The following is a 144,179-nucleotide window of genomic DNA, read 5'->3' as shown; positions in this document are numbered from 1 at the left end:
CAGGGACTATAACTTTCCTCAATCACACCTAGTTCCAGCATTCGTCTGATCTCCAGCTCCACTTCAGCCTTTTTTGCCTTCTGAATTCTGTTTGGGCATTCTCGGACTATAACCCCAGGTTTCGTCACAATGTCATGCGCAACCAGGGAGGTCCGACCTGGATTTTCACTGACTAACTCAGGGACATACAGGATAACTGCTTCGAGCTCCTGACGTTCCTGGTGAGTCAAATTGTCTCCGAAATTAAGGTGTAATTTATGAGCAAATAGAGAGTGGAGCTGTCCGGAGGAGGGCTCGGAATCCCTGTACTTCTACGGTTTCAGCAGATTGATATGATAAATCCGCTCACTGGGTTGATGGTGGCAGTGATGTATAACAACAATTGCTAAAGCTACAAAGAGCTCCTTTTGCACTAATTTATAGCCTACATTATAATTTTATATTCATATTGCAGCATGGACTTATTGTTATTACTGTTATTACTTTGTCCAAAACGGAGTATTAGTGTGTTTTTTTATATCTTTAGTCTACCCTCTGTCTCTCTGCTCATTTGTTCATTTTTGAAAAGATCACATACCTCAGGAAACATTTGCTAATTAACTAATGATCTTAGCTACAAGATGATGAAGTACTTAGTGTTATAAAGGTTTTATGAAATTGACCCTTGATCAAGAAGTTTATTGAAGTGTAATATGAATAATTCAAACTTCAAGATATTGACTGGTGTGACACCTCAATAAAGTGTTTTCCTATTTAGATATATGGGCAAAAATGTGGATGGGTTTATGTAGTGAAGTGCCTCTTTGGGATCCATGACAGTTGCCAGTATTAGATGAAGACAGTGTGCTTAGACTCTGAAAGGAGTAGTGTGGATGATTAGTCCTGGGGTGTTGATGTGCAGACACGCACAGTTCAGCCGGTTTCCTCATTAGTGGTCTGGGTTTTTAATTAAGAGTCCTACATTCACTTTTTCAACATTTTCAGAATAAAAGCAGTTAACACTTTGCACCATATCTTTCTGTGTATGTGTCACCTCATTACCTAGTCCATCTTGGTTTCATAACTAGTGATTTTCCGGGTTCAAGGATGAGTAGGCCAGCTGCAGGCAACCTGGGCCTCACAGTTTGACTGTTTCATTTATGTTAGGTAGATTGCCCAGAGGGGACTGGGCGGTCTCTTGGTCTGGAATCCCTGCAGATTTTATTTTTTTTTCTCCAGCCGTCTGGAGTTTTTTTTTTCCTCTCCACCCTGGCCATCAGACCTTACTTATTTTATGTTAATTAATGTTGACTTATTTTTATTTTTATTGTGTCTTCTATTTTTCTATTCTTCATTTTGTAAAGCACTTTGAGCTACATTTTTTGTATGAAAATGTGCTATATAAATAAATGTTGTTGTTGTTGTTGTTTTTTTCCACCTGAGAGCCTGTAAAATCCTTCTGAATCGCCAACATAGCCAGGGCTAGGCAACATTTACAATAATGACATTAAGCAGTTATCCTAATACATTTTTGCAACATCTTCTATGAAGCAACTCCATGTAATAATATACAGTAGTATAGCATTTCCAGCACATCTGATTTTGATACACTCCATCTGCAAGGTGTAGCAGCAGAACACTAGACCTTAAACCATGAGGCTGTCAGTTCAGCTCCTACCTCTGCGTGATACTATAGCCTCCCTGAGTACCAAAAAAATCTACAGCTATTGTGTGTTGCAAGTGGCCTTGTATTAAAGCATTAGCCAAAAATATAAAAATAATATGCACTGTACAGAGTGCGTTATTTCTGAGACCATCTGTATTTCCTTTTGGCATTACTGTCTTGCATGGGTACTGCCCTAAAGTAAACAAGTATTTCTGCTGGATGTGCCTTGTCACCTGGGCAACGTCCCTGGATACCACACAATACATTTCATGGTCTCGGAACAAAGGGTCTGTTAAAAGAACATAAATCAATGAGATTTTCCAAAAATAATTAAATATATAAATAACCTTTCTAATGAACATCATTGCCAATAAAAATATGCTGGCATGACCATTAAGCCATTTTGCAAATCCTTTTGTTTTATGCTTTTTTTTCAAAAAGAAATGTTCTTTTTTATACTCTCTCACTGTCTCTCAAATGTGATGCTGTATACCTTCAATTCCAAAAATAAAATAAAATCCGATCTCATTTTATTGTTTATGCACCTGGTGGTCCAGCAGCCTCTCTGTGGTACCCATCCCCATCTGCCTAGAGAAACATTTTGATTTCATAAACTTCTGCAAAGATCATTTTATGTGTTTGAAAAAAAAAATGCTCAAATTCTCCAAGACTAAGAGGAAATTAGGTAATTAAATCAGTTTCCATTCTGGAAACAGGAAAGAAGAAAACCCATAAAGTCTTACACCGTGATAAAAAGTAACTCTATACGGACGAGAAATCTTTTCAATTTGTTAAAGACTGCCATTACCAATGCAGACAAGCATTAAATCACTAACCGACAGGACATGAACAAATGGTTCTTACTTAAAGGTTTCAGTGTGCCTGTGAAAAGCCGCAAGGGTGAGTAAGTGAAAAGCCATACCTTTAGTTTTTAAACTTGAATGAGGCAGACTTCAGGGTATGTAACTATGGATTTGGTTTTAGTAAGTCATTAAAGCACATTCACAAAGGAACGCAAAGTAGTCTGCTTCTCCAAACCCCCCACGATTGGAACAAACATTGGACAGGGCAGAAGTCCACTGCAACTTTAACTCATCCACACTTACAATAGGCTAATTCATAGCAAGGAATCAAAGTAGCCTGCACGTGTTATGAAAACATGAGTAGCTGGAGAAAAACGCAATAAGACATCAGGAGGGTATGAAACGTTCATAGATAATGAACAGGTTTGAAATGTGATCATCTCTAAATTTAAATTACATTAGCTTTTATTTTTGACACTCAAAAAAATTGTAAACTTGCTTATCCCAATCCAGATTTATGGGAAGGATGGCTAGACACCCTGTAATTCCCCTCTATTAGTCTCTACATAAGTGTCCCAATTTATTTTTAAAACATCTTTATTTGTCTTTATTTTAGATGTGACTAGATCTTCATGGCACTTGGTGATCCTGACACTGCACTGGTCACATTTTTACACATAGCACATTGTTACTAAAGGTACATCTATTGTAGAAGAAAATTTTTTTATATTAGCATAGAGAATTGCAAATTAACATAAAGAGCCATGAAAAGTAATTAAAAGCTTCTAAAACATTAGATTAAGCATATATTAGAATGTTAAGCAAATAAGATAGGTCAAGCAAATAGTTAACTAAAAATCAGTTGTATTGCATTATTTTTAAGTTTATAGCAAAATTTTCAGAGTGAGAAAAGAACAGAAATTGACGCACCAAAACCAGCTTAGAACAGGAGAAGAGGTTGAGAACACCTGTGTTTAAGGCCAGGAAGCTAAGGAAGCGATAACACAGAGAAGATGGCTCTGGAAGGCATGTAAAGAAACCAGCTGGGTTGATGAATCAGCAGAAAGGCAACAAAAGGCTTTTGCTGTAAGCAAGGTCACACTGACGTAATGCATGAAGATAAAATCTTAGTAAATTCAGGCATTTGCAAAACTATTAGAGAAATTAACTTTAATGTAGAAATTAAGACAAATCAAGCATGCCAAGCAATGATTAAATGAAAGCATATACTGTACTTTATTTCTTTTTAATTGAAGCTTAGCTTTAGGCCACCAATATAGCATAGCATGAAAGGCTAGAAAAGGAAGTGATACCATGAAAGACCAAATATGGAATAAAGAACATCTGTCTAGTTGATGAACCAATCAAGAATAAGAAAAACAGAAACTGGAGTAAACAATAGACAGAATGGCAAGGTGCAGAATGAGCTAATCGAATAAGGTTAAAATGATAAGAAATTGTTATAAAAACTTCGATTATGGCAATGTTCAGGGCTCAGCTCAATTTGGACATATTGGGTTGAATCCTTGTTGTTTTTTGTGTTGTTTAATTGCAATAAAGCTTTAAAACTCTGTCTATCTATTCCGTGTCCTAATAGCCTTTATTTTAGGTTAAAAAGCCTTCTGATGATGAATTTTTTGCCACAACTCTATACGCTGTAGTTAATAACCAATCACATCACTTCTATTCAAAGAAGCCATTATCTGACCAATCAGATGTAAAGTGGCTGCAAAGCTCATTTCACCATGCATGGTAGCCCAATAGCTTATTTTAGTCAGGTAATCACCCTGTGAAGATCACTAGAAGTGAAACATACCACCCTCAGATAGCAAACAAGCAACTAAGTGTTGTCAACAAGCAAAATTTGCTCAGTTAGAGTATGAATTAAGGAAAGGAAAGGTTCAGAAGGAGGAAGAAAAATAACTGAAGCGTCAAAGCACAAAATGCTTACCAAAAATCAGAGGTCAGTATAACAAAGCCAAAGGATACCTAATGGCCTTTTAAACCTTAACTACCATAAACCTCTCCTTTTAACTTAGTATACTTAGATACTTAGATACTGATGAGTTTGCACTTACCCCTTAAATAGTCACGGTAATAATGGCATCACATTCAGCACCACAAATCGCTGAATAATAATAATATTGAATTGAATAAATAATAAGAATAATGTGAAAAACAGTAGTGTGATGATGTCATAAAAATGACATACAAAATAATAAACAAAATAAATGTGCAAAACAAACAGCCAAAAAAAGGTTTCATTTTGTTTGACTTCTCATTGCATCCATAATGGCTAACACTCTACAACACCCTACTACTGCAAAATGATGATTATTCATCATTATTTATTAATGTATTCAGGAGATATAGAAACTACAGGAACTCTAGCTAGGAAAAAACATTTTAGAATTGTTTTTTTTAGAGCATTGTTCTCAGTGGCACAGTCAGTAACACTAATGTGTGGTTCATGGGCGCAATTTTATTGGGTGGTCTGCCTCATTTTTGTCGTTCTCTTTATTGTTTTAACGTGCAAAACATGTTGTTTAAAGTAGAAATAACATAGGGGTTTCACCTAGTTATGAGGGGTATTTCATGTGTCCTTTTGTGATATGGAGTTCCAAACATGGCAGATGAGGTGTGAGACACCCATAAAGCTCTACAAAAGGCAGGCCAGGGCCTTAGCTAGACAGCCCGGATGAGGAACACCCAGTTCAGCTAACCTGAGATAGATACCTGCACTCTTTGGCCTGACTTGGCCCAAAGTGGGGTAAATTAAATGAATGTACAGAATTTAAAAAATGTCTCGAAATATATCAAAATGCCCTACAACAGCAGCATAATCCTGTCCTGACAGCAAATTGACTGGTAAACTTTTTGAGTAGAACCAGGGGATGGACATAATGAAAAACAGAAAAGAAAAGCCAGGAAATTACTATTAGAAGACAAAGCCAAGAGCTGACACGAAAATTAAGGTCAAAAGAACAAGTAAGCGGCCAAAACTGAATGAAATACTTGAGAATATTTAGAGGATGGCTTTTTTGTAGAGTTTTGATGTCTGCAAATCGGATGAGGAAACCAACCCCTAGATGTCCTTTTATCCCATTGTGTTAGTTACGAAAAGGTCTTATCCTCTGAGGTCACGCCCCTAAAAACATGGGAAGCAGACCTAACAATGGGAACTCCAAATGGCAGTGATAAGGGCCTAAAATTGCATCTACAACATTTAAAAAACAAAACACAGCCCTTATACCCTAAAGACCTCTGAGTATAAGATTACAGAAACAGAATCCTTAACCCTAAATAAACCTAATTCCACTGGTAGATAATACTATAAAACACCAACTCATGACAAATCCCCTGGAAGATAATGTTAGATGACCATGGCCTATGAAGGAAAATGAAACAAGAAGGTTTCTGCCCAGCAGGGATGACAGGACAGCATGAAGACTACCTTCCAATGAGGATGACTGGAAAGCAAGAAGATCACCTCCTGGCTGATTTGACTTGAAATCAAGAAGACCACTTCTCAGCTGGGATGACTTGACAGCAAAAAGACCACCGCCCATCTGGGATGACCAAACAGCAAGAAGACCACCTCCTGCACAATGTGTAGACCACTTCCTGGCAGAGATAGATGGACCACAGACAGACCACATCCCAGGTTGGAATGGATGATTTAAAAAAGATAAAATGAATACATAAAAAATACCTTTGGGACCACAGCTTATAGTGATTATGAGGGCATCCTGGCAGTGGCAACAATTTGGCATTCTGGAATTTACACATCAGCAGTCTTTGAAGCATCTTGACATTAGCAGGGCAGTGACAGCCTCCTGACAGTGAATCAGGCAGCAGCTTGAGGCTTTCTGGCGATGAGGCAGGTGGCAGCTTGGTGTGGTATAGCAGGTCCACGGCTTAGCAATAGGTGGCTGATTTTAAATAAATAATCGTGTCCTGAAAAGTGCAGGCTTCAATTGGTTGCAGGTGGGTGCAAGAACGTGATTTGCTCCAGGGACAGTTGGGGGTGCTTGGCTGATTGTGAAGGCATGTAACAGTGCATGTGTCAGTCAGGTGCCTTATTAATTCCTCCGAGGGCGTGGCGCATTCACACCTGTTCCCCGTTAGGAGTGTCAGTATCTGTGAAATTTGCAAGGGATAGAATGAGGAGGAAAAAGGAAAGATGCAAAGAGAAGAAAGACAAAGGTTAGGTAATGGGAGAGAAGGCAAGAGGTGGACAGAGCCAGTGCGACAGAGAGAGAAGCAGGCAGCCATGAAGGAGAGCCCTTGGGAGAGTATGAGGCCGATACTTTGGGCTGCTGTAATGGATCACTCCAGCTGAGTGATTCAGGGAGTTGGTGCGACCAGGAGTCATGTGATTCACCATGTAAGTCCGCAAAGGTGGTGGAAGTCGGAGAGAGGAGGCTCGGATGTGGAGCCCTGCTGGTGAGCCATGGAACGACAGTGACCTGGACCAGTTGAGAACGATAGCTGTGACTGTCCGATGGGCATTTCTTCTGTTGACAGATATTGTTTGGGGTTAGCAGAGCAGACGTTGATTGAAAGTATTGCACCAGTCACTGAACTAGGGAAGAGTCTTGCCTCTGTTTTTAATCACAGTTTTAAAGAATAATTTATTGGACTTGCTTTTAACCTCCAGATGGACACTGCTTATTTTAATAAATTTTTTATTTATTTATGGAAGGAGCACTGCACTATTTATTTAGATAATCATTGTTTCGATTGTTTTAATAAAAGCACTTTTTGCACCTACCCCTTGCTATGTGAATGTGTCATCATTTGCCTGGCTCATCTCAGTAATGTGAATGTGGCGGGTTCAAGATGCTCCTGGATGCAACAGGAGCATAGAGCTAACCCACGCCATCCCACTTAGGAGCACTTCCTCAGTGGGATGCAGCAGACTCAGGCAGAACACAGAAAGCAGGACCAGTAGACACAGGTATGGTACCAGAGTTAATCCTCAGATACAGGCTGAAATATAAGCTTGGGAGGATGTGTTACTAAACCACCTAACAAAACCAAGGGTCAGAGATCAACAGGAAGAATCAGCAGGATGGGGTGGATGGGTCAAAAAAATTAACTCAGAAATTGAAGATGGCAGTTTTATGATACTGGCAAATGCAGGCACAGGAGAGAGAAGTGCACAGGAAAAAGTCACAGATACAGGAATAAGCGCAGGGCCGCTGCTGGCCAAATGGGTGCCCTACGCAGACTGCGTACTCTGCGTATTGGGAGCGGCGGTACTGAATAAGCGGCACATTAAACACAGCAGTCCAGTCAGGAGAGGGTTGTACAAATGAGACTTGCAAAAAGTGGGGTTGGCTGATCAAAACTTGTCACAGAAAACACAGAAGTAGATGGCCAATCAGAAACAGTAGCAAATGCAGATTTGGGTGTGATAGCTGGCAGCTTGAATGCATCAGAGGACTTCTAAACTTACTTTTAGTAGACAGGATGGAAGTACAGTACTTTAAAGCAGACTTTACAGAGATAGTAATGGAAAAAGGATAACTTTCTAGGTGAGTCTCCAAATTTCTGTATTTTGTGATCAACCATTGTGGTGTGTTAGGAAATTCATAAACAACTTAAGGAGTTAGAAGTTTCTTAATTCTGAGTTTTAGTTTGCAGATTGGGCTTTGGTATTTTAACTATTCTCTTTTTTTCTCCTGATCCTTGTGCAAAAAATAATTGTGTTTACCATATTTATTTGGTGGTGGAACAAAATGTTTACCTCATGAATCTTTTCCTAGTGCTATTTTTGGTTTTGATTGATTTTCAACAATTTCACAATGAAAATATTTTGTGAGGATGTATCAACATTCTTGACATCCCATTAACACTAGAATTACCAGAGCCTACGAAAAAACTCGTAATTCCGTCCCACCTTAAATCGCTTCTAAATCCCTTCACACCTCTCCGCCAGCGTCCTTTGTCCTCTTAATGTGCTGATAAAGAGAAGCTAGGAGCAGCCGGCTATTCCATCCCCCCACCAATTTAGAACGTGCACGAACTTCTCTCAGCTCAGGCCTTGATTGAGTATCTGGGAGTGACGTGGAGTTTTAGAGTGGAAATAATAGATCGTTATTTGGAACACACGCATTTCATGTCTGTTCCGTTTCTACAGTAATCTGCGTCAACACATTGTTAAAACAGAAACGTTTTTTATATTCTAGTAGTAGATGACAAAATGTAGGCATAAACTATATAATGTATGAAGCCTGAAGTCCAAATAGCAAAGAAACATTTTCACAAAAGATACAAATATAACTCAACAATTGCGCTTTTATTCAAAAATATAACTGCAGAAACAAAAAGCCGCCTTAATATGCGACATTGACACCAGTTTATTGTAACTGCCTCTGTGGTGCATTAGAATCAGTTCCTGCCTGGGAATCAAAAGGTTGTGAGTTTGATCCTGTGTCTCCCCATTTTGAGAAGTAAACTGCTCTTAGTCTTACTATTTTTGAGTAAAAGAATACATTTGATTTTAGTCTGTAACAGCCGGTGCAATTTATGATCCTTTTTTTTTAATTCACTTTTCATTCTCTCAGTCGCGTTCAGAATCAATCCATACAACCCCATCTGACACGGCTGTTTTCACATAAAGACTCGCTATAGCTCTGCAGTGTACCACGATGCATACTAACGCCCTAACCCCCAAAGGGTTCTGACACACAGACGCTGGCGAAGCTGCCTTCTTCGTATCTCACTGTCATTTGATTTTCTTTTTATTCAGTTTTATTGAGCGTTCCTGCCAGTCCCCGCATGTTGCTGTATGCTGTTTCTTTTGTACTCCAGGACATGCAGAGGAGAGAATAGTAAAGAGCAGTAACTTCGGCGCTATATGCAATCATCAGACACTCCCCATCTGCCCGTGTCGTTCAAACACAAGAACATATATTGGTGTAAAAGTATAACAGAAGTGCACTTTTATTCAAGTGCACTTTTTCCATTGTCTTTTCCTGTAAGAAGCAATGTACACACTTCTCTCTATGCTGTGGTTTCTATTACATACCTGAAAGAAAGAGACAATACATGTGAAAATATCATCGCACTAATGCAATATTATTTGAAAACGAACAGCGTCAGATCGGGTGTGAATTTATGCAGGAACTGGAAATTCTCTGATGTGGGACCTTCAGCCAGGGAAGAAAGTACAGTGTCAGGTGCTCATTCAGTGTAATAGAAACCATAACACAGAGAGGTGTGTACACAGCAACAAGTACACGTGTCGTGAATGTAAGAAGGACGGTCCTTGGGTGTGTGGGAACTGTTAATATTTGAATGTGATGATTTTATATAGCACGGAATGAAAATCTGCACTTCTTAGCATTGCACCATGCAAGCTGTCGTATCAATCGCCTACTGTAACTTGCTTTCTTTTTTCTTCGGTTATACAGGTAGTCTTGAATAAAAGTGCACTAGTTTTATTTGTGAAATGAAGTGTCTGCGTGCACTTTTCGTGGCATTACACGTGTATTTTTTGAGCATGCCTGTTTGAGCAGTATAAAAAGTATTGAAAAGTATAACAAAACAACGGGCAGATGGGGAGTGTCTGATGATTGCATATAGCGCCGAACTTACTGCTCTTTACCATTCTCTCCTCTGCATGCCCTGGAGTACAAAAAAAAACAGAATACAGACGCGCTATAGCTCTGCGTTGTACCAGAGGACCAGCACTGACCTTGCAGAGATTAGAACAAGAACAAGGATGTCATCATGGTTAGCATTGCTGCTTTATGATTTCAGGGGTTTTGGTTTCAAATCCTATCACAGTTGTATTTAATGTGACATTTGCACATTCTCCCTGTGTCTGCATGTCTTTTAGGATGCAGCATAAAAATAATAATGCACTGTGACCACTACAAGTTTATTTTAGAGCATAAGACAGATTTAGATGAGAACAGGCTGTGTAGCCATGCAATTCCTCCAAAATTACATTAAGTCAAGTTTTGAAGGTCCCTTAAGTCCTGCTGTCAACCTCACTACTTGGTAACTTATTCCAAGTGTCTATGGTTGTCTGTGTGAAAAGCTTGCTAATGTTTGTGCAAGATTTACCCTTAAAATAAGGTTTCCTACTGCACCCCTGTGTTCTGGTAAAAAACAAAACAAAAAAATAATACAAAGACTAAAAAACAGCAATGAAAAATCTAAACATATGTTAATAAATAACACAATCTCTTTTATCAACACCTGTTTTGAAGACGTGCATTAGGTCCCCATGCAGACTCCTCTGCTCGAGACTAAACAGGTTTAATTCTCTGAATCTATCTGAGTAGGACATATCCTTAAATCCTGGGATGCGCTTGTTTGCTCTCTTCTGCAAAGCCTCAAGTGCTGCTATGTCTTGTTTTTGTGGTGTAGTGACTAGACCTGCCTACAATATTCTTGGTTTCCCAGTTGGGAGCCTTGGAAACATCAGATGGGAAGTTTCTGTCATCAGATTGGAGAGCCCATCACAGACTCTATTAAAGAATGCCCAGGAGTAGATGGGTGGCCACTTGGTTAAGGTCGCTAGGACTGAATGTGTCTGACTTTTGCAATTGACCATGGATCCCCCCAAAGGTATATTTTCTCCAGGGATGCTGCTGAATGGAGCATCCTCACCTCTGTTGTCAACTGCCATAGTTTACCAATTAATTTATGGATAGATATTGTTGCTTTTCATTTATGGTAACCTGTTTCAATCTACTTTGTTTAAACAAATGTGTGTCTTTACTGTACAGGGTGGTCCAGATCTAATTATGCAGATCCAGATCGTCTGGATGATTTTGATTTATGTGGGGACGATTCCAGTTCAGCGCGAAGACGATTCTTCATGTTGTCAGTTCGCACACTTCTCGATGGTCTGGGATTTGTCGGGTGATTTTCTATGTAATAAACTTAATAAGTTATAGTGAAATGAAGATTGCATAATTAGATCTGGACCACCCTATACTAATTCTGCATCAAGTGATCTGTAAACTTTATACTTGCATTTTACCTGAGCTCTTTGCTCAGAGCTCTACGCCTGCACTCAGTGAAGAATGCTATACAAAAGTAAACTACATTAAATTGTACTGAAGTAGTGCATGACACAGTCTAACGTCCCTCCATTTATATTCATCAGTTTTTATGACATAACTTAACATTTATTGTGCCTTTTTTAATTGCTTCTGCACATTACTTGGATGATGAGAATGTTGTGTCATCATAAACTCCAAAGTCTATTTCAGAGGTTGCTTCCTGTATGACTGAGTCTCCCATCATGTATTTATAATTGACATTACTTTTGCCCACGTGTTGCACTTTGCACTGTTCTACATTAAACTGCATTTTCCAGGTGTTTGCCCGGTTCTGAAGATTTTCCAGTCTTATTGCTGCCTCCTCGGTGTCTGCCATCCCTCTAGTTTTAGTGTCATCTATAAATTTGACAATTTTACTAACTACACCAGAATCAATGTCATTAATGTAAAGTAAATGGTCCAAGGACAGACCCCTAAGGGACTCCAGTGATGTACCATTTAACAGAGGAGAGGTTTAGTGATCTGCCTGTTCTAAATAACGCCCGGCTGGTTGAGGGTTCAAACCTGCCTGTCCTGCGTGGTGTCTTTGTGTGCGCGCACTCCAGTGTCTTCAGGTATAGCTGGCCATGTGCTTTTTGTGTTGACTAAAAGAATGTGATCGGGTTCTCATTCTCTGTAATAAAATGAGGAGATATGAGTAGAAATGCTGCTTCTATAAACTGTGAGGAACAAGTTGATGCGGTTTGAACACTTCCTACAAGGTGTGTACCATCCATCCATCCATCCATTTTCCAACCCGTTGAATCCGAACACAGGGTCACGGGGTCTGCTGGAGCCAATCCCAGCCAATGTACTAGGCATGAAAATCCAGGATATGCTGGAGGAATTATATTTCTTGACTTGCCTGTGAGCTCAGGAGGAGCTGGAAAATATTGGTGAGGTTAGGGCAGCCTGGTCTGTTCAGCTCGGCATGTTGTCACCATCACCCTCATTTGGATAAGCCAAATAAAAATGAATCTAAGGGAATGGGATGTGCTTCCAGTGTGTATAACACACAGTACATCACAAATAATTGAACTGATAAAATGGCAGCAATTGAAAGGAAGTTGAGATTCCAATGATCTACTTTAATTGGTGAGCATTTTTCTGTACAGCCTTCAACTTAAATTTGTTGTACTGCTGATTCTTCTTTGTGTCATTATGTACATACACAATACTTTTTGGTGAAGGTAAAACTTAAGTGCTACATTAAAACAGAGTGAAACAGAAAATAAATAATTTAAGGTGGAACTATCAAAAAATCAGGTATAGTTTATTTTAAAGAACAGCTTTTGTAACTGTCTGCAAACTATTCCATCCACAGCAGTAAAATATCAAGATGGCTCCACTAAGACACTATAAAGATAGTGACAGCTCATGTTCGTATGATAGGCTGAGTGTTCAGGATTTCAAATCAAAAGGTGGCCTGTGCTTCTTTTTTATCAGAGCGGAAAAAGTCAAATCTTTTATTAGGAGGCAAAAAAAAAAAAAAAAAAAGCCGCCTCCTAAAAAATCAATTAAGGGTGGAATTTACTGCACTCCAGTAAATCTTAGTCTTCCTCCACCATTCAAGGCACATTAAGGCTTATAACAGCCCAACCTTCTGACATTTACTGCGATGTCTTGGATTTTTTTTTTCTTTTACGCGTGTCTGTAAGTGCTCTCCCCTTTACAGATTACTGTGCACCTTAAGCTAGCTTTGCTTGGCAATGTCTTCCGAGTCTCCTCCAGTGTGAACAGAGATATAGAAAAATAAAATGAATCCTTTGTTACTAAGTTTAATGAGCTTCCAATTGTTTGATAAGTTTGGTTGTGTGAATCTAAAATTAAAATGACAGGCATGGTAGTGCAATGGTTAGTACTAGTAGAATCACGAGTTCAAATCTCACGATAATGATAATAATACATTTTATTTATATAGCGCCTTTCTCATGCTTAAGCACATGCTTGCTTGCTGTCAGGGTGGAATTCTTTTTGTGGGGGGTACATTCTTTTCCCAGCCGCATCCCACAAATATGAATTTTAAGATACACATTTTAATTTGGCCACATTGCCAGTGGGTCGTGCCCTGCAATGAATTGGTTGGTATTTTGCAAATGATACTGTTAAGTAGCTGTACACCTTGTGTTAGGATTTAAGGATTTTGGGTTACTAAACTAAATTTAGGCATGTATTCTGCATTTTAAATTTGAGATTTAATTTAGATCACGCCATTATTTTTTATAATCATTTTGGTAACATTACCATTTTTGTTTGGCCACATCCAGTAGCAATGGCGCCTTGCTGCTTTCACATGATGACTTGAAGTGCAACATGATAAAATGGGCGCATCCAATCCCTGGTGTCCCAGTTTTCAGATTTGTGAGCAAAAATTCTCAGGGCATTTAGTTAGTGAAAAAACAATTGAGGATTTCATGAATTACTCTGACTTTGATATATGTGGATTTGTTATCTTCCTGGCTTTTGACCTCAGATTGTTCCTCACCTTGTGTTCTCTCTCTCTCATCTGGTCCTAGTAACTTGTCTCACATCTTCATAGCACACCTAGCCTCTGGTCTGGACACAGTGGGTTTGATGATGGGTGGATTTTTTACTCAAACTTGCACTTTAGTCAGTAGCCGCCAACATTTCATTTATTGGTTTGATTAACATTATTGTTTTGAAACAGGATCAATGAATCATCAGTTCAGTTCAATTAATTTATTCTAATTACAGTACCATAAAATCCCACATATAATGTGTTCTCTTTTATAATAAGCACTCATATATAATGCGCACTCTTAACTTTTCACAATTTTATTAACTCTATTAGGGAAGATATCTACTTTTCTCAACAGGAGGGATGAGGGTGATATTCAGCAGTAAGCGTCAAAAAAACAGTAAAGGTAGACTCTCCTTGCTTGGACGAATGTTAGACTCATTGACTTGTGGCATCTAATCCCTGCATGTGCCTGAGTAGCAAAGAGTAAGCAACAACAAAAATGGCATCGACATCTGGCAAGAGAGCACAGCAAATGTGAAAAGCAAAGTACTCAGTGGATGACGTTTTGTGTATATTTTATTATTTTGACTTGGACTCTGACATATTGCACTCCGATTTTGGTGCAAGTTATCTGGAGATCAAGATCGAAAACGAAAGTTGAGTTTTTGGCAACAGCTAATCGGTCCCCATCTGATTGTGGTGCTGAACACATTCATGTAACTGGTGTGCCTATGGCGATGTTCTCCTGAGAGGACCACCACTTTCAATAACAAGAGGTACAAATCAGACCGCGTCTCACTGCGATCTCCGCCACCGCCCATCCGCCGACACCTGCCCCACTGTAGCCAGCGAGAATGGCCACAGAACCAGCATCAGATATTTTATGTTAAAATAGGTGTAAAACCATTGCTTTGTGTGCTTTTCAGAGACAGCTAATATGTGGCGACAGTGCACTGCATGCAGCAACAGATGTTTTATGTTGATTTAATTGAGAAACTATTGCTTTAAAATCATGTCTCGTGTATAATGCACACCCCAATTTGTAGTGAAATAAAATGAGTGAAAATTGCCCACATTATACATGAGATTTTACTGCAAGTGTGCTTCTACTTAAAGGCTCAGTATGAACAAGAAATTCGACATAAACACAAAATATAAATTTGAAGCATAGAGAAACATTACACAATATACACTCACCTAAAGGATTATTAGGAACACCATACTAGTACGGTGTTTGACCCCCTTTCGCCTTCAGAACTGCCTTAATTCTACGTGGCATTGATTCAACAAGGTGCTGAAAGCATTCTTTAGAAATGTTGGCCCATATTGATAGGATAGCATCTTGCAGTTGATGGAGATTTGTGGGATGCACATCCAGGGCACAAAGCTCCCGTTCCACCACATCCCAAAGATGCTCTATTGGGTTGAGATCTGGTGACTGTGGGGGCCATTTTAGTACAGTGAACTCATCGTCCTGTTCAAGAAACCAGTTTGAAATGATTCGAGCTTTGTGACATGGTGCATTATCCTGCTGGAAGTAGCCATCAGAGGATGGGTACATGGTGGTCATGAAGGGATGGACATGGTTAGAAACAATGCTCAGGTAGCCCGTGGCATTTAAACAATGCCTAATTGGCACTAAGGGGCCTAAATTGTGCCAAGAAAACATCCCCCACACCATTACACCACCACCACCAGCCTGCACAGTGGTAACAAGGCATGATGGATCCATGTTCTCATTCTGTTTACGCCAAATTCTGACTCTACCATTTGAATGTCTCAACAGAAATCGAGACTCATCAGACCAGGCAACATTTTTCCAGTCTTCAGCTGTCCAATTTTGGTGAGCTCGTGCAAATTGTAGCCTCTTTTTTCTATTTGTAGTGGAGATGAGTGGTACCCGGTGGGGTCTTCTGCTGTTGTAGCCCATCCACCTCAAGGTTGTGCGTGTTGTGGCTTCACAAATGCTTTGCTGCATACCTCTGTTGTAACGAGTGGTTATTTCAGTCAAAGTTGCTCTTCTATCAGCTTGAATCAGTCGGCCCATTCTCCTCTGACCTTTAGCATCAACAAGGCATTTTCGCCCACAGGACTGCCGCATACTGGATGTTTTTCCCTTTTCACACCATTCTTTGTAAACCCTAGAAATGGTTGTGCGTGAAAATCCCAGTAACTGAGCAGATTGTGAAATACTCAGACCGGCCTGTCTGGCACCAACAACCATACCACGCTCAAAATTGCTTAAATCACCTTTCTTTCCCATTCTGACATTCAGTTTGGAGTTCAGGAGATTGTCTTGACCAGGACCACACCCCTAAATGCATTGAAGCAACTGCCATGTGATTGGTTGATTAGATAATTGCATTAATGAGAAACTGAACAGGTGTTCCTAATAATCCTTTAGGTGAGTGTATATAAAAATATGAATACATGACTACATAAATATATTGTCAGACACATGTGACTAGTGGGTATGTTCAAGGCTCTTCTGAATATGTTGAGCATACTCCTGACTGAGAGTGAGTGCAATTGCTGACTCCTTCACTCTTTTGGCCTGTAGAATGACAAAGAAATGCTTTGTCCACCTCAGTCAATATATAGCAATGAGACAACACGGAAGTAGGCATTCATTGGAGTACATGAGACTAGCACCTCAATATAAGCAACCAACTGATTGACAGACCTTGATGGTCCAAACTTTATTTTTTTCAGCCTAATGTTTTGATTTTCCATTAAGTTGTGGAGACTCCCCAAATTTTTACCATGCCTCTCATCTTTTGTTTCTATACTGTACAGTATATGTATATGTATATATCTACTATGCAATAAAACACTACACCCTGTGTGTGTGTGTCTGGTCCCTTAGTGCAATCTGATTGGTCAATTTGGGTTTATGTGATTGGTCAGTTTAGCTTTGGTTTCATGATTGAAAGCAAAGTATTAGTATGAGACACAAAAAAAGGAGTACAAGTGTAGGAGGCAGGCTGAAAGTTGCCTTCAAAGACGGGCAGTATAAAAGCGGACAGAAGGCATACAGGGTGCCTTGAAATGAGAGACTGAGAAGCAGGCTGTATAGGAGTGTTCTCGATAGAGGCAGCTCTGGTCAAGAGAGGTTTAAACACACAAGTATATTGAAGAAAGGAGATGATGGCACAATTAGGGTAAGAGATATCAAATATTTTACATTTATTCTAGTCAGGCAGTCAGTCAGTCATTGTTCAACCCGCCATATCCTAACACAGGGTCATGGGGGCTTGGTGGAGCCAATCCCGGCCAACACAGGGTGCAAGACAAGAACAAAACTTGGGCAGGGCACACACACACACACACACACCAAGCACACACTAGGGACAATTTAGGATTGGCAATGCATCTAACCTGTATGTCTTTGGACTGTTGGAGGAAACCCACACAGACATGGGGAGAACATGCAAACTCCACACAGGGAGGATCTGAGAAGCGAACCCAGGTCTCCTTACTGCGACCGTGCTCTCCATTTATTCTAGTCTTTCACAGGTAATGTGGCTAATATATAATATAGTGATATGTGCCCTACACCTGTAAAGACATTACAATAATACAGTAAAGGTTTATCAGATTAATTTTTAAACAGAAATTAGAATCCAAGGGATGGTAAAAAGAAAGGACAAAGGGAAACCAAAATAACAAATGCTATTCTCTCTGGACCTTCCTATAGACTTGTATTAAAACCACCAGAGTACAGAATGCAAGCGTTCCTTCATACCTCCCAGACGTCCTCTTCCTTAATACATTGGCTTTGTCTTCCTCCTCCCCAGATTAGCCCGTACCACTACTCCTCTCCTGACCACAAGCTCATTTGACTGAGGAGGAGATCAATATACAACTTCTACCAGAAACACTTCCAGGTCTCTTCTGTTCCCAGAAAATACTGCAAGCATTTTAGATTCCAGGAGCTACTGTGGGAACCTTAATCTCTACTGCTTCCCTCTCATGGCCCCTTCAAAGATCCCACAGAGGTCAAACCTTGACATGATGTTAGCTCGGCCACATAAAAGCATGTGTGTAATATGAATCTGTCTGTGGATAGTTTAACCATTCTTCACTTGTTTTTTTCTCCTCTTCTTGCCCTCTGTTAAAAGTTATAAGAATACATTTAAGGTATAAACAGGAGATGCACATACTGTACATGAAGGGCTCCACATTTCATCAGGCAAGAATGTGCTCAAGTCTGGTTGCTAGTTCACTGAAGGAACCATTCACTCATATGTTTATAATTAAAATAAAAGCCATCAATCAATCTTTCCTGAATATATTTGGGATGAGGGACAAAATTTATAGTATTTGGAGGAATCGACATGGATACAGTAAGAATGTATAAACTTTATACAGAGGGGCCTGGGATCCAAACCCAGATGTCTTCTGGATCTTTGGGGCAGTGGTGCTACCTACTATGTTACCCTGACAATGCTTATGAGGTTGCTTAAAAGATCTGGGGAGGTAGTGTTGTGACCTGGAACTGAATTAAGTTAGATGGATATTTGGATTAGCCTGGTCCTAAATATTGAAAGAAAGGTCACTGCAGAGGAAAAGTCTGTGGCACTGGGCACTAAAATAATCAAAACAATGAAGGACAAGCAGGTCATTGCAGATAGAGAGAAAAAGATCTACAGTGAACAAGTGAACTAATTCAAGATAAAAAAAATAAATAAAACCGAGCAATGTGACATTTGTACAGCAGTTGGCTGATCTCATGCAGCTGCACGTATCCCAGTGCTTTAAATGTTACAAGACTCCTCCATAGGACTGCAGGGCTCCAAGACTGGAGGAGGAGAAGGATATTTCTCCTTTTTCTTATAATTTTTCTTGAGCGTGGCTCCTTTTGTTTAGTGACCTCTAAATATAACTTTAGGCAGCTTTTCTTGCCGCAGTAAGTATTCACGAGTGCTGAAAGGAAGAGGCAAACGAGACGAGTTTTAATAAGCCCAGTGTGCGCTAGCCTGCAGTGGGATATTAATATGAAGTTATGGGAGCTCTCCAATGGGCTCATAAATCTCACAATGTCCTTGAAGAATCCTAAAAAATACTGTAAATATCAGCCCCTGAGTAACCACCTTGCTCTTGAAATAATTTTATTTTGCCTGGTAAGGATTAATTATAAAAAGAGCACGAGCCTAGCTGTGTATAGAGCAGGGCTGATTAAATGGAGACGCTGTGCGATTAAACATGTTTAGCTCACTTGACAGGTAAGATGGCAATATTTGTACTCATCTTGTACACCTATGTCGTTAATCACGTAATGGAAATAGCAGTTCAGAAAGTAAAGGGGACTTTGTGGCAAGAGGCTAAACCTTTAGGTTTATTACAACAAACTTTGCATATCTGGAAGCCACAGGGGAATCAGCCTAATGTGAAGGACTTAAGGCAGGGGTGATGCTTCAAAGCTGGGGCTCAAAGCAGGCGAAATGTGGTGCACACCAGAAGGGTCAATATAGAGCCTCTACTTCTAAACCTTAAATGCATTCTGTGTTGTGCTTCATGATTGTGAGATTAACTCAGTCACATATATAAAAATGAACACATTTTTTGTCATTTGCCTATTACTAGGTGATAGTATCTAGTGTGAAAAGTGCTATGTTTATAATTGAGAATGATGGGTTAATTGAAAGATTGAACTAAGAAAGGCAAAATAAAAAATAAAATCTTCATTTATTTGTTTTCTGTAGCCACTTATTCCAGTACAAGATCTTGGTGGTTCAGAGCCCATCCTGGCAACAACTGGTGCTAAGTTGGAGCCCACCGTAGAGCAGTCCATTACAATTCACATTCATTCTGTTTATTGATGACAGTCCATTCAGACAGCACATATATGGAGAGATATCCAACATGCACGTTGGGAGAACATGAACAATCCTATCCAGTTCACCATATATAGAGAATCTTGAACATTCATTATTTTTCTGAGTAGGCTTACTCCAGTTTCTTCCAACGTTCCAAAGATATACAACCTAGACATCCTACATCGTCCCAGTTTCTATGAATGCGTCCATGTTAAGATCTGGCATCCCAATCAGGGCTGGTTCCTCCTGCATCTTCATAAAGTCATTCAAATAACTAGGTTCTGAAAATGAATGATTTAAACCTTAAATAATAAATCCGTCAGGAAGGAGGGCTGAACACTGTGCCACTGGCTGTGAGAGCTTTATGGAAAGCTGAATATTTTAGAAGTATAACTGTAAATCATCTGAGCATATTGCTTTCCTATGCCTTATACTTGTCTTTTTTTATGAGAGCTCCAGAGTACTCTGAATAAACAAACTCATTCTATAGGAAGAACTTGTAAACACTGAATAGACAGAACTCAGGCCAGAAACTGAATGCAGGACTCCAGAGCTATGAGGGAGTGACAATAGCTATTGCACCACCATGACACCCTACTGTATACACACCTGCAGTAGGTGTTTGCGTGTTCCCTCCATGATTACTGGGTTTTCTCCAAACAGGAGTGTGTGTGTGTGTTTTAGGATAGGATCCAGACACACTTGTCATCCTGTGGGGGTTTGAGGATCTATCTATCTATCTATCTATCTATCTATCTATCTATCTATCTATCTATCTATCTATCTATCTATCTATCTATCATTAGACAATCATTATGAATTAATTTAAAATTAGTCATGTCGTGGCGAAAAATTGTCACCAGAAGGCTATTTACCTGAAAATGAAGGCTATTAGGACTCAGGATAGGCAAACAGAGTTTTAAAGCTTTATTGCAATAAAACAACACAAATAATAACATCACTCAACCCAATACGGCCAAATTGAGCTGAGCCCCGAACAGTTCAACAATCAAAGTTTATATAACAATTTCTTATCACTCCGACCTCGCTCAATGACCTCATTTGCTGTTTTTCTCTGACTCCCTTTTACACCTGTCCGGCCAGTTTCTCGGGTTCTCATGAGAAACATTATTATCTCTTGACTTCTCCCTGCAGCTGGGCCTCTGTTATTTCACTGTCTATTGACCATTTTTAGTTTCTGTTTTTGCTTATTTCTTTCACTGGCCAAGGCCAGTACAGACGTTCTTCTTCCATTTATGGGCTTTCCTCTTGTCACTTCCTCTTTCTCGGACTTTTAAGCTGGTTAGTCTGATGCCTAAAGCTAAGTTTTAATTAAAAAAAGAAATATGGCATGTTCCTTTATTTATTCATTTGTTTGGCATGCTTGATTTGGCTTAATCTCTGCGCTAATTTCAATATATTTTTCTATATTTATTTATGCTAGTGCTTGAATATACTAATTTCTCTTTTCATGGATTACATCATTTTTGAACTTGTTTATAGTAAGGCCTTCTGCTGTTTTTTTGCTGATTCACCAATCCAGCTGGTTTCCCACATGTCTACCAAGGCCACCTTTTATTAGCTTCCTATCTTGTCCACACAGGGGCACGGGACAGTTTCTATGCATCACTCCTGTCCTGTCCTGTCCTTCTTTCCCACACTAGTAATTCTGCCTCAAGCTTTACAAAATACAGTAATCCCTCCTCGATCGTGGGTGGTTCTGGAATAGATGAAAATCCGCGAAGTAGAAACCATATGTTTGTATAGTTATTTTTATATATTTTAAGCCCTTATAAACTCTCCCACACTGTTAACATTATTAGAGCCCTCTAGACATGAAATAACACCCTTTAGTCAAAAGTTTAAACTGTGCTCCATGACAAGACAGAGATGACAGTTCTTTCTCACAATTAAAAGAATGCAAATATATCTTCTCTTTAAAGGAGTGTCTGCATCAGGAGCAGAGAATTTCAGAGAGAGAGAGAGAGAGTTCACAAAGAAAAGCAAACAATCAAAAAATAAATACGTGTGCTTTTAAGTTTGCCGAAGCAAAGCAATAAAGCAGCATTTTTTAGAGGAGCGTCAGTATCTTCTAAGCAAACAGCCTCTGTGCAATCAGCCCCTCTGCTCACATCTCCTCCGTCAGGCACAGAGAATGTCAGAGAGAGAGAGAGAGAGAGAGAGAGAGAGAGAGATTAAAACAAACCATCAAAAAATCAATAAGTGTGCTTTTGGAAGCACCGCGATAAAGCGGCCGGCATTTCTTAGAGGTGCGTCCATATCCACTAGGCAAACAGCTTCTGTGCAAACAGCACCTCTGCTCACAGCCCCTCCGTCAGGCGCAGAGAATGTCAGAGAGGGTGAGAGAGAGGCAGAGACAAGCAAACAATCGAGCTCCGCGCGGGAGGCATATCTTATAGCATTGAGGAGTTTTAGTTAATATGTAATACGTGCTCTGATTGGGTAGCTTCTAAGCCATCCGCCAATAGCGTCCCTTGTATGAAATCAACTGGGCAAACAAACTGAGGAAGCATGTACCATAAATTAAAAGACCCATTGTCCGCAGAAATCCACGAACCAGCGAAAAATCCGTGATATATATTTAGATATGCGTACATTTAAAATCCGCGATAAAGTGAAGCCGCGAAAGTCGAAGCGCGATATAGCGAGGGATTACTGTAATGCAATATTTTTTATTAACCATTTGCTTGACTTATCTTATTTGCTTGACATTCTAATTTGTGCTTAATCTAATGTTTCAGAAACTTTTAATTACTTTTACAGGTATGGCTATTTATGCTAATATGCTATTTATGCTAATATATACATTTTTTCTCTTCCATATTCACTCTATACCTATCTACGGTAGACAGATGAATATATAGTGACTAACAATAGATAGATAGATAGATAGATAGATAGATAGATAGATAGATAGATAGATAGACCTACATGCACATGACGCTTCTCTTGTGATGCTGTATTGGTTTAAGCATTATTGAAAGTGTTCAATTTCCTGCCAGGTGACTGTCTGAGAAGCTTGCATGTTCTCCACATGTTCACATGGATTATTGTGACAATCCAAGCATGTGTGTGTTAACTAGAATGTTGATCCTAATTTGATGCAGTGTGAACACACATAAACATGCTCTGAGAGGGACTCACCCCATCCTGAAGTGAAGTCTGCCTTGATATTCTATTACTAAACTTATTGTGGAAGTGGGTTCAGAGGATGAATGAATGAATAAAGATTTTCATTGTCTCTTTCCCTTTCCAACTGTTTAAAGAGCCTTGAATATTCTAGGCAAAAACAACCATGATTTGCTTTATTAACAAGTTAGTCAGTGTCCATTTTATATATGGAACCTTTCATATAAAGTACTGTATTTTCAAGTAGCATTGTACAAATGACTCAGAACATACAGTAGACGGATGTTACACATATTGTATCATACTGTCACTGTTTAGTCTAATTTGCATATCTTTATATGCCTTTAAATAAAATTCTAAATAAATTATAAGTAAATGTTGTGAATGAGTGCCCTGTGAGATCCTGGCACTACATCCAGAGTTAGCTGATTGGCACTTTGCGCCATGTACCCTGAGGACATGGTTTGGCTGCCTTTCATCTTGATATTAATAAGCGAGTTAGAAAATTGATGAATTTGTTTATATTTGTAGATCTGTCCAATAATAATAATAATAATAAGGATTTCATTTTGACTGGAAGTCATTTCTGCACTGGTTGAATAAAGGCATCCATCCACCCATCTGTATACTTCAAGTATCAGCCCATTATGCATAGGATTCTATACTCATGTTATTTTTATTATGACTACAGGGAGTGACATTCTATATTCAAAGCAAGATTTAACCATCAATGGGACACCACTTGATTATATGTTAAGGCTAAATTGCATGATTGGGACTTTAAATATTTCACTTATTTGCCATTCTGAAAGATCACATAATGACTAACCAGGAAACAAAGCAGTAAAGGGTCTTTGGTCCTGATTTAGCTGTTAATGCCACTGAACACAGAGAGGAATATGCATCTTTAGAGAAACATTGTGCGTCAGTTCCTGAAACAGCAGGCATCAATGAAAGTGTTTTATTTGACAAAGAGCAATCCATTCATCTGATCTCATTACAAGCAAGAAAGCTTCTAACTGCATTTGAATGGAGCTCTTTCATTCTTCCTTTTCTAATGTAAAAGCCGACTTCTGCTTCTGTTTTCATCTCATGTAGGTCTCAGCTCTGTGACATCATAAGTGTAAGTGTAACCCCAACTGACCCATCCTCAATATTTTTGTATTACCAAAAAAAATTGTAGAAATGGCAGTCACATTCACATTTGTAGCTGTTGTCCCTGATTCTTTGTACATGTCCATACATTTTTCTGGACAGGAGGTCACAGACAGAAAGAATGCTCATGTGATGAGTATGGATTCACCCTTCCATGCTTTGCCACTGTTAGCTCATGTTGGCTACAGAAAAACATATCACAGTGTTCACAATGTGTTACTTGCAAAGGAAGATGTTAAAGAAAAAAGTAATTTCCTCTCCAAAGTAAACATTCACTTCAGGAATGAAAAAAAGGCAAATAAATGATTTTAGAGCCTTCCGACTTGTGGAATACTGTACCTCTCAGGTGGTAGGCATTTGGAGAAAGTCAGCAAATTATTTCCAGATGGCCTCCCTTTTTGAACTATGAGAGCAGCCCAGCAGGCCTGATACCGGCTGTTTGACCTAACGTCTATCTATCAATTGATATTCTATCCTACTTTACTTGTCAAAAACACAGGGGTGCTGTTGCCCAACCCAACATTACTAGACTCAGCGTGAGAACTAGCCCTGAACAGGCCACTTATCCACCCACAGGTCACACTCATACTTACTCCCAGACTCAGACAAGGTCAGCTCAGAGTCCCCTAAGACAAAGTCTTTGGCATGTCAGAGTAAAACCAGTGTACCCAGAGGGAAAACTATTTAGGTATAAAAAGGGCATGCAAATACCACACAGGGAGTGCCCACGTTGACATTTTAAAGTAGAACATCTGCAAAAAAAATGTCTTGCATAAAAGGTCTTCTTGATGACATTCTTCTAATTTACCTAAGAGATATTGTAGGGTAAAGTAAAATATTTTGTGCAAGCTTCTGCTTTAGACACCTTGTAACATTTTCCTTAATAATGCTGTTTGATTATATAGTCTGAAGTGGTGTGGTTATGCTTCAGTGGGAAAAGTAACAAAAAACAGAGAAAAGGGATCAGAAACATGCAGGTGTCTGGACCAAAAGTGACCATGAGCCTGATCATCAAGATCCAATACACAAATCAGTAACAGAGTCAAGAGGAAGACTGTAGTTACAAAGACTATTTAGCAAAAAAGTTCACCAAAGCACCGTTAAAGTGTTTTTGGAATATCCGCAAACTTGGATGCAGACTACACATGATGATGGCTAATAAAGCACTGCGCCTGTGATGCAACAAGAGCAACCGACGCAGGATATGCCGCTTAGTAACCAGCTGTCAAGTAACAGGAGGCTGAACCACATCCACAGCATCCACAGGGAAAACAAAGCATGCTATGTAAAATGAATCTTCTCTAACACATCACTAAATCTACTAGAAATGAATTCCATAACTTTCTTAGTGTTTCAAAACTTCCCAAAAACTATAAAAGAACAACGTGAAAAATTTTATAAAATCAAGAAAAAAAACAGTCATATCACAGCATGAACAGTCACATCTGTCATAAATGAATGTTTTGGCTTTTCTGCATTCATCCATATTTAATTTTTGGAATTGGAATGCATTTCTGGTGGCACGGTGGCATAGTGGTAGCGCTGCTGCTTTGCAGTTAGGAGTCCTGGGTTCACTTCCCGGGTCCTTCCTGTGTGGAGTTTGCATGTTCTCACTGTGTCTGTGTGGGTTTCCTCCCACAGTCCAAAGACATGCCGGTTAGGTGCATTGGTGATCCTGAATTGTCCCGTGTGTGTGTGCACCCTGAAGTAGGCTGGTCCCCTGCCTGGGGATTGTTTCCTGTGTTGGCTCTGGCAGACCCCTGTGACCCTGTAGTTCGGATATAGTGGGTTGGATAATTGATGGATGGACAGAGTGCATTTCCAGCTGTTAATTTGTTTGATAGTTATCATGATGACTGTACTATGCCACCATTCAGAGAAAATATTTGTATGGCAACAACCATGTTATTTATAATGGCTATGCCCATTGCCGGTCAATTGACACATAGATTATATTACATATTCTGCATCTATATAAGATATAAGATATGCATGAAGTGCATAATTCTTATTTTTTGGCAAAATTTAGCAAAATATGCTGATTGTCTAAGCCTTCTGTGCCCGTTGCAGGTGAAATGACACAGAGGTGTCCTAGCATATTCGCCACTGATTTAAGATGGTGATGTGAATCTATTGTTATCCTAGTGCTTTATTTGGATTTTGGATAAGATAAACTACAAGTACTGGTTTTGTTGGAACATTTAGGGGAAAGAAACCCAGGCTAGTATAATTTGCAGTGTTGGTGGGTCCTCTATTTAACTGAAAAATCTCTTTTTTTTATCTGACTTTGACTTTGTCTTACATTTTGATTTTGTTGCTTTGATTTCTCTGACCTTCTAATGTATGGATGCTTGCTTGTCTCTGATAGTGATTTTGCCCTTCCCTTTAGTTCTGGCCATTCTCTTTTACCACCTAGTTAGTCCAAATTAAACATCTATTATTTTAAAAGCTCCCTTGTGTGTGTGTGTGTGAATGTCTCACATGATGGACAGGCATCTCATCAAGTGTTGCTTCTCTCCTTGCACTCAATAGAAATGCAGTATGCTAAGTTATGATTTGGGCACAAAAAGTCAAGAGGGCAGACTATTAAAAAAATAATAAATAAAAAATAAAACTAAAGCCTGCACACTCAATAGAAATTAAACAGAAATGAAAACTGATAAAATCCTAGGCCTAAATAAACCAAACTTGTATATTTTACTTCAATATATTAAATTAACAGAAATTTTAAAAATAATCAAAATATTCAAAGAATTTCAAAAACTGAGAAATTCAAAATAATTGTAAAATAATTAAACTACCCATCCATTAACCAACCCGCTATATCCTAACTACAGGGTCACAGGGGTCTGCTGGAGCCAATCCCAGCCAACACAGGGCGCAAGGCAGGAAACAAACCCTGGGCAGGGTGCCAGCCTACTGCAGATAATGAAGCCATATTACAGTAAAACCTTGATTATTTGTCAGGTGTTGGGACCGAGGCTGTGACGGATACGAGAAAAGACGTCAAGAAACAGCTACTTTTAAAAATGATATACAGTAGATTAGTTTAGAGAATAGTCGGAATTATTTACAAAACAAAACTATATTAACAAAATATAATATAGTTTTAACAAAATCATTTAATTCATATAGCATTGTTTCGACCAGTGTAATAAGCAAACACAATTCAGAGGTACTGGAGTTTTCCATGTTTTACTTGGAGTCTTTGTTCCATAACAAACAGTCCCCTGTCTTATATGCTGTTATCTGGGTTACGGAGCACACCTCCAAAACAATCAAAGAAAGCTTTCCCTACTAATCAGTTTATCTCTGCCACTTACATTCTTTTTTTCTCTCTATCATAAACACTCCTGCTTATTGTCTTCTGACTGCCTACTCAAAAATTCCTTATGTTGCACCTTCATTTTTCTCCTAACTTCTGTCACTCATCTCCTGAGAGGTTTGTCCGCCCCTTACAGGACAGAAGCCCTTCTTCACCCAATAGCCATCACTTATCACTTAGCCATCACAGCATTCATTCTACTGCTCTTCACATGCATAGTGTATCACAAACTGCCTGCAAGTCACAATATGTTAACAAAACATAATATAACAGAATTTAAAAAGAAAATTACAATACAGAAGAACATTAACATTAATACACAATAACATTACCGTCAGTGTTTTCCATTTTTGACACAATTTTCAATTTTGTTGGCATCACACTTTATATCATTCACTGTTTTTCCTACTCCGTAAAATGGAACAATACTTGAAACATTTTTGCCATTTCGGAAATGTTAAATAACTTCAATTTTTGTGACAATTCCAACACCACACACGTACATTTATCGGCCATAATAATGTATTCGAGAACACTACACGCTAGCACAAGGGAAAGTTGTTCCAATGTGCGGTTAATGGAGACTGACGGTGAATCGAATGACGGATGATCAAGGTTTTGCTGTGTAAAACAATGGAAATGAAAAACGTCTGAATTAGCGTAAGATGCCTTCTGTAATTCAGGGTGTTAATAATAAATGTAATGATTTACTTCATGAGGCAGAAGTACATAATAAACAAAAAAATGTGTCAAATATTTGAAATATTAAAAAATATATGTTTTAGTTTAGATGTCTGAATATTCTCAGTTGTCACCGAAATGTGTTCTTTTTCTCTCTCTGATAGATGCCCATACAGGGCTAGGTCCTAGTAAAGTATAAAAAGTCAAAGATAAGATCATATTCACAATCACTGACCTTGAAAAAGTCTAAAACAATACTCACATGCCTATGCTCTAAATTTATCATTTTTAACCTTCTCGGAGTGGCTCTTATAGGGATGGGACCACTAATAAAGAATCAAATATCAAAAATATTATTGTATACCAACCTTGAAACAGCATTACATGACATTCCACATGTCTAAATTATCACTCCCCATTTTTTCAAGTTTTTGTAAAAAGAAGAAACTGACTGCCAACATCAAATTAGGAGGTGAGCTTCTGGGTTCAGTTGATGTGGCTTGCACAAATTCAAGACCTTCTTATCATTTCTGCCTACAAGACCTTAATGAGGGAGTCATTTTCTGCACCAAATATGGTCCACAACCTAAAAATTAGGGTTTTTCAGGTGTAGAAGACCAAAAAATAGGAAGAAACCCAAAAAAGCTTGATGTGCTTGCATAACCAGACATCAAGACAAGTAAAATGGTACTGTATATCGTATGTGGAGGGTTTTCTTCTACCGGTAACTCAGGAGGCACCAGACAAGAAAAACTGAAGATTTCAAAGCATTCATAAATAATTCATGTAAACACAATTAAATGTAAAACCAAATTGGATAAGTCTAGAAGCAAATCTATGAGCGAGGGCAAAAATTCAAAAAACAGAAAAATCAAAAATGGTCAAAGGCAGAGGAGCTTACTAACGATGAGGAAATGTAAGAGGGAGCAGAACAACAAAAGCAAGGAGTAGTGAATGTGTCAGCAGCTTGCTAGGGGCCTTCTTGGCCTTTAAAGTGAGGCTCCATTAGCAGCTCCGTCAGCCGCACACCGGAGTTCTCGACTACCTGGGCTCAACAAGAAAGCGAAAAACAAAAAAAAATCATCAAAATATTTACAAAAACAAAAAAATACCTAAATAATAAACAGAAACTAGAAAATATAATGAAGACAGTTGCATAAATAAAGGAGGTGATTACCGGACACATGCATCAACAAGTTTAAGAAAACATAACAAAAAAAATAATAGAACAAATCAAAATGTTAAAAAATAAAACAAAAAACAGGGATAACAGACAGCTAGTAAGTGTGAGCTTGTAAGAGAAATTACAGAAACACCCAAGGTAGATGTGCACATTGCATGTGTTCATGTTTTCTGTTAGCTGTTAATCTGCTTTGTTTTAAATCATTTTATTATTTTGTAAGTGCCGAATTCTGGACTTGCTAGTGACTGTGCTGTATATAAGAATCAGTTGGACTTCTGATTAAAAACAAGTCACCAATTTGTTCATCTTCTAACCTGTTTACCATTCTAGGGTCATGGGAACTGGCGTGTATTGAGGTATCACTTGACACAAACACAGGAATTATTCTTGGATGGGGAGCCATTTCACTGCAAGCACAATCACACACTTATTTAGAAAAAACAGCCATTTTACTATCTATCTATCTATCTATCTATCTATCTATCTATCTATCTATCTATCTATCTATCTATCTGCATAGATACATAAAATGAAGGATGGCTGGGAAACTTACCTGGCTGGGACACCCATGGAATGGAAGGACAGGGAGAGCCAGTTTAAATAGGGCGTTATCTCCCCCAAGCCGCTAGATGGCAGCCACCCTGACGTATGGCATTACCTCAGACTCCCATAGGGTACACTGGGAATTGAAGTTTGTTGACAGCCCTGTTGGGCTCCGTGAGGGCTGGGGGTCTGGTGAGCCCTTCTTTGTCGGGCTCCCACTTCACCCGGAAGCACTTCTGAAGCACAGTTTCAGGATACTGGAATTGCTTCCAGGTGTAACTTAAAAGAAGACGCCTGCCACAACTCTGGGAGCCACTGTTGAGAGGAGCAGGACAAAGCTTACTGGGAGGAATGGAGGAGACAGAAAGAGAAATAGAAGAAATAAAGTTGCAGAGTACTTTATTGCTATGCTGCATATTGTATTGTGGCTGTGGCAGGAAACCCAATAAAAACCTTAGTTTGTGGCAGACGTGTGCCCAGAGCCTGTGTGTGTTGGGAGTTTGGGGAGCTGGAGTGCCCCCTGGTGGCCACAAAAGATATCAGTCCTTCCATTTTCCAACTCACTTATCCAGTTCAGTATCTTGGGAATGGCTGTCTGTAGTATCTACTAAAATCAACAAGATTAACGCAGCCAGACACCTGGGCTTCTTCCTGTTAATTTGGATGGAGTGACTGTTTTTTTTTTTTTTAAACTTAATTAGCAAAGGAAAGTTGTTAATGTAAGGTGAACCAGAAATACACTTGTAGCTGGCATAGATTTCTTCACAGCCATTTAATTTACAAGAAATTTGCATAGCATAATTAGGATAAAAATTGTGCTCGTTGCTACCTGGATCGACTCCTGCTGTTTATGATCCTGACCAGGAGAAAATGGAAAATGTAGAAATGATGAATTATTTTCTTATCAATACGCCTCTCCAAAATGACAAAGATTTGCAAAGAATGCTGCCTGAAAATGAAGTGAGAAAAAATATGAGCATACTCCACAGTTCATTGACTGTTTTTCATTTTCCATTTTGATGCTCAGTAAACCAAAAATAAATGCTTAAGTGCCACCTTCTTATGACATTCCCTTGTTAAATTCACCTAAAAGCTTGCATATCCATTTAGTGATCCAATTGGCAGACTTTGTCATAGCACTATTGGGCACAGGACAGGAATCAGGACTGGCCTTGATATGAAAAAGCTGCCACATGGGCTTTTTAAATTGTGTACAAATCTACTGAAAACATTCTATCCATCCATTTGTTTAACCTCCACTACAGGGTCAATGAGGGGGTTAGCCTAGACCACCAGGCAGAAGGCACACATCTCTAGACATCGAGGAGAAAGAGGAGAATGTGTTTATAATAAAGTATAAGTAAGTGTTGCAGGCAAGTTTCAATTTTGCATACAATTATGTGAAATTGACACTAAAACTTGTTTTGCAAGTTATTAAGAAAAGCAAAACTTACTAAAAACATTTTTTGGAGGTGTTAGTATGTTTTTGTGGTGAGAAACAAGGAATATTGCTGCCGTGTTCACAAGTTCTACAGCTGCATCATATCTGTGATCTGTCATACGTCAGTAAAATCAGTTCTTTTAATGCCTCTTGTTCACATCGTGCTGCAGATTTTTCACACAAAGACACACTCAAATACATCATTGTTGTGTTTTCATCACAGTACAGATCTCATAACACTGGAAGCTATTCCCACACTGTTACCTTGCAACAACCCTTTCCTGTTTCTTGATTCTGTAGATTGAGGTTGAGCACTATGGAGCTTTCTGTCTCAGATACATCTTTAGGATTGTGCTTGCCTAAATTGTCACCATATCTGGCAAAGGATCATACTATCAGAACACATCTGGTGGCACAATAAAATGTTTACATGTGACAGGAAGAGAGCCTGGTGATTTCTTTTTCCACTAGTAATCTTTATTTGAATGCTAAATAACACTCAGACACATACAGAATAAATGCATGTAAATGATTTCAGACAGGCCTAAACACTTTTCGTCTTGTGTCAATGGCACAAAGTTCACTAGCAGCACAATTCTATTTTTTTTTTTGAGAAGTAAAGCCCCAGGTTTTGCTGTAAATTCACTTTTCAGGTGAATAATTTCACTCATCATTGGTCACCTTCAATAACTATATGCAAGCCTCTGAAGATTGTGTGTATCTTTGTAATCATACTCCTTGAAATAAATGGTCAAGACCAACCAGCCATAAGTGTAACTCATACAAATTCAGGGTATAATTTAATGATGGAGAACTGATGATGTTTGAATTAAACCATGAGGAGATTTTGCTGAGCCAGTGTTGGAATGGCCTCATTTGTTTACTACCCATCCATTTACAAAACTTTCTTAGTCAAGCAGTACTGTACTATTGAAATGTGGCTGTTCCTTCATGTTTTCATTTTAGCTAACCTCTCTTGATCTGTATTGAGATATCTGATTAGCTTACAATTAAACATCATACAGAAGGGCAACATGGTAGTTTATAGATTAGTGGCGCTGTTTGACAGATCCAATTCATATCCTGCATCTGGTTACTGTCTGTGTGGTGTCTGCATGTTCTCCCTGTGCCTGTCCAGGTGGATTTTCCTCTGGGTACTCTGGTTTTCTTCTCACATCCCCAAAGACAGGCAGCTCAGGCTAACTGGTTTGATAGTGATTGTGAGTGTGCGCACCCAGTGCTGCTGGGATACACTTTGTCCCTGTGACTATGTTGGATTAAGTATATTTGAGACTGACTGAGTAAGAACAGTCCTACAGGTCCACTCTTGTTAATCTGTCATATTTTAATTGTCCAGATTTGTCCTTTTCTCTAGAACAGATAAGAGCACTTTCCTCCTTATTAAACCATTTATTGTGATCATTCATTTGCCAGTTCACAAACCACCATTCACCAAAGCTTTGAATACCAGTTTTTGGCACTAAATATCCACTCATTTTTTGAAAGTATCAAGGATCAAAATATTAATTAAATATTCTAGGCTGAATATAAAACTAGGAAAAACTCTGTATTGTGTTGTGTACTGTTTAGAAATTGAATAATGGACAAAAAGCAAGAAAGAACTAACTATTGAAAATAAACATGAAATTTGTATTTGTAAAGAAAAAATGCCAAAGGCAAGTCAGGAAGAAACTGCTACTCATTTCAACAGCAAATTGACATTTCATGCTGTATGGGCTGATATTCTGACTCAAAGAGAGACGTTATGTGTCCTGCATGTAGATGTTTCTTCACCACAGAATGGCCTAAGCCAAGAAGTGCAAAAAATAAAGAAATGGAGAAGTCACTGCACCTGTGGTTTTTACCAATGAGAGGGAGAAAGGCTATAATTATGGATGCAACTGAGAACACCCACAATTTGGTAGTCAAGCAGCTATTGAGATCTTTTGACACGTTTCAAGCCACGTCACGACATTTCTCTGAAGAGAATTTGTGGTGATCCGTTACTGTAGTTACTGGCTATCAGCAAATCAGGGATTACAATCCAATAATGGTTATGGGTGAAATGAAATGTGCCCTGCTCTTTCGAATGCCATCTGGCAAAGTTTTATCATCAGGACCCAGCACCTGCAGCAAGGATTATAAAAAGATTGTGTGACTTTAATCATTTGCTGCAATCTTTTGGATAAAGACAACAGAAAAGTACTGGTGATCAGAAAATATAATGGCCTGTACATGTTAATAAGCCAAATTTATTAATATGTAAAATTTTCAAAAAGTGTAAAGAACCAGATTAGCAAGAGCGACCTAACACCTATTTGTCCATTTACCAAACCAGCTTATTGCATTAGTCATCACAACGTGAAACGGCCACAAGGCAGGATGAAGTCCTTTAGACAATTCCAGCCCACATGCCAATGCTGGGCCAATTTAAAGTCATCTATACTAATAAAAGGCAAAGCCCTCACTCACTCACTCACTCACTCACTCACTCACTCACTCACTCACTCATCACTAATTCTCCAACTTCCGTGTAGGTAGAAGGCTGAAATTTGGCAGGCTCATTCCTTACAGCTTACTTACAAAAGTTGGGCAGGTTTCATTTCGAAATTCTACGCCTAATGGTCATAACTGGAAGGTATTTTTCTCCATTAACTGTAATGGAGTTGAGCTGGAATGACATGGGGGGGCGGATTTTTGTGTGACATCATCACGCCTCCCACGTAATCACGTGAACTGACTGTCAACGCAGTGGGTAGAAAACCAGGAAGACCTCCAAAAAGCGCTTAAGAAAACATGCATTATATAATTGAGAAGGCAGCGAAACAATAAGAAGTGAGCGAGTGACATATACTACCATATTCATGAGTGTTGCCAGCTCGGAAAGAAAGCAAGGTGTAAACCTAAACTTTAAATTAAGTTCATAGACAGGCTACCGCTGGCGTTTCACATGCCCACAGGTAATGCGGGATACAAGTTTAATGAGAGGACGAGGATATAAACGAGTTTTGATCACTTTGTAACTAAGTTAAAATTGTAGGTGAAGGGGTGTGCTTATGCAAATTCCGAGAGACTGTGTTTGTGGGGGATTGACAGTTAAGGCGGGTGGGGAGTCACGCCATCATCTCCCTCCCACCTCATTTTGCTCTGAGCTGAGCTCGGCTAACGCTGTCTTCCGAAGCAACTTCATCAGACTGCCACCAAATACTCACAGAAAAATCCACAAGTTAATACACACGCTGTCTCTATAGAGTTTCTCCACACTGAATCCTCCAGGCACTACTTACAAAAGGTCACATTGACAATCGTGTTACTTTATTTTTAAAATTTTTCCTTTTCTTAGCACAAGCACAGCCGAGAAGCTTCGATGCATGTGCTCCATAACGCGTTAAAAAATAATGCATTTAATCACACTTTGCATTACAAGCAAAGGGGAGCTTTTGTCAATGCATGATTTCCTGGAACACGGATTACATTGATCAACGCATCCCGATTAATTTTACCCTCGCACCACCTTAGTTTGAGAAGAAGTATGAAAAATATGAGGTTAACACAGAAAACAGATCACCAATTCAAGCTTTATGAATAATCGATTCGCCATCAATAATTGTTTTGGTAAAGCCATCCTCCTTCCATTTTATAATTTTTCCGCCACTAGCCATGATTAAATGAACGGTAAAAAGTAAGTGCAAAGCGAGGGTGACTTATTTAGGCAGGCATATATATGACAGCAACACTCATGACAATGTCAATCATGTTACGCTATTATTAAAATGTTTCCTTTTCTTTTCATTACTTCTTTAACACACTACTCCGCCAGTAGGCGCTGGTATTTTGATATATATATATATATATATACATATATATCATATAATATATGAATGACCTCCAAAGAGCTGAGACTTTTGATATCATGAACGTGTCTGCAAACTGGGGTCTCCTGCCCAGCAAAGTCGAGCAGCCAGCACGCCAAGCATAGCTGTGCCGGCCTTTGAGACGCTGACTGCGCTTCTGCCTTAAGTCAAAGTGAGCACTTTTAATTTTTTTCATCCTCCCCCTGCGCTATAGCCCAGACAAGTGCAAACACAGGACCCCTTTTCTACACCACGGCAAAATAATATTATGGCGATTCACACTTTCTTTTGCAAGTATACGATTATCAGGTCCTCACCTCGAATTATGAAGACACGCACACGAAAGTGCAGGACTGACAGTGCCATCACAGCCGATTAATGGCGCAGGACGCCTCACCAGTCTACACAAGACCCACCGCGACTGTCCTCAAAAGGCTTATCATAACGCCAGCTTAACACATCTCTCTATACTATATAAAAGAAAAAGGCAACTTTCCTTTCTTTACACCTTTTTTCCTTTTATCCCAAACCAAAGCCTTTCTCTCTTAACACTGCAGAGGACACAAAACTAATTTTCTTTAAATGCCGGTAAGGCACATTACCAGAGGCACAAATTTGAACGCTCACATAGAAAATGTAATTTCAATGTACCTGTACTTCTTAAAACGCTAATGTTTTACTGTTTAATAACTTATAGACTATATTTTATTATTTTTCCCTTGCACTCAGTGACCAAACCTATACACACACATATAGACACATACAAACATACACATAAGTATATGTATGTGTATATATATATATACACACACATACATACATACATACACACATATATATAATTTGTGTGTGTATGTATGTATGTGTGTGTATATATGATGTAGATAGGTATGTATGTATATATATATATATATATGTGTATATGTAGATATGTATATAGATATGTAGATATGAAGATATGTATGTGTATATATGTATATATATATATATATATATATATATATATATATATATATATATGTATGTATGTATGTATGTATGTATGTATGTGTGTGTGTGTATATATATGACAGCAGTCCAATCCAATCCAAGCTGTGAGAAAACAGTAAAAAGGACGCGTGTCAGACGTCGTGGTACATTTTCTGATGCAGCTGCCGAAAACAACTTCTGACGCTGCCGCCAAATACACAAAACAATTACTTTGACAATCAGGTTACATTATTTTTAAAATGTTTCCTTTTCTTTTTTATAACTTCTTTAACACATGACATCGCTGTGAAGCGCGGGTATTTTGCTATATATATATCACAGCGACACTCATAACAGTGACAAAACAATTACATTGACAATCATGTTACGCTATTTTCAAAATGTTTCCTTTTCTTTCTCTTTTCTTCTTTAACACACTTCTCGCTGCCAAGCGCGGTATATATATATATAGATAGATAGAGATATATATATATAGATAGATATGAGAACAACACTCATATCAATGACAAAACAATTACATTAACAACCATGTTACGTTATTTTTAAATTTTTTCCTTTTCTTTTTGGTACCTTCTTTAACACACTACTTCTCCCCTGCGAAGCGCGGGTATTCTGCTAGTTATAAATAAATTCACAATTTGTGAATTTGAACGGCTTTAGGACAGCCAAGAAGACATGGAAAGAATGTGCAGATTCCTCACAGTGATCAGAGCAGGAGTCAAACCCCTATCTGTGAAGTTGTGAGGCAGCAGCGCTAAGCAAAGTGCAAGCAGATTACCCTTAAAGCTATATACTATCCAAGAATTATCATTTTTTTATCTGTGACTTACTCCATATTGTATGAAGTGATGGCCCAGAAATATCACGGAGAATGGAGAACAAAATTCCTGATACAATGGGCTTGAATAGAGACCAAGCTTGAATAACATAAAAAAATAAATCAAAAAGTCAATGAAAAAATGGCAAATTAAAAATGTCAGGTATCCAGTCATATTCTCAAAGTGTCCCAAACACATGCATTTTGGGTAAATTATTGTTACATACATGACAACAACTGAATCATAAAGATAGTAAGGATTTAAAGAAAGGACAGAGAGAGGAGAAGTAAACAGAAAATGTGTTTTTAATTGATAAGCCAAAGTCAGTCAGTCAGTCAGTCTCCAACCTGCTATATCCTAACACAGGGGGTCTGCTGGAGTCAATCCTAGCCAACACAGGGAGCAAGGCAAAACAAAAACAAATCCCTGGGTAGGGCACCAGCCCATCGCAGATAAGCCAAAGTGTTAACCAAAAATCAAAGTTTGGTCTCGTCTGATGCGAGAGATGGACGTCTGAAGTGGAGCTCCGCTAGCAGTGGTGCTATTTTTCATATTATTTGCTTATTATTCTGAGATATCCTGTATTTATTCAACCCGAGAGGGACCGCTACAGTATATGTAAACACATATAAAAATGGCCAACAAGAAGGGGGTCCGAAAGAATCGAAGACTAAAGCTACATCCAAGCTGCGATCAGCAAGCCCTAGTTCGAGATACGGCCTCTCAGAGACAGACCTGGATCAGATGGGCGAAAGTACAGACTCCTCGGAACCACGGTCCGCTACATCGTCGCCGGCTGAGAGCGAAAAGGGGAGCGAAGGTGCGATCGTGAGTACAGATGTGCAGATGGAGCAGCGGGGAAACCGGCTTCAGCAGAGTCTGCTGCTTCATCTACGGCACAAGAAGGCACATTTGAGCTATCTGAACTGAAAGTGTTGCTCGCTGAGCTCACGCAAGATATAAAGAAAAGAGAAGGCTAATGAGAAAGCAACGCAAAGGCACTTGATAGACTGAAACAGGAATTAAAACAGGAAATCCAACAGGCAAATGAAAGGCTGCGTCAAGAGGTACAACTTGAACTTTGACAGGTACTGGGTAAAATTGAAGAGCGCATTGAGAAAAACTCGGTTAAACTGAGCACGCTTGCTGATCGATTGGAGCATCTTAGTGAGACATTCACGAATCGGATCGAAATAGCCGAACATCTAGCTTCCAGTGCCGAGGAAAGAGCAGTAAATGTCAGTTCGGAATGTAAAAAACTCGGAGAAAAACTTGGAGACAGACTGGCTGCTTTAGAAGATGGGAATAGAAGGTATAATGTCAGAATTGAAGGCCTGCCGGAGAATCGAGAAAGTTTAAACCCGGTGAAATTCGCAACTGAACTTTTTTCTAAAATAATCGGGGCGACTTTAAAGCAGAATCTGAGATAGCAGCGGCTTACGCGCACGCTGATCAAACACCGTCAGACCCGACCAAGATCTTTTATAGTTCGTTTTGAACGATTATCATTTAAGTTAGAGGTGATGGAACTCCTCAGGAAAAAAAAGGAAGATATTATATATGAAGATTGCCACATTCGCGTCTTCCCTGACTTCTCTCCAGCAACAGCTATTAAACGCCGCCTTCTATAATATTAAACAGCTGCTACGGCAAGCCAATGTCAAATACGGCCTCCTGTATCCGGCAAAACTGAAAGTGGAATGGCAGGGTCATTTCTATGTTTTCGCTAGCAAGGAGGAGGCAGAAAATGAGTTAAGAAAGCTGATCCCGGGACTATTCTGATACATAATTGTGAGTCATGGCGGTAAATGATAAAGCTAGGATTAATAATCTACTGTCTGATCTATTTGTTTTTAAAATACGGGTTTTTTATCAGCATATATTCTCATATTCTTATATTATTATTACTTACTTATTACTTATCATTACTTAGTATTACTAGGCGCTAAATGTTTATGTTTTATTGTGCTTAATTACGTTTTCCTCCTCTTTTTCTTTTCTAATTATTTCATGTGTACCCTAAATGAGACTGTTCAATATCATACCCTTGGTTTGCTGTTATTGCTATTACTGCATTAAGACTTGTTATGCTTGTTTTGGACACATCTTTAACACCATCACCTGGGTTTATTATCTGGGGATATCATCTTAATGCACTAAAATTGATGAAGATTATATGTATATGTATATGTATGTATATATATGTATATGTATATATGTGTATGTGTGTATGTATATATATATATATATATATATATATATATATATATATATATATATATATATATATATATATATATATATATATATATATATATATTAAGTGCAAAATTCTTTTCTTTTTTTTCTTTTCCTCTTTTAAAGACTATATTGGTAACAGATATCTCTATCTTTTAACCTTAAAGCGCCACTGCATGGGGGCTTGATGTGCTTTGGACGTGCTCTGTCTCTGGGTATGTCAGAGGACTGGGACTGCATGAAGTGGGTTTTAGCCTCACCTGGGGAGGCAAAAATTAAGGGGGGAAGAGAAAGAGAGCAGGCTTGATCTATATCTAATCTATCATCTCAATCTTTATAATTATAACTATCAACGTAATAATAAGCTGCATGGCAACAACTCTTGGGGGAATAGGAAATTAAGACCTAAACTATTTCACTTCCAGTTAAGACTATAATATGACACCAAAAACTCAGAATCAGTGTCTCCATGATGGGACAGTTAACTTCGTAAGCTGGAATGTTAAAGGCCTGAATCACGAATTAAAGAGAAAGAAAGTACTTTCTCACCTAACAGGTCTAAATGCTAAAATAGTATTTTTACAGGAAACCCACTTACTAAGTAAGGATCAGTTCCGCTGCAAAAAGACTGGACTGGCCAAATGTTCCATTCTAGTTTTACAAAGAAAACTAGAGGGGTGGGAATTCTCATACATAGAACAGTACCATTTGTAGCATCAGATGTAGTATTGGATCCTGAAGGGAGATATGTGATGGTCATGGGAGACTTATCTAACTGTAAAATGATTTTGATAAATGTTTATGCACCTAATGTTGATGATAAGGAAAATTTATTTGCATCCATTCCCAATCTGAACACTCATAAACTTATAATGGCTGGGGACTTTAATTGTGTTCTAAATCCACTTTTAGATAAGACTTCCTCCACAGGGGAACGCAACTAACACCGCAAAGATAATTACAAAGTTTATAACTGATCACAACTTATCAGATCCCTGGAGGTTTTAAACCCAAATTCAAGAACATATTCTTTCTACTCACCAGTACATCATTGCTACTCAAGGATTGATTACTTCTTTATAGATAATAACTTCTTGCCTAAGATTAAATCTTGTAAATACGATGCTATTGTTATTTCAGACCATGCTCCATGATCTTGGAGCTGAAATTACTAAGCCCCATACACTCACCCCGCAGATGGCGCCTCAATCCGCTTCTATTAGCTGACGAGAATTGTACTGAATTTATATCCAAACAAATTGAATTCTTTCTAGAGACAAATACATCCCCTGAGATCTCTGCAGGAATACTCTGGGAAACTCTTAAGGCCTTCTTAAGAGGACAGATTATCTCATATCTTTCCCACAGAAATAAACCGCGAAGAAAGTAGCAGAGATAAAAAGCGAAATTACTAAAATAGATGAAGAACATGCCAGACTACCAAGCGAGACTCTACATAAGAGGAGGCAGGCTCTACATTCAGAATTAAACCTCTTGACAACTAAAGAAACCGAACAACTAATTTACAAATCCAGACATCATTATTATGAACATGGAGAGAAAGCTAATAAGCTTTTAGCGCAACAAATTCACAAGCAAGATGTACGCAACGCAATCTCGGTAATTACTAACACTAACGGAGATAAAATCATCGAACACAAAAATATAATGTACACTTTTAGAGACTACTATAAATCCCTATATACTACTGAGTTTAAAGAAGACAATATACAATCTAATGCATTTCTGGATAAATTACAGATACCACAAATTGACGGTTATTAGTGTGGAGGAGCTCGATAAACCTCTGTCATTATCAGAATTACTGGATGCTATAAAGTCACTCCAAGGTGGAAAAGCAGCAGGCCCTGACGGCTACCCTGCAGAGTTTTACAAGAAATTCTCCGCTCAGCTAGCTCCCCTCCTATTAGCAACATTTACAGAAGCCAGAGATAACCAATCTCTTCCACAAACCTTTCGCCAAGCACTAATCACTGTCTTCCAAAACAAAATAAGGACTTATTACAATGTGCATCATACAGACCAATTTCACTTCTGAATAACGACGTTAAAATACTCTCTAAAATCATAGCTAGAAGGATGGAGAAAGTGCTCCCTCAGTAATATCACAAGACCAAACTGGATTTATTAGGGGCCGACACTTATCTTCAAATCTTCGACGCCTGTTTAATGTAATATACTCACCAACTAAATCAAACACCCCAGAAATATTATTATCATTGGATGCAGAAAAGCATTCGACATGATTGAATGGAAATACCTTTTACTATTTTGGAGAAGTTTGGGTTTGGCCCAACATTTGTGCATGGATTAAATTACTGTATACTAACCCAGAAGCTTCAGTTTGCATCAATAACATTTGCTCAGACTACTTTAAACTAGAACGTGGCACAAGACAAGGATGCCCTTTGTCACCACTGCTGTTTGCAATTGCCATTGAACCACTGGCAATACATTGTCGAAATACTGATCAGATAAAGGGGATTAGCAGAGAAGGACTGGAACAGAAAATCTCATTATATGCAGATGACATGGTACTGTATATATCGGACCCAGAAAATTCTGTGCCTGCAGTCTTAGCAGCACTCACAGAATTTCAAAAGCTCTCTGGTCTCAGAATTAATCTGAATAAAAGTGTACTCTTTCCGTGAATTCGCAAGCATATAATATTAGATTAGACACCCTTCCTTTTATCATTGCAGAACAGTTTAAATACCTCGGGTAAACATCACAAGTAAACATAAAGCTCTTTATCAACAAAATTTCGTGCCTGCATGGAAAAAATTAAACAAGACTTGCATAGATGGTCAACCCTTCATCTCACACTAGCTGGAAGAATTAACACTGTTAAGATGAATATTCTTCCTAAGCTCCTTTTTTTATTTCAAAACATACCAATATACATTAATAAATCGTTCTTTAAGCAATTAGATTCAACAATAACCTCATTTATTTGGAATTCTAAACATCCACGCATCAAAAGAGCGACCCTACAAAGACAAAAGGCAGAAGGCGGCATGGCTCTACCTAACTTCCAGTTTTATTACTGGGCGCAAATATACAGTCGATAAGAACCTGGACACAAATAGAAGAACATACACAGGCATGGACCGCAATAGAAGTAAAATCCTGCAGTACTTCTTTGTATTCCTTGCTTTGTGCTCCAATAAACACACGCTATCGGCAATACACTAATAACCCAATTGTGCTCCACTCACTTAGAATCTGGAACCAATGTAGAAAGCATTTTAAGACGGAGAAGCTTCTTTCTGTGGCACCCTGCAAAAGAACCACCTCTTTCAACCCTCACAAACATATGCAGTTTTAATATCTGGAAAAATTTGGAATTAACTTGCTTAGAGATCTTTATATAGACAACGCCTTTGCATCCTATGAACAATTACATTCCAAATTTAACATTCCAGCTACAAATTTCTTTCACTATCTTCAAATCAGGAACTTTGTTAAACAGAACCTTCCAGATTTTCCTCATCTTGCACCCTCATCCACGCTGGAAAAATTATTGCTCAATTTCAAGGAGTTAGACTCCATCTCTACAATATATAAAATCCTTTTACAATCCCTTCCTTTCAAAGATCCAAGAGGACACTGGGAAAATGACCTCTCAATTAATATATCAGAAAAGGAGTGGAAAGTAGCAATGCAGAGAATTCACTCAAGCTCCATATGCGCAAAGCATACAATTATACAACTCAAAATTATATATCGAGCACATCTGTCTCGACTAAAACTCTCCAAAATGTTTCCAGGGCATGATCCAACCTGAGAACGTTGCAACCAAGCCCCAGCCTCACTAGGTCACATGTTCTGGGCCTGCACCAAATTAACATTATTCTGGACAAAAATTTTAATTACCTCTCAGACAGTCTTGGACTCACAATCCCTCCTAACCCATTAACAGCTGTGTTTGGGGTTCTTCCAGAGGGTCTTAAAGTGGAGAAAGACAAACAAATTGTGATTGCATTCACTACACTGTTGGCACGCAGACTTATTCTGATAAACTGGAAGAACCCAAACTCTCCTCTTTTAAGTCAGTGGGAAACTGATGTGTTATATTATTTAAAATTGGAAAAATCAAATACTCAGTTAGAGGATCTGGCAGACTTTTTCAAAACATGGCAGGATCTAATCAGTAATATTTTGAAATGATTTTATAAAGCACAGAGAATTTGTTGATTTAGGTATTTTTAAAAGCCTTAAATTTTACACCGTTTGGCTTGCTCTCTCTCTCAAGGGTGGGGATCGATCTGTTCTTAGCATAATTCTTTTTTGTAAAACTTGATTGCTATGTATTGATTGTAATAAAATTAATAAATAAAAAAAAAAAAAAAAAAAAATCAAAGTTAAAAAGTCAGATGGGAGAGTCTAAACGTTATGATCAAGCTAGGGGTCCTACCCTGGCTCTTGTTTAAAGTGCTTCTTGCTGTCTTCTTTGTGTTCTTTTCATTGTGTTCCATTATTTTTTATTATATTGTTTTGTTAATTTATTATTGGCCAAATTAGGTAATATCTGTTAATTTTATTCTATTGAATTATTATTCAGTTTCTATGTGTGACAATATGACCTCTGATGTTCCCTGTATTTTGAGGGTGGTTCCCCAAGAGGCGAAGCCACCTGTCCATCACCACTGAGCAACTCCTTCCAGCTCTGTAAAGCCTTATGGGAAATGCAGTCCCTCACTGTTCATTGAATGGGCTTGGTGGTTTGGTGAGCTCTCTTTTTGATTGTTACTCTTTGATTTACTGTTTTTTGGGGTTTTTTTTTTACATTTTTTGGCTCCTTTTTTGTCTTTTCAGCATTTTAGCATTTTTATAAAACCTTCAGTTTTATAAGGATTACCTGTGGTCTTTGTCTGTACAGTTTGCAATTTAATAAACTGAGTAAAAAAGTAGCTAAATTATTCCTAAAAAATGCCTGCACTATTTTTGTTTATACAGTGACAGGATAAATCTTGATGAGGAATTTGGTGACATAGTTATTGCTATTGTCTAACATTAAGGTAAATATCTTTGTCAACCTTTGGATATCTTCTGGTATTCTTACAGTTCTCAGTGGTCCAACAAATATATCCTTCACACTACCAGTAGATTGAGATTTATCAAACTAAACGCAAAATCTTTTATGCAGCTCTGCTACAGACTTAGTCTCAGCGTTTGTTCTAACAGCACTGAGCAGTTGTGCTTTTATTTATTTTTATTTTATGTGAATTTCCCCTTGGGATTAATAAAGTATCTATCTATCTTTTAATATAAAACATATATACCCCAACCCTTTTCACTCACCCTACATAACATCTTTATAATTGTCATGTTCTTGTGACACATCCATTATTTGCATTCTGTCATTTTAAACTAGTGCTGCTGTCCCTTCACCTTACTTGTCTGTATCATTCCCTCATCTTGCCCCAATTTGATTTTTTATCTGGTTGTGAGACTGTATATGGTGTTGTGGGGAATATTTTTAATATTTACATGTCGTAGAAAAGAAAGCTTCCTGTAATGCATCAACGGCATTGTTTTGCATGCCACCACAATAAATACTATGGTAAATAGCAGGTTATATATCACTTGCCACAGAAATCACCCTTGGATGAAATCTGCTAATTTTACTAAACAATCATCTGGTAGATCATTGTAAACATGTCCACGACCTACCCATAGTTTAAGAAACACTTATTTAAAGAATGCTGGCAGGAAAGTAAGTAGATAAGCACCACTGGATCAGCAAATAATATAAACTAAGTATGTTTCCTTAGTTAGAAATAAATAGGGTGTACAAATGATTACTAGATAAAGCAGTTCATACTCACACCAGACACCAGACACCAGACACTTACACCACACCATACTCATACCAGGAAGCACTAGTGCTAGTAGGAGAGTAAGGGCATTAATGTTCTTTAAAAGGGCAGAAACACATTTAAGTGCAAATCATGTAGGCAGTGCCATCAACAGACTTATAAGGATGCAATAAGAGGTCCTTGATGTTAGGGAAAGTAATCAGAACAGAAGAAATCTACTGTATATTTTAGTGCCATTACCAAAATAATAAGAAAAAGAATAAATAAAGTAATAAAACAAAAGCAGATTATTATGTATACTACCATGACAGTTGCCCTATTCACAGACAAACCCAAAGATATCATGAAACACTTTGCCGCTCTATGGGATTTTTTCAGCTGTTAGCATATCATAGAGATGGTCACAATGAAGGCGAGCTAAACATACAGTATCTTCCTTTGTCATAATATCTCAACTATGGGCATTGGGAAGGTAAAGTTTTTAAAGTACCTTGTAATGGTGCATGCTGTTATTGGTACAATAATAACAAAGAAAATATAACAATAAAAGGACACAATGAGATAAAGGATCTTTGGAGCACCTAGAAGGCTAACCCTGTATAGTCAAAGAAAATGTGGGTAAGGCACTTTAAAAAGAAAAGAAACTTTGTAACGACACCTGTAAAAAAGGATCTTGGCAGGAAGATGCGGGTCCAGGCGGTCAGGAACAGGAAGTGATGTCAAAGGTGTCATAGTTGTCAATCTTCCGGTCTACAGAGAAATGAAGAGAAGAGGCATTAGTCAACAGTGCCCTCTGGCTTTCCAGGGGAAGGGGGAAGATTAGAATTATCTGAGCTCTTAAAATGTCCCCCATGCGCATGTGTGACAATATATACAGTATATATACATATATTCACTGGCTAAAAGCATTAAACAGCAATAAACATAGTGGTCTGTGCAGAATTAACTTGTGAAAAACAAACAATTAGGGATTAAGGAAAAGACAACGATTTAATATACATCTCTAAGACATAAGCCATTGTCTATGGTAGCAGAAATACGAGCAACTTCCTGTGACTTTAGTTTTCCATATCAGCTAAATGATGCCTGCTTCTACCGTTAGTAGAGTTCAGTCCAACATTTAAGTGATTTGGGGATGACAATTGTGCATACTTTAGAAAATATGGTAGGTCTTACTTTGTTACTTTACAAACATATATAAGCCCTTAGCCATTTGTGGCTAAGGGAATGAAGCAAAAAAAAACATTCTTATCTAATATGGTGCCTTTCATAATCATCGTTGTCTCAAAGCAATTGAAATGCACACTTAGGACTAGAAGAAAAATACAGGCTAAGAAACATCCTTATGATCATATAGCCACTGTCTTGAACTATTACACATTAAGGCTACATCCACACTACTATATTTCCTTTACATCCACAACTATATTTCCTTTAAACACATAGACATGAGTCTTCTTTCGTCTACACTACCTGTGAATTTTTAAGCCCTGAAAACATACGTTTTTGTAAATGCTGTCCAGAGCCGCACACATCTGAAAATGCCGTGTGGGTGAGTTAAGTGAAAACGCAAACTCTAATCATGCTCTGATTGATTCATGCTTATTATGTTGCCCTAGCCTGATTGGAACTAACGTATTGTAATGTTTCATTGTTTGACTGGACACTCTCCACAGAAGAAGGCCATATTCCAACATAGCATAACATTTTTATGGTGTTTCTTGTGTCAGTTACCTGTATGCATCTAAACTCTGTTTTTGTTTTGTACAGTTTGAATGCTGCATAGATGTGTAAAAGGCAAATAATTTTACCATTTGCTTCAGTTATCTGATAAATCCCTCAGCTGGCTGTGTAACCATCTCTTCAAGGTGGACTCTTCCTCTTCCTGTTTACACCGATGTACACAGGCCCATTTGAGGCAAACGGCTTTGTTATCTGCATTTTCAGGTTGTATTAGTGTGGGCAGAGATACTTTTGTAAACGATGGGAAAATGCTAGCATAGTTGGAGATTGTTTTCATTTAAAAACACCATTTGTAAATGAAAATGTAGTAGTGTGCACATAGCCTTACTTGCTTTGCCACAACGGGGTGAAGTTGGGTGAATGTGTCCCCTGGTCTCTAGGCACACATTTCCTCAAATTTCACTTTTTCTAAAGCTCTCCTAACTTTTTGCTGCACCTCAGTGTTTTCTGAGTCACTGTAAAGTGTGCTTCCTCAAGCAGATGTTCAGAGCGTAATGTACAAGGCTGACCAACTAACAGGGTGCATGTCATGATGATTATTGAGAAACTGCAAATGCTGACAGATCTCTCCACAGAAAGCTTTACATTACCACAGTGCTGCTCTTTCTCACACCAGCACACTCCAGTGCCCATACCATACGCCAGTGACAGAGTCGACTTCCTGGTAGGTAAGTAATTAAATCCTTTCAGAATGATTGACTATTTTATTTAGATAGGCCATTGTCTTGTTGAATCTATCATAGTGATAATGTCATTAACATTTGCAGTTTTAATTGCCTTCTATTGTTAAACACTCATTGATTTAGATAATGAACTTGGCCATTCTTTGGCTATTAATTATTAGCACAGAAGTCAAAATGTGATAAACTCCACTGTGGCTGTGTGCTGAGTCCAGAAAAAATGAAAATATGTGTGAGCCTGACTAAGACATTTGTACATAATTTTGAAACCATCTGAAACATTGCAAAATCTCGACTTTTTCACTTTTAGATTTTACTCTGTCTTTTGTATTGATGTGTGCAATGTAGTGTGGGTACTGCCTTTTACAGCCATTTTGCAGCAAGGTAATTCATTGTTTAACATTCTAAAGTAATGTTGTGTAGTCTCTGAACATTTCATTTTATTTATCTCAGTCTGTATTACCTTGAAGTGTAATGCTTAAATTGTACCAAAGCTAAGAGGTGAATTTCCTAAACCATGTGCTGCAGTGACATCACCACCCCACTATCTAGAAGAACAGATGGAGCCAAACATGGAGGGTGTAATTGAATCATCTCAAGGATGGGATCAGTTAGATGAGGGAGTGTGTTGGGGAAGCATTTATACTGATGTGAGAATGGAGATATGTTACAGTATACCTGAAAACAAGGCTGCAAGTCTCCAAATTAAGCCTAATAACAAAATTCAGACAGGCCTCAAATTTAAGAACATAGCTTCTTGAACCTACATTGGCCCAAATGTAAGCATTTATGCTAAAATGAAAACTAAATGATAATCTCAAAATAAAAACTAATTAGTATAAATTATCATTAGTGATGAGTAAACCCGACTGAATTCACTGAGTTAGGTGAAATCGTAGAAATGTTCAGGTACTTTGCTGAGCTTGGCGAAATGCATTGAAGTCAATGAGGAAGGAGAAACTGAACTTAGTTTTCAGTGGATTATAATGGTGTGACAACCTTTTAATTGTCCCTGAGGGCTAAGCAGATGTCTGCCAACTATGCCGGACTGATTTTTGTTGCCAACAATGTGAGCAGTAAATTTCTTGTGGATAGTGCCAGACAGGAAACAAGAATTCACTGAGTTTTGCCCAAAACAGATTTGACAGCAAGTACTCACCGCTCTTATTTTTCTTTCCCGTGATGCTTTTGCTCGTTCACTGCTGCTATCAAATAAACATAACACCAAAGCATGTGGATTCTTCACTCCTTCCTTTTTGCATCAATAGCACAGCACTTTGGGTAATACGATTAAATGGGTAGGGTCACATACACGTAGGTCATATACAAGTCCATACAAAAAGACATAATAAGACACAAATTCATCATCACATTTCTAGTGTCGTTCTGCATGCATGTTTATGATAACACACATTTAGGTCAGTGGCTCTGTGGGTGCACATGCAGTTGCAGAGTTGGGCAGCCATGGGATGTTCAGGGTGGACAGCGAGCTGAGTGCTTAATCAGGTGTTCCACATTTGGACTCCAAGGTTCACAGCTAATTAGAACACCACACCCTCTGAAGTATACTATGATAGCCTGAGCCGGATAAGGAAAATCTAAAAGTAAGGAACAGACTAGGAGCTGACAACTATGCAGAGCCCATAGTGCTGTTTCAGCTGAAGACTGTTCGGATGCTGGAATGAATGCTGGAGTGGAGCAGTGAAATAGGCTGTAGAAGTAACAGAGAGAGAGTAAAGGAGTGCTAGAGCGCTGATGGAGGCAAGACCCGGGGCCTCATGTATAAATGGTGCATACGCACAAAAATGTTGCATACTCCCGTTTCCACGCTCAAATTGCAATATATAAAACCTAAACATGGCGTTTTCACACCAGCTAAATACTTGGCATATGCAAGTTCTCCGCTCGGTTTTGCAAACTGGTGGCACCTAGCGTCAAAGTAGTGCTTTTGTTCAAGTGTGGTTTCCCTTTCTTTTTTAGATGCACATCCCTCATGCGGCTTTATAAATACACTGAAATTAACCACATATTGTTTATTAGTTTAAGGCATCTGATTGTAATTAACCTGTAACAATATCATGGTCCACAGAATGGCCAAACTATTCTAATTACCACAGCTGCTTTAGCATTGTTTCTCTCAATTCACCACTCGGAGTATTTATATCACTGTATCTGAGTGTGGAATCACAGCTCTACAGCAGCTGATCGGAAAGAGAATTATCGGTATACAGCATCAAGCACACGTTGCCTCAGCCATACGTACTGTCTATTGAACTGCTCTCATGTGACAAACGCTTCAGAGCCTTTCCTGTAGGGACATCGCGGTTCAGAAACAGTTTCATCCCAAGAACTATAAACGCACTCAATCAGTCCATCAAGTGCTCCTTGTAGAACTGTTTGTACTTATTAGTACAATTACAGTACCTCACTGTAAACTTGTGATATAGTTATAACATTGCACAACCTGAGCCACTTTATAAAGCGCGTATTTACATATGATGACAATATCAATTTTAAGATGAAATGCAGCAAAATATGTTTATTACATTATACAGATAAAATGTTAACATCATTTAAATAATCTATATTGTTAATAATTAAACATGTGAGGGCATGGTGTCACAGCGCGAGCGGCAATCTGGTGCCATGTTCAGGGATTGTTCCTGCCTTGTGCTGTATTCTTGCTTTGACTGGCGTGACATTGTATGGATAGATGGATAGAATAATTAAACATGTACTATGAAGATATTTCAATGTTCCTTAAAAGTTTTGAAGAATCGGTGTTCTAAGCTTACAGATGACTTAACATCTATTTCAGAGCTGATTGTGTGGCGATTGGCTACTTGGAAAAAGAAAAAGAAGGACAGGAATTGGAGGTTAGTACGTTTGAAAGAGACAGTACTGCTGCAATAAATTATTTCATTGAAGGGGGCGCATGGCACAGCAAGCATCTAACAGGAGGCATGAACAATCTCTGGACAGGGCGCCAGCTCGTCACTATCACTGCACATCCGTGTTCCTATGCTTAATACATGCTTTAATTCCTATCATCATGAAAATGATATCAAGTATACATCTCAGTATTTTAATTATTCAGAGAGCTGTAATATCACGAATGTAATGGATTCTGTGTCCAGTCAGAGGAAAAGAAAGCCAGTTTAAGAAGTACGTAGTGATTCATACACATAGAGAACACAGAAGAACACATACAAAACAAAGCGTTTAATGTGCTACTTTAGTTACGATGTATTTGAGAAACTAGTAATTTAAACAATTTAAAGATGAAGTTTATGATGTTCTTCTATGACTCAGGTGCCACCGGGAGTGGCAGCGGCAGCCTTTCCAGCAGCTCTGTGTATGACTTTATCTTTCTACCTTTTTCTCTATTTCACTGACCACTCCTATCACTTTCTCTCCTTATGTGGACTAGTTCCCTGGTCACTTTTTACTTGGAAATTTCCCCTTGGGATTAATAAAGTATCTATCTATCTATCTATCTATCTATCTATCTATCTATCTATCTATCTATCTATCTATCTATCTATCTATCTATCTTCTACTTTAATGACAAAATAAACTACATGATTAAAGTGGAAATTTCGAGATTAAAGTCGACATTTTGAGCTTTTCCCCCACTAAGCTTTCATATGACACTTAGACGTTGGGCTACGACTCGCCTTTTCACGGTGACTTTGATATCTGACAACTTCTTTTTTATTTTGGGCACTGTGTGACTTTGTGAACTTGAGCTTTCAAGTTTCTCCGACACACTATGTCACTCGATCAGCTTCCTTTTGTTGTTTATACCACTGTTTAAACCAACAAATACTATAGTTCGTTTTCCTCCACTTGGTTTTCGCTCTAATTCTTCTATTTTCCCCCATGCTTTTGCCATTGTCTTTTCAGAGAACGCTAAACTTAAGGGCTATTTATATTGATTTGCATATTCAAAGAGGCATAATTTTGGGAGGAGTTGGGTGGGGCAGCAGGCCCCTTGACTTTACTTTTTACGCTGACCAGGATTTATGGAGAGAAATAACGTGGAAGTTAATGAGCTCACAGATTTATGCCTCTGGATTTTTTTGTGCGTATGCACATTTCTGCGTTTGTCCTTATGCCATGTTTTAGTGTGAATTCTACACATGGTATTATGCATGAGGCCCTTGGAGTTTATTGGGCAATGATCACTAGAGCATGGGACACTCAACTGTCAGCTGAGGCAAGCGTACTTGGCCATGTGAGAAGGTGACCAGAAGCCCAGCAAGCTTTCAGTTGGTATAGCACCAATGGAGGCAATGGGACAGAGCCTTGGAAGCTCACAGAAAGAAAAGGTCTTTGACCTTTTTTTTGTGCCAGATTTTTAAAAGAGCTGCTTATTTATTGATTGATTTTATCCCTCATGATGAACACCTGCTTTTATTGGGATTATTTCTGAAAATATTGCAATGCACACCTGCACTTTGGGGTTTTGAACCCATTTGATTTTTTTTGTAAACTAAAGTAAAGTTTTGCTGCCGTGCTGCGTGATCTGCATCTTGTGTGGCGCACTTCTGTCATATCACCTATGTCCATATATTTTATCTCGTTTTGCTTTTACCTATTATCATATTGAATTTTGATTCTGTGTTTAGAATTACATTGTGACAACGTAACGTATAACTGCCCATGAGTGAATATTGTTTCTTTCTGTCTACGAGAAATGTATCTGACATAACCATGCATGACTTTTACAAATCTCTTTGCATAAGCTCTTGTCTCGCGGGGCTTCTGGCCCCGGGCGTGGATATGTTGCTTGGCACGAAGACTCGTCTCGCAGGACATGAAAGTGTCTCTGAGACAATCACATCTCGTCTCCTTCCAAGATTTTTTTTATAATAGAGAGAAATAAAAGCACTATTGCACATTTACACCTCACTCTTGTTGTTAGGTGTCCTCATTGCACTGGCTCATCAAAATCTACGATTCTGGGTTCAAGGAGCAAGGTAGCTGCAGCCAACTTAGACCGCCACAGTGTTTTGTGTTTCAAATATATAATATATATACAGTACAGGGCAAAAGTTTGGACACACCTCCTCATTCAATGTGTTTTCCTTATTTTCATGACCATTTACACTGAAGGCATCAAAACTATGAATGAACACATGTGGAGTTATGTACTTAACAAAAAAAGGTGAAATAACTGAAAACATGTTTTATATTCTAGTTTCTTCAAAATAGCCACCCTTTGCTCTGATTACTGCTTTGCACACTCTTGGCATTCTCTCGATGAGCTTCAACAGGTAGTCACCTGAAATGGTTTTCACTTCACAGGTGTGCCTTATCAGGGTTATTTATTGGAATTTCTTGCTTTATCAATGGGGTTGGGACCAGCAGTTGTGTTGTGCAGAAGTCAGGTTAGTTGGACGATCATTTATTTTTCAACAGGACAATGACCCCAAACACATCTCCAGGCTGTGTAAGGGCTATTTGACCAAGAAGGAGAGTGATGGAGTGCTGTAAATGGTCATGAAAATAAAGAAAACACATTGAATGAGGAGGTGTGTCCAAACTTTTGGCCTGTACTGTATATCTAATTACTATCTAATATATATTCGCAAGTTTTCCACTTATTTTTAGCTAACTACAAGGATCAGCATTCCATCCAACATTGGCTGCTACAGTTCTATGATGCCATGCTGGCCTCATAAAGCATCACTTGGCACTGGAAACAAAATTTTTCTTAATGAAATTTCCAAGAAAATATTCAGTGCGCAAGATTCCTGGCGGACATAATATATTTGCTACAAAAAATGCTTTGGCGAATCTTGCCAATCAACAGTAGTTGCCAGTAATTAAAACTAAAATAGAAATTTTCAAATATGCATCAACATACACAGTATAATAGTACAATCCTTGAACTATTGAGGTATAGCAAGTATTTATTAATCTTCACTGAAACAGCCATTTTAAGCCAAAATAAAAACTAAATAATTCTCTCAAAATAAAAACTACTTGGGGCAAGTTACAAATAATAAACACTAAAATGTAAATATTGAAATGTTCATAAAACTAAACTGAATCTAAACTTAAATTGAAGTGACATAAAAATAACATAGAAATAAAAATTAATTTAAAAAAACTGTTTTAATTAAGTTTAAGTTTGTTGTTACTGTTATCTTCTAATTTGATTGAATCGGTAGAGAATATAGATATAGATTATAGGAAGGGTGAATTTAAACATAACTATTGTCACACACATGTGTATGGGAGGCAGCTTATGGGCTTGAATAACAGTAATTATCCACCAGACCAGGGTGTTTTGCACTGTCAGCTAACATTTTCTCTTTCATCCTGTTTGATGACATCACTTCCGGTTCAGACTCCCCTGGACACACCCCTTCCTGTTCCACCACTATATAATCACCATTTTTATTCATTGTTTTTCTTTCATTACTGAGATCTGTCTATAAAGACATTATATTTGTTTCTCTGCTTGTTTTTAAGTATACAGAGTTGCCATGTTATTTCCCCAAATCCTTCATCGTGGTCTTTTGTGTTTATTCCACACTAGTCATGTATTTTACTCATGGCATTAACAGAAAAATATCCCAAATACAAATAATTAAGCCTTAACATTATAAACCTTGAAAAGCAACCCTTCTTCCATGTGCATTGCCAGCAGTCATGCCTGCTGGAAATTCATCACTATGGTGGGAAACATCTTTTCTTGTTTTAGCTGTCTGCTGCTAGATTTGGGCTGTAGTGCTGACTTTCTCTTTGAAATTTCACCCCTGATCGGCTTGTTTAAAATCGAGGCAGTGGAGGGCTCTCCACCTCCCACATTATTTCTGCCTTTAAAGTGCTGCTGTTGTACCCTCAATTTGAAACCTCTTTAGCTCTGAGTAGTGTTATTGATTGCGTGATGTATTTAAATTTGATTTGTTGCCAGCCTAATTCTTTTTTAACAGAAGATTTGGCTGCACTACATGGAATTTTATTCTTATTGGTCCCCCTCACCAACCCAAAGTGGTTTCAATGACCTTCCCCTTAAATTCTGAAAGTAACTATATAAAATGGTTAAGTTTAATTATGTTCAGTACACAGGACTGCGGTTATAAATTAGCTTTTTTCCATATGGTTATAAAGACTTTCAGAGCAATGTATTTGCTGCTTCTCTGACACAATTTGTTGCTCTTTGCACGTGTGGCCCCTGAAAGAACATGTCTTTTGAAGGACTCATACAAACAAAGAACCTAAATTCTGGACTATCATACAAACAAAGAACCTAAATTCTGGACTAGAATTTGGGTTTGTTTACTTGTAAAGAAAATAAAAATCCACCATTCAGGGACTTGTCAGAACAGTAAGGGATTATCAGGAAGTGCAATTCAGCACAGCGAAGGGCAGGAATTAGAATTAAAAGAGGTCCTATTTTTGTAAGAAAACTGTACAGATCAAAATGAAATGACATATACATGGGGAATGAAAGTACTTATTCATGTTGTGCAACCCACTTGTTCTGATTCTATGAGGTACTTCAAAACTAGTGGCGGTGGGTGAGTGTAGAAGCAGATTGGTATCCACATGCACACACATTCTGAGTAGAACCTGGAGTGTTGTGGATGTCTCCCTTTGGTTATGTTATATATATATATATATATATATATATATATATATATATATATATATATATATATATATATATATATACACACAGTATATATATACACACAGTATATATGTAGAATACTATAGTGGCCAGGTGCAGGAAAGAAAGGTCAAGCAAAATGAAAAATTGGGACACCAGCCAACAAGGCAATAAGCTCTTAGGCAGTTCAAAATTGAGCGTCATTTCTTGGAGCTCCATCCGGTGGGTCGTTGTTAGTGGAAGATGACGCCACCTTCTAGGTAGTTGGGTTCTTACAGTGCACAAACCAGAAGTGGTGAGGCTAAATGCCCTCAATGGGCGGTTCTTGGTGCTGTGGGGAGAGAGGGAGAAGAGAATGTTAGCAACAGCGCCCCCACTATGTGTGTGTGTGTATGTATGTATATACGGTATATACTGTATATTTATATACAAATATAGTATATGTTTGTGTTTATAGACACAGTGGTATTCCAACTATAACAGGCCATGTTAGACCAATGCTCTTGATATACAGTAGTTGACCATTTTTCCATTCTCAGCTACAGAACACTGTGGCTGCCTGAAAGAAGTTGTTGTCCTCTTTGTGGTTTCCTTCACAGGTTTCCCCTTTGTTCAGGCAGAGTTCGAAGGGATAACCTCATTTAGGAAGCATCTGGTGAGTTGTCATAGTCTTACCCTGTCTGAAACAAAAGTGCACACTGGGATATTGAAACACTTGAATATTATTTTGTACCTTTTCCTAATATATACATTTGTATCATTTTGCCTCAAATTGTTTGGAATGTTGTTTAGTCACAATTGCCCTACAGATTTACAGTCTAAATAATGATTCCTCAACTGTGTGGTTTTTATCCAGAAAATGTGTCAGTTATTTAAATTATTCACTAGCAAAGTGCAGTTGCAAGGCAATTGTGTCCTCATTAGGTGATTGTTTTTTTAACTTTGTAAACCAAGGTCTACCACAACAAAGGAAATTAATACCTATTGGAACATCATATTTTCCGTTTTTTCTTCTCAAGATTTTGTTTGCACCTAAAACAATGATTTGAATTTTAGTCCTAGAAATAAAAATATTAGAGGAGTCAAAACAGAACAAGATGTAGATGACAGAAAAATATGGAAGAAGATGATCCGCTGTGGCAACCCTTGCGGGAGCAGCCAAAACAAGAAGAAGAAGAAGAAAACTTCTTCGTTGTAAGTCACCTTATTATGCCTATGTTTACTGAGTTGCCACCTTCCAACTTCACAGAAATTCTGTATTCCAACATGATATATAACAGCATGGGTAGTGTTGACCAGAGTATCTTGCCAAAGTGCTTTTCCCGGTGAATATGATGTATTCACTGGTGACCTTGTTTGCCAAACAGTTTCCTGAAATTTGCCAGAAAGACTGGCTTAGGCTTTTCCCAGCACCCCATAATGCTTTGTGAGGCCACCATAACATCACAAACCTGTAGCATTCATGTGTAGAACTTTCACGCAGGCATATTGTAAGATTGTTGCCAAACTGCTTTACACATGCATGATGTCATGACCCAATCAGTACTCTCAGGGCGCTCAAGGGCATTCCTAGGCAGTGTTTGATGGATACTCTCCTGATTCAAAGATACATTGAAGAGCAGAGCTGGGTGGGGGGATTCCCTTGTAGATCGAAGATCACTCACAGCCATATGTTAAACTGAAGATTGAGGGTGAAGTGGGGATGGGGTTGGTTGTGCCCCTCAGAGAGCAGTACAATTTCATATATTTATGATGGCACATCAACAGGATTGGTGAGGGTACTTGGATGATCAGTCAAGTCATGGCACCCATAGGCTGGTACCTACTTAGTATTATTTTCATTTGAGGGATACATTAGCTGACCATAAAGAGTACTGCCATTGGATATGGTAACCCTGATCCCTGGGCACTGGTAGCACAGCACCACATGGCTAATTTACATGCATAATTAGCTATGTTCCCAGTAAAGCTTAAAGGAGCCCCCCCCAAATTAGAATAAGACCCAGTGAAATAATAACAAAAGATTTTTTGCTAGTTACAAGGCATTTCTTTCTTCTTGATGGAGAAAAAACTGTGAATAAGTTACATGATAAACAGAAAAGAAGTTTGAGCTGTGATCAGAACTACAGCTTCAAACAATGGAGCAAGCGGGTCCCATGTTGCTGCTTTGTGGCATAGTTAATGTGTGCCAAAAGATTAGAACTTTGTGAGTGCAATGATCTATATTTTATTTGCTTATTGATAGTTTGCGGTAATTTGTTGTATTTTGTTTCTAGTATTTATTTCATCTGCATCTTTTGTTGTTTGAGGCAAAGTGTCACAGTGGTTAAAAAAAATCACATTTTTGGCTATAATAATCAGTCCATCATAGTTGGCAGACACTTCTCTTGTCCTTAGGGACACTTAAAATACAAGTACATCATTATAATCCACTCAAAACTAATTAATTGACTTCAATGCATTTTGCTGAATTCAGTGAAGTTCCCAGACATTTCCATGATTTTGATAAACTCACAGCAAAGTGAGGGGTTTTGCTCATGGGATAGCACTGTGTGGTATAAATCAAGAAGACCAGGATTTCTGCCATCACTTAGTGTTCAAATGAGGAATAGCAAAATGAGTGACCTTAGTGACTTGTGAACATGTTAGAGTAAGTTGTTGCTAGGTGTGTTGATTCTAGAATCTCTCATTTGTTTTTGACACGCAGTTGTTACCAAGAAGGGTGCGAAAAGCAAAAATTTATAAGTGATAGGTGATCATGTGGACAACAGCAGACTGTTGATCTGGACATTCAAAGGAGAATGTTGAAAATCATACAGGTAAACACAACTAGGCAAATCATATCCATATTCAACACTGGTGTACAAAATCTCTGGTATGCACTTCATATTGGACTTTCTTTCAAATGAGCTATCGTTGCTAAAGATCCTCCAAGTGCCGAGGTTGTGGGCAAAAAAAAAAAAGAAAGCTCATTCCCAGTGACCACAAAAACATCAAAACTGAATGGTTAAGGAATGGAAATAAATTGCTTAATCATACAAATCCAGGATCATTTTATAATGAAAGCACTTGGCAACAGAATTCTCCTCCTCTAAACACATGAACATTGTTTGCAGTTTGGCCTGCTAGTTACTTGCCTTTGAGCCCCACTGAAAGGTTAGAGTGTTAGGGGTTGAGATGCTAGTAGTGCTTGAAGCATATTATTTGGATTTGGAAAAACATTTCAGTCTCACTATGCTCAGGAGATGGCAACTAGCTTTTTGCATACGAGTTAAATTCTTAAGATAATGTGTGAAATCACGACTTTGTTTAACATCACTTTCTTTGCTTTATAACATTGTTTTTCAAGCAGTGTGTTGTAGCATAGTGGTGCTTCGTGAGTGCGACCCAGGTGTGCCATGGAAATATTAGTGTAGCGCACCTGGGTCTGAACCTGACAGGGACAACTTCCTTAGGTGGTCGAGACCTGTCTTTGGAGAACAGGACTACCTCGAGAAGCTGGCATAAAAGCAGCTCCGCGATCACTATATTGCAGACACAGCACTTAGAGCATTCTGTACACATCTCCAAGCTGCTAGTGTCCATCTGTCTGGGTGAGTGGTCGCCAGCGAGCCTCACAAGGCTGGTGGGTAGTGGGCAGATGAATTGCCTCTGAGGTAGAGAGGGGCGGACAAAGGGACAAAGCCACTGGGAGATGCCAGCAAAGTGCTCACTAAGTGCCGTGTCCGTGAAGACTGAACTTGGACTGATCTGCTTTTTTACCAGCTTCTCCCGCAGTCTCGGCCCTTTGACAGTTGAGCATGTGTATCAGATATAATGTGTTTGTTGTTAGTTGAACAGGGTTGTGCCTTGGGATTGTTTTGGTTGCAAAAAGTGTGCCACTACAGAAAAAGGGTTGGTAAACACTGTTTTATAGAGTAGCTTCCAAAATAAGCATTTAAAACACTACTATTGATAAGAATGCAAGAACAGTTTGTTCAACCAATAATTACATTACATTAACATACATCACCTAATCTTGACACGACTTCAAGTTAAGATCTAAAGGTTTCCAAGTACTATTCACCTTAATATGGGAATACATTTTGTGTATCTATGATTCCATGTATGAAAAATGTGTATTTCCTAATATTATGTGACGTTAACCTTAGCAAAGACACAAAGTCTTAATAACCTTTCACAAAAACATAAGAGAGTAACTGCTTTATGTGATTGGTATGAGTCTTTCTGATAGTGTGTCTTGCATTGATTTTCTGTTGTGTCCTGCCATTACTCATCAGCCAGCCATCACGTGACTTACAAATTGCTGGTGACTTTCATTATACTGTAAATGACATTTAAGTAGTAGAAGTTACATGCAGTTTGACCATTGTTCCTGCAACTCACTGTTTGTGTAATGTAAAAAATATTTCAGTTTCTTGAGAGACAGGACTTTACTAGATTTCCTCTACTGAAGAAATTCTGCACATACTAGGTAGCATTTCAGCTGAAGACAACATGTGCATTCTTCAATTACAGAGGCAAACACAACTTGTGCAGTAGAGTGAATACTCTTTAGTAGGAATTTCAAAGAAGTTGGTCTTGCAGTCACATCAGGGGGTTATCATCTCATCGTATTCTGTAAATACTGCTAATCTGCTTTTTTCTTATAAAGCAACCGATGTCAGTGGGGATGGGCTTAGACCCTATCACACTACACAATGTTTACAGCAATTTCCAGTTGCAGATTTCATTTATGTAATCTTAATGAGTCCGGGCAGCCATGGTCTGCTCCAGTGAGTGCCTGACATGTTGTCCAGACTCGACAGGAAAACAGATAACTAGTTTCTTTAGTAAAGTAAATATAAACATAAAACAAAGCGAACAAAACCCAGATTAGGGGCAAAAATCACAGTCAAATAACAGGCAATAAGTCAAAAACCAGGTATGACACGAAAAGTAATACCATGACAAATAAAAAATGGAAATAAGGTTTTATCTGCAGATTGGATAAGGCTCAGTGCAAAAGGCTGACCTTTTATCCCATCTGCTGATTAATGTGAAATAGAAATGTGGGACGTGACCCTGACAATGGTGCACAAAATGGCTTTCATAAGAGGAAAAGGCTATAAAACCAACGTTTTCAACAAAAATCATGACACATGAAGTCTGACTAAGTCCTCAACTCATATTCTTAAATCATAGCGGCAGATTCCAGGTTGTAGAGCTGACAACCAATGAGCACTCACCTGCAGTACAAACTACACAATGAAAGCATAAGGGATAAAGAATATGGGAGTTTTGGATTGCACAAAAATAAAGAGAGGCTCAGCTAGCTGAAGTCTCATGGCTTTTAAACCATGTGAGAATGGAAAATGAAAAAAAAAAGAAGCAGAGACTGAGACTGAACTCTTGTGAAGCTGAACAGAAGTGCAGTGTTTTCTGGGAAAGGTGAAAGGCAAGGCAGGACCTTAGACTGTTTTGGAAAGTTAGGCTTTATGTCGCTTAATGCAGCTTTTGATCCCAATGGGAATCAACCTTGAGCTTGTGTGATAATGAAGTTGTACCATTTTTGGTGTTATGAGAAGTGTCTGCTCTGCTAGCAGAAAGAAAGCCAGGAGTGTGTGTGTGTGTGTGTGTGCTGTTTCCTGTGATTATAACTTTTTCCAAAAAGAACTATCTCAATTTCAATTTAGTTTTAGTTCAGTAGGTACTTATTGCCAAAACCGAGCTCTCAGTTGCCTTCTGATATGTTTGCAAAAAGCTCAGCTTAATAGCAAAGGAACCACAGACACTCTCATGGACATTTTTCAAGTAGCTCTGCCTCCAGTAAGAAATCTTTCATTTTTTTGCACCCAAAGTAAAGAAGCCATTTGGAACTAAATGAAGACTGAATTAATCCACCAAGGGTGTATAATTTTTTGTATTGTTTACATCTGCTGGTATTGGTTTTTATATAAATAAATACAATTTTTAAGTAAAAGCCTGCATCCAGTGTCTAGCTACAGTCTCTTAAAGCTCAAAGGATGCTTCATATAGTCCTCCATATGTTGACATACAGAATATGATGGGTACAACACAGACAAATAAGAGGTTTCAGATAACTGGTACAAGCTGGTTTTAAAATTCCGTCCTATCTCCCATTAAGAAAAGAACCTAAGAGGTGAGTTGGCACCATTCGTGTTAGGTGCATGTCATACAGTAGATGATCTGATAACACCGGCTTTGGTCATTCTTCCATTGTTGTTAACTTTTTTATGCTTTCAGCTTTGCATACCTTAGTTTACCTTTGTTTTTTCAAGCAGGTCTTCTATGCTTACTTTCTTCTATGCATTTCAGTTCACTTCTTTTTTTATTGTACACAGCAGTGTTCACTCTATTTCCTGAACTTTAAATGCTGGGTATTGTTAGAATTGGAAAACCACCCTCCTGAAAGCAGTTTCAGTCACTGGTACACTGTACTAAACAGGAGCTGCACCAGTACCGAGCTTACTGATCGGTATACTCATAGATTGTTTCACCAGTACCTGTTTACAGTGGTGTGAAAAACTATTTGCCCCCTTCCTGATTTCTTATTCTTTTGCATGTTTGTCACACAAAATGTTTCTGATCATCAAACACATTTAACCATTAGTCAAATATAACACAAGTAAACACAAAATGCAGTTTTTAAATGATGGTTTTTATTATTTAGGGAGAAAAAAATCCAAACCTACATGGTCCTGTGTGAAAAGTAATTGCCCCCTGAACCTAATAACTGGTTGGGCCACCCTTAGCAGCAATAACTGCAATCAAGCGTTTGCGATAACTTGCAATGAGTCTTTTACAGTGCTCTGGAGGAATTTTGGCCCACTCATCTTTGCAGAATTATTGTAATTCAGCTTTATTTGAGGGTTTTATAGCATGAACCGCCTTTTTAAGGTCATGCCATAGCATCTCAATTGGATTCAGGTCAGGACTTTGACTAGGCCACTCCAAAGTCTTCATTTTGTTTCTCTTCAGCCATTCAGAGGTGGATTTGCTGGTGTGTTTTGGGTCATTGTCCTGTTGCAGCACCCAAGATCGCTTCAGCTTGAGTTGACGAACAGATGGCCGGACATTCTCCTTCAGGATTTTTTGGTAGACAGTAGAATTCATGGTTCCATCTATCACAGCAAGCCTTCCAGGTCCTGAAGCAGCAAAACAACCCCAGACCATCACACTACCACCACCATATTTTACTGTTAGTATGATGTTCTTTTTCTGAAATGCTGTGTTCCTTTTACGCCAGATGTAACGGGACATTTGCCTTCCAAAAAGTTCAACTTTTGTCTCATCAGTCCACAAGGTATTTTCCCAAAAGTCTTGGCAATCATTGAGATGTTTCTTAGCAAAATTGAGACGAGCCCTAATGTTCTTTTTGCTTAACAGTGGTTTGCGTCTTGGAAATCTGCCATGCAGGCCGTTTTGCCCAGTCTCTTTCTTATGGTGGAGTCGTGAACACTGACCTTAATTGAGGCAAGTGAGGCCTGCAGTTCTTTAGATGTTGTCCTGGGGTCTTTTGTGATCTCTCGGATGGGTCGTCTCTGTGCTCTTGGGGTAATTTTGGTCGACCGCCACTCCTGGGAAGGTTCACCACTGTTCCATGTTTTGCCATTTGTGGATAATGGCTCTCACTGTGGTTCGCTGGAGTCCCAAAGCTTTAGAAATGGCTTTATAACCTTTACCAGACTGATAGATCTCAATTACTTCTGTTCTCATTTGTTCCTGAATTTCTTTGGATCTTGGCATGATGTCTAGCTTTTGAGGAGCTTTTGGTCTACTTCTCTGTGTCAGGCAGCTCCTATTTAAGTGATTTCTTGATTGAAACAGGTGTGGCAGTAATCAGGCCTGGGGGTGGCTATGGAAATTGAACTCAGGTGTGATACACCACAGTTATATTGTTGATTTTTTAACAAGGGGGCAATTACTTTTTCACACAGGGCCATGTAGGTTTGGATTTTTTCTCCCTAAATAATAAAACCATCATTTAAAAACTGCATTTTGTGTTTACTTGTGTTATATTTGACTAATGGTTAAATGTGTTTGATGATCAGAAACATTTTGTGTGATAAACATGCAAAAGAATAAGAAATCAGGAAGGGGGCAAATAGTTTTTCACACCACTGTATATATTTAGTACCAAAAATGAATTTCTTAAACTTGAGATACATTTGTAGCTGTATTTCTTTACACAGTCTTATCACTAGAATATCAACATAGATGAATGCTTAGTTAAGACCCTATGGATAAATTGTGGTAGTAGAAAAAAGTAAAGTTCAAAAGCATTACAGCCAATGTGTACATAAACAACATGGTGCATGTGGCCTCACATCCCGGCACACGCTATTACATGGACAGGGACAGTGCTGTTTATCCTGTGGGATATAAAAATATTATAATCACCATGTAATGTCCAGAATGAAAAAAAATAAATAACCAACAAAAACGAATATTTCAAAGATATAAAAAATAGTATAGAACAACTCATAGAAGCTATCAGATGTTGATAGCACCTTATTTTGTGTAAATGTAATGGATTTCTGCTTTGGTGTCTCATAAGCAATCCCTCTATGGCACATTCTGTAGCTCTGGTTCATTTTAAAAGTTTGGCATTTATCCACCACACTTTGGGAAAAGAATAAATGAATATTAAGCAGTTCACACATAAAATGTGGCATTCCACTTTGTTCAAAGGGAATACAGAGACAACTTTCAAAAATCATTACCTTATTTCCATCCAAAATGATGACAGACAAGCTGGCTGCAAACACCAACACCCCCAAAACACCACCCTATGCTGAGTTTATCTTCCAACCAGGCACGTTAAAAAAAGAATTGTGGGAGCCAGAGGGAGTCTCCAACCAGAACATCGTAGGACTTAGACATGTGAAAACACAGGCTCTCTGTTATGGGACCAATGTAGAGTCACAGATGGAGGATGTTTCATTACTCAGACAGAAGGCAAGTGCAATGACGTAGTGGGATGAGAAAATAAAGTTGTCAACAGCTGTAATTGTTTAATGGATGGACTGATAAGAGCAGAAGACCTTGAGTTGTTCCACTCCCCCATAAGCTAGGTGGCAGTGCTCCTAATATGGTAACCCAGTCGGGATACACACAGAGGTGCTTGGGACTTGGAGACTGGAAGCCCTTTTGTGGTCCCTGGAGACTAATCGAGGGCGCTGTCAGGGGAGAACCTCCCTACTTTTTCTATGGCCCAGAAGTTCTTCTAGGGAGACATGGCACAGCACATGCAGCATTAACATCTCTGGCTTAAAAGGGAGCCCGCTGCCTTACATCAGTGAGTCAGAGTTGGGAGTCAGCGGGCAAAACTCTGCAGATGGCAGGAGGAAGATTTATTGGTTCATTGTTTATTCATTGTGTAATCATGGCAGATTTGCTGAAAGTGGATTGGAATGAGTGCCTTGAAAGAATAAACACCTCTTATTTTATTCTAAAAATGCCTGGTGATTTACTTAGGGTTGCCAGACGTCCCTTATATATGGAACATGTCCCATATTTGATCATTTTGACCCCTGTCCCATACTGACCTTTCAGGGACACCCAAATATCCTGTATTTAGTTCATTTTCAAATTTTGTAATAAAAATCTATTTTACTACCTTCTTACGGTACTTAGTTGTAACTTTATAAGTAATTATACTTTCTTTTCTCAGATTCTCTTGATGAAAATAACCCAAATGTAACAAGGAAACTAGTGTTTGCTGCCTGTTTGCAACTTGTCCAGTTGCTATGGTTGGCTGAGGACAGCGACAGTTACTGTTTTGCTCTATGGCCGCACTGCTCTATCAGCATTGCAACATACAGTGTCAACAAAGTGTGTTGTTACTACTTGCCATGGCCCACTTTTTTTAACTGCCTGTATTAAATAATAATAATATTTCTTTGTTGTCTGTACAGTATTAAACAAATATTTTCAAATGATTTCACTTTTACATAATTTGCCTTAGTAATTGACATAGCAAAAGCCAAACGAACAGGAAATTGGAGTAGTTTGAAATCAAAGGGTAAATCATTCAAATCAGCGGTATTCTTGGTATGAAAACCATCATGATAGTTGCTTCAATAAAATTTTGGAAAGAGAGTCTTGACACAAAGGCGAGTGGCATTACACAGTAAGGAGCGTCTGTGTTGAACCGTGCTGCTATCTAACGGACGTTGGCGATGGTAACTTCAGAGAGAAGTGACATACAACCGATGCTGCATGTGTGGAAAAGGGCGGGGGAAGGATGCTGTCTTTTTAAGGTGAGCCTCTGTTCAAACGTGTACCTGGCGTTGCCTGGGAATCTATAACCGGTGAATTTCCCAAATGAAAGAAACAGAACATAGAAATAGAAGAAACAGTGTTCTGATTGTCATTTTATTGTAAATTCCTCCACTCTGGATTCTGTGTGCTGTGGCGCTTCAGACACCCTTGAAATAGACTTTGTTGTGGCATCAGAAGTGGACCTTCCAATTCTATGTCTTTTTTTCAGTGGCATGGGTATATTAGCGAAAAACAGGACAATTATAATGTGTTACATGGTATTACATATGGAATAAGCACCAGAGTGAGATGAATTTACGTTATTTACAATACGTCGGAAAGTGAACAAATAAGCACCAATCAGTCAGAAAGAGCAACACTGAAATCGTACTGTGAGTCGGAAAGTGAGCAAATAGCGCCACAAATATGGAAAGCCAGTGAGAAAGAGTAGCACTGAAACCGCACCTGGGAAAAATGGCGGGGAGGGGTGCTCTGTTTGTAAGGAGCATCTGTGTTGAACCGTGATGCCATGTAACGGACGTTGGCGATGGAAAGTACAGAGAGAAGTGACATACAATCGGTGGTGCGTTTGGGGAAAATGGTGGGGGAAGGATGCTGTCTTTTTAAGGCGAGTTTCTGTTCAAAAGTGCTTTTATATAGTGGATGTTGGCGAATGAAATACAACACAATCAGTGCGTGTGGGAGTGTGATGCGCGGAAAAGCGCGGGTGTGTCAGCCAGTCACGCGCACTGGGTCATTCAGGTTTTACATCTATGCAGCAGTTCCTTTTCACCTGATCAAAGCAGTCGGCCTTCTCATACTTGGACACTTCCACCAACTCTTGGCAATGTAAAGAAACTTGTGTAAAGAGTGATGCACAGAGACCAAAGCTGCCACTAGATGGACACTGGAGTACCTGGGTAAAAGCTTTAAAAACATGCAAACTCCACAAAGACAACAATTTGATCCCTGGTGCCTTATTTATAAATCTTGTATACACACAAAAAGAGGTTGAAAATGTACATATGCAAAATTCCAGGGAAACATTGGAATTTCTAAAAGAAAACTTGATGGGGAAACGTTCAATATATTTATGGCAACTCTGACCCATGCATACTCATTTTGGAGAAATTAGGAAGTGACAACACCCTTGATCAAGTAGAGCAATGTAGCCCAATCAGATTAATTAAGGCGGAGTGGTGGCTCTGAGGCTAGGGATCTGCACTGGCAATCTTAAGGTTGCCAGTTTGAATCCTGTAAATGCCAAAAGGGACTCTGCTCTGTTGGGCCCTTAAGCAAGGCCCTTAACCTGCAATTGCTGAGCGCTTTGAGTAGTGAGAAAAGTGCTATATAAATGCAAAGAATTATTATTATAAATGACAATTCACACGCGTAATAATTCAAATCTCCAAGGTGTTATTATAATGTGTGTTGACATGACAAACATATTACACTTGAAACATGATGAATATGATGTACAGACCGTATTTTAGTTCCCTTTTAAGAGGTGTTTTGGTTTGTATTGGGTGCCTGTTCTCAGGGAACTGGCTGGCATGTTAAGAATATCTCACCCAAGCTTCACTCCACACTTCACATCATACCCACTATGTTGGAAACCATTAACCAACCAGTGAGGCCTACATCCAGTTTTTGTATGGTGTTGGTGCACATACATAAAAGATAACATGTTTTTGCCAATATAAAAAGTTAATTTGCAGCAGTGTCTGGTTCTCCTAACATAATCAGAACACTTTACTACACTCTTACTGCAATAGAGACACCTAGCTAGAATGAAGCTGCTTTTGTTAAATGTAAGTAGTTAGATTCCATTAATGCACAAGTCATCTGTGATACCAAAATGAGAAAGACAAACTTCATGCACAGTGGTCTGGGTCAACCTGTGATGTATTCATTTTGAGGAAAAGTAACTTTGGCAGATGTGATGGTGCTGTACGTGGCAGCTGGCTTGCTGACAAGGTAAGTGGCTGAGCGCTCAGGTTTTTTTTATGTAGCCTGCATTATTCCATTTAAACATCAATCCCGTCATTATATGTGCCAGGTAATAGTAGGTACCCACTCAGGTACTGATGCCTTACACCTTTGCCCGACCCTTAGAACACAGAGGAGAGGCCCTACTCTTGCTTGCAGGTGGTGGGATGCTGCTTTACTAGCCATTGATGTTCTGCAGCATCGCTAGGTTAATTAGCATCCACCATAAATGAAAGTTTTACATTCCCGTACACATTTTTTTAAGATGATTGTGATTTTTCAAGGGTAAATTGTGTAAAAATGTGTGAATGCCAGGATTTAAAAGTCTGATTTTGTTTTTGGGGTATGCAGTTTCCTGTTTTTTGGATGGGCGCATATTCTCACGCTCAAATGCTGTCAATGAGGCCCCAGGACTGTGATGTGATGCAGAAGCCCTAATAACTGAGTCACTGTATATTATATTAACAAAAGATTTTCTGTTCAATGGACTTGCCCTGTGGCAGTCCAACTCTTCATGACGTGATCATGCTATTCATTTACAGGAGATTTGATAATGGATTGACAGACCAGTTCTATAATATTTGTCACAGTGGAATGGTGCTTAGCTCCTGTGACCTGAGTGTGATTGTCTGGTCTCTGTCTCTTTGGATTTTGCTTATTCTCAGCATGTGTTTCTGATTTCCACCCACACTCTAAAGATGTGACTATTAGTTTAAGTGCAACCACTAAAATGGCCCAGTGTGAAAGAACATGGATGAGTGTGCTGTCACAAAGCGTCTTAAATAATAGATGGATGAATTTACAATAGGTGTTACATGAGTTTTGCAACTGGGCTTGTTGATGTATCTCTGCTCTATTACATGCCTTTGGTTTTAGATGTTGCTCTCTTTTGCTATGCAAATTTCTTTGTGTGTTGAAGCCTCTGCACCATGCAGGCCTTGGCATACCTGAGGCAGCTAGAGAGCTGATTCAGGGCCATATTATTGCAAAGCTAAAAATACGCCTGACAGAACTATAGAAAATAAAGACTGATTGAGATGGATTAAAAGCAGGTAGCACAAGAAAGAAATCAAAGGTTATCTGCTCAGTTAGAAAGAGAGGCAATAAAGAAAAAAAATATGAAAAATAAAGCAGGAAAGCACAGAAAAGAAATGCCAGTCATTTTCAGAGGCTGACAGCATCTGTAACCTACATATGTATTTGCTGTACTTCCCCACTTTATACGTTTGAGGATTCAAAGCTCTTATAAGTAAGAAAAAGAAAAAGACTACATTTAGCTTAACTAAAAGATAGGGGAGAAGATGAAAGGCAGCAGTGGAATTGTGGCTGGACCCACGAGCAAGACGCGATGGGCGCAACTTTCATTTACAAGGTTCTATTGATTATCTGACTCCACGGTACATGTGAAAAAATACATCACGGCAAGCACTAATAAGAACAAGCAGGTTTCAAATGAGAAAGTGATGCAAGGCAATGAAGAAAGAGGAAGAAAAGCACATTTAACCGAGGAAAGCGTCATTAAATATCTTTTCTTATGAAAATATTCCACTTTGTAGACATCTTATTACAAGCTCTTACACACAAATCAATACAGAGAATGGCAGCTTGGTAAAGCTCTTCTCTCAACGGGCTTTTTTTAAGCCTACTTTTTCTTTTTTGTGTAATTCTTGTTTTCACCATTTTACTTTGTTTGCCACATCAAATAAAGTATTGATGCATTGCCTTGATTGGGATTAAAGTTCATTTCCAAAGCTGCTGTTTTTGCCTGCTCAGCTGTCATTTTATATTTGTCATTATCTGATTTAGATTTCTTTCTACCAGTAGAATCACCTGGCCATAAAATTTCACTTTGTTTCTTGAATTTTTTGACTCTTGACTTTTTTTATATATATATACGTATATACAGTACATGGGGAATTTACTCTCGACCTCTGGATTAATATAAGAATCACTTGCCAGCATCAAGTGTTTTTTTTTTCCCTTTCTAATATCCCTAAGTCAGATAAGCTCTCTCCTGAAGTGAAGTCACCCTAGTGAGGAAACAAACAAAACGGGAAAAAAAAAAAGCCGCCTTCTCTTCCCATGTCACATTGTTCTCTATGCAATTTTACCTCTGGGCAATCGTGTTCGCTTGCAGAATGTGAGAAACTCACACAGTGTGCCGCTGTCTTGTTCGACAACTGCCAAACCACTGATTGCTCCATACTTTGCCTAAAGCTGTGAGCAGAATGAACACAGGTAACATTATTTTGAACGCCTTTGGATATGGTTTTCTGGTACTCCAGAAGTATAAATACCATGTGATTTGTGTACGTCTGGGTGGCCATACTTCAGGTGGGGCAGTGAAGATTCTCCTCTCTCTTCCGATAGAGGCTGGTTGAAGTCTGTGGCCTACTTTTGACGTTGCCCAGTGACTCTCCCCTTAGAAAAAAAAGAAAACAATTCACCCATCCTTTCAATAAAGCTGGTTAACCAGGTGCCACAGGATACTAGGCAAATGTGTAAAAGCAGACAGCAGCCTCTCCCCCTCACAGAAATTAAAGACTTCACATTAATGTGTGAAGACAGCAAGATGTTATTTCTTCACACTATAAAAACAGCAACAGTCAGCAGGGATAAGTATTGTACGTGAGCGGATGCACCGGCAAAGTCATCTCCCTTAATGGATACGAGACAGGGACCTCAGTGGGAATGGCCTTTTAGATTAACCTCACCTTCTCCTGGCTGTGACACTGGTGCCATGACTCAGACTCCTAATAGCTGGGGGCTAATTTCTCTGGTATTGTCTTTGGAGTGTGGAAAGAGAAGAATTCTTTAAAATAAGAGTTTAGGAAATAAAAAAAAAAATCAAGTGGTGATGTGGTTTAATGCCTCTGCATCACAGCTCCAAAGTCCGAGATCTGAATCCTGGTGTTAAGACAGCTGCCTGTTTTACACTTGCAAGTTCTCACTCTGTGTGGGTTCTCCACCAGTTACTCCATTTTTTTTCTGCCACATATCCAGTGGTGTAAGTTTTAATTGGCAACGTTAAAGCAGCCCAGTATTAATCAATGTGCATTGCAATAGGCCCATCCACCATTGATCTGCACGTTTTGCTCGATGCTGCCTAGGTAGATTTGGAACCCTCTACGCTGAAATGGATTAAACAGGTCTGATAACGGTTTTATAAGGAACAAAAAAGATGCTTTAAGAACAAAAACTTGAATCTTATATGCAGGCGGCAAAGAAGTTCCATCAATATTTAATGTCACTGTGGTCAATGCATTCATTAAGCTTTGCACCCATATACATAACCTGCTATTGACATATTATTCACTTCCCGGGTCCTCCCTGCGTGGAGTTTTCATGTTCTCCCCGTGTCTGCGTGGGTTTCCTCCCACAGTCCAAAGACATGCAGATTAGGTGCAATGGTGATCTTAAATTGTCCCTGGTGTGTGCTTGGGGAGTGGGTGTGTGCCCTGTGGTGGGCTGGCACCCTGCTTGGAAGTTGTTCCTGCCATGTGCCCTTGCGCTCCAGCAGACCCCCGTGACCCTGTAGTTAGGATATAGTGGGTTGGATAATGGATGGATGTTCTCTATAAATTATACAGTCTTGATTTTTTTTTCTTTCACTATCACACTGTATCAGTCTATTAAAAAATATTTATTGGATTCCAACAGGAGAGAAAGATCCTTTCTTTTCATAGCTTTCCAATAAAAGGTGTGAAATACCTAGTTAAACAATGAATGGTTTATTCTAACAAAACAATATAAAAAGTAAAACGTGTTACCTCACCTTGATACTTGAGGATCCCACAACTACTGGACCCCTGGACACACTGAAGCACCAAAACTGCTCAGCCCTGGATGTTTCAGATTCCAGCCATCCATAACCTTCCAGCTTTCAAACCTCTGCACACTCTGACGGCACTTGGAGAACATAACAGCTTGAGCGCTAAGAACACCTCAACAAACACAAAATGTGAATGGGAGTGAGTGCCCTAACCGCTGCAGTTACTCTTGATATCCAATGGCAGAGCCTGAGATGGATGATTATTTTATACAGACCAAGTGTAAAATTCTTTTTTTTTTTTTGCTATGTCTGATATGAGATGGTACTGTCCATGCAACAACCTTTGGCCTGTAAACCAGGTCCATTTACTAATCGCTTCCTGTTAAACACATTGTATCTCATACAGAAGTTTCTCAAAAGCTGCCGGGGTCTCCATTGCACTTCATGACTTGAAAGTTTGCCATTGTCCATTTTTCTATTATACGTGACTGCTCATCTTTCCGTGCTAATTCCTTTGATTGCTTACTGGGTATGTATTTGAAAGGCATTACATTTCAATTAACTCCTAGGCAGTCAAGACTTTTTAAGAAATGCTAGTAATGCACCAACCACCTTTTACACCCCAGTTCTTCTTCAAAATTACATTTTACCTATCAGTGGAAAAACATTATTAAATGTCTTACTTAAAACAGTGTTTAATTTGTTTATAGTTGTGCTACACTAATACTTTGTGGAGTGAGGAAAAAAATCTTACTGTCTTGCTTATTTTTTTTAAGTATTTATCTAACCAGTTACACAGCAAGAAATTCTATAACTATGTAAGAATTTAAAACCCCAAACCTCACCCTTTCTGATGAAATAGTCACACAAAAGCCTTGGAATTTCCAAAACCAGATCAGTACTCTCCTGACCTTGAAAACCACAACAGGCCTCGCCCCAAACAGCCAATCCTCAAACTCGAAATGCAGACTTCGGCCTAAATATGTTCAAAATAGGGCTCAGGCTTTTAAAGTTAAAAAATATCACCAAATATCCATTTAGAGGGGAGAATAGCCATAAATACCTAATTTTTTAGGGCAAAAAATTCAATTATTTTAATTTAATTTAAAGAATTTCATTAACAAAGGAAATTAATTACAAAACAGGGAAAAACAAGTTCAAAAATAGTCAAATAAGTGTTTGCCTAAAAAGGCAACCCAAAGCTAAAAATGCCAGTCCCAAATCCAAATCCTTAATCAAGAAATAAAGCAACAATAAAAAAAAAAAGGAAATTGATAAAGGTACTCACACTTATCCAAACTTATAAATTCTCACTGCTGGTCTGGAGGGCCCAACTCTGCTTCAAATAAACAGGCACAGAGTGGTCGTCTAGTTGACTGCCATGGTGACCTCAGTCCCTGATACTCGATCTTAAGTAGACAGGGCACATAACTGAACATTAACATAACATAAAAATGGAAACATATACATAACAATTGAATAGACAAAATATAATGAAAAATATAATATGCAAATGACTGATATTTAAGGACTAACAAAAAGATTATAATACAAGGCACTGCGTTTAAGGCAGGGTTGAGATCCTGGATAAAATACAATATTCATGACCCACCTTGACTTATGTAATGTCCCGTGCCAATGTCAGGATTTTATGGCCGCTACAGAAATTGAGTCAAAAACACCATGATATGGTTTAATTGGTTTATTAACAGATTATACAATATTCAATTAAGTAATTCCAATTCAAAATCAACCATAATGCAAATATAAAATAAAAAGCAAAGTGAAAAATGCCTAGTATAACAAAAATAAGCCTCATGCAATAAATTATATATTGGAAAGGGTCAAGTAATTTAAAATACTGTAAAGTCTAGGAAATGCAAAAAAGATGCCAGGCAACAGGCAATACAAATAAATATGATAAAGATCAACAAACTAAAATACATCGATGGAGATAAAGCCAAGGAATGTTAAGGCCAAAATGACAAAAATACAACAATGAAGAAAGGTCAGACTACACAAAAGGCTGTAAGGCAAAATGACAAAATATAAGATGATAAAAATATATAAGGTCAAACAATACCAAAAAGTAAACTCACCTTTAATTTTGATGTGGTCTCCTGGGGATGCAACTTGAGTTTGAATGGCACAAAATGCTGTAAAAATAGGAAAGCCTCCTCCATCACACGGCTAACATTGGACACACCTGAAGCAGTTTTGGAAAAGAGAATGATGTCAAAACTGGATGCCACCATGAACAATCTTCTCCATCCCCTCCAGGAGTGCTCTCTTGGAACACTTTTAGCTCTAGGTTCATTCCTTCATTGTGTGCAAACAAGCATCTATGGGGAACTTTTCTGACTGCTTCTATCAAGCAACTGAATGCTTCCTCCTGATATCTAATCTAACCTAATTAAAGACTGACAAGCAAAAAGGAGGATGCCAATGACAAGGAGAAAAAACTCAATGTCCCTCTGATTAGGACAGTCTCAAGTGATCGCCCTTTAGGCTGCAATGGGAGGCCCTGGACAGTTTCGCTCTGCATAAAGAGGAGAGAGAGAGAAAAAAAAAAACCAAAATGAAACGGAACACTTAGCTATAAATGTAAGTGTAAAATAATGTAAAAAAAAAAATAGCATAATGAAAAACAAATAAATAATAAAAAGTCATTCAAAAATATAATTATGTTAACATATGGAAATAAACAATCTAAAAGCAAAGAAAATGAACAGAAAACGAATAAAAAAACTAAAGCCATGGACAGAACCTGGGCAAAGCCATGACAGCCACCAGGAAGAATGGATAAGCTGCCTACCTTGCTCAAGTAAAGGATAGCACATACATTACAAACTTTCAGACAATAAAACAACAAAATCTGACTTCTGGAAGGCCTCACTAGATATTCTGTTAATCAGTGAAACTGATAGATCTGGGTGAATCAAAGTATAGAATAAAGAAGATGGCCAAATCTTCAAAGTGATTAACATACACGTCTTCCATTAGATGGCATATAGTAATTTAGCAGCTGCTGTGTCCAAACAAAAACAGACTCACTTACATTGGTGAACGAAAAGGAGGAGGCTACCGACGTCCAGCAGTAAAAGAACTTGAGATGAAGGGAGAATTGTAACTTGGCAACCACAAACAAAGTCAGTATGAAATGAAAGATCAAAACTCCGGAACTGGAGGACAAAACTAGTACATGTGCATAAATGTGTTGGTTGCGCAGAGGGAGCAGACAGCAAAGAAAATCAGGGCAAAGGCTAATAAGTGTAGTTTTTGATAGATAAGATAAAGCCCCTGTAAATAAATATTAAAAAATGAAAAAAAAAATTAAATAATTAGATTCCACAAGGAATTTCTAACATTTCTGTAGATGGTTTCCCAGGAGAGAGGTAAAGGTAGTACAGTCCATTGACAAGGAGGACATAAAAGGGATAAACAACTAAAACAGGCTTTGTCAGAGGGAAAAGAGGAAGACTGTTGTGATAGACGGGGTGCTCATAAGCTGACCCTACTCCCAGAGAGACCAGAGTCTCAAACAACATGTATTTCAACACTGGCCTTATATTTTTCTTTTACACCAGATGAGCCCTTGCCTTTTTTATTCATCCCTCTAAGCTCTCTATGTGAAGGATGTGGATGGTCTTTTAGGACCTGACCTGTGGACCATTTCCAGGTCAGTCAAAACCCTACTATAGCGCTGAGGGCTTTTCTCTGCTGCCCCAAGCCCCACTGCCACTGAGGCTGTCTACAGCTCTCAGACAACCATATGGGAGTTAGCACTATGTCCATACCATAATATGGCTACCTTCTACCAAACTGGGAGACTGGATTAGAATGTTATCATTTTATTTTCCCATCCAGGGAGCACTCCACTGGGGTGCCTAATTCTTTAGATTCAGCTCTGCCAACCACATTTCCTTCATACTGTGTACAGATGATGTAAGGGAGATTCCATATGTTTTGAGCACTGTGAAGCTTCAGATAGAAATGATTTTATTTTAATGTAAGTCCAAAAATTTGGCAAAATAAGGTGTAATTTCTTGCAAATGTATAATCCTAAGGCTGCTCATTCGTGCTTGATATGTTTCCCCAGAACCTGTCTTTGACAATGAAGGTATGTTAGCTTTCTAGTAGCATCAAATGTTGGATCTTGAGTACCTTACCAGCACTTATGGTTAGGTTAGGGTTATTGGAGTACCACTAGGGTACAAATGCACGGGTTCACTGAATAGGAGAGCATTAGGTTTCTTATGGCAGTAAGCCATTTATGAGTACCAGAGCAGGATGGGACTAAAAAAGCTGCTAAAATAAAATAATATTCAAAAAGGGAGGAAGGGAAATTGTCAAAATACAAAGAGAAAAAGAAAGGGCTTGGTCAAAAGGTACAAAATATAAGAGATCATAAAGCTCAAGGATCTAAAAAGAGCAACTACAAGAAACTTAAGAACCACAGAGCAAATAGAACAGTGTAGGCAGTTAGGACAAATGGACTTCTGGTGACTACAAGATGGAACTGTTTCTGACAGGTGTGACTAGAGACAAACTATACATCGTGAGTGGGACAGCAGGCCTCGCCATGGGAGTGTCCCAGGCTGGACAGAGTATTTTTTTTTCCAGTGTTCTTTTCTGCTGCACTATTTTTGGCCATATTCTATTGTAAAACGTACATATATCAATGTCCCTATGTGCTCTTTCTGGCCAATTAACCTCTGCATGCAGTAGAGGCCTTGTTTTCTGCTTGCTGTGCCATGCTTTTTTCATCAACAATTCCTGACAGGAAATAAGAACATTCTGAAACTCTTCCAGGATCCCATGGGTTTTTTGACTTTAGGAAACTTGAGTTTTATTTCTGTAGTTCTCCCAAATGACACAAAGACAGGCAATGAAGGACACTGCCATTACAGACCACGGCTAATAAAGAAAGTGTTGAAAAATGAGCCAAAAATAATGTAAAAAACAAAATATAGCTAGCAAAGACAAGTTAAAATCTTTAACACATTTTTAACTAATTACAAATTGTCAGAAAAGTTTCTGAGTAAAATAAAACATTACAGCACAACTATCGAAAGTAAGGAATGGTGAAACACATTTTTAGTGTCTAGTACTTAACCACATTTTTCATCTGGCTTGAGGTTATCATACTTGAAGATTTCTGACTTTAGTTTTCACTTTAGCATTTGCTTTATGTGTTGTTTTTTTTTTTTTTTAGTATGCATGACGCCATTTTGTCAGCGTGTATCACATGCCCATTCTTGTTGCAGTAGCCTGCATCAGTGAAGTTACTGGTAAATTTGCTGTAAATATGGCAGAGTGCAGCAAGTTCAATATTCCTTAGTGGTCATTCTAAACAACTTTTAAAAATCTAGTTGTAGTTAGTTGCTTTACCAAGTAGGCCATAGCGTTAGAATTCTTGTGTTGCCTCTGACTTCAGTTCTGTTTCTGATCTTCATGTTTGTTTTTGCCTTTAGTTTGGTTTGCTTTGTTCTGACCAATTTCTTAGCTTCATCCCATATTTTCGACCACATATTTTGGTTTCCAAATAATCTCCTGGGACCTTGTGTATAAAACTCTGCAGAGATTCGATGCTAAAATATTGCTTACACTTAAAAGGCAAAATATAAAAAAATAAATCGGATGTATAAAACCGTGTTTACGCCATGGGCCCCTCCAAGTTCCTTTATAATACTCAAATCAACTAGGTGCGCATGCATGCACTTTTAGACACTCCCATCACTGCCTGTTGGTAACCATATCCATGGCTGAATATTCGTAATCTAGTCACTATATAAGTTTGCATGTTCTCCCCGTGTTTCCGTGGGTTTCCTCAGGGTGCTCTGGTTTCCTCCCACAGTCCAAAGACATGCAGGTTAAGTGCATTGGTGATCCTAAATTGTCCCTAGTGTGTGCCCTGCGGTGGGCTGGCACCCTGCCCGGGGGTTGTTTCCTGCCTTGTGCCCTGTGTTGGCAAGGACTGGCTCCAGCAGACCCCCGTGACCCTGCAGTTAGGATATAGCAGGCTGGATAATGGATGGATGGATAGTCACTATATAAATTTGCCCATGACCTTTTTATAACCAACCAAATTAAGCTTTTATGAATAAGAACTTGAGGCATTTCTGACTGAAGTAGACAATTGCAAAAACAATTTTTGGTCTCTCTGTGGGAGTCACAAATGAAATAATAAATAAATCAGAGCAGTTGAATGGAGAGAACAATAGCAATGTGCTCAGACCACTGTTAGTGTACAACATGAATGGGCACAAGCTGTGTGCCCAGAACTGTACCATATTAAGAATGTTCTTACTAAACTTGTAAAAAACTAAAATCCTAATTGTCAAATTTGCAATACTAGTCTCTTTATATTCAATGGACAACATCCAAAAGTCTTTAAATTGACATTGTGTTGATGCCCTGAGGCTATCCATGTTTCTCTGCTATGCTGTGAATTACTGCACAAGCCATCATAATGCTGCAAACCTCTGTGGGGCTGTATAACAGTGTGCTGCCCAGCAAGCCCAAACACTACTGTCATACCTTTTAATGTACCAATGGTGCATTCTATCACCGATTGCATCTGGGAGTGCCTCTATCAACAAAAGGAAAGTTTATATAAGTTGTTGTCTGTATTTTGGTAAACTTAATTGAAATTCCTTCGGTTAGGTTTACTTATTAACCATCACATAATACATAACCCTGAAGTCTGCTTCCCACTATTTGATAAAATAAAGTAGTTATGGGTTCATCTGGAATTCCTTACAACAAAATTATTCAGGCACATTTGAGCATCACATATTAGTTGTATATTAATTGTGTGAAAGTATTTCTGTTTACAAAAACTAGTTCATTCTATGATGGGGCCTTTACCTCGACATGTGTGCTGTAAATTGCATTTATTACATCAGGCAAATCAGCAGTCACTATAAATTGCCTTTGGATTTTGCACTTATCTGGGTAGCTTCTTAAGTATACCATCCCATACATGGCATGACACAGCTCAGGGATGACTGTGAGATTCCTAACCATTTGATCAGTTTGTGCTAAAAAGCGGTCATTGCCAAATACCCTATGGTTCTTAAAACTTGTAAAGAAGCAGGGATCATGTGATTTCTCTGTAATGTAGGCACCAATTCACCACACAACTCCAAGAGCATAGATCTAGGAAGTTTAAATCGACTTATAAGGTAGACATCATCATGAGCCAAAAAACCATTGCGATCCTTGAAAACTTGCTTTAGCCTATCACTGGCAATATCCTCCAAAAGAGTAATGCTGTCGTTGCCAGTTATGTAGTACAACACACAGCACACTCTTTTTATAGACAATAGCTAAGCTACAATCTAAGGCACTTGACATACTGTAAAACAAACACATTAAGCGTTATTACCAATACTGATGGCAAAGTGCTGAGAGAACGTGTCAATTACTTGTGATATAATTAGTTCAAGAACATCAGAATGTGACTGACGCATCACTGAAATACACTATGAAACAAGACTTTGTGTTCACCTCATTGTCCAGCAGCTCAGAGTCGCTAAAATGCCAATGCAAAAAAGTCAGCATAAGACTTACAGATAGTCAAAACGTGTCTTAACAGTAAGCACATTTTCATGCCAAGTTCATTTTTTTTTTTTATAAATCCTGACTTTAGAGTAAAAAATGGCATATGTACGTTTCCAAGCATAAGTAATTTTCATACATGAGGCCCCTGGTTTTTCCAGTCTGCTCATAATAATCCCCAGACATACCATTTGTGTTCTTAACACTGGAATTTCACAAAAGAAAGATATAATAGGTACTGTAAATTACAGACATTTAAGGGTACAACCGGTAAGTGTTTTACAATCAATTTTCATTTGACCACATATTCCTATTGCAAACTTTCATGTGAGGCGCTCATTCAACCTCTCTTTGCCAGCCCTGAAAACAAACAAGGGCTTTAATTTTCTCATATTATTTGCTTTGACTCCAACCCTAATAGCCATTTTATGCCTAGGAAAAAGATAAGAGATAAATTTTTTTTAAAAGCTTACATTAATGGAGTGAGGCAGAATGGTGGCTCTGAGGCTAGAGATTTGCACTGGCAATCGGAAGGTTACCGGTTCGAATCCTATAAATGCTAAAAGTGATTCTACTTCATTGGGCTCTTGAGCAGGGCCTTAACCTGCAATTGCTCTGTCCTGGGTATGACGTTAATCTGCATCCAGCCCTGCATGTAGGCCCTCCAACCTTCAGGGAAAAACCTAGGGGTTGGTGGCTGAATTGGCACTCCAGGCACCATAAAAACACCTCACACTGTTTGGGAGGAAGGAGACGAAGCTTGAGGAGGAGTGGTGGTAAAAGAAAGGAAGAGAATTGTTTTGTGTTTGTGCTTTGGGACGGTGTTTGAGCTGTGTGGCACGGGGAAGATGTGTTCCACAGCTGAAGAAAAATAAAGTCTTTGTGCTTTTTATACGTGCCTCCTATATAGCACCTTTGTTACAATATATATATTCATTTAGAATTTTTGTTCTGTAGAGTTAACTAATGCTTTGAGTCACTCAGTCACTTCACTAAGATTTGGCTTTTAATATTTCTTTAATACACCAGTAATAATGGGCAGAGTGGTGGCTCTGAGGGTAGGGATTGGCACTGGCAAACAGATGGTTACCAGTTCAAATCCCGTAAATGCCAAAAGTGACTCTACTTCTGTTGGGCTCTTGAGCAAAGCTCTTAACCTGCAATTGCTCTGTCCTGGGTATGACATTAATCTGCATTCAGCCCTGCTTGTAGGCCCTCCAACCTTCAGGAAAAAACCTAGGGGTTGGTGGCTGAATTGGCACACCAGCCACCATAAAAGATGGCACACTGTTCCACTCCATCTGAACTAGTGAGGTGCTGAGGTGTCATCCATTGCATGGCTGCACTTGGGTCCTAATCTGGGATCCTGAGTTGGTTTGTCATGTGGTGGGTGCGGCAATGCGCTGTATCAGCGTGTGCTCCTAACCTCCTCCTTATATTAACGTGTACTGTACACCATCTGAATTCCTTACTTTATTTATTTGGTCTCATTTCAAATGACTGAATATTTTAAAACTGTGGTGGGTTGGCGCCCTGCCTGGGGTTTGTTTCCTGCCTTGCGCCCTGTGTTGGCTGGGATTGGCTCCAGCAGACCCTCATGACCCTGTAGTTAGGATATAGCGGGCTGGATAATGGATGGATGGATGGAATATTTTAAAAGGTGTGCACGCCCTGCTATTCTTCACAATGAGCTCAAACTGTTTCTTAAACATTTTGCAATTTTTACAGTCTTTTTATAAAGACTTAAACCTGAATATATAAAGCAGATTAATAACTCACATAGAAAGATTTTATTTATTTAGACTTATGCTTTGGCGCGACCACTCTGTAAAGGCATACTTCATTGTAATGCATGAATTATTTCCAGGCAAGTTTTTCTCCTAAATTTACCCTGCTTGAAAACACATTTCAGATGACTTTACACAAGGTTCCAATCATAATACTGTATACTGTGTGTGTGTATATTGTAAACCTTTTCTGAACGTTTCCTGCTATTCCAACCAAAAAAGCACAAAGCAACATAAAACCTGCTTACACAGATACGCCATGTATGGTTTATACTGTATATTAGCATTAGTCACGGGTCAAACAGTGGACACATTTCATTCCAGAACAGAGAGTGCCGCTGCACTGACTGGCAGCCCGAGGAGTTTAGGTCTGTACTTTCACTTTTAAGTAGAACTAATAACAGATACCACCACTGAAAAGCTGCTAGAGTGCCATGTTAATCAGTTAGCAGGAACACACTGTATATTTGGCAATGTGCCTGTCTTAGAGCCTCTAATATGAGTGCTGTTAGCAAGATTCAAAAAGAGAGTACACATTAAAAGCCTAAGTTAAAGAAAAAAGCAAAGGCCAGATGGTTACTAACATAACCTGGGAACAGACAGGGTTTCTAAACAGAAGGTAAAGAATCTAACAACGAGCCAAAACAACAATAATAATTAAAAAAAAAAATTCTAAAGTCAGGAGCAAAATTCAAAAGTCCAAAACGACCAGCAGTTTAAGTTATCCCAAAGCTAGAATATTGGCCCTGAACCACCACCATCTTTTATAGGTGTTGTTATGATTCTGTATGGTGGCAAATTTTTTATGTTCATTTAAGCATTTTTCTTTAATTAATGTTTGTTTTTCTATTATGGGGTTTTTTAAGGCCCTGAACCAGATTTTGCCTTTATTGTTATTATGGAAATTATTGTATTTTCAGTTATTAGAAAATACTTTACATCGTTTTCGTCACCATTTTGTTTTTCTCTTGCTGGGCACCACTATTTTATGTTATTGCCATCATGTTGTACCAGCGCTACTTAAAGTAGCCAAAAACTCCCAGCAGCACCACCGGTATTACACTATTGGATGAAGATTAATCAAGTAGGCTCTTTAAAAAGAATCCAAAAAGATGCAGAGAAAATCATGATTGTCCATCTGTTTTTTGTTTCTACCCATCACTCAAAGCATTCAATTACAACTACCACTAACTTGGATTATAGTTTCATCTGAATGTATGTGCTGTCCCGTGTCTGCTTGTCAATATGGATTTATTTTGGTTGGCTTTGGCTTCATCTTCTTCTAGGTAGTGTTCACAGTTGTATGAAATCTTCACAATTCACAGCACAATTCCTTCACAGGGTTTTTCATTCTGTTCTCCATTGTTATCTGATTCTGCTTTACTGGACTGTGTTTTACTTTGTTGTTAGTGTTTATTGTTTGCCATGTAGTAAATGTAAATAAATATTTGCATGGGCATTTTTGTGTAAAATTGCTTTTTTCTCTTCATTATTTGATTAATAATAATTAATAATTCATTTTATTTAAAGGTGTCATTCAAGGTACTCAAAGACACCTTACAAAAGTCAAAAGAAAATTTGCCAAATCAAAGAATAACTAAGGCATAGCTACATAGAGAAGATGAAAAACAAAGAATACAAGTAATAAACATAACCAATATTGATGTAAACAAAATAATCAAAAATGGACCAAGAGGACATTAAGCAAATCTGAACCGCAGCCGTGGAACAAATCCTAGCTGAAACATAACAGATAAAGATTTGGGTAATGACTTTTGATAAGACTAATCTTTGGTTTCTTTTTACTTGATTACATTTACTCTCCTTGGTAGCAGTGACATGAAATCTTAAATTGTGTGGCCAGCAACTTGTAAATAATATTGGTGTTGTAACCAAACTAATAATTGAACTCACAATGGTATCCTCAACAATAAACTTACATGATATAAAAAACACAAATCTTCAAAAATGAACAAAAATAAGAAATATCCATTGAACAAACCAGAATCATGACAATAAGGTTATGTAGGTTTACCACTTTACCTAGAAAATGACATTTTGTCAACAACTGCCTTAGTTTTGTAGACTACACTTGCAGTCATCCTTTAGAATGCATACTTTATATTATTTGTCAAAGTATATTTACAATGTTCATCAACGATCTACATACTCTGTCCTTATCTCTCGAATGAAGTTGTTCATTGCCATATGTCCGTGCAAGATGTCACTAACATGTAACACTTGGCCCTGTTTCACTGCATTCTTTTAGGTCCCTAATGTTTAACCCTCATACTTGTCTACTCTTCATTAAGTAATGGTACTCTTCTCTAAGTCGTGGCCTGTTGTAGTCCTGCAGCTAATTTAGCCAGCAAGCTGTGATTGACTTACCTTTGCTCAGATGTTGTGTTTTAGTCTCTCTTTTTAAAATGTTTCTCTTATGCTTTTTGTTTAAGACTACTGTATATGCATGTTCAGTCCTGGTGGGCCACGTTGGCTGCTGCTTTTTTCTTCTTAATTTGGGACCTATTATTGCTACTGAAGCAATTATTTCTCAAATAACTTTTTTCTACTTTATTTTAATGAATTTGATTGTTAAGATTCTTGAACTCTTAATTGGTACTTTAAGCCTTAAACATTCCCTGTTGTCAATTGCTTTTTGTTTTCTTTTAACCAACTGCAAGTTAACATCCATCCATCCATCCATTTTCTAACCCGTTGAATCTGAATACAGGGTCACGGGGGTCTGCTGGAGCCAATCCCAGCACAAGGCAGGAACCAACCCACCGCAAGACACACACAAACACACCCACACACCCACTAGGGCCAATTTAGAATCTGCATGTCTTTGGATTGTGGGAGGAAACCGGAGCGTCCGGAGGAAACCCACGCAGACACGGGGAGAACATGCAAACTCCACGCAGGGAGGACCCGGGAAGCAAACCCAGGTCTCCTAACTGCGAGGCAGCAGCGCTACCACTGCGCCACCGTGCCGCCCGCAAGTTAACATGAGATGCATATTACAAAGGAACCAGTAGCAAACCATCTAACCAGCTCCTATTTACATCTGTGTATGTATTTATTGTAAATAAAAATATGTAAAATAAATAAATAAACAACTGAAAATTACTAACACGCTTTTGTCCATAAACCAATTGGATAATATTCTTGGAAAACAAAAAACTACAATATAAGAACAACGTGACTTAGCAGAAAGAAAGCACTAATAAGCCATAAAATTAATTAACAAGTTGCCTTATAGGCAAGATTGGCTTTAAATTAAACAACTGGATTGGAAAAAAGACCTATAGCCACTATGACCCTCCAGGGCCACCTCTGACTAGATGCTTATTTCTAACTGTGATTAACCTTTGCCATTCCGATTTCATGCTTACTGTCTTCATTTGCCAACTTTTACCTGTGATGACCACATCTCTCTTTGTACTGCCCTGGATCCAAAATATTATGCTGCTGTCAACTTTCACTCTACATATCACATTCAAAGAGGGACTGGTTTGCACAAGTGACTGTATCTATTCAATATGGCAGACAGAAAGGCAAGTGCTCAGAGGTGGAGAATTTTTAGTGAGATAACTCTGAGTTACCGTTTTAGCTTTGTGATCATCTTTGAAAACCTGAGCAAATATGTTCTACAGATGAAGGTGGAAGATAAAGTGGTATGCTGGGATGTTACCCTTACTTGGTGGCTACATTCCTTCTTTCTATTCTGAGCCAAATGTGTTGGTTCTTGTCAGGTTCACCCGCTGTTGTGCATACAAGTTGATAAATATTTTGTATGTCTTTATTTGTAACTTAGGCAAAGCAATGTAATATTAGTGTTACATTAGTGAGAAGCAGTCAGAAAAGTGAATTTTACGATAGGGTTTGGGGGAAGTGCCTCAAACAAGTTTGGTAAGGATTCTCAGTCAACCCCCAGAGGAAAGCCAGGCTGCCTAACTGGCAAACTTTAGCTCAACAAATGGTTTTGAGGGGTGGCAGGTGTGAAGATGTTTTCTAGTCCCCCATTGGTCTGAAGTATGGCTGTTTGGAACTAGCTTGTGTCAGAAGCCTCTATGTACCACAACACCCTATTGGCTCTAGGGGTTGGACAGAAAACCTATACATTTGTTTGCCCTCTCTCTCTCTTACGAAATAGATTAAAGACTATATCACACAACATGAACTGAAAAGGACAACACAATGAAGAGCACAGCTTGGCTGCCATATTGAGAGTGGCATGTGACCTGTTCTGAAGAAAGCTGACCACAAATGATTCCTTAACTAGAGACATTTTAAGTAACCAACAAGTCTCTGTGCCACCTGAAACTACACGTCACCATTTATCAGGTTGCATGGCTGCCAATATTCAAATGTACTTTGCATAGTGTTATTATTTATGAATATTATCAATAATACATTATTTAAAGTGTAACTTAACTCCTGCTTGTCTTTTACTACACCTAATTGCCTGAGGTTATAGATGTAGAAGTGAAGGTGGGGAGAAGTTATATACTATAATACCTTATAAACAGTGGTAAGTCTGTGAGATTTGAAGCATTCTGATAAAGGCTACATATTAATAATACAATAGAAGAAAGTAGAGAAATGTAATACTGTACAAAGACAAAACACCTACCATATAAGAATTTTTGTTATTTCTTGCTTTCTGGAAAACAGGATAACAGAAAAGAAAGTTGCTTGATCATATCTGATAACTGACATTCTCAATACAGGAAAGGAATATGCACAGGGAGAAGGGCTTCCACTACTGGTCACGATGATCCAAGGGGATTAGGGTGTGCAATAATGATGATGATGTTATTGCTTTATTGTTGATATTTTTCCAATGGTGTTTGTCTTTTCAAGATGGCTGTGTTTTTGTGATGTTACCCTAGCAGTTATTGGCATGTAGCTGTTGTGAAATATAAGCCCTCATGAACACAGCAGTGCATTGCATTGTTAAGGCAGCTGTTGTATCAAACTTATAAACACAGTAAGACTCCAAACTGAAAGCATGACATGTTTGATCTTTTTTCATTTAACTTCACTGTTTTTGACCTTATCCATTTTTTTGTTACTTGACCATGAGTCTTTGTGCATATTTCATTCTTTTTATCAAGACTGTGGAGTCAATTTTTGCTCATGCCAAGCTAACTAAATGGGCATATAACGTAATCAATCAATGTAGATTCAGATGAGTAAAGCAAGCCCTTGAGGGCTCTACAATAAAAGCTTCATGTTTAGCACATGTGATCTGTCAGAGCCTATTAGCATTCTAACACCATACACTGCTTCTGATAATCTGATAGGCACAAAATGGTTTAGACAGGCCAAGAGAATCACAAAATAAGACAGTACAATTGCTGTGGTGGAAGCCTTAATAAATGTTTTCATTTTTATTTTAAATTAAAACCAAAAAAATGAAGAGGTTTTTTGAACACAAAAGAAACTTACTGTATTTGAAAACTAAATTAAAGAAAACCTTATTAAACAACAACACAAAGATGTTAAAAAAGACAATGTGCCTTTCAAAATAAATAAATACGAATGAGCTTTGCAAATCTTGAGCATTCTTGAGTCTTAAAAATAAGTTAATGGATGCTGCTGTGTTATTTAGCTTTGCCATGATAATGTTACCATGTAGAAAAGTGATGACATCATGTGAGTAACATCATGGCAATGCAATGCTTTAGGAACCAAAATATGATGATAACCATGCCACAAAATGGCAGTGAAAGCAGTAAAAGATAAAGCTACTAATAAAATTGTGACACTTGTCTGCCGCTACTAAAACTTAGGTGACCAATGTGCATATTTTTTGCTGTTTTGCTGAACATACACCAAGGCACATTTAATAAAGGATGTTGATCCAAATGCAAATCTCTTGTACTTATCTGTGCTGCTGCCTCCATTCATCACACTATAGGAACAGACATGTAGCTGTTCATAACCCCCCTTTGTCTCCATTATCAAAACTGAGCAGCGGATACAACTTTACAATGATTAAGCCAAATAAGGACAGGTGCTGGAGTTTTCATTCAATATGCTCTGATTATAGTTGCATAAATAATTTATTGATAATGTTCATTATGAAAAATACCACTGTGCATGAAGAGCGATGGTCTGCATTAGCACTAGATGAGATGATAGCCAAACCGGAAGATGCTGCTACATAAAGATTTTTGCCACAAAAGTGCATTTCCATAATGGCTCCCAGTAATTAAGAAGCCATTCTTTAGCTCACGTTAACCTTATCCACACAGATCTTTTGTATTTTCCTGTCAGTCCCAATGTTCAATACAATTTGAAATAGTAATAAAGGTCCATTCATTTTATGAACATGCATTTTCTTACAATAAACTCTCAGACTAGTTTACTCCTGCCTTAATGCACAGCACATCGACTACTATCATCACATATACTTTATAAGACAGAATTGTATCAGGATGAGCAGATGGAAAGTGAAGTGTAAGGAGCTTACAGTAAAATAGAAATCAATCAGCAAGTAACACATTTAAGTTATTACTGGAGGGTAGTAGAGAGGTTAGGAGCACACGCTGATAAAATGTATTGCCACACCCACCACATGACAAACCAACTCAACATCCCAGATTAGGACCCGAGTGCAGCCATGCAATGGATGACACCTCAGCACCTCACTAGTTCAGATGGAGTGGAACAGTGTGCCATCTTTTATGGTGGCAGGTTTTTCCCTGAAGGTTGGAGGGCCTACATGCAGGGCTGGATGCAGATTAACGTCATACCCAGGACGAAGCAATTGCAGGTTAAGAGCTTTGCTCAAGGGCCCAACAGAAGTAGAGTCACTTTTGGCATTTACGGGATTTGAACTGGAAACCATCTGTTTGCCAGTGCCAATCCCTACCCTCAGAGCCACCACTCAGCCCATTATTACAGGTGTATTAAAGAAATATTAGAAGCCAAATCTTAGTGAAGTGACTGAGTGACTCAAAGCATTAGTTAACTCTACAGAACAAAAATTCTAAATGAATATATATATTGTAACAAAGGCGCTATATAGGAGGCACGTATAAAAAGCACAAAGACTTTATTTTTCTTCAGCTGTGGAACACTTCTTCCCCGTGCCACACAGCTCAAACACCGTCCCAAAGCACAAACACAAAACAATTCTCTTCCTTTCTTTTACCACCACTCCTCCTCAAGCTTCGTCTCCTTCCTCCCAACTGTGGCTCCTCAAATGGTAGTGGCTGGGCCCTTTTCCAGGTGATTGACCACCTGGTCCTGATTGCACTTCCAGGTGGGGCTGAAGACTTGTCCAGCTGGGCTGTTGAAAGCAGACAGCCCCCCCAACGGCCATCCCGGGCCCCAACCAAGCTGTGGAGGACTCCATCTCCCATGGAGCCCTGCGGGTGGTTGGGGAATCACCGTCAGCCAGGGAGGCTGCCACCAAGAGTCCCGGGGGAGGTATTGGACTGCCCATGGCGGCTCCCCCAGAACATAAGCAGCAGGGGCGTCCCTGCCAGGCATGGGACCCGGCTGTCCTTCACAGTATATATATATATAAATCTAAAGTGTGCTAACAAGTGTGCTGTGGCCCAATGTGTGCACCATGAGAGCTACCCAGGTGTGCCATGGAAATAATAGTGTAGCGCACCTATGAACCTGAGAAGGACAAGCTCCTCAGGTGGCGGAGACCTATCTGTGGAGGACAGGACTACCTGGAGAAGCTGCTATTAAAGCAGCTCCATGATTGCTGTGTGGCAGGCTCAGAGCACTTCAAAAGTGTTTCCTGGCTGCTAGAGTCCATCTGCCTGGGTGTGTGGTCACCAGCGAGCCTCACATGACTGGTTGGTAGTCAGCATACAAGTTGCCTCTGAGGCAGGGAGGGCTGGGAAAAGGGGTGAAGCAGGTTGGAGATGCACCCAAAGTGCTCACTAAGTGCCATGTCTAAAACGCTGATCTTGGAGATGCTTTTGAACCGGTTTCTCCAGTAGTCCTGCCCCTTCAGACATTTTATCACATGTTTAATGTGTTTGTGGTTAGTTGAACAGTGGTGTGCCTTGGGATGTTTTTGGTTCCAAAAAGTGTGCCATCACAGAAAAATGGTTGGTAAACACTGCTCTAAGGCAACACTGCTGCAGAATCCTGGGGCACTGACTCTATAGAGTTTGTACATTCTCTCTGACTCTGCATGTGTTTCCTCTCATTGCTGCTATTTTCTTTCTTTATCCCAGAAATGTGCATTTTAGATTCACTGGATGATGAAACCAACCCAATAAAAGTAATTGTGGGGATGTGTGTGCTCAGCTATAATGTGACCACTCATCCAGCGCTGTATCCTACCCTGTGCCTATTTCTATCTCCCTCAACTAAAAAACGGATGAATATTTTCCAGAAATGGGGATACTGCATTGAAATTTTGCTGTTGGTCTACAGGGAACTTATGTCAAGAACTTGGATGACTAGCCTTTATTTAAAAAGCCGGAAATTACTTTCCTTTTTTTCAGTTCAGAACATTCTACAAAGCAAATTCTTGCAAGGAGCTGAACTGACAAGATGCCAGCAGAGGTGTCAGATGTATAAGACAGACAGGCTTCCAATGTTTATCTGTAGGAATTAAAACAAAACTCCACTTCTAAAATATTTTCTTTGCTTGGAACTGGCAATTTGTTACAGGGGAGTGGAGGCAGATGAGAACAGAAAATAACTGCCTGCACTGTCAGGCAAAAATGAACCCAAGAACTGCAACAATGTATATGCAGATGGTACGTTTCGATATGTTATTGCATTTTTAGTTGCTGTTCAGTTTTCATCACTAGAGCCTTGTTACTTCTTGCCGCCTTCAGTTCTTATCTGGTTTGTTCCTGGGCATGATGCCAGCTTCGATTCTGACTGAGGAGCCAATTGTAGCTCCTTTTAATGCTGCTATCTAGCAGACCTGCAATATCTCATCAATCCCTGCACACTGTAACTTTCCCTTTCTCCACCTGCTGCTGCCCTCCCTTCAATGGCACCATTTGTGCCGCTTTTTATCTTATCTTATGGTGCTGCAAGTTGTTCAGATTATTTTAGAAGTTTTTTCTGTGCCTATTGTGACAGGCATTGTTTGTCTGTGGTCTGGCTTTCTGAAAGGTGACGCAGACTGAGATATTATTGCAGACTATTTGACTCTATCGCTTTCACAAACATCTTAAGTGTATTAGAAGAGCTTAGATAGGCAATCAGAGAAAGTAACTGAAGTTATAATAAAAGTAAAAAAGTGCCAATGTGCTGGTGTATTCTGATAGGGTGGATCTGACACTTGTGATCCTCTAACAGCTCAAAGTCATGCATAGTAAACAGAGACTCTAAATTGGCCGAAGAGGTGTGGGAGTGATTTGTTTCTAGGCCTTTGTTTCTTGACATGCACTTAGTGCTATCAACCATTTACCTAAAATTGAGTGGATATGAACAACAAAAATCAGAAGGAGAATGTAGGTGTGTAAAAAAGAAAAAAAAAAAAAACGTGTTCCCTGACTGGTTGTGAGTAGAAACTAAGGAGTGGTAGGTAATACAGTATATACTATAAGTGACAAAATGAATCCTAGGACAAGAATAATATATTAATGCATAAAAACCATTTGGTGGCGCAGTGAGTAGTGCTGCTGCCTTGCAGTTAGGAGACCTGGGTTCACTTCCCGAGTCCTCTGTGCGTGGAGTTTGAATGTTCTCTCCATGTCTGTGTGGGTTTCCTCCCACAGTCCAAGGACATACAGGTTAGATGCATTGGTGATCCTAGTATGTGCTTGGTGTGGGTGCGCACCCTGCGGTGGGCTCGCACCCTGCCTGGGGTTTGTTTCTTGCCTTGCACCCTGTATTGGCTGGGATTGGCTCCAGCAGACCCCCGTGACCTTGTGTTTAGGATATTGCGGGATGGGTAAAAAATATTTTGGTAACTTATGAACAACAAAAGTAAAGAGTAGTCTTGCTGAGTCAGAAGTCTCGAGACATCCATGATGGAATTTTGCTTAAAACTGGGTGGGCCAATCAGACAGCTCACAAAGTGTCACATTTCTAAACCAATCCAACACCTCAAGAATTGGCCTTCAAAGCAGAAACAATGGTGCTCTTGTTTATCTGGACCAACAGAGATCAAGCTTCTGATTAAAATAAACTGTCAAAAGCCAAGATGTCTCCTAAAAAAGAACCCTTTTAGACAAATAAACGTATGTTTCATGTATGGAGAGCACATTGCATGTGTTAAAAATAAACGTAACCTGGTAAAAGGGAAACTTTTTTCTGTAACATCAGATTACATATTGGCATTCAAAGACATCAATGGACTAGTGGTAAAAGTGAATGATATGTTGTCACAAGCAGGGCCGGATTAAGGTGGGTGCTATTGATGCTGCAGCATTAGGCCCATTCCTGAAATAGGCCCAGATGAAAACAGACAAGAATTTTCCAGAAACTGAACAGATTTCCTTTGCTATATTAACCTCAGAATAATTCTTAGAATGAAATTTGGAGTCCGACTTTCGGATGCCTAGACACAGCGGTACTTATTATACAGTTACTATTGTTCATTGCGCTGTGATGTAGCTATAACATCATTGTGTTTATTGTTAACCGAAGATTTCAAGTTAATGCTATCAATTTTACGTTAAACAGTTTACTTAGTAATTTAGCTGCGTTTTTTGCAATATCTTGGGGATTCTTGACACTTTATTATTGTTCGGTAAGTACCACGTAGTACATTTTTCACCTTGAAAGTTAGTTGTACAGTAAAAATCGATGGCTATTTAAATGGTTATCTGTAAAGGTAAAACTAAAAGCTGGCCTGTGGGCCTGGCATGAATGTTTAGAATTTATAAAATCCTCGACAGGATTCTGGTCTATTATGGAATTGAAATCGTGGACAAATTTTTACCCTCAAGAGCCTGAACTTAGTCACTTTGACCCAATGTCTCTGCAAATTAATTTTTTCTTACTCTGTTTCGTAAGAGAATTGTGAAATTGTGTGTATTTCATTGTTAGGTTTTCTACATTAAGTGCACTTTTCAGACAATTGCTATTGAATGTTGATGTTACATAGTTTGATGTTAATCTCGAGTTGTTATGATACTACGTCGTTATTATTATTCATGTTCAATAAAGGCTGGCTGGTTGCGTCTCAAGCAATTAAGGCTCCTTGGTCGGTCTGAGTGCGCATGTACAGTGAGTGTCGAATGAACTTGCACCAATGCCAAGAAAAAATAGGCATTTTTTGCACTGCAGCATCAGGCCCAATTTCGTCTTAATCCGGCCCTGGTCACAAGTGTCAAAGTAAGGTTGAAAGAATTGCCGGCTAGGCTCGAGAAAGTATGAATTTCAAGATGTGAATTTGAAGTAAATAATGTGTCAAGCCCCTTCAGAAGGACATGAAAAGACCTGCCATTAAGAAAGTTGATAATGAAGATCCAGAGGAGCTGCAGTTTTCGGTATTCCAAACACCCGAATCAGTAAACGTGCTCAACAACAGCAGTAGAACCACAAACTCGGCTGCACTACACCAACCTTCTGACTGCATGTCTAAATGAATAACTAAAGGAAGTTAACATTACTATCTAACTGAAAGAGCAAACATGCGATGCCTGAATATAGCTGCAGTGCTTTAGCACATAGTATATACAGTAATCCCTCCTCGATTGCGGGGGTTGCGTTCCAGACCCCCCCAGCGATAGGTGAAAATCCGCGAAGTAGAAACCATATGTTTGTATGGTTATTTTTATATATTTTAAGCCCTTATAAACTCTCCCACCCTGTTAACATTATTAGAGCCCTCTAGACATGAAATAACACCCTTTAGTCAAACGTTTAAACTGTGCTCCATTACAAGACAGAGATGACAGTTCTTTCTCACAATTAAAAGAAAACAAACATATCTTATCCTCAAAGGTGCGTCATCAGAAGCAGAGAATGTCAGAGAGAGCGCTCGCTAAGAAAAGCAAACAATCAAAAAATCAATACATGCTTTTAAGTATACAGAAGCACCGCGATAAAGCGGCATTTTGTAGAGGAGCGTCCGTGTCCTCTGTGCAAACAGCCCCTCTGCTCACACCCCCTCCGTCAGGCAGAGAGTGAGAAAGATAGAGAGAAGCAAACAATCAAGCGCCGCGCGGGAAGCATATCTTATATCATTGAGGAGTTTTAGTTAATATGTAATACATGCTCTGATTGGGTAGCTTCTAAGCCAACCGCCAATAGCATCCCTTGTATGAAATCAACTGGGCAATCAAACTGAGGAAGCATGTAACTTAAATTAAAAGACCCATTGTCTGCAGAAAGCGGCGAACCAGCGAAAAATCCATGATATATATTTATATGTGCTTACATTTAAAATCCGCGATAGAGTGAAGCCGCAAAAGTCGAAGCGCGATATAGCGAGGGATTATTGTATATATATAAACCACAATGCTTATTTCAACTCTATTTGCTGTTTTTATGCCATTAAGCGATACAGTAGTCAAAATGACTGAATGATATTGTAGCAGTCTGCAGCACTTCTGAAATGTGTGGGGCCAAGGGGTCTACATTTGTATGCATGTCTGTCTGTCTCTTCTGTCACATTGCTCAATACAATTGCACATTAATCACTAAGCTTCTGTTACCTAGTGATACTGAGCTCCTGAATTGATAAAAATATTGTAGCTCAGTGTCTGTTTTTTTGCACAGTTTACTTTGCTCTCTCCATGGCGGCTCTGAGGCTAGGGATCTGCACCAGCAATCAGAAGGTTGCCAGCTCGAATCCCGTAAGTGGCCTTTAACCTGCCTTCGATTTGTCCTGGGTATGACATTAATCTGCATTCAGCCCTGCAAGCAGATCCCCAAACTTACAGGGTAAACTCTGGGGGTTTGTGGGAGGATTGGCACTCCAACCACCATAAAAAAAATCTCATACTGTTCCGGTGTTATGCTGAGCTGTCACTCACTGCACTCGGATCCCAATCTAGGTGGTTCATTGCATATTGGGTGCAGCAAGGTGCTATCAGCACATGGCTTCCAATTTCTTTCTCTCCATGAAAACCCAGTGATTTAAAGTGCACAGACTGGAGGAAATGGTGGTGGTTGTTTTAAGAAGAATCCCTCTGGGAGTAGCCCTGTCAGCGATGGATGTTGCCACTATTCATTACAAACGTTTTAAACAGTTGGTCCCAGATGTGTCATTCCTGCTTGATTAAGCAAAGAGTCAATGTTTAAGAATGCAAGTTAAAATTAATTGTGAAGAAATTAAAACATAATTACAAGTTAAAAAAAATTGTATGAAGAAGTATTGGAACAAGTGTTGAAAAAACGCAAACAATTAACTATAGTTACTTGGAAAAGTATACACTGTGAAAGGATCGGCACACTTAAAAAGGCTTGGAGCAGCCACCCATATATTACCCCTGGCTGCAATGGGGTTGTTATTTAGAGAGATGTGTCTCTGTTGGAGTCCAGACATGAACTGATGAAGGTTTGGAAAGATGGCGGTTTTAAGTGATCAGACTGGAAGTGACGATGGGGAACCGGAAGTGACCTTCTTCTGATGTCAGTCTAGGCGTCGGAACCGGAATTGACATCAACCTGGGCGCTGGAAATAACGTTGTCCTAGGCACCGGAACCAGAAGTGACATCTTCAATGCGGAGTCAGACAGGCTGTCCCGCGGCTGGTCTGCAGAGACAACAGGAGAAGGTTTAGTGCACCCCACCACCCCCTGGCCTGGCGTGAAATTACCTTTGCTTGGTCCATACAATGTCCTCCTACTTGCACGTGCATGACAACACTTAGTGGGACAATTATTAGGAATGGCTGTACACATGCTTATCCATGCAAGTATCTAATTAGCCCAACACATGGTGGCAGCACAATGAATAAAATCATGCAGATACAGGTCACGAGCTTCAGTTATTATTCACATCAAACACCAAAATGAAGAACAAAATTGTGATCTCATTGCTTTTGACCATAGCATGAGTGTTGGTGCCAGTCAAGCTGGTTTGAGCTTTTCTGTAACTGGTGATCTCCTAGGATTTTCATGCACAACACTCTGCAAAGTTTACTCAGAATGGTGCAAAAAACAAATAACATCTAGCGAGTGACACTTCTACGGACCGAAACGTCTTGGTGATGAGAATGGTGAGAGGAGAATGGCAAACTGGTTCAAGCAGACAGGAAATCTACGGTAACTCAGATAACCATTCTGTACAACTATGGTGAGTGGGAAAACATGGGCTATAAAAACAGAAGACCACTCTCATCAGCCAAGAACAGAAAGCTGAGGCTGAAGTGGACAAAGTCTCTCCAAAATTGGACAGCTGAAGACTGGAAAAACATAGCCTGGTCTGGTGATTCTCCACAGAGCCACACAGATGGAAGGGGCAAACTTTGCTGCCAACAGCATGAATCCATCCACCCAGCCTGCCTTGTGTCAACAATCCAGGTTGCTGGTGGTGGTATAATGGTGTAGGGAATGTCAAGACTGCAGCACCAAGCAGCATTTATTGTTTTGTTACCTAATACAAGACCACAGGAACAGCAGCCTTTCCCAGCAGCATTGGGTGCAAACTAGGAGCCAACCCCAAAAGGGATGGTAGTCCACACACAATCCCCCTTCACTTTAGAATCACAAATTAAATGAACATGAAAGTTACAAAGGAGAAATGGGAATACCCACAGAAAATCTGCAAACCATCATAATAAAGGGAATGAGTTTTTGCTAACCAGTTGGGGGCATTTTGGGAACTCAAAGATGCAAGTTTGTGACTTTTTTCTTTTCTGTATACAGAGCTCACATGTGAAATTGAATGGTGGAAAAGAGTGAAAGTTAACAAAGCATCCAGCTAAGACTGTCAGGGAAGACAAAGTCTCTGACCTAATCTGCGCTCTCAGAAGAATTTTGCAAATTATACATCATTGCCTAGTCATCTGAAAGGGCATGAAAATTATTGGACATTTTTAATCAGACAAAATGATTTAGAATGAATGAAATAAATGTTTCCACATCCTGTGGTGCTTGTCCTTCCAAGGAGGTCTTTGTGGTTTTATTTAAGTACAGATTCTTTAAAGGCAGTGTATTTGAAATACTGCAAAAGGGGAAAATTCTTTGATGTCTCCAGTGGTGATGGTTTATGGATTTTATCAGCATGAGACCCCACTTGTATTTTGTATTATTCTGTTGGCTTTTACTATTGCAAAGTCTGATTCCTCACAAGCTCTAACCAAGTGGGTGACAGGCTGACCTAGACATTAGTGCCATCTCACACAGCTTTTTCGTATGTTAGGTTGCTTGGCACTTGTGTGAGTGAGTGTAGCTGTGTGTATTGCTGATGGACAAGCTCCTCATCTAAGGTTGTTTGTCACCTTGAGCAAAATGCCAAAAATTTACATTAGATTAACTACTAACTGTAAAGAGGCCACATAGTTTGAGTGGTTTGAAATGGGCATCCTGTATTCTGCAGAGCACCCATTCCCTAAAAACTAGTTTCTTTTATCTTTTAAGGCACCAAAGGAGTTGCCTAAACAAAAAGTTTCCAAACAAAATCCAAATAGAGAGTTGAGAAAACAGAGCAAGAAGGCAAAACATTCAATAACTTAATAACAACAAGCAAAAGTTAATAAGGTGGAGTGGGGGCTCTGGGCAGAGTGGTGGCTGTGTGGCTTATGGTCTGCGCTGGCATCTGGAAGGTTGCTGGTTCAAATCCTGTTACTGCCAACTGAATTGGGCCCTTGACTAAGACCCTTAAGCTGAAACTTGCTACAGGGGTGCTGTACAATGGCTGACCCTGTGCTCAGACCCCTAAAGGTCATGCAAAAAGACACTTTGCCCATTGTGTTTAACAAAAATATATCAAATCAACAGCACAAGAGCACTCACCAACACAAATCACATATTAAGTACTTCACTTAACTGCCTTTATAGGACTAGGGGTGTTCACTAGAGTTAGATGAACAGGTGGCCACCAACAAAATGCAAGGAACTCATCAGAGCAAATTCTTACACATAGAAACAAATAATAAACTGACAAAATACATACCGTAATTATTAAAAGAATAAACATAAATCATAAATGATGATAATTAAAGAATTTTAAAATAATCAAAAAGCCATAATAGGAATTTAAACATAAGACTATGGCTTAAACATATCAGTACCTCTCTACACACTAAATGATGCTGTCACATTCTGAAAATTATATAAAATGGTGTATTTCTTCATCAAAACAAATAGAAATGAAGTATGAATTAAATTAGAACATAGACATTAAAAATAAACTGGTCACATAAAACCTCTGCCATCCCAATGAACCTAACTATACATTTTTGTTCTTCTGACCTGTAGGGGTGGCTTCCCCATTTCCACACAATGTAAATTTGGCACACTTTTCGATGTATATCACTCTCTTGGGTTCCAATACACGTCATAAGCAAGAACCTCATCTCACCTCCTGCTTCTCTTCAAAACTGACTCCATAGTCAATGGGCTACATTAGTCAGGGATGGCCTGTAAGATTACTTCTGGGCTTTGACCTACAATCATATCTGGGGCAGGAATTGCACCTTCAGATCATCACATTTTTTATTGCTTTTAGTCCTCCTGTGTTCTTAAAAGAGGGTGCTGTGTAGGTACTGCCTCCAAGTGGCCTGGGTGAATTGCAACAGCCTCCTGCCAGCTCCCAAGGATTGCTGATCTCCAGTGATGACACTGTCAGGATTTGCTTCTTGTGAATCACAAGTCTAAATAGGTTTGATTGCCTCCATGTTGTTGCCTCTTTCTTACACTGTCATGCAAAAGTCTGTATTGGCACTTCCTCTGTCCTGTATTACCTTAGTTCTGTATCTGTGCCTAACATTAATTTTCCAAGTAGACTACCTTCTCCATTTATTTGGATACCAAAGATATTAACTCTTTGCAATCTTAATTATTGTGGGAGGAAAGTATCGTAAATGGAGGGATGGATGGATAAAGACAGGATTGGTGGCACACAGTGGTTCACTTTTGGCAGGGTGTGGAGTTTTTATGTTCCTGTATTTGAATCAGAAACTCCCAAATCTGATCTAAAATTAATTGCAATCCATAAATTGTCATTCTGTAGTTGACTGAATCTCTTTAAACTCTTTGCTAAAGATCTTGACTTCTAACACCTTCTGAATTTACTTTATTTCAAGTAGGAAATTGAACTGATGAAGGACAAGTTACACATTGCAAAGACATGTGCCTGGTAATAACACTAAAAAAGCAAAGGTTTAGCTTATGTTTGGTGAAGGACATCTACAAGGGTCCACTGCATATTTTAATCCATTAAGTTACCTCTAGCAAGATAGTCCAGCATTTCATAAAGGTAATAATACAGAATCATCAGCTGGAGTACTAAATGTTTAGTTGCAAAAGAAATTAATTTGATACCACAAATGAAATGGCCATGTCTCCATCGAAACCCTTGAAGCATGTTGTGTTGGAGAGTGAGAAGTAAATACTGAACAACAAGTGAGGGAAGAATATTGAAGGACTACAGTTGAGTGAACTCTGGTGTGACTGCTCGCCGCTGCTCTCTAGTAACTCTTTAACTTTAACTTTTTTGACATTTTTTTATGACTAACTTACAATCTAATGGACTAAGAAGCTGTTTCCATTTTCATTTCGGCAGAATTATTCGTTTAATTTTATTTTACAATCATTTAAAGCTAGACTGATTTCCAGCTTGACTGCTGATTTGGCTGTATATGGACTATTTTTCGGCCTATCCCTGCCTTGAGACTTACCTGGCTTTGGTCTCCGAACATCCCAGTTGTCTGCACCCTCACTTAACCTGTGGACCAGCAGGATATTTATTTGGTTTCTTGTTTGTTTGGTCCCTCCTGTCGCTCGATATCCAACCTGCGATGGGCCTGCTCCAGTACTCAGCTGCCGAGCTACTCCGACTCCGCTTTCACCTGTCCGAGCCTCTGCTGTCCGACCTATATCTCCACCCAGACATCGTATTCCTCCCCTGTCGGAGACATCCATCGTGGGTCCCACCGGAGTATCTAAGCTGACAGATCGAAAACAATAAACTCCATCTGGTCAAGGTTCTAGACGTTCTTGACGTAATTTAGGCAGAGTCACTGACCACAGTGTGTTAGCCAGCCTAGCCCCAGCTAACACCATTGCTAAATGCATTAACGCCATTGTTAACTTCGGTCTGCTGAATATCCGCTCCCTCACGAGCAAGGGGCCTCTCATCCATGACCTCCTCAGTGATTGTAAGTTTGACTTTTTCTGTCTGAGAAATGGCAACAACCCCATGACTTTTCCCAATTTAACGAATCCACTCCCCCGGGGTTTGTTTACATTTCTCAAACCTGTGGCTCTGGCCGCGGTGGAGGTCTTGCGTTAATGTATCGTGAGAATTGGAAAGTCTTGCCGTTATCTGTTCCTGCCTTCAGTTCTTTTGAATCTCTTGTATGTCAATTAAATGGAGCTATTCCTACTATCATTGCAACTGTTTACCAGCACCCTAAACCAAATAATGACTTTCTGAATGACTTTGCTGTTTTCCTTACACACTTATGTACTGTTTCATCAAACATAATACTTCTGGGTGATTTCAATTTACATATGGATAATATTAATGTCCCTATTACTGGAGACTTTACATCCTGCCTTGAAAGTTTTGGATTCCAGCAGCATACTGATGTTCCCACTCATTCCAATGGACATATCTTGGACTTGATTTGCTGTTCTGGAGTTACCCCACTTGATTGTACTGAAGATGAACTCTCCATAACTGATCACTTTCTTATTTCATTCAATGTTAATCTTGCACTTTCCAACACTAAGTTTTCCCGTCTCATGTCTTTCCGTAATATTAAGAATATTAACTTAGACTCTCTTTCCTCTAGTATTGATTCCCTTATAGACACTGATAATTTATCCACTCCTGAAGAACTGGTCTCACACTATAATACTTGACTTAATGGTATTCTCAACTCTGTTGCTCCATTAAAAACTAGATCTGTATCTTTCTCCTTTTCTGCTCCCTGGTTCACGCCTGAACTTCGGGTTTTGAAAGCCAAAGGCCGGCAACTTGAACGGTTATATAAAAAAACTGGACTCTTTGTTCACAAAGAGATGTACAAAAACCATATACTTTATTACAAGGACTGTATTGCCCAAACTAAACCTAACTATTATACTCTCATTATTTCTTCCAATGAAGGAAACACCAAGTCATTGTTTTCACTACTTAACAATATAACACAACCCCCAGATTCTTTACCTTCTCACCTTTACTCAACTGAATTTTGCAATTCCCTTATGTCCATTTTTAATGAAAAAAATCCAGAAGATTCACCAGTCTCTCTGTACAAATTCCTCCAGTACTGCATTTGAATTTCACCCAACTCACTCATTTTCCTCTTTTCAGCTTCCTACCTTCTCAGAAATCTCAGATCTTGTCTGTAAGTCAATGCCATCCACCTGTCAACTGGACCCCCTCCCTACAGTTCTGGTCATAGCCTGCCTCCCCTCTCTGGTCCCTCTTATTTCTGCTATAATCCACTCTTCTCTCACTACTGGTACTGTTCCTTCATCTTTTAAAACTGCTACAATAACCCCAATACTGAAAAAACCTGGTGACCGATCCGAATAATTTCAGTAATTTTCTACTTTCTAATTTTTCTATTTCTAATCTACCCTTCATTTCCAAAATTCTTGAAAAATAGTGGCTATTCAACTTCATTCTCATTTATCTCAAAATAATCTGTATGAACAGTTCCAGTCTGGTTTTCGTCCCCTCCACAGTACAGAAATGGCACTTATAAAAATTACTAATGACCTCCTTATGGCAGCTGATTCTGGTTTAATTACTATTCTCATCCTTCTTGATTTGAGTGCAGCCTTTGACTCTATTTGTCACACTACTCAATAGATTATCTTCGATTGGCATTACCCACACTCCACTAGATTGGTTCAGATCCTACCTCTCAGGCCACACTCAGTTTGTTCAGCTTAAAACTTTCACATCCCAACCCACCGCTGTTACTTCAGGTGTGCCCCAGGGCTCTGTCCTGGGACCCCTCCTTCTTATTATTTACCTCCTTCCCCTTGGCAGTATCTTTCGTAAATATAACATTAGCTTCCACTGTTATTCTGATGACACCAAGCTCTATCTCACTAGCAAACCCGTTGTTTCCTTTCCACCCTCCTCACTTATTGATTGCATAGTAGAAATCAAATCCTGGTTTTCTTCAAATTTTCTTAAATTAAATAGTGACAAAACTGAGGTTCTCCTCATTGGTACAAAATCAACATTATCCAAAACTGATCATTTTTCATTAGTTTTTGATAATTGCTCTGTCTCCCCTTCCCCACAGGTTAAGAGTCTGGGTGTCATCCTTGACAGTACTTTATCCTTTCAGTCCCACACCAATAACTTCTCCCTGTCTACATATTTCCAGTTACGTAACATTAATTGTATTCGCCCTCCTTCACTCCCCACACCACTGCTGTCCTTGTTCATAGCCTTGTCACTTCTCGTCTGGATTATTGCAACTCCCTTTTCTTTGGTCTTTCTCGCAAATCTCTTTATAAGCTTTAGCTGGTCCAGAATTCAGCTGCCCGCATCATTACTAGAACCCCCTCTATTCACCATATCACTCCCGTCTTGCTGCCGCTTCATTGGCTTCCAGTTTAGGTTTGAATTCAATTCAAAATTCTCCTACTAACTTTTAAGGCTATCCACAACCTTGCCCCTCCATATCTGTCCAAACTCCTCCATGTTGCCATTCCCTCCCGCACCCTCAGATCCTCTTCCTCCATCCACTTGACTGTCCCCTTCGTCCGTCTTACCACTATGGGGAGCACAGCATTCAGTTGTTCTGCTCCCCAGCTTTGGAACTACCTACCACCTGAACTTAGAAATATTGAATCATTTTCACTTTATAAATCTAAACTTAAAACTCATTTGTTTAAGACTGCTTTTTTCTCTTTGATTATAATTGCTCTGTCTGATTTTAACTTCTGTATTTTACTTTTGTTTATAATCTGTGTTTTGTCTATTCTTTGGTGTCCTTGAGTGTTTAGAAAGGCACCTACAAATAAATAAAAAGTATTATTATTATTATAGTCTACATGCATTCAGGAACCAATTAAAAAGTCTTGGGTAATTTTTATATAAAAATTTAATTACATAATCAAGGCATTAGTTTCTTCAAATTGTGGATTTATAATTCATGCAAAGGCTTAGTTTTCTTATATATAAGTCATAAAATGCAAAAATAAATAAATATGCTCTTTTGCAAAGCAGTTTATAAATGGCATGTATGCACATACAAAGTATATTAGAGAGTATTATATAAGAGCAAGTGAAACTGAGGGAAAAGCTGTCAGTTGAACACTAATAATTTGATGGATCAATGCAAGCTGCGTTCCAGGTCACTTCTCACTGATTTGTTCATTTTGCTAACCATACCTTTAAAAAATGTGTTTAAAAAAAGTATCTCAAGGTATAGTTTTTTTTTACATATATCACCATTTTTTGTACATTACAATTATAGGTTTAGATTTTCCATAGAGCCATTATTTCACTTTTCCTGTTTCTGTGGCTCCTTTCTAGTGTTCTCCCATCTTCACAGTAATGGGCATAAGGCACAAACCACTTAAACACACTCCAGTCTTCACCCTTATACACATTGGTCCAATCTTTAGCCACCATTGGCAGCAGTTTCTGTGGAGAATTGTATTTTTTATCCCCACAGTCCAAACACATTCAGTTAAGAGAAATGGCTGGTTGTCAGCATGTGTGGGAATGAGCACAGCAGGGTGGCACAATGTTTAGCTCTGGTGCCTACAGGCCACCTGGACTCAAATCCACACCCAGGCACTCTTCATGTGGATTCTACATGTAGGGTTTTCTCCAGACACATTCCATTAATTATTTATTACTTTTAATTAATAGTTATGTAACAGTTATTTAATTTGACCTATAGTGAGTAAGTGTGCCCAGTGCCCTTCCAGGGTTGGTTCATTACTTTGTGCTCAATGATGCCTACTTACCTTGGCAGTGACATTCGTGTCTCTGTTGACTCTTCCTATGTAGTCAGTAGACGGATTGGGAGAGCATGGGGGGTCATGAGGTCGCTTGAAAGGGGTGTGTGGTGCTCCCGATATCAATGCAAAAGGATGAAGGTCCAAGTCTTTAGAGTCCTGGTGCTTCCTGTCTTGCTATATGGTTGCAAGACATGGATGCCATCCAGTGACCTGAGATGTAGATTGGACTCCTCTGGTACTGTGTCTCTCCGGAAAATCCTTGAGTACCTTTGGTTTGACTTTGTGTCGAATGAGCAGTTGCTCATGGAGTCCCGAATGAGGCACATTACCTGCATTATGAGGGAGCGTCAGTTATGGCACTACGGCCATGTGGCGCGTTTCCCCGAAGGTGATCGTAAGATCCTCATTGTTGGGGACCCGAGTGGCTGGACCAGGCCAAGGGGTCGCCCACATAACACCTGGCTGCGGCAGAGATAGGGTCATTTCCGGAGGGTGGGACTGAACCGCGTGACTGCCTGGAGGGGTTGCAAACTGGGATCCCGAGTTGTTTCGTCATGTAGTGGGTGCGACAATGCTAGCCAATTTGACTTGACTTTGATGCCTAGATATGCTGTAACCCCATTAATGTATCAGTTAGATGGATGGATGCTGAATGTGCCCTGTGGTTTGCTGTCTTCCATTCCATGGCCTCCAGTTTGCTATAAAGCTCATGTGCAAAAGAATAAATAAGTTAGATGAATGTCTCTCATATATCAAAGTAAAATTAACTGTACTTATGAGTGTGTGTCTGTGCACTTGCAGGCTTGTATGTGTATCCCCATATTTACAGGCCCATTTCACATTACTTAAACACTTACAACAGGGGACAGTCTGACAAGATTTACAAAGGAATTTAAAGTAAAAAAGCACACATTCTTCCTCTGACCCCATTATCCTTAAATCAGGAGCTCCGGCTACAATGTTCCTAGACAGAGTGACTGATACGGGGTGTTTGCTTTAACAGCCTTCTAAAAAACCTCCTCAAAACTGAGAAGAGCAAAAATAAATAATAATCAAATTAATAAAGAAAAGCAGAAAATTAATTAGCATTAAACAAAGTCTAACTAAACAAAGCACAACTAATAAAAAAGGTGAATGTTAACAGGCGGAAAAGGGCCAACAAGAAGCAATAAAATAAAAAAGAAAAACAAGCTCAAAAAATTAATTGTAATTAACAAACCAAAACAAAATCTACACAAAAGACAGAATTGTAACACTTATTAAATTATCTAAATACTAGGGGGTCTCCCCTGCGCGCTTCATTCGCCAACCCCCCGGCCTGCGCTACATGGCAGCCACTTCACGTCTCCGCTGCTCGTGTTGTGAAGAGGGGGGCTGAACGCACCCGAAGGAGATGCGGTCGCTCCTCCGAAACCCCCTCTTAGACGGTGATGCAATGGAAAACAAATGCAGTTTTTTTTTTACCTCCTCTTTGCTTTGATCAGCTGCTGGCTTGCTGCTGCTGCCATGCCACATGATCTGCATCTCACACGAACATTTAAAAGCCTGTACAGCAGCTGTCCTACTCTTTGTATTTTATTTCTGGCCCCGGGCGTGGCTAAATCTTTTGGCACAAAGTCCTGTCTCACAAGATGTGATTTCTTGTTGTTTTTTAGTTTATAATTTAAAAACGGAATAAGAATCTGAAAATCTAACAACATCATATTAAGTTCGATAAATTCTGAAAAGAATGATTCCAAAATATATATGTAGGTTTTAAAATAATCCAGATTTAAAGTGTGAGAAAAAACATGACATAAAAACATCACATAAAATCATTGCACAAAATTGTTGCACTTTTAGGCATAGGATTTTATATATATAGATTAGATAAAATTCATTTTTCTTGGAAGAAACCAGAATCAAAATCATAAAACAATAACCATGCATTCTAAATCTTAGTAGCAAAATCAATGTACTGTTAGAAGAGAAGGGAGCAAAACATCAGTGCAAGGGACTATCGCTGTTGTTACTTTTGTCTGCATAGGGGATAGCTGAAGGGCTCTAATGACTGTTTGTCTACCACCACACCAGGGGTTGGCACCGTGACCCAACACCTTTTTTCATCCCCCCTCAGAAGACTGGATGATTTTCCTCATCTTGCACCTTCCTCTATGCTGGAAAAAACTTTGCTCAGTTTTGAGGACTCAGACAGCATTTCTTCAATATATAAAATTATTTTACAGTCCCTCCCTTTCAAAGATCCAAGAGTACAGTGGGAAAAAAGATCTCTCACTCAGCATATCAGAAAAGGAGTGGAAGGTAGCAATGCAGAGAATTCACTCGAGCTCCATATATGCAAAGCATAAAATTATACAATTATTCAACTCAAAATTATATACAGTATCGAGCACATCTGTCTTGCTTAAAACTGTCCAAAATGTTTCCAGGGCAAGATTCGGCCTGTGAAGGTTGCAATCAAGCTCCAGCCTCACTGGGTCACATGTTTTGGGCCTGCACCAAATTAACATCATTCTGGACAAAAATGTTTAAGTGCCTTTCAGACAGCCTCGATGTCACAATACCTCCTAATCCACTAACAGCTGTGTTTGGTGTGCTCCCAGATGGGCCTAAAGTGGAGAAGGACAAACAAACTGTGATTGCCTTCACTACACTACTCACACGTAGACTTATTTTGCTAAACTGGAAGAATCCTAACTCTCCTCTTTTAAGTCAGTGAGTAACTGATGTTATATACTATTTGAAATTGGCAAAAATCTAATTCTCAGTTAGAGGATCTGTACAGAACTTTTTCAAAACCTGGCAGGATCTAAACAATAATATTTTAGAATAAGCTCCTAAAGCACCGAGGAAGTAATTCTCTTTGCATTTCTTTTTCTTCTTCATTCATCTTTATCTGCCTATTAAACTCATCAATTGATGTATATTTATAAGCTTTGACTTTTACTCCGTTGGCCATGTTCTCTTTCTCAGGGATGGGGGTTGATTTTCATTCCTAATTTTTGTAAAATATTGATCTATTTGTATGGAATGATTACAATGAAATTAATAAAATAAAAAAAAAAGAAGACTGGATGATTGATGGCTCTAACACCTCTGATATCACTTCTGGTGTCCATCCACCTGGAACCACCTGAAAACCGGGTCATCTTTGTCAGTTCTATCCTAAACTTGTCTGAAAAGATGGCTCCACAATTTTTTTTTGTATTACAATTCAGCATTATGGAGTAACCAGGCTGGTACCCCAACTCTTTATCATTGTCGTCTCTTTTCTCTTACACTGTGTTCAGATGTTATCAGGCAAACAGTAAATATAAGCTTCTCAGTCAATCAATTTCACGTGAATGCACTTGAAAGTGATAATTATAGATGGCCAAGAAGTGGAGAAAACCATGCTAACCAAATGTCTGCGTTGTGACATAATACTGTCCTTCCAACTTAGTCAATAATATCCATCCATCCATCTTCTTCCGCTTATCCGAGGTCAGGTCGCGGGGGTAGCAGCTTAAGCAGAGAAGCCCAGACTTCCCTCTCCCGGCCACTTCTTCCAGCTCTTCGGGAGAATCCCCAAAGGCGTTCCCAGGCCAGCCGGGAGACATAGTCCCGCCAGCGTGTCCTGGGTCTTCCCCGGGGCCTCCTCCCAGTTCGACGTGCCCGGAACACCTCACCAGGGAGGCGTCCAGGAGGCATCCTGATCAGATGCCCGAGCCACCTCATCTGACTCCTCTCGATGCGGAGGAGCAGCGGCTCTACTCTGAGCCCCTCCCGGATGACTGAGCTTCTCACCCTATCTTTAAGGGAAAGCCCAGACACCCTGCGGAGGAAACTCATTTCAGCCGCTTGTATTTGCGATCTCGTTCTTTCGGTCACTACCCATAGCTCATGACCATAGGTGAGGGTAGGAACGTAGATCGACTGGTAAATTGAGAGCTTTGCCTTACGGCTCAGCTCTTTTTTCACCACGACAGACCGATGCAGAGCCGCATCACTGCGGATGCCGCACCGATCCGCCTGTCAATCTCACGATCCATTCTTCCCTCACTCCTGAACAAGACCCCAAGATACTTAAACTCCTCCACTTGGGGCAGGATCTCTCCCCAACCCTGAGAGGGCACTCCACCCTTTTCTGGCTGAGGACCATGGTCTCAGATTTGGAGGTGCTGATTCTCATCCCAGCCGCTTCACACTCAGCTGTGAACCGCTCCAGAGAGCTGAAGATCACGGCCTGATGAAGCAAACAGGACAACATCATCTGCAAAAGCAGTGACCCAATCCTGAGTCCACCAAACGGACCCCTTCAACACCCGGGCTGCGCCTAGAAATTCTGTCCATAAAAGTTATGAACAGAATCGGTGACAAAGGGCAGCCCTGGCGGAGTCCAACTCTCACTGGAAGCGGGCTCGACTTACTGCCGGCAATGCGGACCAAGCTCTGACACGGTTGTACAGGGACCGAACAGCTTTATCAGGGGTCCGGTACCCCATACTCCCGAGCACCCCACAGGATTCCCGAGGGACACGGTGAACGCCTTTTCCAAGTCCACAAAGCACATGTAGACTGGTTGGGCAAACTCCCATGCACCCTCCAGGATCCTGTTAAGGGTGTAGAGCTGGTCCACTGTTCCCAGACCAGGACGAAAACCACACTGTTCCTCCTGAATCCGAGGTTCGACTATCTGATGGTCCCTCCTCTCCAGAACCCCCGAATAGACTTTTCCAGGGAGGCTGAGGAGTGTGATCCCTCTATAGTTGGAACACACCCTCCGGTCCCCCTTTTTAAAGAGGGGACCACCACCCCGTCTGCCAATCCAGAGGCACTGTCCCGATGTCCATGCGATGTTGCAGAGGCGTGTCAACCAAGACAGTCCTACAACATCCAGAGCCTTAAGGAACTCGGTATCTCATCCACCCGGGGCCCTGCCACCAAGGAGTTTTTTGACCACCTCGGTGACTTCAGTCCCAGAGATGGGAGAGCCCACCTCAGAGTCCCCAGGCTTTGCTCATTGGAAGGCATGTTAGTGGGATTGAGGAGGTCTTCGAAGTACTCCCCCACCGACCCTAGCGTCAGTAAGGTCAGCAGCGCACCATCCCCACCATATACGGTGTTGACACTGCACTGCTTCCCCTTCCTGAGACGCCGGACGGTGGACCAGAATCTCCTCGAAGCCATCCGAAAGTCGTTCTCCATGGCCTCTTCAAACTCCTCCCATGCCCGAGTTTTTGCCTCAGCAACAACCGAAGCCGCATTCCGCTTGGCCTGCCGGTACCTATCAGCTGCCTCCAGAGACCCACAGGACAAAAGGTCCTATAGGACTCCTTCTTCAGCTTGACGGCATCCCTCACCGCCGGTGTCCACCAACGGGTTTGGGGATTGCCGCCGCAACAGGCACCGACTACCTTACGGCCACAGCTCCGGTCAGCCGCCTCAACAATAGAGGCACGGAACATGGCCCATTGGACTCAATGTCCCCACCTCCCTCGGGGCGTGGTTGAAGTTCTGCCGAAGGTGGGAGTTGAAGTTACTTCTGACAGGGGACTCTGCCAGCCGTTCCCAGCAGACCCTCACAACACGTTTGGGCCTACCAGATCTGACCGGCATCTTCCCCCACCATCAAAGCCAACTCACCACCAGGTGGTGATCAGTTGACAGCTCCGCCCCTCTCTTCACCCGAGTGTCCAAGACATATGGCCGCAAGTCCGACGACACAACCACAAAGTCGATCATCGAACTGAGGCCTAGGGTGTCCTGGTGCCAAGTGCACATATGAACACCCTTATGCTTGAACATGGTGTTCGTTATGGACAATCCGTGGCGAGCACAGAAGTCCAATAACAAAACACCGCTCGGGTTCAGATCGGGGGGGCCATTCCTCCCAACCACGCCTTTCCAGGTCTCACTGTCATTGCCCACGTTGGCATTGAAGTCTCCCAGCAAAACGAGGGAGTCCCCAGAAGGTATGCCCTCTAGCACCCCCTCCAGAGACTCCAAAAAGGGTAGTCAATAATAGATAAAAGAAAAACACCTTGGTTACCTAGAAATAGCATTTTTATGGCCAATATCATACACTTCAAATGTGTTTAGTTTGTTCATTATTTTCACACAAAAATAGAATTTAATTGGTTTTTGTGCTAAGAAGCAAAGCAGCAGCAACCTCTTCTTTCTCCCAATATCTGACCAAAAATTCAGGTAAATGCAGTCAAGTGAAATGCCAAAAGTAAGAACTCCAAGGAGTTCTATAGCATGTGAACACAGCATATAATATCCTCTTTCAGGGGACTGCATTCCTAGTTCCTGCAGCACCTGAGGGACAGTAATAAAACTATTAATTATACAAAGAATTAAACAAGAAACCAATTAAAGGAAAATAAAAAGGAGAGAAAACAAAAGAAGGACAGGCTGAATTAGAGGCTAGACATAAATGAGATTCCGATGAGGCACACTTGAAGAATGAAGACTACAAACCTGTGTTTTTAGCCTCAGATCTACATAACAAAGTGGGGCTTAATACAGCATTTCTCAACCTTTAAGTATCTGCGACCTGAGTTTTCATAACAGTTTTAATCGCGCCCCCACTAACATTTTTTTGAATTGTAGATGCATATTTTATTATACCTACTTAACTTTTATCGACATTTATCTAACTCTATATTTATTGTTCTAGTATCAGAATGTAGTTTAAATTAATTTGTTTTGGTTTCAACAGATGTTTTTTTCATATTTTTGATTCTTGTTTTCTTTTTTTCACATCGTCACGCCCCCCTTTTTGTTACTTCGCGCCCCCCTATGGGGGCCCGCCCCACAGGTTGAGAACCACTGGCTTAATATGACAGGAGTGCACTTGTAGTGATTTTGTGTCTCTCGTTGGTGGAGCCTCTCAGGAAGGCTTTCAACTTCTTTTATCCCTGGCTTAGGTGTCTCTCTTTTTTTATACATTCTTTTTTTCGTCTTAATGCTTTGTAAATTCTGTAGCTGTTTTTTTTTCTTTTAATGTTTAATTTTTTATCAATTAATATTGCCTTGTTTATTTGCCACATTTAATTGATGTAATATATTGATTGTCAGTTTCTTACTTCAGTGTCTTATGCCCCTTATTTGGAACCTTATTAGATCCACATAAGGATCAGAGCTAACGCTTAGACATTGAATCTTGCTAATGCTTGTTTGGCTCTCCTTTGAATTTATTTTTTTGGATTTCAATGGTAGATTTTGCCTTTGCAAGTGTTTTTTATGAATTTGTTTTGTGTATGGACTTTGGTTCTGTCTTCCAAAATTTGAATTTTGGATCTCAGACCTGGGGCCTCATGCGTAGAACTCGCACATGAACTTACATGGCGTAAGCACAAAAGCGGGAATGTGCGTACGCACAGAAAAATCCAGATGCGTAAATCTGTGCTTTCGCCAACTTCCACGTTCTTCCACTACATACTGTAAATCCTGGTCAGTGCAAAAAGTAACGCACGTGCACGCGCCTGCTGTCCTGCCCCAACTCCTCCCAGAATTACGCCTCTTTGAATATGCAAATCAATGTAAATAGACCTTAAGCTCAGCCTTCTGTAAAAAGACAATGGCAAAAGCAAGAGGGAAAATGGAAGAATTTCAGCGAATACCAAGTGGAAGCAAAGAAAAACGTACTATTTGTTGGTTTAAACAGTGGTATAAACAACAAAAGGAAGTTGATCGAGTGACATAGAGTGTCAGAGAAACTCGAAAGCTCACGTTCACAAAGTCGCACAGTGCCAAAATAAAAAAGAAGTTGTCAGATATCAAAGTCGCCATGAAAAGGTGAGTCGTAGCCCACTGTCAGAGTGTCATAGGAAAGCTTATTAGGGTACAGATAAAAAAAGGCCCACAGTGGGGAAAAAGCATGAAATGTCAACTTTAATCTCGAAATTTCCACTTTAATCACGTAGTTTATTTTGTCATTAAAGTAGACTTTAAACTTAATCTTAAAATCGTTTAATTTACTACTTTCTCAATCCCATTGTAATTAAAGTAGCACGTTAAATGTTTTGTTTTATATTTGATCTTCTATGCGCTTTATGTGTGTGAATTACTATGTGCTTCTTAAACAATCTTTCTCCTCCTCTGACAGGACACAGAATTCATTACATTTGTGATATTACAGCTCTCTGAATAATTAAAATACTGAGATGTATATGTAATATCATTTTCGTGATGATAGGAGTTAAATCATGTTATTAAACATGGGAACATGCAAGATGCTTGCTGTGCCATGCGTGACCTTCGATGAAATACTTTATTGTAGCAGTACTGTCTCTTTCAAATGTACTAACCTCCAATTCTTGTCCTTACTTTTCTTTCTCCAAATACCCAATCGCCACAAAATAAGCTCTGTAACAGACGTTAAGTCATCTGTAAGCTTAGAACGCAGATTCTTCAAAACCTTTAAGGAACATCGAAATATCTTCGTAGTGTATGTTTAAATATTCTATCCATCTATCCTTCCAGTGTTGTTTCAGCACCAACAAGAATACAGCGCAAGGCAGGAACAATCCGTGAATCAGTGAATCCGCGATCCGCTAGCACTGCGGCACTGTGTAGTTAAAGTTTTATCTGTATAATATAATAAACATATTTTGCTGCATTTCATCTTAAAAATGACATTGTCATCATATGTAAATATGTGCTTTATAAAGTGGCTCAGGTTGTGCAATATTATAACTGTAGTGCAAGTTTACAGTGAGGGGATTGTACTAATAAGTACAAACGGTTCTACAAGGAGCACTTGATGGACTGATTTAGTGCATTTAGAGTTCTTAGGATGAAACTGTTTCTAAACTGCGAGGTCAGTACAGGAAAGGCTTTGAAGTATTTGTCATATGAGTGCAGTTCAATAGACAGCATGGCTGAGGCAGCGTGTGTTTGATGCTGTATACCGATAATTCTTTTTCTGATCTGATCAGTGATATAATTACTCTGAGTGATGCAGTGAGAGTAATATGGAAAAAGATGATCCGATGTGGGGTCCGATGTACAGTGAGAGTAACAACACTAAAGCAGCTATTGTATTTAGAATAGTTTGACCATTCTGTGGACCATTGTATTATTACAGGTTAATTACAATCAGATACATTAAACTAATAAACAATATGCTGTTAATTTCAGTGTATTTATAAAGCCGCGTCAGGGATGTGGATCTGAAAAAGAAAGATACACCACACAGGAACCGTAGCACTGCTTTGACACTGGGTGCCACCAGTCTGCAAAACCAAGCACAGAACTTGCATACGACAGGGTATGAGCTACCGTGGAAATGTGCGTGGCTTTACATCAAGTTTAGGTTTTATACATTGTGATTTGAATGTGGAAACATTCTTATACAACATTTTTGTGCATACGCACCGTTTATACATGAGGCCCCTGGTTTGGTTTATTATTTTTAGGTTTGTCCATACCCGAATTTGATTTGTTCTAGCCCATTTGTGTTCTTGTTTTTATGAATACTTTTTAATAAAATATTTAAATATTAAAGGAATGCATTTTTCGGTGTTTCACAGATCCACCTTTCTTTTTGAGAATTAAATGTTTTACTCGTTTTTTTGATGTGCAGGCCAAAAAGTCAGCTTCTTGTGTTTTTGAAAGTTAGGCCTTATGTTTAGGCTTTTTCAATTTTCTGGAGTGCCGCGATCTTAGCACAGAGGTGTGCTCCTGGTAATGCACTGCTGGTCTCTTCTTTAAAACAGAACAGGACAGGCTCTGAGGCATCTTGGTTTTCACTGATTTTTCCCTGTGGTCCACCTGAGTTTCACTAAAGAAGGCAGAGTGAGTTTTGACAATGCAGAGGAATTAGTGTCTTTATTAACAACCTCACCATCATCATCATCATCATAGCACCCAAGCTCCCTGCTGACAACATTATTGGCTTACATGTTTAGAAATAGCAACTAGGAATGATAGTTAATACAAACCAGGGTTTTGCACAATTTTAATCAGCACTACTGTATATGAACAAGTATAAGTCGGGACTTGAAACCTGAAAAACTGATCATAAAATCAGACCCCGAAAATGTGACACAATTTTTTTTTTATATCTTCTTGCCTCCTTCAATCTCGCACCAGTTTCTCAGAAGCTTCGAATTTTGTTACAGAAGCACAGTTACCAATTTCTTTTGCTACTTCAACAACGTTTAATATAAAACCAGCTTCATATTTTCTTCTGATCGAATGCTCCATTGTAAATAAGGGATGCTCTTACGATGAAGGTGTATGAGGGTGTGAGATACAAAAAGCACAAATCAGTGTAAATGTTGCAAAGGAATAATTTGGGTATTCAGGCACAACAGAGAGAGAGAGGTTAGGAGCACGCGCTGATACAGTGCATAGCTGCACCCACACAGAAAAAAGGCAGTGTGCCCCGTGGTTACTCTCTCAGGTGGATGTTAGCATATCATAATACCTTGGACCAATAGCGTGAGTTTTCCACAAACGACTTATACGACCAACATTATAAAATACCAGAAATTATACTGTAAAATCAAGTCCTGACTTATCTGTGGGAGAACTTATCCACGAGTATATACGGTATGTTAAAATTCTGATTTTCTCATGTGCTATTTTTAATTTTGCACTTACTTTTTTAGTAATGCTGTACATTTAAGACTGAAGCCAGGAAGCACTGCTTTACGTAAAGAGGTCTGGGACTCTGGAACAAACTACCAAGTCATGGAGTTGAAGCAGAAACCTTGACAACCGTTAAGAAGAATCTGAATGAGATATTGGGACCAGCTTAGCTATTAGCTAAACAAGCAGGCTTTATGAACTATGTGGTCTCCTCCCATTTGCCAAATTTCTTTTTGTTTTTAACATTTATTATTTTTTGCTGCTATTTTGATTACCTATTTTATTCATGAGCATCACTATTTTATAGAATTTTGCATTTCGGCATAGTCTATGTTGCTATCCCGATACTTAACATGACAATGCACTAATGTCAATGTCCAAGTTTGTAGATACAGAAATACTGTAAATCTTGGCATTTACTAATTTGCTTTTTTTATTTAAGTTTTAAAGAATTCTGGGGATTTATTTTGACTATGCGGTTAGTGCTCAGTTAAATGTCCTTTTGGTTTTGACCCATCTAAACTTGGTTACATTTTCATCTCCCAGTTCTCATATTCTTGCCTTGAGGGCCAGCCATTCCTTTCCAACTTGGCGGCATACACTTCAGATGTTCTATCAGATGGTTGTGGCGAGGGCCCTCTTCTACGCGGTAGTGTGCTGGGGAGGCAGCATTAAGAAGAAGGACGCCTCACGCCTGGACAAACTGGTGAGGAAGGCAGGCTCTATTGTAAGCACAGAGCTGGCCAGTTTGACATCCGTGGCAGAGTGACAGGCACTGAGCGGGCTCCTGTCAAAAATGGAAAATCCACTGCATCCACTGAACAGGATCATCTCCAGACAGAGGAGCAGCTTTAGCGACAGACTGCTGTCACTGTCCTGCTCCACTGACAGACTGAGGAGATCATTCCTTCCGCACGTTATGCGACTTTTCAATAAAACCTGGGGGGTAAACGTTAATATTATACAAAATTATTGTCTGTCTGTTATACCTTCATTGTTATCACTCTTTAATTTAATATTGTTCTTGTATCAGTGCTGCCGCTGGAGTATGTGAATTTCCCCTTGGGATGAATAAAGTATCCATCTATCTATCTTTCCTTAAGTAGCAAGTAGATGGGTATTAACAGCATTAAAATCTGCTAGAGGTGCACCTTGTACTGTACAGGCTAGGAACTATCATCATATGTTTACTGTATGAGTGTGAACTACCATGAAATAGTGTGGAAAGCTTAAGTAGGGGTTCAGCAAAAAAGGATCCTCATACGTGCCCCTAGTTCATTCAGTGAGCCCTCCGTTTTAAACTGGCTATCCCTTTTCCATCTCAGAATTCTTAGGTGTAAGTCATCATTCTGTGGATAAATGTAACACTTATTAGATGTTGAGAATTGCTGGGTTCATCGTGTATTTATATGCATATATTTAGTCTGGCACATTTACTGAAAGCATTCCACCAGCTCATCATTTCAACTCACCTCACTGAGAAGCAAAGAACCATTAGACATTCACACATTTTGATCATTTTTGTCCTGCCATTTCTCTCTCTCTGTTCATCAATATTACCTGGTAACATCACATGATGTGTGTTTTTATGACCTTTTGGAGAGACAGGCGTAGTCATTTTCTACTGAAATAAAAATTCTTTTCTCATAATGTATGAGGTATAATGTAACACCACAGTGTACAGGAGCAGCGTGTTCAATAATGAGGCATGTTGTAGGTAACTGCGCTCTGACAGGCTGTTTGGCAGCTGAGCCATTGAGGTAAATTGCCAAATTGGCTGAGTGCTATGTATGCACAGAAGTGGAGAGTTGGATTTAGTAACCATACAACAGCCACTCAGGTATGTAGGAAAGCTCTGCATGGGGAAATCGAAATTTGAGGTTGATGGTCTGAAGAGGGAAACAGAAGAAATGATTCAGAAAACATGATAAAAATATAAATCTGGAAGAGTCACTCATAGGCTGCTATTAATGGATGCCAAATTGAAAAGAATGAGATGCACAGGAAAAAGGGCAATTTAAAGTCTGAAAAATATAAAAGATTCTAAATGCTACATTTATTGTGTGCTCCAGGCAGAGACAGCTGCATTGTGAGAGGCATTTATTGGGGCTATTGGGGGTAGGGTGGGCTATCCAGGTGCAAGTTTTGACATATCATATTTCACACAGAAGGATCCTCTCTGATTTTTGGCTGTGTACAGCTATCACACCATTAGTGGAGCCCCTTAATTACTTAATTGCCTGGCTTAATACAGTTATCAAAATAATTGCAAATGCTGGGCGGGTTTGCTTGATTATTTACTTCGAATCTTCATACTTAATTTGCCCCCCCCTTTCTCTTCACACCTGCCTTTCCATATGTGACTTACCTCCCTACAGTACTGCCCCTTCTGTTTACCTTTAAGGCGGAGTGCTGGTTGCCTGATTAAAGAATCTGTACTGGTAACTGAAAGGTTTCCAGTTTGAATCCTGGCAGAGCCAGAAGGACTGCTACTTTGCTGGGCCCTTGAGCAAGCTTTAACCTTTAACCTCCAACTGCTCCTGCGGCACTTTACAAAATAGCTAACTCTGCACTTTGACCCCAAGCTTTCTCTATGCGTCTCTGGAGAGCAAGTTGGGGTATGCGAAAAAGTTCCCAATGCAAGAAATTGTGTATGTCAAATAAAGTGAATTATTATTATAACATAAAGAGAGTGTCATATTCATTATGATCAGGAAATCTGAATGATGCAACACAATTACTTAAGGGTGCCCAAATTTTCCAAAACTCCATCCTACCATCTGGGCATCAAAAATTGCATGTGAAAACGATATCCTTTTAAAAAGCAAAGTATAGTATGAACTGAAGAATGAAATGTCAAGTAATTAGTTGTAAAAACCACATTGACTTTGATGATACATTGTCTACAGGGGACCCTAAAGTGTGTTTATTGGTCAGAGACTGTAAGGCGATTTATGGAGTAGTATTGTGCAAGTCATTTGAGGCACCACAAACCAAAATCACCAGTATGTGCAAATGTCACCACTTATCTAATGTTAAATATAGTAACAATATATAACAGATAGACAGACAGACAGACAGACAGACAGACAGATAGATAGATAGATAGATAGATAGATAGATAGATAGATAGATAGATAGATAATGTTTTTTTATTTTTAAAAGCAAACTTTATTGACAAAAACCTCAGTCAACTATACAACAACTTACATATTATATTATTATCAATATATTTTCATGATAAATATTTTTGGAAACACAACTGAACTCACAAGCTCCCCTAAAAAACAAACCACAGTTCTTCATTAATACAGTCACATAATATACTATTCACACACCATATTGTTTTAAACTTGTCAAGATTCTTTGTGGATTTGTAAAAATTTAAATCTATCAAAATGCAACTAATGCACAGTATTTTAAAAACTACAATTGGATCTTGCAAACCACTCAATTTTATACTTTCTGGTTTTCCAAATGGCTAATTTACTTTGCCCCATAATAAAGTTTGCCAAATTTACATTGTCTACATTTCTTTTTGTTTTTTTAAAACCGAACAGAAAGCCTGCCCTGGTGTACACCATTTCCAATCTCCCAACAAGCCTCTCTATTAAATTAAACAAAGGCTCCAGCCTTGTACAAAACATAAAACAGTGAAACACGGTGTCTCTTTCCCCTCAGAAACAACAACTGCCAGACACCCCGGTGTAATAATTGACAAGAAGGAGTTCACAGCTAAGAGCCCATGTTAAACCCTCCACTGTAAATCGCCCACCCTACTGGTCAATGGTGGCTTGTATAGCGACCTCCAGGCTGGCTCTGTGAATTCTGTGCATCCGAAATTTCTCCTCCATGGAGTGTCTGGTATCGTCCTCAGGGAATCTCGGTGTCTCACCTTTACGCACATCCAGTACATTTGTTTCCCTGTAGCCGTTAGTAAAGATGGGTCCATCAGCATCTCCACTGAAAGAAATTTGCTCTGCTCTACCGTTGTTCAGTCACCCACAGAAGATACCAAAAGTGTTGGAAAATCAGAATCTTCAGGTGGATGAGTCTGTTCATTGAACATGTCTCTCAGGAGTGACAAGCTCTCAGCTGACAGTGAAGCCTTTACTTGTGTTAAAAAAGTCTGCACCACTCACACTGACCGCACTCCAATCTGTTGTGCAATTTCTTTTGCGTTCTTCCAACAGTTATTCTCACAGTCAATAACATGTTTTAGTTTTGCAGATAGATAGATAGATAGATAGATAGATAGATAGATTGGGTTCCCTAGGGAGCAAAGGGAGACTTTAGAGCAGTGGCTTCTCCCTTGCTGAGCAGCCTTTCAGGTTATGTCGCTATATGACTCTTTTACTGTCTTTGGATGTAGATACTCGTCTACCTTTTTTCCTGGAGTATCTTTACAAGGTCCTTTGCTGCTGTTCTGGAATTGATTTACACTTTGTGTGCCAAAGTATGTTCTTCTCCAGAATGTGTTTCCTTCCTGAGTGATATGACGGCTCTGTGGTTCCATGGTCTTTATACTTGCATATTATTGTTTGTACAGATAAACGTGGATCCTTTAGGTGTTTGGAAATTTTTCCCCAGGATGAACCAGATATGTGGAGGTCCACAGTTTTTTTCTGAGGTCTTGGTTGATTTCTTTTGATTTTTCCCATCATGTCAAGCAAAGAGGAGGTAAGTTTGATGGTAGGCCTTGACATACATCAGCATTTTAACTCCAATTAGGCGAACTGGCTATCAGAAGCTATTTGTCTAACTGCTTATAGACTTGTGTTATAGTTGCAGAGTTCTGATCACGTAACCCTGTTGAAGTTTTACAGAGAGACAAAATCCCACTGTGAACTTCCAATTGAAAGAAAAGCATCACTCAAGGACAGTAAGCCACCTTGGCACTATTGTGGGTATGGAGTGATACTGTAAGAGTATTTTTTTAATTTTAGAAATAGACACTTTTATTTACCAGTCCAAAGCACTAAACTGCTAGAGCTAGCTCAAAGCCAATCACTATAAAAACCTGGACGAGATTTTGTCATGCCATCCATATTCTTACTATTCCAAAGGCCTGCCACACAAAAACTCATTTGGCTTTGTGGTTTGTACATTTGGCAATTGTCTTCCTCAGATTCTTTAATGAAATTCCGTCTGTCGTAAGGTTCAAATGGAAGCTGAAACCACAGCTGAATGCTTTTTTTTCTTTCTAAACTGCTGTTCCTGTGTTTTCAGCTTTGAAAAAGTCTCTCTGGTACATCATGGGGGATAATGCTGTCAGTATTGTGCCATCTATTAACTCAGAAAATCAGACAACTTTATTTTCACTGGTTCCGAAGTCTTTATCACACTCTTCCCAGAGTCTCTCTCTATCTCTTCTATATTATAACTCTGAGCATCTGGAAATGTTACTGTTATACTATTTGAAATGTTATAATACCATTGCTCAGGGCTGTTTTAAAGCCATCATAGACCCTGGAGCTATGATTCTTTGGAGCCTCTCATCTTGTTGGGATTCTCACAGGACTCCCAGGTACATTGCCACCTGCCTGTCACCACATTAAAGGTTTTAAAGGTGCTTGTTTATTTAAACACACAGTGAGATATTTTTATTCTTGGCGATTTCTGTGCAGAAGAAAGAAGAGTCAAACAAGACCGTGGTTAAACATTTACAAGCTAAACCAGGCTACTGAAGAGACATTCACTCACAGCTCCTCTGTGATACTCACTTTGCTTACATTAAAGGTAGGTGATGCGTATTTCTGTACGTAGCCATACAGAAGATATGCAGAATAGCAAGAAGATGCCAGTTAGTTGAGCGGTTATTCTGTTATAGTCCTGTTTATGATTGAATATTTTGGAAATGTGTCACATTGTGCAAAATACCTATCTTGCCTAACTTTTGTGATATTCATCTGTAAGTGACACTTCATTATGGATTGATACTGTTTTGAGGGCTAAGCCAAAGGAAGGAGTTTTGTAAGAGGTTAGAGAGTTCATATGACTGTTGGCTTATTTTACATTTCCAACATGGATTGGGTGGAACTTTCCAGAGTCATTATGGACTTTCCTTCTTTTGTTCACCCTAATTTTAATACACACACACACACACACATGCACACCCTCTCCATCATTGTATATCACACCTCAGTACTCCACATAGGGACTCACTAGCTTTGGCTTGAACAGACCCAAACAGGTTTCCTCTAGACATTGGAGATTTAATGCCATTTACCAGCAGTGTGTTATTCTTTTCTTAATATTGCAGATGTACCTTCTCAGCCACTAACCCGTGGGAAAGAAGAAGCAATTTACACACTCCAGGTACCCTTAATTTACTTCATTCATGCAAGATGTGCAAAATATGATAGTTTATACCAAAGGTAAAAGGTCTGAATTAGTGTAAACTTCCTTAATTCCTAACAAATTCATAATTGGTTCATAAAAAATGTAATAATTTACTTCATGGTGCTTTACGTTTAAGTATTCTCAATTATATTAGAAATTTGTCACACTCTGATAAAGAGCTAGAACCCTGTTAAAGAATAAAAGATCAAAAATAAAATCGTATTTGTAATTACTAACTTTAAAATAGTCTAAAGTGATATCCCACACTCCTAAGTTTCAAATGTGTCATTTTGTACATTCTAGGAGTGAGTTTTAGAGGGCTTGGGCCAACAGCTATGAACCAAATATCAAAAATATTGTATTCACGATCAGCAAACTCAAAATAGGATAAAACAACACTTCACGTGCCCATTTTACCATTTTCAATGTTTTGTGAAAGGGGGTAAATTTGACCCCTTATATCCCATTAGGGGTTGAAACCCTGGGGTCAGTTGATGTGGCATGTACAACTTTGACACTTTCTAATCATTTTTGCTGAAGACAGCTATTGGGTCCCCCTTTACCATAAGGATGTAATTTCCTGCACAAAATATGATCCAAAATGGCCAGAAATGTAGGGTTTTGAGGCCCACAAATTGGGGTTTAACACCAAAATGCTTGATGTCTTTCCTAACTAGACATCAAAATGAGTCAGACGGTATATCAAATGTAGGGGTTTACTTGTACCCGTGAGTCAGGATGTTGTGTGGGAGCCATGTGCTGATAGCGCTTTGCTGCACCCACCACACAATGAACCACCTAGTTTGGGACTCGAGTACAGTGAGTGACACCCCAGCACCCACACTGGAACAGTGTGAGGCTTTTTTTTTTAATGGCAGCTGGAGTGCCAATATTGCCACTACCACCACCCAAGTGTTCCCTGTAAGGTGGAGGACCTGCTTGCAGGGCTAAATGCAGATTAACATCATATCCAGGATGAAGCAATTGCAGGTTAAGGACCTTGTTCATGGGCCCAATAGAGTAGAGGACATTTCTGTCATTTACGGGATTCGAACCGGCAGCCTTCTGATTAGCAACACAGATCCCCAGCCTCAGAGCCACCATGGAGAGAGCAAAGTAAACTGTACAAAAAACCAGACAATCAACTCTAAATTTTTTTTTTTTTTTATTGAGTGCTGTGACAAAAGAGACAGACAGACGTGCATACAAATGTAGATCACTGCAGACACTTGGCCCCATGCACTTCAGAAGCACTACAATCTGCTATAATATCATTCAGTCATTTTGACTACTGCATCGCTTAATGGTTTCTGAGTTTTTGATTTGTTCACACTTGGCTTTGCTTACAAGCCTATTTTGTTTATTACTTTGCCTACTAAGTTAAGGATGGGCAGCCTTTATTCAGGAGGAGATTGGGAGTATGCGACGCAACGAACCCCCAGGATTGGGTCCCTAGTGTAGTGGGTGACACTTCAGGACCACACTGGAACAGTATGAGGCTTTTTATGGTGGTTGGAGTGCCAATCCTGCCACCAACCCCCAAGTTTTCCCTGTCGGGACAGAAAATCTGAAATAATTTCACAGCATCCATAAGTAATTCTTATGAACACAACGTATTAAGAACTACAAAAAATATCAAAAAAGCAATGAATAATATAGGAATACAAATGAATAACAGTAAATGAGTAGAAAAATCTGGGTGTAAAGCCTCTGTGTCCATCCAAAGTCTTCATACCAGGCAAGAACAAAAGGAAGAAAAAATGAAGATACTTTCAAAAGGGATCCAGAAGACTAAAGGCTGGACCAGGATTAACATCAGTGCAAGAGAGAGTCCTCGAAGCTGGTTTGTTGAAACTCAGACGTCACACTGATGCATGCATGGTGTCTTTTGGGTCTTGCTGGATGGATTGTCTCTCTCACTGTCCCTCTCAAGTGGTTAATATTCCACTGTGGAGTTTTGGATCCCCCTATGTAATACTTTAAGAGGGCAAAGAAAGGGATATACAGTATTTTACATAGAGATCAGGAGATGAAACTTATATCCCAAAACAAGCAAAGGTCAAAACTGTGAATCCTTCCTATCTGTCATCACAGCCAAACCACCAAACAAAGGCATAGTTAAAATGCCATTGTGCAAATTGTGAAACCAAGTAGACCTTAACCAACACAGACACTCTGAAACGTTTTTAGGCTTTGATCCAATCCTAGATAATCAGGAAGTGCATGACCCCAGATATTTAATACGTTCTATTCAATATCATCAAGAGTTGTGCCCTCTGGTTGTTCTACATAGCATCATGGCTAGCAGCCGTACACAAGCCTTGAAGAAAACAATGTGACATTGTGATAAGATGCAACCCTAACCCTAACCCTAAGTATTTTTAGAAATTTTAATGACACAAACTAAACCTTAAATGTAAATTCTCCATATTCCTAAAAAACCCAAAAAGGCACAAAAAAATCTGAAATAAGCACCAAATAAATTCTTAAAATATTAAATAAAAAACATGTTACTCACTAATAATTGGCTAATCATAATTGATAACTTTGCAGATAAAACTTTGCCTAGCATTCCTTGGCTTATCTTTGCCACAGAATCACTTTCAAACATAGACACATTCTCTCTGGCTCATGATTATAGACTAAACTGGTCTTAAACTGGACATCATGTACACATAAATCTCAAAAAATGCTGTACTATACTTAATGAGTAAAATGTTGTGAATATGCATAAACAAGTCATCAGTGCATATCTGAACATCATGTAGATTAGAGAGATTGCAGCTTGCTTTTAAATATGATGCTTGCATCAAAAAAATAATGATTGTACACTCCATAGCAGTCTCACAGTAAGAATCATGACCCCCCTAATAGTTGGCTCTCCCCACTGTTCTTCCTACTATTTCTTCCACATGAAAGGATCTCTGTAGCGTTCTGGTGTCATCTTTCATGACCAACAGGAGGACGGTTACTCTAAACTGTAAAAACTATTCAAAAGGCAATGTTGATGGTGTACATGCTCGCTAGGAGAACCGTCTCTGAAATAAACCCTTCTTCATGTTCTCTGTGTACTTATTTAAACTGCACTTACATTTCCTCTTCAGTTCATTACATCTGTCACTCCATTTCTTAGAAAAGCAAAACAACTTCAAATTAATACTACAAAGCCCGTTATCTACTTGACAAAATGTGCTGAATCTAATCGAGGACTGCAGCGTTAAGCTAGCTGTCTTGATCCTCTGGTTCACTTTGTGTTATTTCTATTACTTTAATTTAGCAATCTTGTTTTTTCTTGTTTTAGTGCTTTGCATCTCCAAGGTGGCACTGTTTTGGTGACACTCAAATTTACTGCTAATCTGAAACAACTTCACACACTTCTTTTGCTATTTTTGTATTTTGTTTTGATACTCCAGTTTTGAGCTTTGCTAGCGATTTTTGACAACAGTAAGAGTTTTGGTTTCTGTTATGGCTCTGTAAACCTCATCCTTGCAATCCTTTATTTTGTTTCTTCTGTTTTTTTACATTCACTTTAAAATGATCGATTTCATCAAGAAAGTTCTTTCGCAAGTCACTCTTCAATTCCTTTTGAAGCAAAGCACACAGCAGCGGAATGAAATGTTTCAAAGGACAGTACATGAATCTCACTCACAAATCCAAACCTGCCATTCAGTTCCCTTGTATGATTCCTACCAACTACTGTATATCATTTCAGTCTAGGAAACGTTTAGCAAAAAATTCAGAAAATTCAACTGCTACTGCGAATTTCTGTCAGACAGATATTGTAAACTGACAATAAGGTGTTGTATTAAAATATTCTTGGAGCATGTGAATGTGTTTTAACAAATCTGTCTCTCACCTTTCTTTGTTTAGCAATGTTGAAATAACGTGAGCCTTTTTCAGCATGAGCAAATCACTCCCCTGAAAGGTGTTTGTCTTAGACTTGAGTGGTAAACAGGTTTGTTTTTCACACTCTGAACAGAAGAGACGTTGTCACTGTTAGACCTACAATAACTTCATGCCCCATTGAGATGACTCCTGATATTTAGGACAATTTTATATCCGAAAAGCTCATTAACTTACAGGTCATAACAATTACACTCAAAGAGGTCATTTTGAAGGATAACACAACTTGGTGCTATGTTTTGAAAATAGTTATTCATTGCTTTTCAACAGGTGGCACAGGAGGATAGATGTGACATATCACTAAGATTGTTAGCTATTGCCTTTTCTCTGCTTTGCTTCATAGACTGGGTGCTGTAATAAACAACAAAAAGACATGTGGCAGATAATTGTTTTTAAGTAATGTTCCTGATAGAGGAGCCATGAATGTGACAATACACAAGTCAGAAATCTTCCAACCATGTCCACTAAATACTTACACCAAACTCAGGATGAAGCACCTGCCATGCGATTTAGTAGTTTTGATGGTTTCCCAAGATATTACAACAGCACAGGCACTCACTACCATGGTAAACCACTCTAGGAGGACCATGAAGGAGATGGCCAGAGAGGTGAACATTTTCTGAAATACTGTTATGTGTTCATAATGTAGTAAAGGTTCTTTATCCCATTCTTGTCAACGGTACTATATTCAAACTAGAAATAAGATTTATTAGCATTACTATGTGTAAAAGATAGCCTGGCCACAGACAGACACGACACCAGATGTCCACAACACACACGGTTTATTTACAATTTTTACAGTGCCCAGTTCCACAGACTCACACAACTACTCAGTGCTTTCCTTCAGCCAACTCCACTCCTCTCTTGCAAGCGTAGTCCTCCTCCTCCTGACTCAGACTCTCGAATGGAGTGAGGCAGCCCCTTTTCAAGGTGTTCCAGGTACTCTGTGATGGTCTTCTGGCAGCACTTCCTGGTGTGGCGGAAGTGCTGTCCTCCAGGGCTCAGAAACCATCCAGGCACCACTTGGTGGCAGCCACAGACCCCCACAGGGTTGAGCTTCCCAGCTCTGTATCCGTGGCCCCTGATGGATACCGGGGGGCTGCCCTCTTACGCCCAGGGAAGATGTTGCCCCTCTCCCGGTCTCTTCCTTCTCCAGATGTCCCAGTGGGGCAAGGTCCCTGGTTGTCTGCCACATATGCTACTCAGTGCTGTCTTTCTCAACATGAAAGAAACCTTGGCTGTCTGTGTTAATTGGTTTTGTAAACTTTTGTTCTCGATTTTGTACTTTGTGTTCAATTGTACTTTATTTTTCTTTTGTTTATGTATGATGATACCATTTTGTGTCTGTTTGTTGAATGATTCATTCCATGATTGACTGTTATACTGATTGCTGGTGGAATTTTACGTCTTCCAATCCTCTCTTTAAAAGATGGTGACGCACAGCTCCTGAAACCTATGTATTGGACCTCACCCTAAACACCTTCTACCTTCTATGTTAGTGTGAGAGGAATCTAAGGGTAACTGTTCCCTTGAACATGATTCTGATTTTGTCTCTCGTTTTATTTACTCAGTTCTTTTGTTGCTCCATAATGTCCCTACCCGCTACCTTACCATACTGCCATACCCTTTATATTTTTATTTCCTAATTGCTAATTCATTTTGCCAATTTTTTGATCCATGTAGATTGTGACAGCTGAGGTGTCAGAGGGAGACCTCATAATGGAGCTCTGGAGAGAATGTTAATAGCTCCAAAATTACAGATTGTTGCAACATGTAAAATTAACATGCAGCAAGTAAACTTCAAAAGGAGTAGGTTTCAACCTTCCTGTTCTTTTCTCCTTCTGGATGGCCTGTCCTGGATCTATGACTTCTTCAGAGCTAACCGCTAGTGTTTTGCATGTCACACAACAGAGGCTTTCTGTCCAGTACACTCTGCAACATCTTCAGTAGATTAGATAGTATATTATGCTCATGTATGTCAACAATCCCACCCCTTTCACAGTTGAATGGTTGTTAACACAGCATTCTTAAAGAGGAAAGTATGGCACACAATATTCCTATATGCTTTAAGTAAAAATTTGTTTTTTTTCACATGCAAAGGATGAGTCCTCTGCTGTTGCTTGCACATTAATTTGACCATCTCTACAGTGCTGAACATTTAACTGTTTACCGAGGTACCCATTAGCATTATGCGTACCAATATCGGTGGACATTGCATAACCATTCTCTGATATTGTAACACTCTGTATTGTATCCTTTATTAATGATGCAACAGTGCCTTAACTTAAATGTAGAATATAAATACAAAGCAAAATAGAGTAGATCTGTTGATTCCTTGTCTTATTCAATACTAGCCGTCCCCCGCTGCTTTGTATGCACAGTAATGAAACAGGACAGCGATGAGGGCTCTGCATGGCTCCCCACTCCTGATGTCCCACAACCCCCACCCCTCAGGCCACTGCCTCTGTCTCGGATTAGCATGAATATATTGCTCCTGCAAGCGAACTATGGTTCTTAGCGTGATGAGAGAAGTCGCAAAATCAACCGGAATAATCAAGCAAATTCTACAGGGTGGTCCAGATCTAATTATGCAGATCCAGATCGTCTGGATGACTTTGATTTATGCGGGGATGATTCCAGTTTGGTGCAAAAATGATTCTTCATGTCATCAGTTTGCACACTTCTCGATGGTCCGTGATTTTTTCGGTGATTTTCTATGTAATGAACTTAATAAGTTATAGCGTAATGAAAATTGCATAATTAGATCTGGACCACCCTATAGAAAAAAGCCTAATCCTGATCTACATCCGTTAAGTAGTTCTCTCATGAAAAGTGGACAGACATACAGACAGACAGGCAGACACTGGGTTTTATATACAGTTGTCACGCATGGGCGAGTAGGAGGCCGCGGGCGGACCCGAAAGTACTTCGAAGGACGTTTGTCGCTAGGGAATGGCGGGTACTAACCTTTCTGCTTTCTTTCAGGAAAAAGACGCTCCGCCACCATAACCTGACCGCACCGCGTCCACTTCCGCCCTCCCTCCGCCATCTTCCCTGACGTCACGGATCCCGTCATCCCTCACGCCTCCTTCCCAGCAGTCCTCCACTTCCGGCTCCACCTGTATAAAAATGGCCGCCGACGCGTGTACAGACGTCGGCGCATAAGCAAATGTTTTGTTTGTATTTTGACCTGAAAAAAAAAGTTTTTGTAAAGAGTATTTTTTTGTTACGACAGTATACGGGGCCGGAAACCCCAACCCTTCATGCTGTGTTGTCTTTACTTTTTACAGTGGCGTAGTCGGCAGGATAACTGCACTGAAGAATGACTGAAAGGCAGGACCTCAACACCGTGCTGCAGGGCATGAATGCCCAGATCCAGTCCCTGCAGCAAGCACAGGCTACTACTACCCGGGAGCTGGAGGCCGCGAAGGCGAAACTCGCGGAAGCCGAGAGGGTAAGGGCCGAACCGCCTCGTCCGAAACCTCCGCCCCTTGTACCAATGACGGAGGCGGACGACATCGAAGTCATACCTAGGGATTTTGAGAGGACGGCCACCCGGAACGAGTGGCAGCGGTCCGAGTGGGCGTCCCTTCTGGCGCCCTACCTAAAGGGGCCCGCGCAGCTGGCCTATTATGACCTCCCTGAGGAGGAGGCCGCGGACTATAAGCTCCTGAAACGGGAGATCCTGGCGCTACGGCATTACGCCGAGCCAGCAGGCGAAAGTGAATGGCGGGCTGGCAGTTCGACCCGAAGCCGCCCGAGCACAGGCCTTCGACTTCTGGGGCAAAATGGGTCGCTGGCTACGCCCGAGGGCCCCAAGCCCGGAAGGTCGTTGAACAAGTGGCCTGTGAGGGCCTGGTCAACGCACTGCCCGCCCCTCGCCCAGCAGGTTCGGCGCCATCCATATACGGATATGCCAGGACTCCTGGAAGTCCTAGAGCGCCAGCTCGCGGTCTTCCGAGCCGGGGCAGAACGGCTAGCTCGCGGGAACCGGCCGGGACGGGCGGCCATCCCCGAGCCCTCTCGACGCGCTGCAGAAGCACCTCCCAGAGCCGAGAAAAGCCGGCCTCTCCGAGCTGTTACAAGTGTGGAGAGACCGCCACCTGCTACCATCCTGCCCGCTGAACACCCCCATGGAGCCGATGGACTGCACCTGGACCTCGGCGAAAGGTACTGTACTCCGCCGCCCCTTGGCAAGTCCAACACGGGAGTGGTGTTAGTAAACGGGCACTCGGTGGTGGCTCTTCGACCGCAGCAACATAACCATTGTCGCCGTTATGTCTTACCGCGACAGTGGCTAAACAAACATGTACGGGTCACTTGTGTACACGGAGAGACCAGGGCTTACCGTTCCGCAGCATGCTATCTTTCCTGGAGGGGGGATTTGTCCAAACTGACGGTCGCGGTGTTGCCCGAACCCCCCTTTCCAGTGATCCTGGGACAAGACTGGTCGCAAAAAGCGGTAAGCCACGCACCACTCCTGGGGCCTCACTGGGTCTGGCTATGGAGGGACAAGGCCCTTCCCGCGGTCTCCACGCCATGCACTAGGGCAAGCCAAAATGGCGCAGGCACAAGGGGCGGTTTCTCCGCCACGCCCTGAGCCGAGACCTCCCACCGGCGAAGGGACGAGTCAAGGAGCGCAACCCCCCAGTCCTTTGTTAGATCCCCTGGACGGCCTAGACCACCAATTTCGCTCCACGCCTGCCTCATTTAAGAGGGAACAATGGAATGATGATTCCCTGCGCTTTGCCAGGAATGCGATTGTTCTGCCGGGCAGCTCACAAGCAGACGGCTCCATACCACGTGGCCCCTTCTTTGTCTTGGAAAATGATCTGGTGTATCGGGTGGCAACTCACGAGGCGAGGTGCGGAAGCTGCTGCTAGTTCCGCGTACCTTCCGGGCGGAGGTATGCGAACTGGCTCACGACACCTCTTGGGCCCACCTCGGGGCCGAAAACACTGGAGAGGATCAAGCTCCGCTTTTACTGGCCCGGGATCAACGAGGAGGTCCGGCGCTTCTGTCAGTCCTGTCCGGACTGCCAGATTCGCCAGATTCCTAGGAGGGACCGTGCTCCTCTCGCCCCGATACCCTGATAGATGTTCCTTTGACCGGATAGGGGTCGACTTAGTAGGACCTCTGGAGCCCTCCAACCGTGGCCACAAGTATATATTGGTCATGGTTGATTATGCGACCCGATACCGGAGGCGGTTCCCCTGCGCCCGCTACCACCAAAACATCGACGGGAACTTGTTAACCTCTTCTCGCGAGTGGGTATCCCCAAAGAAGTCCTCACGGACCAGGGTACCCCTTCACCTCAGAAACGTTCAGGAGGTTGCCAGATTACTGAGAATAAAGCACCTGAAGACGTCTGTCTACCACCCCCAAACAGACGGTCTGGTAGAACGTTTTAACCAGACGCTTAAACAGATGCTTCGCAAGGTAGTCAGCGCTGATGGCAGGAATTGGGACCAACTCCTTCCCCTTGTCCTTTTTGCCTACCGGGAGGTACCCCAGGCCTCTACGGGCTTCTCCCCTTTTGAACTGTTATATGGGCACAACCCCGGGACTATTGGATATCCTAAAGAAGGTTGGGAGGCCGAGGCCCTTCCCTCCTCTAACATACTGGAATATGTAGCGCAACTGCGCCGACAGGCTCACCAAAATCAGGCCTCTCCTCAAAGACCACGTGACTCGTGCGCAGGCAGCGCAGGTCCGATGCTATAACCGCAACTCCGTCCTCCGGGAGTTCCACCCGGGATCGAGTTATGGTACTCGTTCCCACCTCCCACTCCAAGTTACTAGCTCACTGGCTGGGGCCATACGAGGTTAAGGAAAGAAAGGGGCTGCGTCGACTATTTAGTCAAGCAACCTAATCGTCGACCGGCGAGAGGATCTATCATGTTAACTTGTTAAAGCCATGGAAGGAGCGGAGGAAACTCCCAAACACATAGATCCCTCTCCCTGTTCGCTAGCACGGTTGCCCTTAACCTCGGCGACGAGCTAACGCCCATACAACGGCAGGAGATTACAGGCCATCTTCGCCATCCCGAGGTGGTGAGCGAGTCCCCAGGCTCGGACTGCGCTGATTGCCCACGATATAGTCACAGAGCCCGGAGTAGTCGTCCGGAGAGGCCATACAGACTCGGAGGCAAAACGCCGAGGTGGAACTGGAGGTACAGCGGATGCTGGACTCGGACATCATCGAGGAGAGCCACAGTCCCTGGTCCAGCCCAATTGTCCTCGTTCCTAAGCCGGACGGGTCTTGGAGATTCTGTAACGACTTTAGACGTCTGAACCAGGTCTCCAAGTTCGATGCCTACCCTATGCCCCGCATTGACGACCTCCTCGAGCGGCTGGGTGCGGCTCGATATCTGACTACTCTTGATATGACAAAAGGGTATTGGCAAATTCCCTTAACGGCTTCTGCAAAAGAAAAAACTGCCTTTAGCACCCCTAGCGGACACTGGCAATACAAGGTCCTCCCATTTGGGCTGCACGGGCCCCTGCGACCTTTCAACGCCTGGTGGATAGAGTGCTGAAGCCCCACCGTCCTATAGTGCCGCCTACCTGGATGACGCGTCATCTATTCCGCACCTGGGAGGAACATCTGTTGCAGCTCTCGGCTGTCCTCGCGACACTGGCTAAAGCCGGCCTCCGTATTAACCCCCGTAAGTGTTTCTTTGGCTTAAAGGAGGCCAAGTATTTAGGCTACCTTGTGGGACGAGGACAGGTGAGACCCCAGTGTTCCAAAGTCAAAGACATCCTGGAATGGCCCCGTCCGAATACCAAGAGACAGGTGCAAGCTTTCTTGGGGCTAGCGGGGTACTACCGCCGGTTCGTGCCCGTTTCTCCGAAAGGGCAGCACCCTTGACTAGTTTGACAAAGAAGGGCGCTCCCCTGCATGTGGTATGGGACGACAGAGCAGAACACGCATTTAGTGACCTAAAACAGGCCCTTACGCCGGCACGGTATTGCGGACCCCAGATTTTGGGCTACCCTTTATCCTCCAGACCGACGCGGACACAGGCCTCGGCGCCGTGTTGAGCCAAAGCGTTGATGGTGTCGAACACCCCGTGATGTACCTAAGCCGGAAATTGTTGGACCGAGAGACCAGGTACGCGGCGGTGGAGAGGGAAGCCCTGGCCATTAAGTGGGCCGTGACTTATCTCCGGTATTATCTGTTGGGTCGCGAATTCACTCTGGTGACTGATCACGCTGCGCTTCAGTGGATGTCCCTTCACAAGGAGTCGAATCCGCGGGTCACCAGGTGGTTCCTGGACTTGCAGCCCTATAAGTTCACGGTCACTTATCGCCGCGGGCGGCCTTCAGGCCAACGCCGATGCCCTCTCCCGCATCCACGACCTCTCGGTTAGGTCCGCCCGACCGGATGGTCTTGGGCTGAGGGGGGGGTCATGTCACGCATGGGCGAGTAGGAGGCCGCGGGCGGACCCGAAAGTACTTCGAAGGACGTTTGTCGCTAGGGAATGGCGGGGTACTAACCTTTCTGCTTTCTCTTTCAGGAAAAAAGACGCTCCGCCACCATAACCTGACCGCACCGCGTCCACTTCCGCCCTCCCTCCGCCATCTTCCCTGACGTCACGGATCCCGTCATCCCTCAAGCCTCCTTCCCAGCAGTCCTCCACTTCCGGCTCCGCCTGTATAAAAATGGCCGCGACGCGTGTACAGACGTGGCGCATAAGCAAATGTTTTGTTTGTATTTTGACCTGAAAAAAAAAGTTTTTGTAAAGAGTATTTTTTTGTTACGACAGTATACGGGGCCGGAAACCCCAACCCTTCATGCTGTGTTGTCTTTACTTTTTACACAGTATAGAGAGAGAGAGGGTGAGAGAAACTTCAGCAGAACAGTGAGTAGGAAAGAGGGAACATGTCCTGGACAGGATGCTATTACATTTCATAAGATCATAGCATCAGTATTGTCACATGTACAGGGTACAAAGACATTCTTATTGGCATGTGCCAATTAACATGCAACCGCCACTTTCCAGTGCCATGATTAGTGAGTATTACTACTACCTCAGCTCACAACTTCTGTCTTCTTTTCCTCAAAGCTTCTGTTTTCCTTATCTGACATACCTATCTTAGCTTCAAGTTTAGAGAAGACCCATCAGTCAAACATTGGCTGAAAGAAATATATTTGTATTATGGTTGAATATCCTTTTTTAAACAGACTTCCATCATTTAAGGTTAAACACAAAATCTCTAAAAAGCACATAGCAGTCAGTCTAAGTGATCTCTAGTAGATAAAAACTGAAGTCTCTGGAGGAAAACATAGTGACATTTCAAACTCCAAACAGTGAAAACTTTAGCATCAATAAAGGGTCTAAATGCTACAGTTTTGCAGTGCTGCACCACCCTTAGAAATAACATACCAACGTATATCAGGAAACAAATTTGTATTTATTCATCTGCATCAACATCAGTGCCAGAGAATTGACACTGTTGAATTATGGTGATGGAGAAAACTGCTGAGACTTTATTGGACTGCTAGAAGATCAAATCACCAAATACTGGAAGAAATAAAACCAGAGAGCTCACTTGATGGTCTGATAATGAAGCTAAACTCAGATTCTTTGGCCATATAATGAGAAGAGAGGACTCACTAGAGAAGATTCAGGGGACGTCAGAGGAGGAGATGGATAGATGACATTAACTGAAACAATGAACATGAGCTTGGGGAGTTTAGAAAACTAGTAGATGACAGACTGGTCTGGCGTAAAAAAGTCCATCGGTCCATGACTGAATGACTGAACACACACACACTCATCTATTTGTTGTTAAAAGTTCACAAAATTAATGCTATTGAATTTTGGCCATACGCTGAAAACTGTATATCAGTCTCAGTTTCATATTTTGTTTTCATTTTCAGGACCACAAAAATAATACTTCTCTGTTCTTTCCAGTTTCCAGTTTACTTAACTGGCACATCTGTCTTTTTCAATGCTGCAAACATACAATACAATACAATACAATTTATTTTTTGTATAGCCCAAAATCACACAAGAAGTGCCACAATGGACTTTAACAGGCCCTGCCTCTTGACAACCCCTGAGTCTTGACTCTCTAAGAAGACAAGAAAAACTCCCAAAAAAACCTCATTAGAGAAATAATGGAAGAAACCTCGGGAAAGGCAGTTCAAAGAAAGACCTCTTTCCAGGAAGGTTGGGCGTGCAGTGGGTGTCAAAAGGAAAGGGGTCAATACAACACAATACACAGAACAGAACAGAACAAATCCTCAATACAGTATAAAAATTTTAGAAGTACGGAGCAGAATTTAACAATAGATGATATCAGATAATATGATTTGGATTTGTTTAGAGTCCTGGAGACCTCATTCATCAAGCTGCCTCCCCCATTTGGCCATTCCACAGCTGAAATAGTGCTAATGCGATGAAAGGACCCCTCTCTCCCACGATTCCTGCGATCCTCCATCAGGGATGACTTTACCTTAGGCAGGGAAAAACAACATGGCAGGTAGGCCGTGGCACCAGGTGCCACATTTGAGTACCGAGAAGAGAAACAGAATAGGTGAGGGTTAGTATCCAATTATAACTATCCTGTTACTTATATTTTAGTGCTAATGACCAACAACAGAGATGCAGTCTGTACAGTTAATCAGCAGCTCTAGTCAGGATATGCTAAACTGAAGTAGTGAGTCTTCAGCCGGGATTTAAAAGCTGAGACCGAAGGGGCACCTCTTATAGTAGCAGGCAGACACATAACTGTGTCTATTGTTTTCTTTCAGGAAAGGTTTGGACAACTGACATATATCAAGAGGTGATAATGTAATTAGTGGTAGCCTTTATAAGAATGCAGCCTTAAATGAGATGCTCCAACTCTTAGGACATGTAATTCCAGCCTGCACAAGCCACCAGCATATGAGACTGATATCCACTGTATTATCTTGAGAATGCGCATAAAATTGAAGTATGCAATTTAACATATTTATCTGTAATCAGACCCTGTAAAAAACTTCAATCTGAAACGTCCAACCTGAATCAAATTTTTGGTAACAAACCTCAGTGCTCCATAAAGTTTTGTGTCCATCAGATCTCCACACCCGCAGTCTTATTCCCTTTCTGACTCTCAAGGTATCCTTTCATCTGGCCTGCACTCTTAAATCTGCTGGCTCTCAGTCAATCCATTTTTATTTAATGCAGTACCTTTCATAGTGAGCACTACCATAAAGAGCAATTGATAACATTACAGTACAAGATGAATCAAACAGAGCAATGGCTTCACCGAACATAAGAGTAGATATACGATAGACTGTACACTCAACAGGGCAGTACATCAAAAACCACAAGTGAGACAATGGGAGACAATTCAATTGCTGGAACATGGCAACATGCCCACACATTACCAACAAAGAATTATTCTGAGGGAGAACAGCTTGCTGTCTTGCATTTGCTTGAAGCCAAATAGCTCCAAGGACAGCATCGGCTTGCTATTGATAGATGAAGCTCTGTAGTTGTTAAAGGAGTCAGTGGCACTTAAATGTAGTTTTGAGACCCAATTAATAAGCTTGAAAATCTTTCCATCTATTTTCTGAATCTGCATATCTGACCTCCAGTACTTATATGAGTTGGCCGTGGTATAGTCAAAGATGGCCTGTTACATGATGTTGAGTTTTTTGGACATAAAAATTGTCAAAGTCCCAAATCGGGTAAGCCCTGCCAAATATTGAAGTGATGCTGGTTTGTTAAGACAACACTGGCGTCAGTCTCAAGCACAGCATTGCTAATGATTCTGTTGCTAATTATGATTACCTGAAAGACAGGACCTTCACAATATCAGAATCCTTTTTAAAGCTTGTGGAGAGTGGGATCGGCAGAGAATAGTACGGTAGATTGAGTAAACTGTGGGCTATTGATATTCTACTAAAACAGTAAACTTTGAAGCTGTGGAGAAGGCAGACAGGAAGACAGGTACTTTCTCTGTGCTCTGATTGAACAGGTATATGAAAGCAGTGTGCTGTATTCTGATCTTGCATGTCTCTGTGCATAAATCTGTCAACAAAATATCCAATAATAAACTGTACTGATTGTTATTGTACCAGCACTAGCTGTGATGCACATGATGTTCCATCAATCTGGCTGCGTCCACCCCAGCATCACAGTGGTGTGCTTGCTTCATTGCTTGAGTATAATTAATTTGGAAATAGGATTTGTACTTTGCAGTTTATGAGTCATGCTCTGATTTATCAAAAGTGTGCTGCTCCAATTGCAAAAATGTTTCACAAAAACATTCTTTTTTTACACATTTGGTTTTCTTTTATTTTGTACAGTACTTTGTGAATTAATTCAAATTAACCAATCAGTAAAAACTAAAAAGGCAATGCAAAATTGTTCCACAAATTGCTGCTGATTTGAAATGGTTGTTGTAATACCCAATCAACTGAGATATAATGGCCAAGACCGGCAACACAGTGGAACATTTACCACCTGAAAAATATGGCTTGGGCAGATTTCCTGAAGTTCATTATTAGGTTGGCACATTTGTTTAGTATAAATGCAACAAAATCTGACAGCGTCTGAAAAGAGACAGACCCCTTTAGTCTGGACTTCAAAAAAGGAACAGAAGGAACTTCACCATTAAACAGCAAGGAGAGAGAGTAACAGCCACTGAATATCATCAAATTCAAGCAATTTTATTTACCTCTCCCATAGGTTTCACCATATTGCTGATTCCAGGTGTTTACTTGTTCCTTTCCAACCTCTCTGCAAGATACTGAACTCACTTTGCTTCCCTCTCCAGCTGAACCTTCCCACAGGGAGGCCGTCTCATAGTATGTAGGCCGGTTTGCAATCTTGACAATCCCAGGAGAGCTGCAGCATGTACTGGATTTCATTTTTATTGTTCTTCTTTATTGAACAATCAGCTCGTTATCATATTTAATGAGCTCTTACAGGAACTTGTCAATGTGAGAGTTGTGGATCATTACAGGGAAACAGAAAACATGTAGCTAGTGTGGCTTCGCTGCAGCTAATCTATAATCATCAGAAGGGATATGTGACTGAAGACTATAAATAGGCAGGAGAATGAAGTAACAACAGATAGATAGATAGATAGATAGATAGATAGATAGATAGATAGATAGATAGATAGATAGATAGATAGATAGATAGATAGATAGATAGATAGATAGATAGATAGATAGATAGATAGATACGGATCCAGTAGGATATGAACCAAGAAAGGTCTGAACTTTATTAGTGGAACCACCACATATGGGGTTCCTTCATCTATTTTTATTAATGCAAGAACCCATCCACACAAGGTAGGGGAAACAACTGTTATTGAATGCTCTTCCTCACCAGTGTATGAGGCTCTCTAGACATAATTACTCTAAGGGCACTAAACTAACAGAATTAAAGACAACAGCATAGGAACCTTACAGAGTCGATTTCCCCTGTTATTGGAATAGCAGTGGTGTTGAAGGCTCGTACTATATCATTGCGTTTGTGGTCTCAGATATGCAGAAAGGCCCAGGTCTTCCAGTGAGAGGCCACAGGAGTTTATGAAGCACATTTCTGATCCTGAAGTGAATTTTAGGGATCATCTTTGACGTAGCTCTAGGGAGAGTTATGATGCTGTCCCTAAAGCAGTGGTCCTTTTCAGCTTCAGCTTAGTAGTTATGTTGAGCAGGGAGGTAGTGAGGCCCGAGTTTTGGTGAGAGAGCATGAGAGTTTGGTTCTAACTAGCTAAAAATACAAAAAGTTGCCAGATTAATGTGACACATGTACTATTATATTAGTTAAGAAGAGCTTCAGAACAGCAATTTATTTGATATGGAAGCTGCAGTATAACAACTGCTCTCCTTCTAAAATTTCTAAATAGTAGAAAAAAAACTGACATTGTTTGTTTCTTTGCCTTTTATCAATTCAGTGCTAGCACAGATACCTAGAGGCTGAGTGAAACTTTATATTATTTAGCTGTTCACATTCTGATTTTAAATACTGTACTCATACAAGGTGTTAAGGACATGTGCCCAACTCCCTAAATCTCCGACTTGTGGAATGTTCTCTGTTTTCATTCTCGTTTAAATTTTATGAGCTGTTTCATTTTAGTTGATTTCCTCAGCTCTGTATCAAGGCTGGATTTTTCTTCTTTCTTTTTTTGGTGACACATCCATCGTCACCCACACACACACTTACATACTGAAGGAAATGAGTCTGTGCCAGGAGAGCAAGTGTTCACAAAAGAGTCTTTGTGACTGAAGAGTACACAAGCCACTTTACAGACATTAATTTATTGTTTCCTAATGGCTGGAAGTCTTGCAAGATAATGCAGCATCCGAGAGTGCGCTCCACACCTCCAAACCCTCCTACAAGTGACAATGATTGATGTCCAAGCTTAGCCTTTGCTGACATCCAAATTATTTCTAAATGTCATAGAATATTATCAACCTCATTACCAGGCCCTTTAAGACTAAAGCAAAGCATTTGTATAAACTGACAAAAATTACAATTGACTTCTCTTTTGCATATCACCTGCAGCAAGCACAAACTGAAATGCTGTTTATCTGCGCTTCAAAGGAGAAGAAATATTGACTGGGTGTATAATTTTGCCAAGTATTTCATTCTGACATGTATCTCACTTGCTAACATGATTAGAAATTTCAGAGAAGTGGGCTGTTAATGTGTGCTCTGCACCTCGGGGTTGGCATGTGAGAGATGCAGAAGAATATGCTTTCGTACTGTAACTGGCAACAGAAGCAAAACTGCAGCGGCGGCAGGTGTCAGACATTGAAAGATGCCCCATTATAAGGCAGAGCTGCATGAAGCCACAGTGCAATTTGGGTGACAACTGTCTGAAATGAGTCTATCTTGATAAAAGAGTTGTTTGTGAGCTACGATTTTAGTCCGAGGAAAGCATTTCACCCTTGGCACCCCTGCCTCTTCAATTTAATAATAATCAGTCATTTTCTGTGATAGCTGCACTATTTCATACCTTTTATGCAAATAATTATTGTTGAGAATTTAATGCCAAGCTTCTACTTGCCATACTGTACATATAAATCCTCCTGATGCTTTCTTTCAGGTTGTTTTTATTATTGGGATTTTACTGACTTCCTGATGCTGGTTGCAGATGTCATCCCTCCCTTTGCCTGTCACAACTGAGTTAATTCTATTAAACCCAGTGTTTTTGCACCCTTACCCTAAGAAATTGGGGGACCATTCGATTTAAACTTCTTTGAGTCTAAAGAAGGCAATTGTTATGTTCTTTAAAGTGTTGAGGTAACGTGGAATCAGTCCTCAATTTTTGTGCTTTGAGATTATAACGTATTTTATATTACAGTAAACCCTCGTTTATCGTAGTTAATCCGTTCCAGACTCTACCGCTATAAATGAATTTCCATGAAGTAGGATTCTTTATTTATAAATCAAATATTTTCCCAGTTAGAGCATAGAAAACCTGTTTACGACCTTCTAAATACGTTAATTTAACATTATTAGAGCCCTCTAGACATGAAATAACACCCTTTAGTCAAAAGTTTAAACTGTGCTCCATGACAAGACAGAGATGACAGTTCCGTCTCACAATTAAAAGAATGCAAACATATCTTCTTCTTCAAAGGAGTGCACGTCAGGAGCAGAGAATGTCAGAGAGAGAGAGAAAAGTAAACAATCAAAAATCAATAGGGCTGTTCGGGCTTTTAAGTATGCGAAGCACCACCGGACAAAGCAGCTGCAAGGAAGGGAGCAATGTGAAGGTAGTCTTTCAGCATTTTTTAGAGGAGCGTCCGTATCCTCTAGGCCAGTGTGCGAACAGCCCCTCTGCTCACACCCCCTCCGTCAGGAGCAGAGAATGTCAGAGAGAGTGAGAGAGACAGAGAAAAGCAAACAATCACAATCAATACGTGCTGTTTGGGCTTTCAAGTATACGAAGCACCGCACAGGAAGCATATCGTATATCATTGAGGAGTTTTATTTAATGCGTAATACGTGCTCTGATTGGGTAGCTTCTCAGCCATCTGCCAATAGTGTCCCTTGTATGAAATCAACTGGGCAAACCAACTGAGGAAGCATGTACCATAAATTAAAAGACCCATTGTCCGCAGAAATCCACGAACCAGTGAAAAATCTGCAATATATATTTAGATATGCTTACATTTAAAATCCGCGATATAGTGAAGTCGTGAAAGTCAAAGTGCGATAGAGCGAGGGATCTCTGTATATGGTACTGTGGTCCCTTTAGGGTTTTTTATTATAATTTACTGTGTAAAGTTTTGTACTGCAGTTTGTTTTGGCCCTTTAACAGTGTTACATAAATGAGGGTCTTCTAACCTGTATGTTTGTGTATTAACATATTCCCCCATATAAGTGGCGCCATTATGCCTTTCCACTATCAATTAACTGTAATTTTGCTCGAGTGGTTAACTCGTCTCATCTCATCTTCTCAAATCCACGTTTCCTAGGAAGGGTTGTAGCAACAGCATGACATACAGGAGTTCTCTGTCCCCCGCTAGCTCTTTTCAGGCGATTCACAAGTATTCCCAAACCAACCAAGAGATATAATCCTTCCAGAATGTCCTGAGTCTGCCGCAGGGTCTCCATCCAGTGGGACGTGCCTCAAGCAGCTGCAAGGGGGCTTTCTTAAGTCATACCAAACCACCTCAACTGGCTCCTCTCGATCCGAAGCAGCAGTGACTCTACTCTGAGGATCTTCTGAATCGCTGAGCTTCTTGCCTTATTATGGAGTGTGACCCTGTGAAGAAACCTCAGTTCTGCCTGTTGTGTTCTTGCTCTCATTCTTTTGGTCATTGCCTATGAATGGAATATTAAGCTTACTTTAAGCTATGTACCATTTGTCTAATAAATTGTACTAATTTGTAACCACACAAATATATATTATATACAGTATTGTGGCCTATAAGGGACATTAATGGGATATTCCTAAACACAAACACAAGCAAGTAGGTCAAATCTCTCTAATAATGGGGAAGTTAAACAGAAAAGGAAAAATTCAAAGGAGAAGAAAAAGTAAAAAATAATAAATAATCTATGCCCTCTGGACATATCTATATTTATCTATGGTTCAGTACCCGACAATCACTCATTTCTCAACTACCACTTTCCTCCCATCCTCATTCTGGCCTCTAACTTCCTTTAGCCATTCAAGCCCTTGCTAAATGCTTACCTACTGACTTCAAGTTCAAATTTACTGACTAAAAGAAGTGTTTAGGTTTGAGTCACGAGCCATTATAGACTAAACCCACAGTATCATGTCCAAGGTCTCAGAGACCAATTAAAATGTTATGGAGTCACTGTCTCAGAATTTTCTCTAACTGTCTCAGGTGCTCCTGCATTTTCATTCCATAGATAGGACCAGAGGGACTTTAGATAGATTGTGTTCCTCAATGACTCAAGGGAGTCCAAAAATATTACACCTCCACTTAAGGTCTTGGTAAATATCCAAGACAGTGTTTCACAAAATTTTTTTTCGGGAATGGCACACTTTTTGTAACCAAAATCATCCCAAGGCACACCATTATCTTACTAACCACGAACACATTATATCTCATACACGTGCTCAGCTGTCCAAAGGGGCATGACTACTGGACGAGCCAGTTAAAAAGAAGTCACAAGCTCAGCATTTGCAGGCACGCCACGTAGTGTGCACTTTCTATGCATCTCCTTTCTGCTTCAGAAGTAACTCATATGCCCACATTCCACTGGTCACCACACCCAGTCAGATGGACACTAGGAGGCACAAGACACATCTGAAGCATTCTAAGTGCTGTGTCTTCAACACAGAGATCATGGAGCTGTTCTCCTCTGACAGGCCTTAACCACTTGAGGAGTTTGTCCCTGTCAGGTTCAGACTCAGGTGCGCTACATTATTATTTCCACAGCACCGTTGTGTCACAACCCACTGGTTGAAAAATGCTGAGATATTAGATACCCCACCACTGCTTACTTAAATTTAGGGCTTGCATTGGTTCCCCTGTTGGCTATACACAGAGCTGCTACTGGTCTCACTGTTACTATATATACATATACTATATATATTGTGGCTGGGTACAGAAATGGCAGGTGAAGCAACAAAGAAAAGTTGGGGCACCAACTGGGCTGTCCTGTTTAATGCAAATATCCAAAGCAACAATCACACCTTTAGGCAATAAGGAAATGGCCAGTCGGGCAACAATACTAAAAAACAAACAATAATCACTTTCGGCAGTCAGAAGAAAGGGTCTTTCTGTGGACCTCTGTCTGATGGGTCACTCTAAGTGGAAAGTGACGCCTCCGTCCAGGCAGCTGGGTTTCTTACAGTACACAAACTGGATGTGGGGCTATGTGACTTCACTGGGCGGGGGGAGAAAGGGAAGACAATGTTCGTGACAGTGCCCCCTCTCGCCCCAGTACCTCGAACTAGCCCAAGAGAAGATCCTCCAACACACATGCATGACACAATATATATATAGTGACCTATATATGTGTGTGTGTGTATATATATCTATGTAAGAAAGGTCAGAGCTAACTATACTTTCTTAGAAGGTTGGCATCCTTCAACATCTGCAATGAGATGCTGCAGATGTTCTACCAGACGGTTGTTGCAAGTGCCCTCTTCTACGCGGTGGTGTGCTGGGGTGGCAGCATAAAGGTGAAAGACGGCTCACGCCTGGACAAACTTGTTAAGAAGGCAGGCTCCATTGTAGGATTAAAGTTGGACAGTTTAACATCTGTGACAGAGCGACGGGCACTAAGCAAACTCCTGTCTATCATGAAGAATCCACTGCATCCACTGAACAGTGTCATTTCCAGGCAGAGGAGTAGCTTCAGTGACAGACTTTTGTTACTGTCCTGCTCCACTGACAGACTGAAGAGATCGTTCCTCCCCCACACTATGCGACTCTTCAATTCCACCCAGGGGAGTAAATGCTAACATTACTCAAAGTTATTGTCTGCTTTTACATGAATTTTTATTATTTTTATTTAATATTGTTTGTTGTATCAGTATACTGCTGCTGGATTATGTGAATTTCCCCTTGGGATTAATAAAGTATCTATCTATCTATCTATCTATCTATCTATATATATATATATATATATATATATATATATATATATATATATATATATATATATATATATTGCGGACTTGACCCGGACACAAACAGGCGGACATGTTGTTAAATACCACCACACGTTTTATTTACACAATTATTTACAATATTATGGTCACTCAGACCCAGTTCAAATAAGTGCACACACCCCAATACTCAGTCACAATGCCTTTCTTCGGGCCCCCTCCACACCTCTCTCGTGCCTTGTCCTTCTTCCACCCGACTCCAGCCTCGAATGAACGGCCCCTTTTATATACTCCCGGACGAGCTCCAGGTTGTTCCCAGCATTCCCCTCTTGGCCACGCCCCAGCGTCCCGGCAGCTCTCCAGGTGTCCTCCTAAATCTTCCCCCCAGCACTTCCTGGTGTGGCGGAAGTGCTGAGGTCACAAGTCCCCAAGGCATTGGGGTGCCTCCTGGCGGTGACCACGGGCCCTTACAGGGTGGGGCTTCCATGCCCTGAACCCGTGGCCCCCAAAGCAACCAGGAAGGCGGCCCCCACGTGATCCCAGATGGGCACACGGCCACTTCCGGTCCTCCAAGGCATCCCGGCCGGGTCGTCGCCCCTGGTATCCACGACAATATATATATTGTCACAGATTGCTGTGATCCTTACCCAGCTGGGATGCTCGGAAGGACCGGAAGGTGGCATTTACATCTTCCTGGTCATGAGGGGGTAACCACCCTGGGTTAGGAAGAGGACCATGGGAGAGGAGCAAGAAGGTTCCAACCCGTTGGGACCTGTGGCCACCGCCTGGGGGTACCTCAAGATGAAGGGCCTTCCAGGGATGCCCGGAGCGATTCCGGTGCAAAGGGCAGCACTTCCGGAACACCAGGAAGTGCTGCCGGAAGAATGTAATCAGGCACCTGGAGCACATCTTCCTACAATCTAGGAGCTAGAGTTGGGAGCGGGAGCAGGATGAAGCTCCCATAAGGAGAGAAAAGGCGGCCACGGACATTGAGTTTAAAGCTTGAAATAGAGGTAACTGGTGCTGGGAGCATTGTGTACTGTGTATGGGATTGTGTAATTGCCGATTATTAAACATGTGGAAATATATACACACACACAGTACAGGCCAAAAGTTTGGACACACCTCCTCATTCAATGTGTTTTCCTTATTTTCATGACCATTTACATTGTTAGATTCTCACTGAAGGCATCAAAACTATGAATGAACACATGTGGAGTTATATACTTAACAAAAAAAGGTGAAATAACTGAAAACATGTTTTATATTCTAGTTTCTTCAAAATAGCCACCCTTTGCTCTGATTACTGCTTTGCACACTCTTGGCATTCACTCGATGAGCTTCAACAGGTAGTCACCTGAACAGGTTTTATATAAAACATGTTTTCAGTTATTTCACCTTTTTTTGTTAAGTACATAACTCCACATGTGATCATTCATAGTTTTGATGCCTTCAGTGAGAATCTACCAATGTAAATGGTCATGAAAATAAAGAAAACACATTGAATGAGGAGGCTGTACTGTATATATATATATATATATATATATATATATATATATATATATATATATATATATTGTGAACGTGGCCCAGACACAGACAGGCAGACATGTTGTTAAACACCACCACACGTTTATTTACAACACTATTTACACAACACAGTCTGCACACACAAACCCCCACAAAGTCCTGGCCACACAATGCCTTCCTCTTCGGGCTGCCTCCACACTCTCTCTCCTGCTTTGTCCTGCTTCCACCCGACTCCAGCCTCGAATGAAGGGAGACGGCCCCTTTTATTTTATCCCAGATGGGCTCCAGGTGCTCCCCGGCACTCCTCCCTGGACACGCCCCAGTGTGGCGGAAGTGCCGGCTGTTCTCCCGGAAGCTCTCCGGGTGTCCCTGCTCCTCTTCCCCCCAGCACTTCCTGGTGTGACGGAAGTGCTGAGGTCCAGGGCTCCAAAGGCATCAGGGCGCCCCCTGGCGGAGACCACGGGACCCTACAGGGTTGTGCTTCCAAGCCCTCTACCCGTGGCCCCCAAAGCAATCAGGGTGGCGGCCCCCACGTGATCCAGGGTGGGCGTAGACCCTCTTCCGGTCCTTCAGGGCGTCCCAGCCGGGTCGTCGCCCCTGGCATCCCTGACAATATATATATATATATATATATATATATATATATATATATATATATATATATACATTGTGTTTTTGTGAGTTATCTTGGAATATGGAAATGCAGAACAATGGTAAAAATTATAAAATGATTGTTCTTTTTACTACTTAGTTTAATAAAATAGATTCAGCACCTCTTCAAATAATAGTTAAATGTATCTGATGAAGCACTTATGGTTTGAATGAGGCTTTGTGTATCCATTATTTGTTTCTTCAATGGCTCCATTTGAGAACCATTGTGCTGTTGTGTAAAGCATGTTCAATGCTTACAAGTGTCTCCTTGACAATTTACCCAAACCTCAAAAGAGCAGAAGCAGGTTGTGACCAACATTAACCTCTATGGTAAAAATGACATTTCTTTCTCTTCAAACACTAAATAATTTGTTGTTTCCAGGCAATCTGTTTGTTTGGTTAACTGCATGACAAATATTTGGCACCGCGGTATAGCAAACAATGTTGCACCAACCATTGCATTTTCCATGTAACCCTTTGCAACAAAGAATACAAAAGCATCCTTTTGCTGTGTGGTACACTGAAAATGTGTCATCGATATTAAGAGTTTTAATCAACATGAAGCAAACGTAACCTGATAGCTTTTAAAAACTTGACATGCATGTAGACGTAATGGTCATGTTTATGAGGTGTATCTGCCCTCTCTGTGTAT

At 40.0% G+C, this 144,179-nt stretch overlaps 1 long non-coding RNA gene across 1 annotated transcript; it reads right to left on the bottom strand.

The window, feature by feature from the left end:
• Positions 1–45,720: 45,720 nt before the first annotated feature.
• On the bottom strand, positions 45,721–74,215 carry LOC120524234. The gene is made up of 4 exons (XR_005632786.1): positions 74,171–74,215; positions 73,212–73,318; positions 72,401–72,521; positions 45,721–45,785 (listed from the first exon to the last, which is right to left on the bottom strand). It is a non-coding gene; the product is annotated as an uncharacterized LOC120524234 (long non-coding RNA).
• Positions 74,216–144,179: the final 69,964 nt, after the last annotated feature.

The sequence above is a fragment of the Polypterus senegalus genome, chromosome 2, assembly GCF_016835505.1.
Source record: "Polypterus senegalus isolate Bchr_013 chromosome 2, ASM1683550v1, whole genome shotgun sequence".
NCBI lineage: Eukaryota > Metazoa > Chordata > Cladistia > Polypteriformes > Polypteridae > Polypterus > Polypterus senegalus.
The sequence above is the reverse complement of the archived record's forward strand: the minus strand, read 5'-3'. Positions and strand labels throughout refer to the sequence as shown.